The sequence below is a fragment of the Leopardus geoffroyi genome, chromosome B4, assembly GCF_018350155.1.
Source record: "Leopardus geoffroyi isolate Oge1 chromosome B4, O.geoffroyi_Oge1_pat1.0, whole genome shotgun sequence".
NCBI classification, from domain to species: domain Eukaryota; kingdom Metazoa; phylum Chordata; class Mammalia; order Carnivora; family Felidae; genus Leopardus; species Leopardus geoffroyi.
This window is the reverse complement of record NC_059341.1, coordinates 74,325,338-74,469,516: the sequence shown is the minus strand read 5'-3', so window position 1 is coordinate 74,469,516 and position 144,179 is coordinate 74,325,338. Positions and strand designations below refer to the sequence as shown.

At 40.3% G+C, this 144,179-nt stretch overlaps 1 protein-coding gene and 1 long non-coding RNA gene across 3 annotated transcripts; one reads left to right on the top strand and one right to left on the bottom strand.

Annotated features, from left to right (window-relative positions):
* Window positions 1-40,545: 40,545 nt before the first annotated feature.
* Window positions 40,546-48,877, bottom strand: LOC123590287. Its single transcript, XR_006708703.1, has 3 exons — window positions 48,718-48,877; window positions 45,599-45,824; window positions 40,546-40,710 (listed from the first exon to the last, which is right to left on the bottom strand). It is a non-coding gene; the product is annotated as an uncharacterized LOC123590287 (long non-coding RNA).
* Window positions 48,878-60,727: 11,850 nt separating this feature from the next.
* Window positions 60,728-129,178, top strand: SLC38A4 (solute carrier family 38 member 4). 2 transcript variants are annotated; one of them, XM_045463253.1, is made up of 16 exons: window positions 60,728-60,836; window positions 101,315-101,547; window positions 105,446-105,536; window positions 106,039-106,154; window positions 108,916-108,989; window positions 109,613-109,705; window positions 114,435-114,516; window positions 114,607-114,689; window positions 114,790-114,848; window positions 115,700-115,975; window positions 116,088-116,167; window positions 117,505-117,605; window positions 119,354-119,478; window positions 125,171-125,315; window positions 126,681-126,778; window positions 128,440-129,178. In XM_045463253.1, exons 2-16 carry the CDS (start codon window positions 101,426-101,428, stop codon window positions 128,539-128,541), a joined length of 1,647 nt encoding a protein of 548 aa, XP_045319209.1. In that variant the 5' UTR covers window positions 60,728-60,836; window positions 101,315-101,425; the 3' UTR covers window positions 128,542-129,178. The 2 variants fall into 2 exon arrangements, with proteins under 2 accessions (XP_045319209.1, XP_045319208.1); XM_045463252.1 differs by lacking the exon at window positions 60,728-60,836 and adding an exon at window positions 91,232-91,351.
* The last annotated feature ends 15,001 nt before the right edge of the window (window positions 129,179-144,179 follow it).

Below are 144,179 nucleotides of genomic sequence, written 5' to 3'. Positions count from 1 at the left end.
TAAATATTCTTTTCTAAACGCAATTTTAATTTCTCTTTGCCAATATCAAATAGCTATGGAATGCTTTATAAAAATGGAGATGGATTCTCTGGGAATGACCCAAAAGACATTTTCTGAGATTACAACACAAAAATAAGGCACCTAAACAGTCATATCGAAAGCATTTGAATGAAATTTACACACAAAAGATCACTTCTGTCAAAGTCTGCCTTTAGATGTATTCCAAATTCTCAATTTGAAGACTAGATTTATTTACTTCCTCGACTTACTTAAATACGAAAGTTTATCTTTTTTTTTTAAATGAGCCTGAATCATACCAGGTAGAAATTCATTTCAAAAATATCTTATGCCTTTGTCTAATAAAGATCTAGAGTAGCACCGTCCAGTAGAGTTTTCTGTGATGATTAAAATACAGTGAAACCTTGGATTGCGAGTAACTTGTTCTGTGAGTGTTCTGCAAGACAAGCAAACATTTCTACTAAATTTTAACTTGATAAATGAGCGATGTCTTGCAATACGAGTAGTACGTGATGCCAAACATCACACGATCACAACTGAGCCAATGGTTCTTGAAATTTGCTTCGATATACAAGTGCTTTGGATTACAAGTGTGTTTCAGGAACAAATTATGCTGGCAAACGAAGTGTTTACTGTATTCTAACTCTGTGCCACTAGCCACATGTATCTAATAAGCACTTAATATGGGTCTAGTATGACAGAAAAACTGAGTTTTAAATTCTATTTAATTTTAATTAATTTAAGTGTAAAATTACATAATAACCTGTGGTCAGTGCTTGCCGTTTTGGGCACTGCAGATCAAAGGGCTTCTAGACTATAAGAGCCACAGATTCTAATCCTCCCTGTTTAAATGTTAAGTGAGAGTCCACATTGCTACCACAGTGCTCACTGCCTCTTGAGAAAAGCAGAACCATCGAAAGACATGCAGAGGAATCTTCCTCTTCACTTTTGCACAGGGCAGAGGTTGAGAAGAGAGATGGAAATTCTGTGCTCGTATTTCGCTTTATAGGGCTAAAGGGAAAAAGTGTTATAGATATCTATCCCCAAACCACCATTTTCCCATGAATCCTAGTATGTACTCTGTGAAATACAGAAAGAATGAAAAGATTCTCTCTGATGTGCTACAGATATAAACAATTTCTCATTTTGCCCAGATAGGAGAATTTCCTCCTAAATCCTTTTCTTACTCAAGTTGGAGTTTTATTCATTCATTGAACAGACATCAGTTAAGCACATTGACTGTGCTGCTGTATAGGTAATCAAGTTATTAAATGCTGCAATCATCTATACAAATCTAACGTTTACTGAGTTAGCCAGTAGGGCACAGAGATTGTTTTTGCCCCAAGGACGCTTCAAACCCTCTCTTGCCTGTTTTTCCTATCCCTGGTGCAAATATGGAACATATTCCACAACTTTTCGAGTCCCCTGCGGTCACAAGAGCAACGGCATTCAGTAGTTTTGAAAAGTGTCTTCCACTTTAACCTTGAAATGTCCATCTTTTATCCAATTTAAAGCCTCTGCCTCGCCCATCAAGGTCGGTCTGTGGCTGGGAAATCTGAGGGGTTAGGAGACACAGGTGGGCTTCTTCCTTACTCCTTCTAGCCTCCTACCTCCTCACCCATGCACTGGCTGCTGCTATGGGCCCCTCCAGGGTTGGAGCATATGGGAAAAGAGAGAAGTAATAGTGGGAATCTATTCTAACTATACTAGTAGACAGTCATAATCTGGTCTTAGTGCCCTGTGGGTATGTCAGATGCGTAATTGTGGACTCTTGTGATGCAACCTTGCCTCTATCCAGTACCCCCACATCATCCCAAGTGGTCTCTTGCTTATAGCTCTTTCCTTTGGATAAAGATGCCTCCTTGGTGAGCCACTGCCATTCTACCCTCAGCCCTCTGGTCCCCAGGATGTCGGGTCACGTTGGCCTCCAGACCATCCTCTTAGCCAGAATCCTTCTCAAGATGATCCAATAAGCCTCCTTTGGAAGGATTCACTGAGGCCCATGGTAATACTTCTGCACCTTTGCCCTTTCAAAAACAACTATCTCTTTGCTTCTAGGCAATTTCAGCCACAGTCTCTTCCCTCAGAACTTAAATATGTGAGGCTCTATGTCCTTCAGACTCTATGGGGCTCACATCAGTTTCTCCAAGTGGTTCTCTTAAAACCTCTCCTTTGACCCGAGGTAGGAGAGTGACACTTCGCCCCTGAAGGGAGGTGACCTACACCCACAACCCCTCCAAGGAAATGCAAACTCCCAGATTTCCAACCTCCCAATCACTTCTTAACATCCTATTATAAACTGTCGATAGATATCTTGTAGCAACTGGGTTGTAGCCACTTGGCATCGATCGATACTTTTCCAAATGAATTATTAAGTGACAAACAATGACCAGCAGTTTTTGATTCAACATGTGTATCGGCAAGGACGCTTTTAGTGGTAACCGGTGATGTGCTAGAAAATGTTTATCAACCACATTTCCAGGGGAGGAGAGAATAACCCTAATTTGCACCATTTGTCAATTCCTGAGTTTTAAATAGTCCCGTCGTGGCCAATTTCAAGCTAACAACACGATGTCACCGAATACAGAGTTGGGAAGAGATACACACTATCAGCTCTAGTGAGCCCACAGGAGCTGGTCCTAGCACTTGCTGTCCCTCCAGTAGAAGTAGCAAATCGAACTGGTTCACGCTATAAGGGATATATTGGCTTACACTACAGGAAATCTGAAGGGTCGTGTAAGCGTTAGAGCCTGCTTATCTATGGGTTCGTGGAACTCATGAAAGACCCAAGTTCTCTCTGGCTGTCTGTGCCTGCCAACAAAAAATGTTGGCTTGATTCTGAATCCTTGCTTTTGACTCTAGAACAGCCAGCTCACTCTGAATCTTTTCTTGGTCGGAGCTTTGAAACTTCAACTTGGCATCAAAGACCTTCTGAGTAGATGATTTTTCTTTAGAACTTAATGTCTCTCTTCTCTTCTTATTCTCAATATACAATTTTCAGGTGAAAGAAAAAGTTGTTTCAGATGATCTGTAAGGTCCCATCACCTTTTAAAGAGTTACAACTTGCTCCTATAACTTGTTTCCATCTATCCTGTTTCTTTGTACTCTTTTCCATGATGATCTCATCTTCTCACATGGCTTCACTGAATGTCCTGTGTATGGCAGATAACTCGCAAATATGTCACTCTAGCTCTGAAATCTCTTCATAATTCCAGTCTTTACATTTAAAAATGCCCAATCAACATCCTTTACAAGGGTATCCCAATGACTTCCAATTCAACCTACCTAATCCAAATAGATCAACTTTTCTTGTTCTTTCCAAGGAAACAAACAAAATAACCCAATACTTTTCCTGAAACTGTCAGTCACTGTTATAGGCACCACTCCAAGGTACATAAGTTGACTCATCTTTTGAGAATCAGGGATGATGCCCAGGTCAAAATCTGATTTAAGAACCCAGATGGCTGGTATTTTAATTCACTGAGAGAGGGAAGAGAGTGATGGTAAGGCAGGTGGAAAAGGAGTGGCGCATATGTGATGGGATTCGTTTGGGGTATACTACATTTAAAGGGTGATTGCGATGTTCAAGAGAGGGTGTCCGGGAAACAATTATACTTGCTGGTCTAGTACTGAGACAAGGCATCTGGGCTGGAGAGAAAGATGAACTTGGTGACACTGATGTGGTTGAGCATACTCAGGGGAGCAGGCAGGAGGAGGAAAGAAGAAAAACTAGGCTGGACCCTTGAGTGTGGCACTGAGGGGAAGGCAGGGAGAAAAAAAAATCCTGAAAGATCAACTGAAAAGAAGCAGAGAAGTCTGAAGAAAGCCAGGAAGACGAAGTGTTATTGCAGTCCAGAGAGAAGAATGTTCAAGGAAAAGTTGTCTAGAGAGTCTAGAGAGGGTCTAGAGAGTCAGACCCTGCTGAAATCCAGCACAGGGTGAGAACTGAGAAGCATCTCTGGATCAGCAACAAAGAGCCTGTAGGAGCTTCCACACAGCGTTTTCAGGGGTGCGTTGGATGCAGCAGCCAGAACGTGGTGAGTGGGAAGTGAGGACGTGAATGACTATTTGAGAAAGGGTGTCAAAAAAAGTGACAACCTTTTGGGAGGCAGAATCAACAAATGCTCACTCATCATCTATTATATTATTACATGGCCAGACTGTGAAATAAAAACAAATGCGAAATAAATTCCAGTGCTTGCCGGCAGGGAAAATGTGAGAGAAGGCTGCATCTGAAATGCAGCCTGAAGTTCACTGGCATTCTCAGGGGTAGACGTGTGAAGGGAGTATCTAAAATACCAGAATGAACACGAGTAGGGGCACAACCACAGCAGATTAGGGTAGGCGTGAGGAGCTGGAGGGGACAGTCCAGTGTGCTTGGAGCTGAATTTTAGAAAAATGAGCTGAGATCAACCACAGCAGAGCAAAAAGAGGGAGACCAGGAAGTAGAACACTGGTTAGGACGATCCCTTCCACTGGAGCTTTTCATCGCCATTGCAACATCTTTAAGCCCATCTTGTTTGAAAAGCAATCACCACCACCATCACCATTACCGTAACAACCCCTGCCTGCCACTGCACATTGTTCTCTCCCTATCCCCTTCTTCTCTTCCTAAGAAAACAATTTAAAACACTTTCTACCCATGCACACTGACCTCCTTGGAGTCCCTTTGAGTCAGAATGTCAAGGTCCTACTATTCACTCCAAGTTACCTTTTAAGGCTTATCTCCAGGTTCTTTTCCATGGAGGAAGGGAGAAAGGGAGGGGTGTGTGTGTGTGTGTGTGTGTGTGTGTGTGTGTGTGTGTAAGGTAGGCCTTTGTGTTGCTAACAAGCAGAACAATTCTCTTCATTCTCCTTGGCTTCTGCCCCACCCTTCCACAGCCTTCCTCCCTCTGAGTCACTGGTCTTCTGTCCTCTGTCAATCTTCCAGATATATGTTGGAACTTTGTTCAATGCTTCCCTACTTTCTGTTTTCTTTGCTGTTATAAATATGTATTCCTTTACTATGGGGTCTTGGAAGGACTCAATTTTATTTTTGAAAATAGTCTAAGAGAACAGATAGATAAAAAGAAGAAAAAGAAATTATTCTGCCAGATTCTTATTGACCCAGCTTAAACGAAGCTTAATTCCAAAGAGAAAATCCATCAAGTGATGGGTTACAGCATGCTAAGGTGTCCTTTCCTTAAGGCCTTTGCCTCACCCTCCCCTCTAATTGAATGCTCTAACCTTGCCTTGTTCCTTCTTCTCCTTCAGGACTCTGCTCTATGTCACATCCTCAGAGAGCCCTTTCTTTTTTTTTTTTTTTTTTAATTTTTTTTTCAACGTTTATTTATTTTTTGGGGGACAGAGAGAGACAGAGCATGAACGGGAGAGGGGCAGAGAGAGAAGGAGACACAGAATCGGATACAGGCTCCAGGCTCTGAGCCATCAGCCCAGAGCCCGACGCGGGGCTCGAACTCACGGACCACGAGATCGTGACCTGGCTGAAGTCGGACGCTTAACCGACTGCACCACCCAGGCGCCCCAGAGAGCCCTTTCTTAATGATCAGCCTACCCCTGCCGAGTCACTCTCCCATCACCTGTGTTTGTTGTCTTCAAAGCAATTACCACTGGGTGAAATGATCTTGCAGAGATCTTGCCTCTTGTTCATGGTGAAATCCCAAGAGCCTTAGAACAGTGCTTGACCCTCAGTAAATACATAAGAAATATTACCTCCATAATTTCTTTATTTGATGAGGTACATTCAGAACGCTTGTAGTTTTTATATCCAAAACAAGCAATATCCTTTCCTTCCTTTCTGAAAAAATAGCAAAAAATGCAGCTTAAGTGGTTAATTCTAGGTCCTAATTATGGTATTGAAGTCTTGGAAAGATTCTATCATCATGCCACACTTCAATTCAAGGAATTTTTAGGAAACACTTAGTGAGGGTAAGTGTGGTAGAAGACACAGAGAGGTAAGTGACAGTCACTGAGTCCTGCTGAGCCACCTAACAAGGTTCCTTATGCCACATAGCATCTGGGTAAAATGTTCTAATCATCTCCAAGAGCCGCCACCCTCCTCTCCATCGCTTGACCACATAGCACTCTTCAGTCAAGCTCATATATTAACCATTTATGTGTCTCTGTTGATTCCATACAGAGTACTCTCTTTCTCCATAATCACCTCCCAGCCGTCCTTTAAGCCCCAGCTTCAAATTCCTTTTTCCATGGGCCTTTCCCCAAATTCCACATCTCCATGGTTATTCATCACCTTCGAACACACAGAGTGTACAATCTGTTACAGAGCTTCAGCTTGTATTGTTCACTCTTTCCTGTTGTAAATCCCGACTCCCCAGTGGATTATAAACTCCAAGAGGAGCTTATGGCGGGTGCTCCTTGAATGCTGATGGTCTGAGCACTACCTGACTGAGTCTCCTAAAACAGATTTAAAGTTCAGAATCATGTTCATGCGGTAGAATGGAAAGAGATCTTGAAAACTCTTCCGACCCCTCAGTGTGTTCTCTGTATTTAAGAATCTCTTACGATTTGCCTCCCTCTCTCTTTTTATCTTATCTTTCCTTCCCTTCCCCTATGTTTATCTGGTTTGTTTTTTAAATTCCACATAGGAGTGAAATCATATATTTGTCTTTCTCTGACTTATTTCACTTACCATAATATACTCTAGTTCCACCCACATTGTTGCAAATGGCAAGATTTCATTTTTTAAATCATTGAGTAGTAGTCCATTGTGTATATATGTGTGTGTGTGTGTATATATATATATATATATATGTATATATACATGTATATATACACATATACGTATGTATGTATACACACACACACACACACACTCACCACATCTTTATCTTCTTTATCCATTAATCAGCCAATGGACATTTGGGCTCTTTCCATAATTTGGCTATTGTTGATAGTACTGCTATAAACATTGAGGTGCATGTGCCCTTTCGAATCAGCATTTTTGTATCCTTTGGATAAATACCTAATAATGCAATTTCCAGGTTGTAGGGCAGTTCTGTTTTTAACTTTTTGCGGAAGCTCCACAGTGTTTTCCACAGTGGCTGCACCAGTTTGCAGCGTGGTTCCCCTTTCTCCGCATCCCCACCAACATCTGTTGTTTTCTGAGTTGTTAATGTTAGCCATTCTGACAGGTGTGAGGTGGCATCTCATTGTGATTTTGATTTGTATATCTCTGATGATGAGGTGATGTTGAACATCTTTTCATGGGTCTGTTAGCCATCTGGATGTCTTCTTTGGAAAAGAGTCTATTCATGTCTTCTGCCCATTTCTTCACTGGATTATTTGTTTTTTGAGTGTTGAGTTTGATGAGTTCTTTATAGATTTGGGATACTAATCCTTTATCTGATAAAGGGTTGCTGAGGGGAGGTGGGTGGGGGATGGGCTAAATGGCTGATGGGCATTAAGGAGGGCACTTACTGGGAATGAGCACTGGGTGTTATATGTAAGTGATGAATCACTGGCTTCTACTCCTGAAGCCAAAACTACACTGTATGTTAACTAACTTGAATTTAAATACATAAATTTCAACAACAAAAAAAGAAAATCCTATTCTATTCTCCACCCAAGCTAACACATGCTTGCTGCCGTAGACACAAACATCTCTTACACTATTATAGACAAACATGTTATATTTGGGATGATGTGGTGTCTCCTTGTATTCTCCAACTCTTTCCTCTTCCCATCCTCCAACATCCTGGTCCATAACACCAGGATGATAGAATCTTTAGAAGGATTAAAGTGACAAGGTGGAGGGAGGGTGAGGAGGAAATGGGAGAGTTGGATATTTTTTTATTTAGAGAAATGTGGAAGGGTATTAATTTATCCATTCTTTGCTTGACTTCTGAAAAAGATTTCAGTGGGAAAAGAAATGGGATTGCAATACCTCTTGTCTTTCACACTTTAAGCACTGAATCGTGTGTGTATATGTGTGTGAATGTACGTGTGTTTAGCAGTAGAAAAGAAAGGATTCCAAAGCCATTGGTGTCATGATGCCAAAATATCCAGATGAAGAATTCAATCAATTGTGCAGATGTTACAAATACATAATGCCAAGTATCCCAATCTGGGGAAAAATCGACTGATTTTTTTTTTTCATTAAAAAAAAAAATATTTCAGCAGGGAACAGTTGCCGCCTGATTTGCCAAGCTTAAGAGCCAAAATGACAACACTTTCTATCCAAAGTTATCAGGTTGATGCTTTGGAAAGAGGTTTTGGTGTCTCAAAGATTTATCTTCTCTTCTTTCAGGGTACTCTTCAAGCAGGATTTTTTCTTTTTTACTTTTATTACATATTTAATTTAAGCAGAAGGGGGACACAAAAGATAGACAAAATGGACAAATCCTCAGAAATTGCTACAGAAAGAAACATTGTATTTTTTAAGTGGTATACATCAGAACAAAAAAACATTTTTTTTGACGAGATTTAAACAGTCCTAAGGAAAACAACGTACGGAATACCATGAAGCGAGTTTTGTTGTGTTGACATATTAAGACTTCATAATGCAGCCTCTGTAAACTCTGGTCTAGTTCAGGAATGCTCTAAATTGGCCCAAACTATCCAGGTCCTCGAATACCTGATACCAGAGTACCATTCGGAATTTTGCATCGGGTAGATCCCACCTAGCTCCACACCCCTGCCAGGCTGGGTCACTGCCCAAACTGCAAGCCCCGTGGTCATGGTCTTCTTCCTTACTCCACCTCAAACTGCTCTTAGTTTCTTCTCTCCCTACCCAACCTCCCCACAGTCTCCTCCTATCCAAATCCTTGATTATTGGAGAAGAGAGGAGGCAAAGAACAAAGGCCCTTCACCCTCACTTTTGAAAAAGCTAAGGTCCTCTTCAGTCGTGTTACCATCCATGTTTATTTTCAGAAAATATTTTATTGTCACCATGATTAAATAGACAATCAAGTGTTGTTACTGTCATCCATAACTATCTTAACCAACTTACCAGTTCACTCTGAAATTTTTTTTATTTCTGTCTTCCAAAAATTGAATCCTAAATATTTTTTAAAACCCCAGATTCTCAAGCTACTTTTCATACCTAAAACTATCTTTGAGATCACCCAGACGGCCCCCGAGAAATTATAAATATTGATTCTTTCACCGTATGAAAAGAGAGATGCTGGAAATAACTAGGTTTGTTTGACAAGTTGCACGGGGAGGGTTGTCAGACCAGGAGAGATATTCATTCCCAGGTTAACTTTGTAGAAGGAAAATTTTATTAATATAAATTTATGAGAAATGGCCTGCTTTCTGGGAAATCCATGGTGATTTTTCAATATCTTCGCTGTCCACGACATATTTTAACCTTCATGGACAACATTGATCAAAACTCTAAGAAATAGTCGTGTTGGGTTTTCCTGTGTTTATCAGTCCGAGTATTGCTCTGCCTGATGACCTGATGAAGCCAGGCAACTATGGTGTTATCAGTCCTAATATCAGTTATTGTTTCAAATCTACTTGGCTGTAACCTTGTTCCTTTAATTTGGAGGTAGCACCTTTTAGGCCAGTTGCTCTCAACTGGGAACCTGCATCAGACTTAGGTATGGAGTTTTATAACAATACAGCTGTTTACTCCTGAATCTCCCTCCTTTTTTTTTTTTTTTTAATTTTTTAAGTGTTTATTTATTTTTGAGAGACAGAGAGTGATTGGGAGAGGGGCAGAGAGAGAGGGAGATAAAGAATCCAAAGCAGGCTCCAGGCTCCGAGCTATCAGCACATAGTCCAATGCAGAGCTTGAACTCACAAAGCCACAAGATCACAACCTGAGCCAGAGTCAGATGCTTAACCAACTGAACCACCCAGGCATCCCTAACTCAATCTCTTTACTTAGTATTCTTGGCACATGATAGCTCAGTATTATTATATATTATATCTTGAGGTTTTTTCCCCTCTATAAATATTATGTTCGTTTGTATAAATCGGATGTGATATTTATTGATTTCATTAAAGATAGGCTTAGTTATTATACTTAGATATTTTATGTGAAAAAATGTTAATAACTTGATTGCTTTGGCGATATAACATAGCCTAATCACAGAAGTGAGCTCCACCTTTCTCACTGGTCCTGGGGTCCTGGCCTCTCACTCAAGGGGAGGGGACTGTATAAAGCATGGAATCTTAGGGGCCAGCTTAGAATCCTGCCCTATTCCATCCATCAATCCGTCCTCATCAATATTTAAAGTAGCAGAAATCCTTCTTTTGTAATCTTTAATTTGCAGTCCAACTGGGAGTTTTAATTTTATTTATTTGGTATTTATTTGTTTTGGTAACTTCTTGTCATTGGAAGTTGGGAGAGGACTACAAGTGACATCAGGCTTGTCCCCTTTGTCTCCTAGACTTCTCTCCGCTTCTTGCTCTCTCTGCTGCTTCATCTCAGGCTCATTCACTGGCTCTTCTCTCTGTCTTATAAGGTGGATGTTCTCTGGGCTTCCATCCTCCACCCTACTGTCTTCTCCCTGCATTTACTTTAACGGAATGGTTGCATCTGTTCCCAATTGCTTCAACCCCCATCCACATGCCAACACTGCTCACAACTTATATCTCCAGCCCAGTTATTTCTCCCTGTTTTAACCATAATTATTCACAATTTCCTTGATTTAAATCAACTTGGTTACCATGTTTACATATCAGAGACAATAATCTGTACTTTTCATGACATTTATAAACCTTGATTTCCTTTAAACCCATTTTATGGTACTATTGATTTTCTTAATGAAACTTGACAGGGTTTTAATATATGTTAGCTCAGAAACTGGCAAGTGGGACAATTAGTACCTAAAAGCTGTATTGCAGATTCAAGGAGATCTTCATCATATTTAAAGTATTTTTGTAAATGGCAGTCAGGAAAGTCCGAATGGTTAGGATAGCTAAGTGACATTTGCAGAAGGAAATATTTTATTCCTGGGAGTCTTTGTATTATCCCCTTTGAAAAAAGATTTAAAAGAATGTCTTTACCTTATTATTTTTTTGAGAGAAAGAGTGTGTGAGCCAGTGTAAGCAGAGGAGGGGCGGAGGGCGGGGAGAGAGAGAATCTTAAGCAGGCACCACACTCAGCATGGAGCCCCACTCCGGGCTTGATCCCACGACCCTGGGATCACGACCTGAGCTGAAATCAAGAGTCAGACGCTCAACCAACTAAGCCACCCAGGCCCCCGGTCTCATTCTCAATATGGTATAGCAGGTGTTACCTGCCATATCATCAATCAAAAAGCCTGAAATAGGAGGTATTTTACAGGAACTTACTATCAACATCATCACTGTAACTACATTGTACATGGGTGCAATACATAAGAAAACATTTCTTCTGTTTTGAGAGAAGCGATAGATGTGGGGGAAGGAGGAACAGGTCAGAATGGAGGTAAAAGAAGTAGAGAGGGGGGCGCCTGGGTGGTGCAGTCAGTTAAGCGTCCGACTTCAGCCAGGTCACGATCTCGCGGTCCGTGAGTTCGAGCCCCGCGTCGGGCTCTGGGCTGATGGCTCAGAGCCTGGAGCCTGTTTCCGATTCTGTGTCTCCCTCTCTCTCTGCCCCTCCCCCGTTCATGCTCTGTCTCTCTCTGTCCCAAAAATAAATAAACGTTGAAAAAAAAAATTAAAAAAAAAAAAAAAAGAAGTAGAGAGGTAAGTGAAAATACCAAGCTGAGAGCATTGAAGGTGTCAAAGGAAAGGGGACGGGCGGTTCCTTCCTGCTGAAACCCTGTGACTCACGCTTTAGGCACACTAGCACCCCTTCATTACTCGGCTGGACATGGGCACTGAAAGTCAGGAGGGACTTTAGCAGGCAGCCAGAAAATGCAGTGTCCGTAGAATTGGAATTTTCAAACTGTTTGGAAATAATTAGCAAATTGAGGAGAGGGAGGTAGGAAGAGACAGAGAGGCAGAGACAGAGAGAAATCAAGAGGGAGACATACTCAGAAAGAGGATCAGAGAACACTTTCCAGGCAAAGCCCCTAATAGAGTTACACAAGACAGGAATCTGGTTCGACGTTATGATTCCCGGAATTAGAAAACCACGGCCAATAAGGCCTTGTCATAATGAGTCAGTATAAAATGAACCAGGGGGAAAAAAATCTGTTGATCTTCCCAGTGTGCATTAAGGGCAAGATTTTTGTCACCACATTTTGCCCAACATATTGAAAAAATGTTTAATAAAAAACTTTAGATGCTAAAAGCAATATTTCTGTCACATGTAAAACCATTCAAAGCAGATAGACAAGACAGCTACATGATGCCATTTCCAAAACCCAAAGCATCTTTCAGACCCTAAGACCACCTTCACCAATGGAAGCTTCCACAAAGTTTGCTCTATGCAAGTCCCTCTAAGCTGGTCTGTAGTTTTGAAAATATGCTTGTTAGATCTAATGTGAACTGCTGCATCAGAAACATAGGAAATGAGTTACTATTCACACAAAAAAGTCCATGTTCGAGTGACATTCTTAAGAAACTTTGAATTATTCTGTTGAAACTGGAAGCATTCTGCTTTTCTCCCTTAAAACATATGCCAGTTGCTAAGTTGGTCAGCACTGGCCTTTTTTGCACAAAATAATGACAATAATGATAACAGCCATCGTCTACTGAGCACTGAATTTGCGGCACGTATCGCTCTCAGTGAAACTCTCGTATGAGATACGCTCTGTCGTTCACATGTGCAGGGCAGTTAATTCTCACAAAAGGCAATATGTTTGGTTTAGTGATTATCGATGATTCCATAGAGACATGGAAAGCAAGAGACAGAGAGGCTGAGTGAGTTGCCTCGAGCTCCACAGTTGCCGGCGTCTGCTCAAGCTGCAACATGCCTGCAATGCTCTCTTTCCGCGTCTCTGCCCACCAGCGTCCCACACCCCACCCTTACTCCCGCGCCCAGGAGAATGAATGAGCCCCTCTTCTGCGACCTTCTAGCACCTGTTCATCCCTGCAGCACAACTCTCTTTGTACTTCTGGTTTCCTCTAAGATAGCATTTAGTACCGCGCACAGCAGATGCTGTCCAGATGCTGCCTACAATTACTGACTAAACTCTGTACCTCCCACTAGATAGAACTTATTTCTCCTCGAACCTTCTACAACATTTAGCACGTCCCTTATACAGCTTCACTTTAACGTTTTTCATGCCAGTTTACTCTCTCATCTTGGTCCAGTCCCTTTCCACAGTTTAGAAATTCCTGCACGTTAGGGGCCTTATGTGAGGTATAACACGCAAAATCTGTGTACCAGGACGGCCCTGGGAAAATAGCTGCTGAAGTGAACGCCTGGACCACATCTACTCTTGTCAGAGCATTCATATCCCTAAAGAGGTGTCTCTCTCAAAATCCATTCCTTAATTGTATCCCCCAAGTCGGATTCTTAACAGCCCTGTGCTCTGCTTAGCTGGATAGTTACATGAATGTGATAATTCTGGCCCTCTCCACCTTACACAAGAGCCACGCTATCAGATTCTATGAACAGAAGCGTTTTGATAACTATGAATTATGTAGTAAACAGCTCATCGCAAGGAGGAAAACTGGGAGCCCCAGAAAGCACAGAGTGAGAACCTGGTCTGAGAAACTCACTCTTCTGATAACAAGAGGGTAATAAGTGCATGAGACTAAGAATGGAGGAAGCCTGGACAAGATTGGACCCTGACAGGGGTAGGTAGATACGGGTCGTCAAAGAGTGCGGCATCCAGGGGACTAAGGATCAGGAACAACTAGCTCCCCTCCTAGTCGGGAGCTGTGGAAAAGCCCACAGTTGGCAAGTCGGCCAAGGCAGAATGCACTTAGTATCTTCCAATTCTAGAGCTGCGGAACTGGGCAACAGGGCCTGCCCCAGCCAGGCGGGCGGGTGAGCTCACATGAATGCCTCTACTCTGCTAAGCTAGATACGCTCTGTCCCACAGAATTCCTTATGCTGTAGCTGAGTTGATCGTTTACTCTGTCCGTGTGCTGGGATGTAGGGTGAAAGCATGGGTTGAAAGGATAGAACATGATTGTTAATCTAAGGTGGTCTCAAAGGTTTGGCTTAATATGTTTTTTTTTAATTTTTTTTAACGTTTTATTTATTTTTGAGACAGGGAGAGACAGAGCATGAACAGGGGAGGGTCAGAGAGAGGAGACACAGAATCTGAAACAGGCTCCAGGCTCTGAGCTGTCAGCACAGAGCCCAACGTGGGGCTCGAACTCACGGTCTGCGAGATCATGACCTGAGCCGAAGTCGGCCACTTAACCGACTGAGCCATCCAGGCGCCCCTGGCTTAATATGTTTTTTAATGTTTCTTTATTTTTGAGAGAGAGACTCAGAGTATGAGCAGGAAAGGGGCAGAGAGAGAGGGAGACACAGAATCCGAAACAGGCTCCAGGCTCTGAGCTGTCAGCACAGAGCCCGACACGGGGCTCGAACTCACGAACCGTGAGATCGTGACCTGAGCCGAAATCGGACCCTTAACTGACTGGCCACACAGGCACCCCTCAGAGGTTTGGTTTAAAGAGGAGAATTCTACTGTCCTGTGGATCTTGGACTTGCAAGGTTCAGAGGAGATGAATGAGGTCAGCGTGGGTCCTGAGGCATGGTTATCTTTAAAACAGCCCCTGGCAACACTGCTGAGCCAATTCCCCAGAACTGCCCTACAATACTCTCACTCTGTCTTACTTAACTTTTCCACCTGGCAGCTCCAGGCTTTGAGATGAGCCCATGAACTTTGTCCTCCTTTCTTTTTTCTTGGCTTCCTTCCAAAAGGCACCAGCTATTTATGGGGAGCCTTTTCCTGGTCATAAAACATATTGGCAGAATTGGCTTGGGGACAATTCTTATTTCTCTTGGGATATCTTTCTTGTAAGGTAGAACTACTGTCGTTGGATGATAAGGAAGTCTGTGAAAGGTCTAGATATATTGTGAGTAAGGAGCATTTCCAAGAGAGTTCCAAGTTAAAACTTAGCCTATATTGCAGTTTGGATTTCAGTTTAATGTGGTCTTCAAAAGAAAAGAACGTGCCTTTACTCTGTAAAAAAAATTTTTAATGATTAGTTTTGAGAGAGAGAGAGAGACAGAGTGCAAATGGGGGAGGGACAGAGAGAGGAGACACAGGATCTGAAGCAGCTTCAGGCTCTGAGCTGTCAGCACACAGCCCAATGTGGGACTCAAACCCATGAATCAGTAGATCATGACTTGAGCCGAAGTCAGATGCTTAACCGACTGAGCCACCCGGGCGCCCCTACTCTGTAAGATTTCTGACAGCCTGTGTCTATACGTCACATTGTTTTTGCAGCGCTGTCATTAAAAAACTGGATTAAAAGTAGTTTATTCCAATTAATACATACACGTGGTCTTAAAAACAAAGCTGTATCAAAACATCTCTAGTAAAAGTCAGCAGTTGGTTAACCCACCTCTCTTCATAACTACAACCCCCCAAATAACTTTCAATTTAACTGTTTCTTCTGGGTTTTCCCTTTGTGAGACAGAGAGTGAGTTGGGGAGGGGCACAGAGCGAGGGAGAGACAGAATCCCAAACAGGCTCCATACTGTCAGTGCAGAGCCCGACACGGGCTCAGGAACTGTGAGCTCACGAACTCATGAACTCATGAACCTTGAGATCATGACCGAAGCTGAAACCAAGAGTCAAATGCTTAACTGATTGAGCCACCCAGGTCCCCTTCTCTAGTACATTCCTAAGGAAGGATGCATAGGGTGGTTCTTTTTCTTAGTCCAAGCATATGTGAAAATGTCTTGCTCTCATACATGATTGATAGTTGGGCTGAGTATAGAACTTTTGACCTAAAGTCTTTTTTTCCCCCTCAAATTTTGAAGACATTTATTCATGTAGATGTTCAAGGTGTTTAAACCTTCTCTAAGAATTGTATATAAAATAAAATATATATTTTATATACATAGTATATATATTCTGGGATTCTTAAATTTCAAGATGGTTGGAAATGAATTTTTTAAAAATCCATTATTGAGAGTGGTCTGTGGGGTTTTTTTAATCTGGAAACTCATGTCGCTCTCCCTCTCGCTCTCCCTCTTGCTCTCTTCCTCTCGAGCCTCCTCCTTCTAGCCATAGGAGTTTTTCCTGCTTTCCATACCCTCTCTTTTTTTCTAGAAATCTTATTGTTGACAGCTTTGAGTTGCTCTCTTTGTTATCTTATTGGGTTACAACTCTTCATCTTTTATCTTACTTTCTGGGATAGTTTCTTTGATTTGGTTGTAATCATATTTGTATTTTCAAGCCTCTTTATTTCCCTATAGCAGTTTGGTCTGCTATGAAAATAATGGCCTGCAATATTTTCTCTTCTCTCTGAGGATACTAATAAAAAATGTTTTCTATATAATTTTTTTAAGTTGATTTATTTTTTGAAAGAGAGAGAGAGAGAGAGAGAGAGAGAGAGAGAGAGGCAGGGGGCAGGGGAGAGAAGGAGAGAGAAAATCCCAAGCAGACTTTGTGGGGACAGCACAAAACCCAATGCAGGTCACGAACCATGAGATCATGACTTGAGCCAAAATCAAGAGTCAGTTGCTTAACCAACTGAACCACCCAGGCGCCCCCAAAATATTTTACCTTTTCTTTTATTTCTTGTATCTTTGCCATCCAAGTTCATTTTTTGTTTGTTTCATCAGTGTCTCTCAGGTTGGAGGCCCATAGGTGTTTGGTAATCTGTGGCTGTCCATTCACATTACTGTAACAGCTTTATTGAGAGATAATTTACACACCTCACAACTCACCCATTTAAAGTGAACACAGCAATGGTTTGCAGGTATAGTTTTGCAACTATCACCACCTAAACTTTAAATGTTTTTTTAACGTTTATTTATTTTTGAGACAGAGAGAGACAGAGCATGAACGGGGGAGGGGCAGAGAGAGAGGGAGACACAGAATCTGAAACAGGCTCCAGGCTCTGAGCCATCAGCACAGAGCCTGATGCGGGGCTTGAACTCACGAACCGCAAGATCATGACCTGAGCTGAAGTCGGACGCTTAACCGACTGAGCCACCCAGGCACCCCAACCACCACCTAAACTTTAGAACATTTTCATCACCCCCAAAAGAAACCCCATACCCGTTAGTAGTCATTTCCCATTTCTCCTCAGTTGATTTTCTCTCCCCTGCTTCTTCTGACTCAGCTCTAGGAAACCACTCATTACTTTCCACTTCTACATATTTGCCCATTCTGGCCGTTTTATAATGGGGACTGAATCATACAGTCTCTTGTGACTGACTTCTTTCACTTAAAATGTTTTCCAGATTCCTCCATGTTGCAGCATGTATTCGTATTTCACTTTTTTAAATTGCCAAATAATATTCCATTGTATGGATATGCCATATTTTGTTTATCCATTCATCCATTTATGGACATTTTCCCCACTTTCTGACCATGATGAATAAGGCTGGCGTGAACATTCATGTGCAAGTATTTATGTGGACATATGTTTTCGTTTCTCTTGGGTTTACATCTAGGAGCGGAACTGCTGGATCATATAACTCGAAGTGCGAATTTTTTTTTTTTTCAACGTTTATTTATTTTTGGGACAGAGAGAGACAGAGCATGAATGGGGGAGGGGCAGAGAGAGAGGGAGACACAGAATCAGAAACAGGCTCCAGGCTCTGAGCCATCAGCCCAGAGCCCGACGCGGGGCTCGAACTCACGGACCGTGAGATCGTGACCTGGCTGAAGTCGGACGCTCAACCGACTGCGCCACCCAGGCGCCCCACGAAGTGCGAATTTTTAAGAAACTGCCCGAAACATTGCTGAAGTGCTTCACCATTTTACATTCCCACCAGCAGTGTATACAGGTGTCCGTTTCCCTACATCTTCGCCAATAGTTGTGATTATCCATCCTTTTTATTATTGCCATGCTAGTGGGTATGGAGTGATGTCTTGGGGTTTTGATTTGCATTTCTCTAATAGCTAATGACATTGAACATCTATTCATGTACATATGGGCTATGTGTATGTTTTCTTTGAAAAAATGTCTCCTCAGATCCTTTGTCCATTTTTAATTGTTTTGTTGTTGTTGTTGTTGTTGTTGTTGTTGTTGTCGTCGTCGTCGTCAGTGTGTTTTATACATCCCGGACACAAGTCCCTTATGAGATATATGATTTGCAAGTTTTTTCTCCCATTCCGCGGGCTATCTTTGCATTTTCTTGATGGTATCCTTTGAAGCACAGAAGGTTTTAATTTTAATGAAGTCTAATATATCTATTTTTTTTTTCTTTTGTGTCTTGTGATTTTGGTGTCATCTCTAAGAAGGCATGGTCACAAAGATTTAATCCTATATTTTCTTCTATGGGTTTTACCGTTTTGGTCTTATATTTAGGTCTGTGATGCATTTTGAGGTGTTTGTTTGTTTGTTTTTTGTTTGTTTGTTTTTGTATATGGTGTTTAGAAGAAGTCAAGTTTCATCCTCTTGCGTGTGAGGATTCAATTGTCCCCACACTGTTTGCTGAAAAGACCTGTTTACCCATCTTTAAGAGTGAAACATTGGACGACTAATTGGAAGTGCTCTGAAGATGTGAGTAAGTTGCATGAGAGGAGCTAAGCACCTGGAAGGCTCTCCTCTAGGGTTACTGGGCAGTGAGCTGGCCTTTTCCTGGAGTTCCCTAAAAAGGTAGTATTCAAAGATGTGTCACTCTGTCCTCCGCCCTGTACCTTCCCCCACTGCACCTGCTGCTTTGGTCCAGAACATCTCTTGCTTAATTTCTACAAAAAATTAGCCTGTGGTCACTTGGAAATAGGTGATGGATGGGTGGGTAGGAGAAGGTTGACACCTGTCCAGTGTAGGTTGGTGGAGATCCACCAGGGTTTAGTCACTTCAAATGCAGATTTCCCTGGATTTTAACCTTTTGCTATTATCCACACCTTGGTGCCTGCAAGTCTTGAGACTTTTTATGAGTTTTAGTGGAGGAAATTGACTCATTCCTCATCAGTGGACCTTTCAGCAGGTATATGAGTTTTGGCTTCATCCACTCTGCCAAGTCACTTGCCATGCCTCTTTTTAATTGTACCCTCTGAAAATCTATTGAAAGACTTCGCCTGCTGATGACTCATCTCCCTTTCTTGTTTTGGTCATTTATCATTTTAATGATGCTCTGGAGCAAAAGAAGATAACCAGGTGATAAATATGCCATGTTTAACAGGAAATTTCCCTTCAGTTCTGACTGTGCACGGCTTTAAAAAGAACTGCATTTCAAATCAGAATATAGCTAATTTCAGTAGGAGAATCTGATTTTTTACAAATGTGAATATACAGTTAAAAAGAGAGAGAGAGAGAATAATCTTTCTAAATTCAAGTCTATGGTCCATATTAGAGGCCATCCCATTGACAAATTTAAACTCCCTTGATGGCGGGCACCTTGTCTCTGTCTCCCCCAGGAAATTCTCCGAGCCAACCACAGAGTTTAATACATGGGGAGCTTTCAATAAATGTTTTATAAAGGAATGGAAGAATTAATGAGCGGTCATGTGATACTGATCAAAGTTGCCAATGACCATGAGTAGCCTCCTGGTAAATGGTAATATTTTTCTGCACTGACAGCGCTGATTTTGACTGATTTTTGCATCCTGACATGTGGGAAGTAGATGAAGTACATTAATTTCTCAACTGTAAGGTCCAAAGCTAAGCTGTATTTTACTCATATGCAAGTCAACACAGACTGATGAGGTAGAAAAATTTACTCCTAGTTCAACGAAATCTGACTTCAAAGCAAGTTAAACTTACTCTTAAATCAATCTTCCCACATTCTTCCCACCAACTCCAGAAGATGAAATGTCATTGTTCACCAATAGGACTTAAATTGAATTAATTAAATCCATCCATTTTGGTGATTATAAAATATAATCAAATTTATAACAGAATATTAGTATATTATCTTGCTGTTTCACAATTATCTTGAGATATAGGAGATGAAATGACTGTCTTTGGGGTGAACTTTTGTTTCATTATTCTGAAAATTCTAAGATATGTAGATTCACACCACCTAGAAGTATTTGTTCTGAATTTAATATTTCTATTGTACAAGGTCACCAAGACACATGATAGCTATAAAGAAAGTAAGTTATTTGGAGTTGAGGAAGCAAAATATAGACAAACCATAATATATATGGTTATAACTTTATATGGCTTTACTCATCATATTTCACTCTACTTCAAGTTAATCTATTAGTAAACTCTGGAAATAGAAAATGCAAAATAGGAGTTGTTGGTGATTTGACTTCTCAAAATGCTTAGCTTGCTGAGAAAGTTTCAGATAACTTTTAGGAATAGCACATCTAAATTAAGTTGGTTTCAACCCATTGCCTATGTCTTGGATTGTTGCCCAGCACTTTCTCTAGGGTTTCTGGAAGATGTTGTTTCTTGCCTTTTTAAAAATAGTTGAGATATGATCAAGAAAAGAGTCGGTTTCCATTATTCTGAAAAAAATGTAGAAGTAAAGTGTTTTCCTCCCCAAAGTGGGGGGTAAAGTTGTTTGATCTCAGTCGTTCTACTTGATAATTACTATCTATTTTGTTCTTGGGTGTTTTTCCTTCTTTGTTTTGGCTTAAATCTCTTCATAACTAGTGACACTTACTGGTTTCCTTCATTATCATTCATTAGATAGTTTAAAAATTACATGAACAGGGATGCCTAGTGTCTCAATCGGCTGAGCATTGGATTTCACCTCAGGTCATGATCTCACAGTCTGTGAGTTCAAGACCTGCATCTGGCTCTGTGCTGACAGCTCAGAGCCTGGAATCTGCTTCAGATTCTGGGTCTCCCTCTCTCTCTGCCCCATCTCCCACTCATGCTCTGTCTCTGCCTCTCAAAAATGAATAAGTGTTTTAAAAAATTAGAATAAATTACACAAACCCTCAAAAAACAATTTGAAATGTCATTTACATTACTTAAACTATGGTTATATCAATAGTTTACTGGTAGAATTAGATACTCAGCTTGGAGTTACAGAGAAGTAAATATGTTATTGTCATTTATATTTTTCTAAAGAGACTCTTTCACAGGCACAAGCCTAATGAGTTCACTTTTAATTTTGTTCTGGAATCTTTCTGCATTCATAGGCAACTGCTGATGTTTCTTGTATCTCAAGTCCTCCTGTTTCTTAGAACCATTTTTACTATAAATTGAATGTTTATATCCTCCCCAAATTCATATGTTTTAAACCTAATCCCCAATGTGATGGTATTTGGAGTTGGGGCCTTTGGGAGGTGGTTTTGTCATGAGGGCAGAGCCCTCATGCCTGGGATTAGTGCCCTTCTAAAGGGATCTCAGAGAGTTCCCTCACCAATTCTGTCACACGAGGTTCCAGGAAGAAGCTGTCAAGACCCAGGAAGCCTGTTCTCACCAGACACTGAGCGTGCCAGCACCTTGATCTTAGACTTCTCAGCCTACAGAGCTGTGAGAAATGAGTGTCTGTAATTTATAAGCCACCCAGTCTATGGAATTCTGTGACAGTAACCCCAACTGACGAAGACATATTTTATATTTTCTTGGTCTGTCTGTTTGAATAGCAATGAATGCTATCCTTTCTTAATTCTCGTATGTTCAATAATGCCTTGATTTTGCCTGTCCACTTAATTAATATTTGTCTGGGTGCAGAATTCTAAATCCAAACCTTCAGAATTTAGAAACCATTATTCCATTGCAACATGTGTAACATCTTTTGTTAACCTGATTCAAGTACTCTGTAGCTAGTAACTTTTGTCTGGAAGGCTTTTAAGTTTCTCTCTTTGTCCTGGAGTTCTAACATTTCACAAGTATGTATCTAAATACATTAATTGTTAATTATTCTCGACACTTAGTAGGGTCTTTCAAATCTTTCTTCAGCTCAGTACCTTTTTCTACTTTTGTTTCTCAATTATTTATTTCCTTTTATTCATCCTGTTTTCTCCTTTTGGAATTTTGATTAGGTGGCTATTGGACGTCCTAAAAATCTGCTGTATCTCTTAACTTCTCTCCTACTTTTAAAATAGGCAATAGAGAATATTAGTTTAAGAGCAAAGTCTCCGGGGTCAGATTCTCTAGATTTTAATTTCAGCTCTGCTGCCCCAGTAGCTGTGTGACTGGGCATGTTACTTAACTTCTCTGTAAATAATAATAGTTCTCAGCTCAGAGAGTTGTTATAAAAATTAAATATGTGGGGCGCCTGGGTGGCTCAGTTGGTTAAGTGTCCGACTTCAGCTCAGGTCACGATCTCGCGGTCTGTGAGTTTGAGCCCCGCGTCGGGCTCTGGGCTGATGGCTCAGAGCCTGGAGCCTGCTTCCCATTCTGTGTCTCCCTCTCTCTCTGCCCCTTCCCCGTTCATGCTCTGTCTCTCTCGGTCTCAAAAATAAATAAAACGTTAAAAAAAACAAATTAAATATGTAACAACTAAAGCACTTAGAACAGTCTGGCACATATTAAGTACTACTATTATTTCCCTCTCCATTGGCTCTTTGTCCGTATATTCTCAGAGTTCCTTGAATTTACCTTCTGTATTATCAACTTTTCTAGGTGTCCCTTTCATTATTTAGACCATTTATTTTTTTCATTCGAGCAACTGTATTTTTTTAAGTATTCATTTATTTTGAGAAGAAGGGAGCATGCACACTTGTGAGCCAGTGGGGGAGGGGCAGAGAGAGAGGGAGAGAGAGAATCCCAAGCAGGCCCTGTGCTGTCAGTGTTGAACCTGACCTGGGGCTTGATCCCATGAGCCTTGAGATTGCGACCTGAGCCGAAATCAAGAGTCAGATGCTTGACTGACTGAGCCACCCAGGTGCCCCCCTGGCCCTGAGCTATTGTATTTTTAGGTGCAATAGTATCTGTCCCGTTTTCTGATTGTTCCATTTTCATAGCAGCTTGTTCTCATTTTTGGTAGCAAAAACTTTAAGTTTTTATTTAAATCCCAGTTAGTTAATACACAGTGTTATAATAGTTTCAGCTGTAAAATATAGTGATTCAACACCATAGAACACCCAGTGCTCAACACAAGTGCACTCCTTAATCGCCATTACCTGTCCCTCCCCAACCCCGCCTACCTCCCCCAAACTCAATTTTAATATTAACTGTTTTTTGAAGTATAAGTTCTTTTTTGTTCATCAAGTTATCTCCTCTTTTCTAGAGTTAGTATTTCTTCTGTTCATCTTGGTCTTTCTCTTCCACGGTGTGGATTTTCTTTAAATGCCTGGTGACCCTTGATTTCCTTTTATTGTGTATGGATGTTGGTAGACACACATACTGAGCTTGGGTTTCCTTTGTAGTTGTGTTCGATCTGGCTCTACCTCAGTCAGAGTCCAAACAGGAAAACAAAAGCACATTAAACATGGTAAACATTCACATAGATCAAAGTTAATACAGACATTTTTTACAAGAATTTTGGAAAGTCTGGAGGAGCAAAAGACAGTAGAGTCAAGTTACTTGAAGATTAATAACTATAGGAAACTGTGACCATCTCTGTTTTGAGGAGGCAAAACTTTACCCAAAGCTAGCTCAGATGTGCTGCTAAGGGTCCTGCTGTTGAAGCCCAGCTGTCTGAGCAGGAACCCGGTAATCTGATCTAAATATCCCCCCTGGGACTGGGGTCGGCAAATTTAAATGCCTACAGGGTTTGGTAAGCCTTGAAATATATGAAGCAGGTGGGCTGGTGGGCCTGAAACAGCGAGGGTGGTAGGAAATGCACACCCAGCCAAAAGGCATTTGCATTAAATTTTGCAAAATATTACGGCTATCTAATAAAACTGATTTTCGGCTAGATTCTATATCTGCCGGTTTCCACTCTCCCAACATATTTTAAATATTTACTTTACAGGACAACTTATTTTCAGGTTTACCAAAGGCCTAATAACGCACACCACAGAGAGTGAGTTTTACTATTATCTGTAGAGCTGGATATTAGCAATTGGTGTCCTATTACATTATTTTGTTAGATTCATATATCGCAGTATGATTTGGGTCATACTGGTGAAAACATTCAGTTGGTTTTTTTGTTCAGCTCTTTTGAGGGTATAGGAAAACAATCCTGTTCCTTTTAATATTTTATAGTCTGCTTTTTGTAGCTCTGTCTGACAAACATGAGCTGGAGTATCATTACGTTTTGGATGCCTCCCAGATATGAATATCACTTTTCAGACCATAAAAGGAGTGACAGGATCCTTGGCAAATGGACTAGGGAGGACTGAACCTCAAAAGAACGGACTTTATGCTGACTGAAACAGTGGAGAAAAGGAAACAAGAAAAAGAAAAGTGGACCTGTCATACGGCCACCTGAATTTTCCCAGATATTATTAAGTTTATGGGGGAAAGACTCACACCAAGACCAAGCAATTACCTTCAACTCTAGGAGAAAGGAACCAAGATGTTTTTGTGCCTTAATGCATGCCAGGCTCTGTACATTGTCATTTTGTTTTTGTCAAGTCAACCACGTCTTTGAGCCCATGTTATGGACGGAAGCTTGAGGCTCAGAGAATTTAAGCACCTGACCAGTTAAACAACTATTAAGTGCCAGCTCTGCTATTTAAACATAAATCTGTTTGATTTCAACCCTTGGGTTCTTTCCTCTACACCATACTGTTTCTTTATGAAGTCAGAAGTTAGTAAGAGATTTCAGAAGACCGTGGGGAAACTCTCCACAAAGGAGCATTTTTGAGAGCTGTCTGTTTTCCCTTGACAATGTATTTTTTTAATATTTTTTAATGTTTATTTTTGAGACAGAGGGATACAGAGCATGAACGGGGAGGGTCAGAGAGAGGGAGACACAGAATCTGAGGCAGGCTCCAGGCTCAGAGCTGTCAGCACAGTGCCTGACGCGGGGCTCGAACTCACAGACGGTGAGATCACGACCTGAGCCGAAATCAGACGCTTAACCGACGGAGCCACCCAGGTGCCCCTTCCCTTGACAATGTATTGAGAAAGTGTTATAAATTTTAGACATTTTACTGGTTACTTTGCAAGCAGGCAATAAATGAGTAAAATTATTCCAACTTCATATCCACTTAGATAGCTGTTGAGCCAACCAAGTCAGGCGTTGGCGATGACCCGGCCATCTTTGCCCTGTTCCACAAATAGAGCAGTGATGACTCATGTGCACAGAGTTGGTAATAAACTCACTTGCTCACGCATGCACCCTGAGCTGTGGTCCCCAGTGACTTAACGGGTCTCTGAATGTTGACAGCCAGCCACATCTAAAATCGCAGCTAGGAATAGAAGGGAACTGAGAAATCAGATACTGTGCTCTACTTCCAGAACCCTCACCGCACATAATGGAAAAACCAGCACAGGCCTTCAATAGGTAGCTGAAAGACTGAATTCTGGGCTGGTGGAATTAACCAACCTGAAAGGTGATTGTTCAAGGGCCAACTGCTCCTGTGACTTGAAGTAAGTAAGAGGCCCTGGAAAGCCTGGCAGTTCATGAACACTGTCTGGTCGTATTCCCTCTTAAAATCAACATGTTGATATGTTTCTGAGCATATAATGGGCACTGCCTAATACCCCTAATTGCCACTTAGTGTCAATCTTGGGCTTATTCTTTCTGTGTGCGTTATGATCCCTTAATTGGTTGATTAGACCAGCGCTGGCTGTGAAAGAGGTAAGTTAGTGCTGCCTTCTGTCTACTCTTGAGACTAGACGTCAACATCCACTACCCTGCGGAGGCCACACCTTGATTTTTCCTTTGCCATATCTTGTTTTGAAATCAGATACACCTGGAAAGCCCTTTATGCTTGTTAATATTAACTCAGAAGATCCTAAATAGCTTCCCAACGTCCTCTCTTGCCTCTCTCTAATCCAGGGGTCCTCAAACTTTGGCATGCACAGAATGCACCTGCTAGACTTGTTAAAACACAGACTGTAGTGCCCCACCCCAGTCCCTAAATCTAGGTGGAAGCCCCAAATTACGCATTTCTAGCATGTTCCTAGGTTATGTTAATGCTACCAGCCAGGGGGCCATTCTTTGCGCACCAACAAGGTACTTCAACTCTGCTCTGGAACACAAAGACCTATCCTTGCAGAAACCCATCAGGAGACTCAAGGCTTTGTGAAAAGCAACGGCTGAGGAAAAGCCAAACTCTGTTTTTCCCCCTAAGTGGGGGAAAGCCACAATGACCCTCTAATTCCATGGTTCTCAAAGTGCAGCTCCCCAACTGGAAGTATTAGTGTCACCCAGGGACTTGCTAGGAATGCAAATTCTCAGGCCCCACCCCAGACCACTTGTGTCAGAAATTCTGGAGGCGCAGCCCCGCAATCTCTTTTACGAGCTCCCCAGAGCTTGTCGTCTACAAGGCAGAGTGGCTTTTAACTGAATTTTTTATTGTGGTAATTGTGGACTCACATGCAGTTGTAAGAAATATTGTGGGGAGATTTCTTGTACACTTTGCCCAGCTCCCCTGAAAAGTAACATTTTGCAAAACGATAGAATAGTGTCATAACTGAGGTTTTAACGTTGATACAATGCACCTCTTTTATTTGGAATTCAGCGGCTTTCCTTGTAGTAATGTGTGTGAGGTGGGCAGACACGCATGTGCATATTAAGTTCTATACGGTTTCATTACCTGTGTTTATTGGTGCATCAACCACCACAAACGAGTTCCAACACCATAAAGACCCTTCGGTTCGTCCTTTTTTTTTTTTTAATTTTTTTTTTTAAAGTTTATTGATTTTTGAGACAGAGGATGAACGGGGGAGGGTCAGAGAAAGAGGGAGACACAGAATCTGAAACAGGCCCCAGGCTCTGAGCCGTCAGCACAGGGCCCGACGCGGGGCCTCAACTCACGGACCGCGAGATCATGACCTGAGCCGAAGTCGGCCGCTTAACCGACTGAGCCACCCTGGTGCCCCTGTCCTTCTTTTTAAACTATTCCCTCTAGCACAGCCTGCACCTTCCTGGTTCCTAACCCTTGGCAGTCTCTCTTCTGTTTTCCATTCCTAAAGTTTGTCATTTCAAAAATATTATATAAATGAAATCATACAGTATGTAACTTTTTAGGATTGGCTTTGTTTCACTCAGTATAATTAGCTGGAGGCTCATCCAAGTTGGGTGTATCAATAGTTTGTTCCTTTTTATTGCTGAGGAGTTTTTAGGGGGAGTACGTAAGACAGTTTGTTTAAACATTCCTGTTGAAGGACATCTAGACTGATTCCAATTGTTTGGCTATTACAAAGAAAATGGCTATGAACATCCACAGAGAGGTTTTTGTGTGAGCATAGGTTTTCATTTATTTGGGGATAAATATCGAAAAATATAATTGCTAGGTGGTATGTAGTTACATGTTTGGTTTTACGAGAAACTCCCAAACTACTTTTCAGAGTGGCTATACCAATTACATTTTCGCAGCAAAGTGTGAATGATCCAGTTTCTCCTCATCCTCACCAGCATTTGGTGTTCTCACTATTTTTTGTTTTAGCCATTCTGATAGATGTGTAGTAATACCTCACCAGGGTTTGAACATACATTTCCCTAATGGCTAATGATCTTGAACCTCTTTCCATGTGCTTGTTTGCTATCTGGATATCCTCCCCAGTAGCATGACTGCTCACGTCTTTTGTCTATTTCTAACTGCATTATTTTTTGTTGTTGCTGTTTCTGCTGTCAAGGTTTAAGAATTCTTTACATATTCTAGATACAAATCCTGTGTTGGTTGTGTGGTTTGCAAAACTTTTTCCTCCAGTCTATAATTTCTCTCTTCGTCCTCTTCACATACATTTTCGCAGAGCAAAAGGTTTTAATTTCGGTAAAGTCCATTATCTCCTTTCATAGAAAAATTGTACATAGTGAGGTTTTTTTTTTAAGTTTTTTTTAATGTTTATTTTTTTTGGGGGGGGGGCAGAGGCAGAGAGAGAGGGAGACACACAATCCAAAGCAGGCTTCAGGCTCCAAGCTGTTAGCACAGATCCCGACATGGGGCTCAAACCCACAAACCGTGAGATCGTGACCTGAGCCGAAGTCAGACACTTAACTGACTGAGCCACCCAGGCACCCCATAGTGAGGGGTTTTTTTTTATATTGTGGTAAGATACACATAACATAGTGACCTTTCAAAACACCTTTCTACAGTGACCCTTTAAAACACAGATCAGATTATGTCGCTTCCCTGTTTAATACCTTTTAATGGTTACCTATTGTCCTTAGGATAAAGTTAAAGTCCCTAATGTGGAGAAAAGCCTTCAAGAGTGAGGCCACTCTTCTTTGCACCTCAGCCAAACAGAACTGCTTTTAGTTCCTCTAAGATATCTGGCTTTCTCTTTCTCTACTCCTCTGGGACCATATTCTCCTATCTTCTTCCCTTTACGAATTCAGGTTTTAGCTGCTATACTGTATATCCTACAGCACAAGCATCAATACTCTCAAAGCACTTCTCACATGGAGTTGTAAATGCACATTTTTCTACTTTCCCCATTTGCTAAGCTCCTTGAAGGCAAGAGCTATTTAGTCATTGCTGTCTTTCCTTTGCTTGTTGAAATGCCTGTCACACTATACGGCTAGACCTAAGTCACTAACCCCGGTGAAATACAGCCCTCCTCACAGGACCACCCCTCAGGAAAAGAAAACAAAATCTAACCCAAACATTAGCCCCAAACTCAACATCACCCTCATCCTATCTGATCAACTTTCAAGACGTTCTGAAGTTACAAAGCAGCCTTTATTATTGAGTGCTTGTGTGTGGCATGGTATTTTTTTTGGCAAAGTGTTTTATAATTAGCTTGTTGATTGTTTCTCAAAACCCTGAAGGAGAAACGTTCCCCTTCTGTCAGAGATCAGGGAACTGCGCCCAGAAAGATCAGAAAACTGCATCTAAAATCGTATGGCAAATCATTAGCCCTCACCACAAACTGGTTTTGTCTACTTGGCTTTGACCCTGATGTGTATTGGGGAAATCCATGGAAACCCAGGGAACACCCAGAGGGGGGTTATCCAATATAACTTTCTTTTTCAGGCCGTTGACAAAAATTGAATGATTATTTTAAATGTCTGTTGAGTGTATGAATCGAACAAATACGAGCCTACTCTTTTATGTGGAATGAGTATTCCTGTTTAAAGAGGTAGGCTTATTATGAGTCCTGCTCCTCACTAGCTTACTGAGTATTTTCTAGTTTATGGACTAGGTCCCGCAAATTAGTATAACCCTATACGATAGCTTCTATAATTAGTATTAGTATAACCCTAACCCTGTAGCTTCTATGACATTGGAAGTAGAGAAAAATCTTCACAATTGGCAGTAGTTAATTCTCCTTATTTCACACAATTTAATCTGGATGTCTTCTCTACTTGCTGAGTGGATTTAAAGGTGGACTTGAGCCCTCCATAGCAAGCCCTCACAAAAGGAAGAAGAGCCCTCCTCAAAGAGAGTGGTAATTCAGGAAGAAAATTCAGAAAGAAGGCTGACTAGCCCATCCCCCACACGATACCTTCTAGTATTTCTAGAAGTTCTAAGCTAATATAGTTTGAAAGTCTACACAGTCTCCCTTGCGGTGACTGTGTTTGGGCTGACTGCAGTAGTAGGCCTCCTTGTTAGACCAAGGCTTGATTATTGTTGGATCACCGTCCTTGTTGGATCACCATCCTTGTGTTCTTGCCAGAAGGACAAGATCTACAGAACAGATCTGTCTCAAAGTATCACCCAAACCAGTGAGCCAAGTATAACAACAGCCCCAGCCTGCCACGGGCTCAGGTCTTGGCCTGCATCTATCTCTCCGGGCGGGACCTGCTCATCTCTGGTTGATCTGCCCCAGGACTATTGCATCAGCAGCAGAAATTTACATCCAAAAGACATATTTTCTCCCCAATCCACTCAGAAATATTATAGGCTCAACGATTTTATCTTGATCATGAAGACAACATTTAACTGATCCTGAGATTCAAAACATTTTTGTAGTCTGGATTTAGTGACCAATATAAAACTGTTGTTCACTTATTTATTCAATATATACTTACTGAGTACTTCCTCTGCTCCAGGCGCTGTGTTTAGCACTGAGGCTAGAGCGGTCAAAGCTTACAGTCTGGCAGGGGCAGAGCCTAATATTAAACAGTCATACGAGAGCACACATACATCCTTTGAAGCCAGCCTACGTATGCAGCACTTATTCGTTACAACACCATTTATATCTAAAACAGTTTCCTTAAAGTACACACACAGCACATTATATAGTAAACACTCTATTGCAGTGCATTGCGGGTGCGTGTATTTCCCCCACACTCAATGAGAGGCAGCTCAGCCGTTGGAGCATCAGCCACCAGACTGCAAAGACCCTCAGCCTGTCTGTTTCTCAGCAGAAACACCAGGCTGCCTACATCCACGCAGAGCTGAATTCTGCCAACAACTCGCATGAGCTTGAAGTGGGTTCCTCCCCAGAGCTTCCAGACACCTTTGACTTTATAGCTCCTGGATCAGAAAACCAGTGAAACCTACGGAATTGCCACGGAACTGTGGGATAATAATTAGCATTGCTTTGAGATGCTGAGTTTGTGATAATTTGTTACAGCAACAGAAAACTAATAACGGAGTAAGGGCGTGGACACGAATCAAGAAATGATTCCAGAATTGTAACTAGGTGTTGGTGGAATGGACCACACAACAGTATGAGAGAGACAAGAAATGGTCAGAGTCTATATATTTTGAAAGTAGAGCCCGAACCATCTACTGATGTGGTACATAATTGGGAGTGGTCGAGGGTGACTCCGGGCTTTTTGCCTGAGCAGTTGGAAGGATGAAGTCACCTGTAAATGGAGCAATGTGCAAAGATAAATTTAGAGAGGTGGGGAGGCACTGCATTATGCACAACTTTCCTAGTTACGTTAAGAATTTTGAAAGAGAGTAGATCCGAAGGTTCTCATCGCAAGGGGAAAATTTTCTTTGTTAACTGTTTGAGTTGATGGTAACTTACTACGGTAATCATTTTGCAATATGTGCACGTGAAGTCATTATGCTGTATGTTTAAACTTATCCAGTGTTGTATGTCAATTAGATCTCAAAAAAACTAAAAAAAAGAACTTTTGGTGTTATCTTAAAAATAAAAGAAAGTTATTGAATACTTTTAAGGAGACAAAGATTACAATCAGATCTGCATTTTAAAAAGAGCACTCAGGAGCCCTACAGTGGAGAAACAGATGCAGTCAGTACACCCACCCAATGTGAGTAGGTAACTTACACAGTTAGGAACGGCAGCAAAGCGAGGGTCCTTCAAGGTGAGAGCAAGGAGAGCCTCCCAGCTCATTGGAACAGAATTTCTCACACGTAAGTAAGAAGATGAGAGACTATTTCAAAAGGAAATATCCTCAGAGGCAACCAAGATTTATTAAAACTATTTTAACTACAACATTCCTTAAATATGTAATAAAACTAGCCAGAAACAATGCATAATCATAATTCTTATACCACTATAAAAGCAAATAAATTTACAAATTAAACACTGAGAAACATACCACTCAAACTTAGAACGTTAATACACTATTGCAGAAGAAACTGTTTCGCGGAAACTCAACTGCCAAAGCTTGACTTAATAGTTGAAAGATGCAGTCTGTCTTTTTTTTTTTTTTTTTTAGGCATCAACAATACAAAGGCAAACACCTGCTCTCAAGTGTGTTGTAAGAAATGATGTACTAACATCAAAATTTTGCTTGCTAGTTCAAGAAAATCAGATGTCATAGCAGTCAACATTTTGCCACTGGACCACCTTCAAATGGCGTTTTTAATGAGGCACCACTTGATAGTTCTGTAAAGTTTACTTACTGGCGTCAAGATGAGATAGCATTGTAATATCTGTAACATCTTAGAAATTTTCATTAATATGACATTTAATAGTCTTGTTGAGCATTCACCATCATATGTTTACCCCTCCACTCACTAACAATGAACTATTGAGAAGAAATACATATATAGAAGTGGAATTTGTGTAACACATCTGCTTACAACACCACACAGTTCCTTCAAATTTAGCATGCCTATACGCAAAGAAAGGAAAACTACAAGGACTAGAAAGGAAGAAACAAAATTAAAATTATTTGCAAGTGATGTGATTTTGTATAGAAACACCGCAAAAGATGCTTCAGAAAATTAGAAACAGCAAGAGAGATGGGGGCCTGGGTGGCTCAGTCGGTGGAGCGTCTGACTTCGGCTCAGGTCATGATCTCACGGTTTGTGAGTTCAAGGCCCACGTCGGGCTCTGTGCTGGCAGCTCAGAGCCTGGAGCCTGCTTCACATTCTGTGTCTCCTCTCTCTGCCCCTCCCCCCACTCACTCTCCGTCTTTCTCTCTCCTTCAAAAATAAATAAACATTCAAAAAAAATTTTTTTAAGTGAAATAACCAGAGAGCTTTTATAGCAAAGTTGCTGCCAATAAATGTTGGCATGCATTTCACATGCCAGCAGCAGTTGAAAAATAAAATTAAACAGATACTTTTTAAAATAATATAGTTTTGGGTGCAATTGTAAATGGGATCGATTCCTTGATATCTCTTTCTGCTGCTTCATTATTGGTGTATAGAAGTGAACCGAATTCTTTACATTGATTTTATATCCAGTGACTTTGCTGAATTCATGTATCGGTGCAAGCAGTTTTTTGGAGTCTTTTGGGTTTTCCATGTAGTATCATGTCATCTGCAAAGAGTGAAAGTTTGACTTCTTCCTTGACAATTTTTGTTGTCTGATGGCTGAGGCCAGAACTTCCAACCCTATGGTAAACAACAGTGATGAGAGTGGACATCCCTGTCGTGTTCCTGATCTTAGGGGGAAGCTCTCAGTTTTTCCCCATTGAGGATGATATTAGCTGCGGGCCTTTCATTTCGGCTTTATGATGTTACGAAATGTTCCTTCTATCCCTACTTTCCTTAGGGTTTTTATCAAGAAAGGATGCTGTATTTTGTCAAATGCTTTTTTTGCATCTATTGAAAGAATCATATTGTTCTTATCCTCTCTTTTATTAATGTGGTGTATCACATTGATTGATTTGTGAATATTGAACAAGTCCTACAGCCCAGGAATAAGTCCCACTTGATCATGGTGAGTAATTCTTTTAATGTACTGTTCAATTCTACTTGGAGGCATCACAGTTCCAGACTTTAAGCTGTATTACAAAGCTGTAATCATCAAGACAGTATGGTACTGGCATAAAAACAGACACAAAGATCAGTGAAACAGAATAGAGAATCCAGAAATGGACCCACAAATACATGGCCAACTAATCTTCAACAAAGCAGGAAAGAGTATCCAATGGAAAAAAGACAATCTCTTTAGCAAATGGTGTTGGGACAACAGGACAGTGACATGCAGAAGAATAAAACCACTGTCTTATACCATACACAAAAATAATTTCAAAATGGATAAAAGGCCTAAACGTGAGACAGGAAACCATCAAAGTCCTACAGAAGAAAACAGGCAGCAACCTCTTTGATCCCAGCCACAGGAACTTTTTTTTTTAATTTTTTTTTAACGTTTATTTATTTTTGAGACAGAGAGAGACAGAGCATGAACAGGGGAGGAGCAGAGAGAGAGGGAGACACAGAATCCGAAACAGGCTCCAGGCTCCGAGCTGTCAGCACAGAGCCCGACGCGGGGCTCGAACTCACGGACTGTGAGATCATGACCTGAGCCGAAGTCGGACGATTACCTGACCAAGCCACCCAGGCGCCCCAGGAACTTCTTACTAAACATGTCTCCAGAGGTAAGGGAAATAAAAGCAAAAATGAACTATTAGGACCTCATCAAGATGAAAAGCTTCTGCACAGCAAAGGAAACAATCAACTAGCCGACATATGGAATAGAAGATATTTGCAAATGACATGTCAGATAAAGGTTAGTATCCAAGGTCTATAAAGAACTTACCAAACTCCTAGCACCCCCAAAACAAATAATCCAGTGAAGAAATGGGCAGAAGATATGAACAGACACTTTTCCAAGGAAGACATCCAGATGGCTAACAGACACATGAAAAGATGCTCAACATCACTCATCATCAGGGAAATATAAATCAAAACCACAATGAGGTACCACCTCACACGTGTCAGAATGGTTAAAATTAACAACTCAGGAAACAACAGATGTTGGTGAGGGTGTGGAGAAAGGGGAACCCTTTTGCACCTCTAGTGGGAATACAAACTGGTGCAGCCACTCTGGAAAACAGTATGGAGGTTTCTCAAAAAATTAATATAGACTACCCTACGACTAGCAACTGAACTATCCAAAGGATACAAAAATGCTGATTCTAGGGGCACATGAACCCCAATATTTATAGCCGTATGGCACATGAACCCCAATATTTATAGCAGTACGGCACATGAACCCCAATATTTATAGCACTATGAACAATAGCCAGGTTATGGAGGGATCCAAAATGTCCATCATCTGATGAATGAATAAAGAAGATGTGATATACACACACACACACACACACACACACACACACACACACAATGGAGTATTATTCAGCAATGAAAAGCATCTTGTATTCCTGCCATTTGCAACAATGTGGATGGAACTAGAGGGTATTAAGCTAAGCCAAATTAGTCAGTCAGAGAAAGAGATATCATGATTTAACTTGCATGTGGAATTTGAGAAACACAACAGATTAACATAGGGGAAGCAAAGGCAGAGGGAAGCAAACTGTAAGAAACTCTTAAACACAGAGAACAAACTGAGGGTTGCTGGAGGGGCGGTGGAGGGAAATGAGTTAAATGGGTGATGGGTTTTAAGGAGGACACTTTTCAGGATGAGCACGGGGTGTCATATGTAAGAGATGAATCACTAGGTTCTACTCCTGAAGCCATGACGACACTCTGTGTTAACTAACTTGAATTTAAATAAAACACATAAAGAAGTATCTAATATCAAAAATGACGTAACATAGGCCAGAACTTTCTGGATAAATGCATAAAATTTTACCGAATAATGTTTAAAGAGGCCTAAGAAAATGGAAAGATAAATGATGTTCATTGAGTGGAAAGTGCAATATTTAAAAAAGGTCAATTCTCTAAATTGATTCAGTGAAATACTAACCATATATCCAACATGTTTTTCTTTTTTGAAAATTAATAAGCTAATTATAAATTCTGCATAATGCAAAGAGCTGAGAATAACTAAGATACGTTTGAAGAAAAAAAAAGGTGAGATGACAAGTAGACATTGTTTACGTAAGGTATTATCAAATTAAAGTACATAAGCACATAAAGTGTTGGTGCAGGTAGAGAAAAATAGACCAATAATACAGATTAGACTTCCCAAACAGATACATTAATATACAGGCTGTTGAAATAAGATTGGGGTAGTACTGCAGGTCAACAGGGAAATGATGATTTTTTTTTTCAATAAATCATCCTGGGAAATTGACGATCCTTTTAAAGAAAAACAAAATTGAGTGCATTTCTTACAACATAAATAAAAAATAATCAGGTAGATTAAAAATCTAAATGAGAAAGCCAAAATTATTAGGCTTTATAAATGTAATAAAACAGACTATCTTTATGACTTCAAGGTCATAAATTCTAATATTAGTCATAAGTAAATAAAGGTCAACTGCAAACTGTAAATAAAAGTCGCCTTGTAAATATTGTATGAAGTGCATAAACCACGTAAGATGGTAAGATCGATGGACTTAATTACACTAAAGTTAAGAGCTTGTGTTCATCAAAAGACACTGCACAGAGTAAAATGACAATCCACACACTGGGAGAGGATATTAACAAGCCATCAACAAGATGGGAGAGACTAGTGTTTTCTCTCGAGAAGGACCTACATAAAAGGAGATGTGATCATTACCAGCTCCAGGTCTTTGGGGAGGTAAGGTGTGAGCACTTCAGGAGATGCCTGTTTCGGATAACTGTGGCAACACTTGTCCACACCACCTTCTGTTAATACAGAAAGGACTCTGGTGAGCACAAAAAGAAGCAGCCCCCAGGTTGCAAGGGAAATGATGTCACCTGGGGGTTATTTCAGCGATGTGAAAGGAGGTAGAGCAACTGTCCAGGAAAGAAGTTGAAGGTAAGAAAGATTGAGGCTTATGGTGCAGGACTTCTAGAGGTCCCAGGGGTGAGTGGAAGGGTAGGGAGAGGCTCAGGTTTCGGTTAACCGATAGGATATAGAAAACAGTATGGAAAGGAGCCCTCAGGAGATGGTAGGTGACCAGAAGATGCCTGCCTGCATTCACCTGGCCCCATAAACTCAATTAGGAGGTTTAACGGAGGAGGTGAGCGCCAAGATTTAGTAGGATTTGGCCGTGTCCTTGAAGTAAGCCCAGTGAGTATAGTGGGAGCCGGGTGCGATCTCACTGGCGGTGGCTGCTCCTGTGACCGTAGTCCGGTTGGAAAAGATGCCCAGCAAGTGTGAAGCTGTAATCTGTCAGTGGAAGATGGAGTGGGGCCACCGGTGCCCCAGTGTATTCTCCCCAGGAATGGGTGTTGTCTTACGTACACTTTAAGGGTTCCCTCAGGTGCAAGCTGATAACTACTGTCTTCCTTTTCCTCTTTCCCACGATGAGATAAGCTTAACTTTTAAAATATCTCATTTAGGCTTTAGCAGCTGAGCCATTTACTCTTGAAGGTGGACATTTAAAAGTGCAAGTAAGCTAATGATTTACTTTGGGTTACGAGACCGAGGCTTTAGATTAAATAGCAAATGTTGGCTAGTTCTGTTATTTGGGGAGGGTATTATAAGAGGTCCTATGGTAACGCCAGATAATATAACAGAATGACTTAAAAAGAATTTTAGGGGTTCCTGGGTGGCTCAATTGGTTAAGCATTGGACTCTTAACTTCGGCTCAGGTCATGATCTCACGATTTGTGATATTGAGCCCTGCGACCGGCTCTGTGCTGACAGTACGGAGCCTGCTTGGAATTCTCTCCCTCTCCCTCCCTCTTTGCTCTCCCTCCCCTGCTCTTTCTCTCTCAAAAATAAAATTATATTAAAAGAATTCTATATTTTAAGAGGTGCATAATACTACAAAAAGGCTTATGGGTATAACTGGACACGTGGGTAGCCTTATTATACCAGCAAGGGTTTGTAGCTGTAGACAGGGCAAACCTTGAAGAATTCTGACAGAACAGAAACCCATGAAAAGGAGCACAGATCGCTGGGGACCAACTGAAGGGATGAGGCAGAGCCCTGCACATGCCAGCAGGGGGCAGCTTTTTCTTCTCCATGGAAAGGAATCCAGGAGCTCCCTGAGGCCTTGGGTGGGGAATCTGGTGCAGGGTGACAGAGCTAGAAAATGCCCCTGTTCCACAGGAGGGCTGGTCTAAGTGAGCCGTCACTGCCCCCTCTCCGAGCACTGCGGCCTGTGGGGGACAAGGCGAGCGTGGGCTCTGTCCACGCCACTGGCTCTCCTGCAGCTGCTGCAGCCAGAGAGCGCGTCCCCCAAGTCTCTGTGGCCCCTGGACGGGGGCGTGTTGGAGACCCACGCATTCCTTCTGGCCCTCGCTCCAAAGGAGGTGAGGAAAGCAAGTGGCTGACCTACTCAGCTTTCGTAATAATCAGTGTCTGAGCCACCCGACCAAGACTCAAAGGTGAGGAACCTCTCGAACGCAGGAGAGGGGTTCCGACGCTGGGCAACTGGCCACAACACTAACTTGTGACTGTTTCCTGTCCTTGTTGGCTTTTAAACCTTTATTTGGATTTCACCCTGGCCTTCTACAGCACAGGTGACACGGAGCCTAAATGCAATAGGAGGCTCTGGAAATCAGTAAGAAGTTAAGAGGATCGGCCCACGGATGAGTGGGGCCCTTCACTGGAAGGAGAAAGTATTTTGCAGGAAGCGGCAGTGCTTCAGGTCACGGATATGCCTTCTATTCACACGGAAGGGGGATGACAGTGTGACAGGAGGGGCTGGGAAACTGAGGTGTTAGTTTAAAATGAAATAAATAAATAATAATAATAATAATAATGAAAATGAAAAAAATTTTTTTAAATGAAAGAAATACAGGGGCACCTGGGTGACACAGCCTGTTAAGTGGATTAAACATCAACTCTTCATTTTGGCTGAGTTCATGATCTCACGGTTGTGAGTCGAATCCCCGCATGGGGCTCTGTGCAGTCAGCGGATTGGGATTCAGTCCGTCTCTTCTCTCTGCCCCTCCTCCCCTTTCTCTCAAAATAAATAAATAAACTTTAAAAAAAAAATGAAAGAAATAGATATGATGAAGTTGAACTCGATATCTTATTTAAAAAAATTTTTTTATGTTTATTTGTTTTTGAGAGAGAGAGAGACAGACAGAGCACGAGCAGGGGAGAGGCAGAGAGAGGGAGACAGAATCTGAAGCAGGCTCCAGGCTCTGAGCTGTCAGCACAGAGCCCAAGGCGGAGCTTGAACCCACGTACTGTGAAACCATGACTTGAGCCGTGAGATCATGACCTCAGCCAAAGTTGGAGGCTTAACAGACTGAGCCATCCAGGCGCCCCCCAATTTCTTACTTATTAACATTTGACCCTGTAATGTTATTATTGCTGCACACACACAGTGGAGAACTGCTACACATATACACATAGGTGTAGGAACATATATACATATAAACGTATGTAACAGTATACCTAATGTAGATATGTACTAATATCCATCTTTGTAATTGTTTGCTCTTCACTTTGCTTTTGTTTTCTCACTTTGTTTCATATTGTGCCTCCTTCCTTTCTCTTTCCTCCCCCAGTACTATTGATCCGACCGGATACCATAAGCAACCGAATTTCAGCTGTAAGCCACATGCCCTTGATCCTGGTTCAATTCAATTCAATGTAATAAACATGTATTATTTGCCTATTAGGTGAAACACATACAGATATTTTTTAAAATTCAGTGGCATATCTTGTCTCTCCTTGTCTCCCTCCTTACAGCTCATAATAGATTGTTTTTCCAGGAGATATCTATCCGGGGCAGCACAAACAAAATGAATGGAGGGAGGCAGGCAAGGTACATACAAAACAAATGAACCAGTTATCTAGAAACTATTAGTGAGATACTTCTCTTTGTCACACTCTGTTTTGTTATCCCTTAATATCTGAAGACACCCTGATTTTTGTACACCACTCACTAGCAAATTCAAAATACATTTGGAAATCACTACATAGAAGATAAAGCCTGTGGGTAAATTAAATAAAGCACTGCTTCCAGCAAGAGAAAAACCTAGGAGATGCCGGTTTTATTTCTAATTCCCTTCTCCAATATTCGGAAAATATATTCTCATAAAATAGTGAATGATACGAAGAAAGGTGCACAATAGATGAAAAATATGTTGCGGGGCACCTATAATTTGCAAGAATATAATTAAGCTGTTATTGTTTAAATATGCTAGGTAAAGCTGGAGTCAATTTATTGGTAATATACTTTTGAGGCTCAACCAGGTGCCAATGCTCTGGGAAGCCAACGGTTCCGGGTTTGCCAAAGCCCAGTGGGGAGGGATGAAGGGCTCTCGAGAATCTAATGAGGACACAGTTGTGTTGTTTTTAATCTAAAAATCTATCCTGTCACTTAACGGTCCTGAAGACCCAGATTGGCTATTAGTACGATCACTGCGAAGAGAAGATATTTCTGCAAAAGGAGATCGTTGCTGGCCATGTTAAAAAGAGAACGATGACTAACAGAGTCTAAAGAAAAGGGATTTGCTTTTTGAAAGCAAGTATGTGACACACAGGGCCAGCTTAAAATCAAGTTCTGGCACTTGAATCTGGAAACCTTCAAAGCAAAAAGTATGCACAGTTCTGCTCTTGCTAACACGTTCCCCCCGACCCCTTTCCTGCAACACTTCTTCCTAATCTTCAGCAGGCTTTCCAGCCCCCTACCCAGCTCCGTCTCCTTTCTGAGCAAATGACCTTGCCTCCTACCCTTCAGTGAAAGCAGTAGCACTCAGGGCCCAATCCTCCCAGAGTCCCAACTTTTGCACTGACGTAAATAGGTGAGTAATTATTTGCTTAATGTCTGCACATCTCCCCTGCCCAGTGGCAAGGGCCCTGAGATCAGGGATGGAGCCTGTTCACCAGTGTGGCCAGCACATGGCCCACCTGGGGCTCAAAAGGTGTCTGTTGAATGAATGCATGAGTGAATGAAGGAATGAACACACTTCCTTCCCCCTCATTTATCGGTTTTTGTTTTAAAAACAAAAGTTGTGCTTTTTCCATAATACATCCTCGTGGTAAAAACCAAACCAAAACAAAACAAAACACAACACGCCGGAATGGTACAGAATCAGACTGAAGAGAAGGCTGAAGTCACCCTCCTGGGGAAATTCCTCTGGCTCCCTCCTCACCTCCCCGCCAGCCTCAAAGCTCACCTTCCCCTGCACCCAGATTTCATCCTCTTGATGTGAGCTCCCCCAGGAAACCCTTCTCCTCCACGTGGACGAGTCGGGGAGGGGGGCTTGGCAGGGCCTTTCCTCAGGGTGGCCAAGAGTTGCAACAGCTGAGGGTGAAGGCAAGTAGTGCGGCCAAGGGGAACAGTGGCCGAGCGCCAGGGAAGCTAAATCAGTCATCAGATCTTAAGGGTGAGAGCAGGCTAAAGAAAATAAGAGGCAAAGCAAAAGGTCAGGGCAATGCAGCAGGAGGTCAAGAATGTAAGTGCAAGTGGAGGCCAAGGGAGAGGGTCCAGGGCCATACAGATGAATGGAGGAGGGAGATCAAGAATGCATTTTCTTTTATTTTGGGGTGTACCACGGGGTTGACGATGGCAGGCCTGGCATTCTGATGCCTCTTTCGAACCGCAACCTATTCATTATCCTCTCTTTCTCCAGGCCACTGTTTCCAATTCCTTTCTCAGGCTGTAACGATGCTACGCCTCCTCACCTAAAAACAAAATAAACAAAAAACCCCTCTCTCAACCCTGCCTCCCCTTCAAACTACCCCACCCGGTCTCTCCTCTGCCAATTCAGGACACATTTCTTGAAAGAATCTCCCTGCCTGTATTCCTCTCCACCCACTCACTGCCCAGCTCAGTTGTTTCTGCCTCCTGCACCCCCACTTTGCTGAAAACGGGCTTTGCCAAAGTCATCCTTGACCTTCGTATGGCTATCATTAGATACAGAGAATCTGGTTTCGTTGCCATCCGAACTGCTCTTTGGAGTTCCGACCACCGCCTCCTCATTTGGCCTCTTTGACCTACCCCAGCCTCCCCGCCCCACCTCCCCCCCCTACTCTGCTGGTTCCGCTTCTCTGTCTCTAGCTCATCCTTTCCTTTGTGAGGCTCTCCACTCATTTTTGTCTATAGCTGCCTACGGACATCGGGTAACACTGCGTGATAGACAGCCAGCTGTGGGTGTCGGCCCATCCTAGAGCCGTTAACACGGAGAAGCTGCTCAAGCACCCGGCCTGGAAACGAAACCTCTTCTGCATTATTGTCCAGGATTGACTGCCCTCCACCGATTTTCAATCCTTTATTCCCACATCGGCTCGCCACCTCCTTTTTCTTACAAGAAAGCATTCTTTCCAGTCATTTTGTCATCTTATTATGGTTACCATTCACTGAGCATTTGCTATTAGGGTGTTTCACTCTCACTAATTGATGCATTAAGTTGTTTCTTTAGTCTGCAAATATTTACCTACTCTTACTATGGTACAGGCGCTGTGGATGTATCATTTCTAGTGATTACAACTCACTTAGAAGATAGCATATTGTCGCTTGAGAGGCTGACACTGAGGCTAGCATTTGTCACTCCTGGCTGACGCCCCAAGAACACTCAAGAGGTACAACAGGAATTTGGATTCACAGCTCTTTACATTTCGCTAAGATACCAAAAATGAATAGTCTATCTCTCATCAAGCATCTTATGCCAGGAGCTTTCCTCTCCTTTATCTTATTATACAAGTGGTATCATTAGCTTATGGCCTGATGTTATTTTTGAAACACCTCATTTATTTTTTTTTTTAATTTTTAATTTTTATTTATATTTGACAAAGAGAGAGACAGGGTGCAAGTGGGGGAGGGACAAAGAGGGAGAGAGGGAGACACAGAATCCAACCCAGGCTCCAGGCTCCAAGCTGTCAGCACAGAGCCCGACGCAGGGCTCGAACTCACGGACTTCAGATCATGACCTGAGACTAAGTCGGACGCGTAACCCACTGAGCCACCCGGATGCCCCTTGATGTAATTTTTGAAACAGAGGAAGGAGAGATCATAGCAATGGACACCCCGAATGCCACAACATTATTATCGGCATTATCATGCTTGTTTCCGCATGGTCCCGACGAGGCTACCTATAAATCACGTAGCTTGAGATTCACTTATTTATTCACGTCCTCATAGATCTTACAATATATTTGTAGGGGATGGAGAGGTGAGAAGATCAATTTTAATCAAATAAACAAGAGAGCATATTATTATATCTGAGAAAAGTCCCAGGAGGAAAAGATACAAACAGATATTAAAGAAACTTGATTCGGATTGGGGGGGGGGGTGGGGTCAGGGAAGTTTCCTAAGGACACAACATGTGAGTTGAGATCTAAGTGATAAACAGAAGTTAACCCCATAAATTGGTGAGTACTTCATAAGGAGGGAACAACAGCACACGCAGAGGCTGTGGGTAGAAGAATGGGCATATTGCTCTCTCTCTCTTTTTTATGTTTATTTATTTCTGAGAGCTTGCGTGCTAGCAGGGGAGGGGGCAGAGAGAGTGGGGGGATGGGGGATCCAAAGTGGCCTCTGTCCTGACAGCAGAGCCCATTGCCGGGATGGAACTCATGAGCCATGAGATCACGACCTGAGCCAAAGTGGACCCTTGACCAACTGAGCCACCCGGATGCCCCTAGGCATATTGCTTTCACAGCCTAGCTGCTGGGGCATAGAGTGAGGGTCACAGAAGAGGCCGAGAGGAGTAGCCTGGGCCGGACTACCCTGACCACGCAGCATTCTTTTTCATCTTAAGAATCAAAGTCCAGCAGGATGGGGTCTTAGTAGATTTGTGTTGTGAAAATCTTCCTCTGGCTGCTGTGTGGAGAACCTGCTGGAGGCCCCAGGAAAGACAGAGGATAGTTGGGAAGCTATTGCTACAGTGAGAGCAGGAGAGGACACCTTAGACTAGCGTGGTGGTCACAGAGGAAGAGAGAAGTCCGTAAGTGTGATACCTATTTGAGGAGGCAGAATCAGTAGGACGTGCTGACAGAGTTAGAGAAGTAACGAAGAATAAAGCGCCACAGTTATGTAGGTGCCGGAGACGCCTCATCGCATGAATGATGGTGCCATCCACTGAGATGGGGAAGAGCAGTTGGAGGACATCACGGGTTTGCTGGGTTATGTTAAGATGGAAGGGTCTGTGGCACAACAAGGTGACCGCTGGATGTACAAGTCTGGAATTCCAAAGAGAGACCTGGGTTGAAGATAGGAAGTAAGGAGTCATCGGTGGAGTAATCAAGCCACGGCGTGCAGGAGACAGGCAGGAGGGGCTGTGGGATGAGAAAAGGTTAGGATGGAAACAGCCAGAATTCACCATCCAAAGGACTCACTTTCCCGTCATTTAAAAGAAAAACATTCTCTGAAGAAACTTAGCTACTTCTTAAAATAAAATTTCTCTTAACCAAATTTTAAAACACTAACATAAGTAAGAAGGTTAAAAAAAAGAAAGGAAACCCTGCACCTATCTGGTCCCAAATGAATCTGTAATGTTTTATTTATTAAAAAAAAAAAAAACCCAAAGCATGCAAGATATTGACATTTGTTTAAGTCAAACAATGGTTGCTTGTTTTATGTCTCCGTAATTTTCATATGAATGAAATATTCCATAATGAAACAAAAACAGTAACAGTGAACTTGTTCCAGGAAATAAAGCCGAAGCCAATAAAAATTCAGGCTAGAAATTAAATACAAGAAGCAGGTAAGGGAAAATAAAGGATTAGAGATATGGCCAAGAAGCCCCTTGGCCTCAGTAGGAAAGGTGTTGGCCTAACCCAAGAAGACGTGCCCTGAAAGATACTGCTGATACGTGTGTAGGAATTTCCAACATTATAGAGACCATAACACATAAAATCTTGGTTCTGTTTACATTTCAGGATAATGGGAAGCAAGAAGTTGCCTATACTATTTGTTTGGGCTGCACGTAAAAGTCATTAGTGTGTTTCATGAATAGATGGTACTTTTGTGAGCCCTGTGAATATACTTAAAATTTGGAAGCAAACTACGTCTGAAATAAGACTAGTGATTTATAAGTGATCTCTAATCAGAAATGACTTTGGTCGTATGACAGGACAATGAACCACTGTCCCCCTCACTTATATCACCTACTACCACAACCACCACCATCTCCACTACCCCCAAGAAAAGGTAAGGGAGGATTGTAGAAGGATATCACCTTTAAAAACTTACTCTGGCCTGTACATTAAGGGATATATGGCTCAGTAATGAACCTCTTCTCACAGTACCTAAATGACTACAAACCCCATTGTTTTGGGAAACTATGCTTGAGAGATGTGGAGACAATTAGAAAAAGAAAGAGGCATAGCCGTAACTCTCAAGGGTGGTGTTATTTCAAAAGCAACTGGGTATGGAGTGCTGTGCCTAGTCCCGATTTTTCTACTGTACTCCATGTTGTCAACCCTACCTTGGACCATCCTGTTGGACTCACCCCCATGGGGTGACTCTAGTAGTAAGTAACTCAGACTTAGGAAAATGATTAATGATCACTGGGTCCCCTGAACTACCTGCTGGGGAAAGCAAAGGTCCCTAGGGTGAGGGCAATCCCTGGAGTATTGAAGGGACAGCTGTACCATCGACATTTGAAGAAGGGAGCCCTCCTCCACGCTTCATGGGCCTGAGGTGGAAGATCTGTTACTCATCGTGTGATGGCTATGAAAGGTTTGATTTCTAGAGGAATCTTTTATTTCAAAAAATCACAGTTAGCATACAGTTGTTTTCCCTTTATATGCTCTAGCTCCCTTTTACTTTCGCCAAGACTTCAGCAAAATCTGATTAGTCCACATAACTGGGAGTAGTGACATTGTAGCGGGGCAAAAGAGGATAGCCCCAAATGGAAGTGTTTCTTCACTTTTGGTAACGGGTTGAATAGTGTCCTCCAATAACTCACGCCCCCCTGGAGATTCATCATGTGATCTCATTTGGAGTAAACCTTTGCAGGTAGACCTAAGGCAAAGATCTTTAGAGGAGATTACCCTGGATAAGGTGTGCCTTCAATCCAGTGACTAGTGTCCTTTATAACAGACAGGAAGGAGGAAAACATACAGATGAAGAGAAATGCCTATGTGAAGACAGAGGCAGAGATTAGAGAGACCCATTAGCCAGGAACAGCAAGCATGGCCCGCGGGCCTCAGAAGCTAGGAGCGGGCGTGGAATTCATTCCAGAAGGAACCAACCCTGCTGAAACCTTGATGCGAGACCTCCAGGCTCCTGAACTGTGGAAGAGTAAATTGCTGCTGTTTTAAGCAACCCGCTTCGAGACCATTTGTTAGAACAGGCCTAACTACCTGCTCCACAAATGAAATGAAACTACCACACTTCCACAAATGCCCTGGCGAGGGTGGCAACATTTGTTTGAGAGTGACTGGGGTCCTTGAGTTTCGGGCTGTAAAGAGCAGGAAAGTAGGCAGCGGCCTGGGACCGAGAGCAGAGGACGACAGAGGAACCAGTGGAAAGTGAGCAGCCAAGGAGACTGCTTAGAATGGACATAAGTGAACTCCCCCCACTTGCCCACCATGCTGGAAGGAGGGGAGCCAAAGGGACCAGGGATACCTGATGCTTGAGCTCTATCAGAATCCTCTTCAGGTACAGGAGTGTCCCTGATGTCCTCGACTCCTCCTCTCTTCTGACGACCTTCAGACTTCATGCACAGTGGGGCCATGCATCTCAATATGTCCACGTTCGTGTCGTTCTGACGATTACAAATGACGTGGGCTAAAGCAAGCTTAAATTCCTATTAAGGTCACACAAAATGTCTTGGGTCTTGCCAGAGGATGAACTGTCAAGTGAAGCCCCGTTTTTCTCATTTAAAACAAAAAACAGCTTTAAAAACAACAACAACAACAAAACAGCTTTATTGTGATAATTCACCTATCATGCAATTCACTTAAAGTGTACCATTTCATGGGTCTTAGGATACTCACACATTTGTGCAGCAATTACCACAATTTTAGAGCATTTTCATCCCTGCCAAAAGAAACCTCCCCACCATATCCGTAACCCCCACTCCCATCCACAGCTGTCCCCTCACCCTCGCTTTCTCTCTTTTCTGGTTGTGGATGGCCAAGCAGATAGCCCTGAGGGTAGGTGGCAGCCGTCCTTAAGAAGAAGGCAGCTTTAGCATAAAGCTCATACCGCAGGAGGCAACACGGAGACACAGAAAGCTTTTCAAATCAAAGGAGCCAATTATTTAAGCCAATCTGAATTGCATTTTCTGTCACTTGTATGTAGCTAAAAGCATCTTCACTGATATAATGACTAATGATGAAAAGGGACGAAACATAGTAAAAAAGACGCAAGATTTGGATTTCTTGTTTGGCAACCCTTTTTTTTTTTTTTTTTTTTTTTTTTTAAGTAGGCTTCATGCCCAGCGCGAGACCCAACGTGGGCCTTGAACTCATGACCCTGACATCAAGACTGAGCTGAGATCAAGAGTCAGATGCTTAACTGAGTCAGCCACCCAGGCGCCCTTGGCAACTATTTCTGATTGTCTGCCAAGGGCCGAGCACTTTACACGCATACTCTGGCCGCTTACTATCAATGTGACGTTAGGCGAGTCTTACCCTTTTGTACCTCTGCTTCCCCGTCTCCAAAGGAAGGGATAATGGGAAGGGAGGGAATGGACTTAATTATTTTTAAAAGCCTCTTCTTGCTCTGTTGTGTAGACTTCATTTTAAAAATGAATAATATCACCCCTCAAACATTGTTAATTCAGTCATCCATTCGTTAACTGAAAATAATTGGAAATCTGCAATGTACTGAGATTAAAAGGATAAATAAGACATGGTCCCTGATCCTAAGGAGTCCATAGTTATTAGGGAGATAGATATGGAAGCAACTAACTGTAATGAGTGCCACGAGTGATATTAAAGATGGAGGTCACGAAGCATGGTGGCGTCTCCCAAGGGAGTGCGGGTCAGGAAAGGTTGCAAAGAGTACTGCAGTACTCAGTACTCAGTACTGCACATGAGTAACAAGTTTAGAGGCAGATGGTGGGAAAGACAGCAAGTTATTTTTATAGATGTAAATGATACACATAATATGAATATATATTACACGAACATATCTAATATAAATATAGATAAGAGAGAGAACAGATTTAGAGAAAAGACTTAATTAAAAATGCAAATGTGAGAAAGTATTGGGAATCAATGACAGCAATAGGAACAGTAATATTAGAAAACCTAATGTTTGCTGAGTATTTACTACATCAGGCACTATTTTATTCCATTTTAGGTACTGTCTTTTTCCCCCCCCCCCCTCACATAACCTCATGAAATACACCATCATTCCCCTAATTTTACTAAGGGAAGCACAGGGAAGTAAAGTCACTTGCTCAGTTAGAAAGTGGTGGCACCAGGCTACAAGCCCGGGGGGGCTACCCAGAACCACTGCAGTGCGCAGGTATTCACGTAGGATTCTCCGAATGAAAGACAGGCAGACACCGTAGGGGAAGATTCTTTTTAAAAGTTTTTTTTTTTTAATTATTATTACGTTTCTTTATTTTTGAGAGGCAGAGAAAGACAGAGTGCGAGTGGGAGAGGGCAGAGCGAGAGGGAGACACAGAATCCGAAGCAGGCTCCAGGCTCCGAGCTGTCAGCACAGAGCCCGACACAGGGCTCGAACCCACGAACCGCGAGATCATGACCTGAGCCGAAGTCGCACGCTCAACCGACTGAGCCACCCAGGCGCCCCTGAAAGATTCTTTTTAAACTAATAAGGTATATTTGATCCAACAACCAACGAAGGAAGAGTAGTATTTAGAAATAGTTGGAATGTGATGGGGTAAATAATATTGAAAGGATAATATCAAAGGCATAGGCAGGAGATGATAGAGGCACGGATGAATTCTCCTGGTACAATGCTATGTGAGCCTTGTAACATGGGACCTGGAATATGGGACAATAGAGCTTTTATCTCATGAGGCAGCGTCAGAGCAGGGTGGACAACATGCAAAGTGCTTGCCCTGGTGCCCAGCACATAGGAAACAGCCAGTGAACAACTATAGGTTTATAGAAGTTCTTGCTACAGGATGCTTTTCAGTAAAATCAGCAGATTTAATGAGAGAATGTACAGAAAAAGCCCTTTGGGGAAGGATACAGTGCTCTTCAGAGACGGTTTCATTACTATGACTGATTAAGTGGCACTTACAAACTAGAAACCTTGTTTTCCACAGGTGTTCATTCACTTCATTTATCAACAGAAGCAAGTCTCTCTTTTGCAGTCATGAATTTTCTCCTTCTAACTTGGCAATCACTAATTGTAGCATCAAGATGTTTTCAGATGTAGCTCCATTGTCAAGTCACTAAGCAGCCGATTAACTATACCTGACCTTTTTTTTTTTTATTTAAAAATTTTTTTTAGTTTATTTAGTTTTGAGAGAGAGAGAGAGGGAGAGAAAGCAGGGGAGGGGCAGAGAGAGAGGGAGGCACAGAATTCGAAGCAGGCTGCAGGCCCTGAGCTGTCAGCACAGAGCCCGACGCGGGGCTCGAACTCATGAACCGTGAGATCGTGACCTGAGCCGAAGTCAGCACTTAACCGACTGAGCCACCCAGGCACCCCACATACCTGAACTATTTTAAATAAACCTGTCCGGTGAAGACACATTCTGGTAAGTGCCCCTCAAGGAGTAAGAAAAAAATGTTCCTCTAAACTGAAACCCAAATTCTTACATTTTTGCAATGAAATATTGTTCTGTGGGACTCTGGTCCGATGGGAGAGATTCCCCTGGGGTCTATGTTAACTTGGTCTGTCAGCAAAACCACGCTGCCGTGAGTTTCCATCTTTCATGATTCTTTGAGACTCAGGTGTTATAGACTGAACGTGTTTCCCCAAAATTCATCTGTTGAAGTCCTAACCCACAATGTGATGATAATCACCTTGATGATTATGACCTCATAAATGGAATTAGTGCCCTTATAAAAGGGACCCCAGAGAGTTCACAAGCCATATTTCTGCCTTAAGAGATCACACCGAGGAGTGGGCAGTCTGCGACCAGAAGAGGGGCCTCTGCTGGCACCTTGACCTCAGACTATAAATCTCAGAAATAAATTTCTAGTGTTCACAAGCCATCCAGTCTGCGGCACTTTGGTATAGAAGCCTGCATGAAGGCATCAGGTTAGGACACCTCTCACTCCCTCCTCCCCCAGGTGACATTCAGGGTCTGGTTCTGGGCATACACCTTAAACTTAGCACGCCTTGGAACCTTGAGATGTTGCCAAAAAACCCTGCCATTTCTATTATCACTTATGAAGAGCAGCTGCTTTATAGAGAGAATAAAGTTAATTTGCAAAACCCTTGCCCGTTTTAATAACAAAAGGGAATGTAAAAAAGAACGTAGAGGATAGCACATAACTAAGTAGAAACAGATGGTAGTGAAAACAATGTCACTCTAGAGGAAATTAAAAAAAATTTTTTTAATTATTTTGTTGGTAATTTGTGTTATGGAAATTAGAATAACAAAGTTTTTAATGTGAAATTAAGCAAAAAGACAAATTCACCCAATGTCTCTTTCTGCATGTCTAATACATAAAGTCATTAGACAGAACTTAACATCCTAAAAATTATGGTTCTTCATTCATAAATATTCGTAAATATTTATTGCCAATTTATCCTAAGATACAGTGTTGGATGTACCACCATATAAGCCTAAATTGAATAGAGGACAAATAATACTATGTGATATGATGCAATGTACGACATGTAATGTAATACATAACATGTTATAGCATTTGTTACATAATGTATATTATGTTATTTACATGATATATACATATATACACACATATACATTTATACATATGTATTACATATTATATACATATGTACATATATATGTATATATGTGTAAATGCAATCTATCAAAGTAACAGAAGGAGCTGGTTCCTTTCTTTTAAAGTGCCCCAGTCACTTCCAAGTAGGTCCAAGGGGACACCTCACACATTTCCACAGACCAATCACTGTGGTCTGCCTCAGTCAACATCCTGTTCCTCCTTTCCTCCCCTGGTACCCACCCCACCATAGGTGTTCAAGGAGCCATTTGGAAAGCTCAGAGGACATCCTGGCCCACATTCACAGTGTGGAATGAATACCAGTGTCTCTCAGGGCCCAGATTTGCAGGGGCAGTGGTGGGAAGAAGGGACTTCTCTGTTCCTTGGGCCCTGGGCAGGAACAGAGACCACACCAGCCCCCCTGTCCTCCTCCTCCTCTAGCTCAGCCTCTAGCCCTCAGGCCATAAAAGCCTCCCCTCCACACACATACATGTTAATGGCAGGAAATGGGACAAGGGGCAGGATGGGAGAAGGAGCTGGGACCTGGAAGCTTCCAGACTGATAGCAACCAAGCCCAAAGCATGACTTTATCAACTGCTGAACCCATGCTTGGGATATGTTTCAGCACGGGAGAAAATAAAAGAGTTAATACCTATCCTTATCAAACTATTCCAAAACATACAAGAGGAAGGAGAACTTACAAATTCATTCTGTGAGGCCAGCATTGCCCTGATACCAAAACCAGGTAAAGACACCACTAAAAGTGAGAACTGCAGGCCAATATCCCTGATGAACATGGATGCAACAATTCTCAACAACATACTAGCAAGCTGAATTCACCAATACGTAAAAAAATATCATTCGCCATGATCAAGTGGGATTTATTCCCAGGATACAAGTGTGGTCCATTATCTGCAAATCAATCGGCGTGATGCATCACATCAATAAAAGAAAGAATAAGAACCATATGATCATTTCAATAGAGACAGAAAAAAGTATTTGATAAAGTACAGCACCCATTCATGTAAAAACCCTCGACAAAGTAAGTTTAGAGGGAACATACCTCAACATAGAAAAGGCTATATATGAAAAACCTACAGCTAATCTCATCCTCAATGGGAAAACCTGAGAGCATTTCCTTTATGGTCAGGAACAAGGCAAAGATGTCCACCCTCCCCACTTTAATTCAACGTAGTACTAGAAAGTCCTAGCCACAGCAATTAGCCAGTAAAAAGAAATAAAAGGCATCCAAATCAGTAAGGAAGAAGTAACACTCTCACTATTTGCAGGTGATATGATACTATATATAGAAAACCCCAAAGACTCCACCAAAAAATGGTTAGAACTGATACACGAATTCAGCAAAGTTGCAGGATACAAAATCAATGTACAGAAATCTGTTGCATTTCTATACACCAATAATGAAGCAGCAGAAAGGGAAATCAAGGAATCAATCCCAATTGCACAAAAATAAGATATTTAGGAATAATCCTAACCAAAGAAATGAAAGATCTGTACTCTGAAAACTATAAGTCACTGATGAAAGAAACTGAAGGTGACACAAAGAAATGGAAAGACATTCCATGTTCATGGATTGGAAGAACAAATATTGTTAAAATGTCTGTACTACCCAAAGTGATCTTTGGTACACAATTAATGCAATCCCTGTCAAAATACCAACTGCATTTTTCACAAAGCTAGAACAAACAATCATAATGTTCGTATTTGGCTATCCCAAATAGGCAAAGCAATCTTGAAAAAGAGAAGCAAAGCTGGGGGCATCACAATTCTGGATTTCAAGTAATAGTTACAAAGCTGTAATCATCAAAATAGCATGGCACTGGCACAAAAATTGACATATGGATCAACAGAACAGAATAGAAAATCCAGAAATAAACCCCTAATTATAGGGTCAATTAATCTGTGGCAAGCAAGAAAGAATAGCCAATGGGAAAAAGACAGTCTCTTCAACAAGTGATGTCGGAAAAAATGGTCAGCTACATGCAAAAGAATGAAACTGGACCACTTTCTTACACCATACACAAAAATAAATTTAAAATGGATAAAAGGCCTAAATGTGAGACCTGAAACCATAAAAATTCTAGAGGAGAACACAGGAAGCAATCTCTTTGATACCAGCCATAGCAACTTCTTACTAGATGTGTCCTGAGGCAAGGGAAATAAAAGCAAAAAGAAACTTAAACTATTGGGACTACATCAAAATAAAAAACTTCTGCACAGTGAAGGAGACTGTCAACAAAACTAAAAGGCAACCTATGGAATGGGAGAAGATATTTGCAAATGACATATCCAAAAAGGGTTAGTATCCAAAATATACAAAGAACTTATAAAACTCAACACACACACACACACACACACACACACACACACACACACAATCCAATTAAAAATGGGCAGAAGACATGAATAGACATTTTCCCAAAGAAGACATCCAGATGGCTAACAGACACACGAAAAGATGCTCAACATCACTCATCATCAGGGAAATGCAAATCAAAACTACAATGAGATACCACCTCACACCTGTCAGAATGGCTAAAACCAATAACACAGGAAACAACAGGTGTTGGCGAGGATGTGGGGAAAGGGGAACTCTCTTTCACTGTCGGTAGGAATGCAAACTGGTACAGCCACTGTGGAAAACAGAATGGAGGTTCCTCAAAAAGTTAAAAATAGAACTACCCTACAATCCAACAATCACACTACTGGTCATTTACCCAAAGAATACAAAAATACTAATTCAAAGGGATACACGCACCCCTTTATTTATAGCATCAGCATTATTTACAATAGCCAAGGTACGGAAGCAGCCGAAGTATCCATCGATTGATGAATGGATAAAGATAAAGAAGTTTATAACATACATTATATATATATATATATATATATATATATATATATATATATATATTTAAGAAACAAACAAGCAAAGGGAAAAAATAAAGGAAAGACAAATTAAGAAACAGACTCTTGGGGTGCCTAGATGGCACAGTTGTTTAAGCATCCAACTCTTGCTTTCGGCTCAGGTCATGATCTCATAGTTCATGGGTTCGAACCACACATCAGGCTCCGCACTGGCAGCACAGAGCCTGCTTGGGATTCTCTTTCCCTCTCTCTCCGCCTCTCCCCTGGTCTTTCTCTCTCACTCTCTCTCACTCTCTCAAAATAAATAAAAAAACATTTAAAAAGAAGAAGAAAGAAATAGACTCTTAATTATAGAGAACAAACTTATGATCACCAGAGGGGAAATGGGTGGGATTAGGTGATGGGAATTGAAGAATAAAAAACAAAACACCCCACAAAACTCAGAACCTGGGATTGAGGTGTGACTTTGTCCTTTGCACATTAAATATTGCAGAATATTGCAACACATCTTTCCTAACATACAACTTGCTGCAATATGTCAACATAAGTTGAAGCAGAAATGCAGGGAATGACTGTAAATCTCACTTCCAAACTGACTTTACCATTTTTGTTTAAGGTGTAAAGGAACCCCTGTTTTTCTTTCTGTAAATGGAGGTACTCAATGTCCCATGTTTGGGGTTTGTTCCTTACTGACTCACTCAGATGCCTCCTCCAGTTTATAGTCAGACTTTTTATAAGAACCAGAACCTTTTTTCCTCGTGAACTCTTCGTGGCAAGTTGAACTAACAGATCCCTCCCTCTCCCGCCTCAATCATTAGCAGAGGGTCCTGTATCAAAAAGATTCCATGAGGCTAGATCATTCCTTCCAGACAGCAAAGGGAGAGGCCACTGACAACTAACATACTATGAGGTTTACTGCAATGCGGCTGAATCAAAAGCACTGTATTGCGGGTGGGATGAGATTTTCTATTCTTCCTAAAGAATCCAGCAAAAGGAAAAGTAACTCTGGTCATCCCTAGGTGAGTAAAGCACGTCTCTGAGACGTGTTGATTCACAGGGGACCAAGAAACAGACCGGCCCGCCCATGGCTCTTACTGGCAGGGAGACAGAACTGGAATCAGAATCCCCCATTATCTCATTATGGAGAGAGGAGCTTGTCTGCCGCTGGAGAGGAGTCCTTCTCGCGACCCGAGATGGATCTGCCCCTCCGCTCTCTCAAGCGCACCAGTTCAAACGCGGGCATGGGCTTTGCATGGGCATACAAATATGGTAAAGTGACTACTGTCTTAAGAAACAAAAACTTTCCTCACACTCATCCTCAAGAGTCATTTCCTCAGGGAAGTCTTTCCCTGCCCCCAGTGCAGTCTCTGTCGTTTTATATTTATTTGTGTTGCACGTTGAGTAAAACGTTTTCTCTTGCCAAATTATAAACTCCACAGGGATTATGTCTGTTTGGCTCACAGTTCTGTCCCTAGCACCCAGCACCAAGGGGGGCACCCAATAAATATCCACTAAATCAGAAGATGAGCAGATACAGACAGGACTGGGTTTTCTGAGGGAGGAGATGGAGTCACCAGGATTGAATGGAGGGCTCTCTGTGCACAGGCAGAAGCCAGAGGGGAGGAGTGTCTCCAGTGAAGGCAGCAGTGGAGAAGCTTTGTGTCAGGGCCTTCCTCTGTACAGTCAAATTTGTCAAAACTTCAGCCTTCAAACTTCCACTTCGGAATACTCTTCTGAGATGTGCCTCACTCTTCAGAATTTAACATATCTACATAGTCCTGTGTTTGTGGCTGTTGAGTGCTGGCCAGGTAAGGCTGCCTCAAAGGGAAAGGCCCAGACCTCCTACTTTGCTGAGAGTCTCATCAGAGAAGGGACTGGAAGGGCACTGCCCCACTGGGAAGAATGGAAGGAAGAACCCCCCCTTGGTCAGTGGCCTTACATGCAGTGACACAGAAGATGATCTCAATATTGAGTCTTAATGTCCCATATAGGTCAGGAATATCCTCCTTCCAGAATGACATAAGGTAGGTCCTCAGTAACACCAAATTTTAAGACCAATAATTTCCAAAGTCATCTTCATGGTGGTATTTTAATTGGAAATGCTTTTTGATAAAAGCCCATTCTTTCAGTAAATTATTACTCAACTTTTCAACTTCTCAAAAACAAAAACAAGGGAAGCATCAATGGATTTACCCCTCCGTTCATTTATTCATTCAGCAAATACATCTTGACAAAAACAGCTACAGAACTTACACTCTCAAGAGGAACCGTGCAAACAACCTATTCTTCAATGAGAAAGAATGAAGCAATACTACAGCATTGGGATGGCCAGATGCTAGAGGCCAATGCAGAAATCAGCACATAATTCTGACCTCTTTCACACCATCTCTCTCCTCCATTTGAGCACCACAAGTTCAATGCTTTCATGGAACTTTGCAAGTTTTGTTTTATTTCAGATTCAGTCTTCTGAAAATTAGGAAGTAGATTAATAATAGTTTCCTGCCATCCATCTCTTCAGAAGGCAAATAGGACACTGGAGTTTTGTTGTGGAGACAAGGGAATAAAAGAACACCCACAAGCTATTCGTTTGTAGAATGTAGATCACACAGGACACGAGGATCAAATAGGCTGCCCTTTTGTACTAGGGATGAGCAAACAGGCCCAGGGGAATAGAATAAAATTCTGGGGTAATTATAAGAATTCTTCACTGACAAATGATATGACTGTTATCAGCATTTTCCATTTGAAAAGGGGTATGTGGTGTGACTTAATTAAACTTGTTAAAATAACTCTATGAATAGGTACAAAGTGTTATCCCCAATCACAGATGAGAAAACTGAAGGATAGAGAGGCTGATAACTTGCCTAATTATCGTACAACTAATAACTAGTTATTAGCCAGTAAGTGTCAGAGCTGGAATTCAAACCTAGGGAATCTGGTTCAAGAAATCAGACACCAAGTGTTTGGGGCACCTGGGTGGCTCAGTTGGTTAAGCGTCTGACTCTTGATTTGGGCCCAGGTCATGATCTCACTGTTTCATGAGTCTGAGTCCCACATCAGGCTCTGCACCAACAGCATGGAAGCTGTTTGGGATTCTCCCTCTCCCTCTCTCTCTCTCTCTCTGCCCCTCCTGCACTCTCTCTCTCAGAATAAACTTAAAAACAACAACAACAACAACAACAACAACAACAACAACAACGTTTAATTTCTTTAACTTCACATGTTCTGTCTCTTTTAAATTTGGAATTTGTGCATATATTTTTGTACATGTGTATATTGGACTTTTGTACATATATTTGTACATATAAATGTATTTAATGTGGTAAGTCTCATTAGACATGTCTGGGTTTTGGTGATAAGTCCTCTCATCTGATTTTCCCAGATAAAGCAAATACGAAGTGAAGACTGACATGACTAAGTTACTAACTCTTGGAGGAATGTCACAAAGGGTAAAATTTGCTTCTAGAGTAATTTGATATCATTTTCTCAAAGCTGTCATGCTACTGTGTTACCTGGCGACATCAAATCAATGTCGATCTCTGCTCAAACACCAGTTGTGCAAAACATGTCAGCATCGCCGGTAGCCTGGCAGATTTAATCATTGTCTCTCTGAGCACCAAAATTATAGTTGGACACCTAATCATTGTGCCTCTGGACTTTGGAGAAAAAAAACAAACAGAAAAGATACAAATTATCATTAGGGACAAGTAACAGGTGATTTTACTTAATAACTCTGAAATAGACAGTGTTTGTTACAATATGCAAATCACAGGGCATCCTTCATTCATTCTCTCACTCGTTCGACCTCTAGCAACTGAGTACCTAGGTGTCCGATGCAATGGAAATGCCATGAACACAGATAAGAATGAGATTGGCTGCTGAGGAGCTCAAAGTCTAATGGGGCCAAATAATGTATTATGATCTATCTCTGGAGCCCAAATGAGGGCAAGTTTAATCATGGAACAGAATGAGGAGAGCTTTGGAGTCACGTATACCTGAGTCCTAATTCGGATTCTGCCTCTCACAAGCCACTTAACTCAGACTCAGTCAGAGAAACAGTCTCTGTTTTCTCATCTGCAAAGTGCGGATAAAAACATCCACCTCACAGGGTGGTTGTAAGTACTAAATGCCATGCCCAAACATGCTGGTTCTCTTTTTCTACCCTTCTTAGAACTCTACCCCACTCCCACCCCATGTCCCCAACCTACCAAGAAAAAAGAGAAATGGAGGAGTTGAGAAGGGTTTCATTCACTTAAGTGGCGACATTGAACAGTGAGGAAAAGGTGAAGTTGACAGGCAGAGCCAGTGGCAAGGGATTCCAGAAAGTGGGCATAGCGCGCTCAACAGCTCTAAGGCATGGAAAACCATGGTATTGGTGCTGGGGGCTGGGGGGCAGTAAGTGGTTTAGAATCAGGGCTGTGTAGACAGGTATAGTTGATTGGTGCTTTGAGTGTCAAGTTGGAAAAGGAAGGTGGTGTGTTTGATAAATACAACTGGTCGGGTGTCCGCCTGTAAAGCCATTTCCAAAGGCTGACTTCCCTGGGGCTGGGGTCGAATGCTGACCACACAATGCACAATTCTCTCTGAGCTGCCTATGTGCAAATATGGGCTCTGCTCTCCCTGTCACCTCCTGGATGGGACCTTGAGTCTGGTCCCTAACATCCCAATATTGGCCACTAGACTTGGGTCTTCTAGGATCTTATATCTAGTTTGATATTTCATTTTGAGATCCAGATGCTAGTTGTTTCATCAAGTGTGAAACTGAGATGGTAAGTGATCTATTCAGGTATTTTCTTCCTAGAACCAGTAAGAAATAGTAGCTCATTTAGAGAGCATAACACTAAAAAGAAACTCAACCACAAATATAATTCCTGGTATTACTCAGTGTTTCACATAAATCAAATTCAAATTCATATGAAACAATGTCATTATAAAGACATTAGAATTTACAAAGGCTCATGCAATTATGCTAAAGAGATCATTGCTTTTATAGTAATTATTTTAAAAATCATAATAGTTTCGCTAAGCATGCCATTTAGGGTTGACTACATTGTAGGCAGGAAAACAGTTATCAGTCTTAGAAAAGAAAATGCTCAGAAGTAAAGGGAGGTGAGCTGTGGGAGATATTGAATTTGAAGCCAGTGGTTCATATTCCAGTCTGTCAATTATTAGCTCTGTGTCTTTGGACAAATCACTTAACCTCATTTCCCTTTCTCACTGAATGGGGAAAATAATACTTAGCTTATTTTAGTATCAAGTTCCATAATATACATTAAGGTGCTTCATAACCTAAAGTCAGTTTAGAATCATACTAATTATTAATTGGAAAAACAATCCATATTAAAAGTCTACTATCAAAGAAAAAAGTTTATACGCGTCTACTAAAGTCGCTGCTATCAAACTTCTCAACAATAGTCTATAAACCAAGGAAATTTAGAGTCTTGCCACGGGGTGTTTGGATAATAACTGTGTTCTATTTCCTTCCTCGGGCATTCCTGTGTGCTAAAATTTGGCAATGGGTATACTCTGGATCATCAGACCTGAGAGATATTCCCCCCCAAGGGCTCTAGTCATGGAAAAATACTACGTGCTCCATCCCAACCTAGAGAGACTGATTAAAACTTCTGAGGAATCCCACAAGAACTTTCACCACAATGTTTTCCAAACTTATGGGAGCAGAGAACTCTGTTTTCAAGTATTAATTTTGGTTCAAAAGAATATATTTGGGGAGTATTTCCCCATATAGACTTTTCTTAAAAATGAAAGAATTCCCAACAAAACCAATAACATTCTTAGGTCAATATAATTTCAGAGCAGAGAGTTTCCATCGAGTGAGCTTTGTCCAAATGGTACTAAATGCTATCTGCCGTGTAAGTTTTTCTTGATTGCAAACATTTCATTTGTCTCCATCACTAGGTGAGTTTTTAGTGTTGTCTGCAAATAACAAGTCAGGAAAACAATGTGCCAAGAAATGTTCTCCATTTTTCAGGAGACTGAGTCACCAAGAACTTAAGTGACTTGGCCAAGGTCACATAGCTGGTAGGCGGTGGCTCTGAGATTTAAACCTAAGCTAACTGCTCCAGAGCCAGTGAATGATTTGACGACAAATCAGAATGTGTTTTACACTGCGGTCCTGCAGGTGTATTCATGTCGCTGGTGAGGGCTGCTTCTCATTGTCTCCAAGACTGGTTGAGAACAGACCTCGGAAGATTGGCAGGAAGATTCAACAGAGCCGTCAATGGCTCAAAGTTTGGATTGTATCAGGGAAGATAAAGCGTTGTCAGTTGTCTCGTACCATCCAGAAGTCGCTTTGAGCTCTTCGTAGACTCTGATGATGGACCATAGCTACAAGAGACGACACACTTGGACCTTGTTCAGCACTGCACCGATTCACAGATGAAGGCAGCTCGTTTTACCTCAACCTGACATTGGGATTTCAACTCACCTGACATTAAGAGTTTATATCGGTGGCTAACCCATAGGACTCCAACCCACACCTGACATTAAGAGTTTATATAGGTGGGTAACCCATAGGACTCCAGCAAATTCGGCAGTGAAACACCATTTGTTATCTTTTCTGTACTGAGATACGGATGCCAAGAACTGACTAAGAAGCAGTTCATTACAAAGTTAAGCAGCGGCACAGCTAACTAGTATCTGCCTTACAATTGCGTGATGCTGTCTTCATCTGGTTGTCTCTGAAAAGGCCTGTCATTTCAGAAACCTTAAGCAGAGAGAAATGTACATCCGTCTTGATCTCCCACTAACCCTCTCTCAAGCCTACCAATTTTGACAGTTCAGTAGCTTTACAAAATATGCTTATGTTTGTTAAGTAAGAATCAGCGGAAAGTGTGGTAGTATAAAGATAATGTAGTTTCAACAAGTTTAAAGGGACCTGAAAATTATTCTGATGTATTCGAATTTCTCGGAATGGAAATTTCTTGTTATGACAAACTAAGGAGGTATACTAGGTGGGTGGTCAGGTGGGCGATCATCAGCTTTCATAAAACAAGGATTTTTCTAGATACTGATTTTTATGTATGTTTCGTGTCCAACACACGGCAACCCCAGTGAAGGTATTTGCTGCATCATCCTTCTATTGAATTTGCATTGTTGCGCGGTTTTAGTACAATTCGATGTGTCTGGCCATGTCAGAAAGCAATTTGTGATGCCTCGTGAGTTTGCTGCACTGTGGAGTCAGATCGCCATTGGAGAATATCTTTTTCCCCAAAGAATGACACATGAGTACAAAAATAAACACAGGGCTATGAACAAATGGGTTACAGAGGCCTTCTTTGAAATAAGAATTTTGCTTACCATCAGAAAATGGCTTTCACGTGAACGGTTTTCCTTGAAATGGCAGGTTAATGCCTTTAGTGAAGAGAATTAAAATTATAGTGCTATTTATCATATCCTAATTCCTTCTCCATACATACTGAGGGTTATGCTTAAATTGAAATCCCAGAAAAGAAATTGCCGCGAAGATCGCCACTCATAGTTAAATGCTACCAAGCTACCCCCCGCTTCACTGATGCATGAAGGGGCTTTAATGGTGACTGACGGGTTTTTCATTTATACCCCTTCCTCCATTTTTCCCCCCTTTTACGTCAGGCTCAGGTTCGACATCCCCAAACCTGGAGGCAGTTTAGGGACACCTACCCGAAAGACTTTTTTCCTGACTTCGAAGGGAAGATCAACATGCATTTCTGCATGTAGGGCAGACTCAACAAATGCAACCTTGACTATTGAGGAGACTTCATTACAAAACCACAAACAACCAAACAACAACCGCGAAAACCCGAACTCACACCAAGGTATTCTCCGCTGTCGGGGACCCAGAGAGGAGGGAGCAGGGGCCGGCGGCTCCCAGGCTTCACTCTTGCGGGACAGCTGGACAACTCAGCCCACCTGGGAGGATGCTTCTGTTTACATCTCAGGTTGCCGCCTGGCGATTGGTGGCTGGGCTGGAAGGGAGGGTCCTCAGGAAAGGCGACACTGGGGATGCTGCCCCCTATCACATGATGGAAATTTCCACTCTTTAGAAAGGCGAAAAGAAAAGAAAGGAGGGTCTCTCAATCCACCCTTTTCCGATACTTCCCCCGGATCCCAATCGGCAGAAGTAGAAAACGACACAGGTGAGTGACACTTTTCTAATCTCTGCTAGACTTAGAGACTTGTCAGTGTGCGAACTGGTGGCTGGATCCCAGCCGGTGTTGGTGTGGGTGCGCGTGTGTGATTGCGCGCACAGGGACACGCACGCGTGTGTGGTCCGTTTGCTCAACCTTCTGGGGCTTAGGTTAGGCATTGCGGCTCTTCGTAACTTGTTTGTTGATTGACCCTAATTCTTCTTAGGTTTTCTAAAGGATCATGCTTTGGGTGGGTTATTGCAGGCTAATGACCGATTGACTAGAAATTAAGTAAACCAGGGCATACAGAGGTAAAGGGAACTAGCTGGGAAGGCTCGTGTGTGGCTCTCTTTGCAAGAGAGGTGGCGGTTCCAAGGTAGCCCATTCCCAGGAGGCGGGAGGGGGTGGCTGGGGCTTGCCCCCCCCCCCCGATTTCCTAGGCCCTTGGGATTTCCAGTTGGGTGTCCAGCGACCGCCTTCCACAGCGGTGGCCCTGCCACCAGCCTCGCTCGAGTCGAGTCGGCTTGCGATCAGTGCTGGCAAGTGCTACCCAAGTCGCGGGGCCGGGGCCGGTGTCCTCAGGGCGGGGACATTGGGTGCTGGACCTAAAATAGACCCGTTGTCCCTGACAGCTGGGCTGCCTGGGCCAGGCCAGCACGGTTCCCTTGGTGGGGGGCTGTGGCCCCAGGAGGAGTCCCGAGAGTGTCTCCTTGAGGGGAGGAGGAAGGCGAGAGCCTTGCTGGGTCTGGGGGCCCTGACTGCGGGCGGCAGCGGCGGGTTCGAACACTGAGGCCGAAGTTCCGACAGAGGTGTCCAGCGCCCGCTCCAGGGGACCGGGAAGCCCGGGGCGCACTGGAGAGAAGGGAGGAGAGGTGCAGAAACGCGGAGCGGGAAAGGCGAGTGGAATCGAGGGGACGTCGAGGGGACATCAGAGAGAGGGGTGAAGGCGAGAGGCGATAAGAGGCCAGAGCCCCGGAGAGCGTGAGGGTTGGAGGGAAAATGGAGAAAAGAGAATGAATGAGAAGAGCGAAGGGAGCGCACACGCAGGGAGCTCCTGGGGGTGACCTGGGAGCCTCGGAGTCCGGAGTCCGAGAGAGGAGAGAGGTGACGGCGGGGACGAGCGGGCTGTGTGCTGGGAGCGGCACGGGGAGTGGCTTTTCACAGGCAGTGGCACCGGTGGGCGCCGCGCCCCGGCCGCTGGCAGGGGTGGAGGCGCCGAGGCACGCGGTGCACCCCTCGGGGCCCCCAGCTTCTCTTAGCGATCCAGCAAGGACAGGTAGGGAGAACGCCCCTCCGGTGCCGGGAGCACCGGGAGATGCGTACCCGCCTGCTGACTTGGTCAGAGAAAGCGATAAACTAGGAAGCCCAGCCTGGGAGGCTTGGTGGCTGGTGTGCCAGGGTGGCACCGGGCAGTGACGGGGCAGTAGTTGGGTCCTTGAGAGACTCGGCGAGGACCTAGAGATCCCGAGCCTCAGTTCTAAGCCGAGTGTTTAGAGACCTGGTCCTGGTTTCACCAGAGGACGGAGTGTGTCTGGAAGTCAATTTCGCAGGGCAAAAGTGCATCTCTACCTGTCTCCGGGCATCTTACACCCTGAGAAAAGAGGCAAAGGGGTAGCTGTGGCCCTGAAGGTATAAGCAGACCCTGGCCGCCCAGGCGCATCCCACAGACACCTATTCGCCAGGGGCCCCTCCCCACTCCTCCCCCCACCCCCGGCTCCTGGGCCGGCTTTCTTTGTTATGCATTTGGGAGCGGTGCAGCTTCTCACCCCTGGGGAAGGAAGGAGAGTTGGCCTGTTTCCCAGTTTACCGCTTTCTTATATTCGTATTTGCTTCCCGGCAGTGCAGACATAGTCATTATGACTGAATTGTCTTACGTTGTAAAAAGAACACGCTATGCCTGGATCACAATCTCCAGGGCCCGGTAGCTAGGGCTCTACTTTGGGTTTGGTTCAACTTCGGTTATAGCCTTTTATAGAACTTAATTTAGGGGTGAAGTGGGGGGGATAAGCCCCACTGCAAACAAGTCCCTAAGGAGTCATCGAGGTTGGTAGACTCTCTCACTTGGAACACAAGAAGTGTGTGTGCGTGCACGTGCGTGTGCACATGTGTAATGTAGTGTAATGTGTGTAATGTGTAATGTAGCTTGCAAATGCTAACACACGAAATCTACAGAAAATCCACAGTCTGGGTAGAAGTTTGTTAAGGACAGAGAAACTGAAGACTATGTGAACTTTGCCAAATTATTGAATGCCGTGTGTTCAGAGACAGAAAGCTTTTATTGGGCTGATTCTGTCACAAAACACTAAAACGAAGGGAGACTGGTGTAAGGGGACAAATGGTTTTCAAGGCTGCAGGGATGGGTGAGTATGTAATGCAAGGTGCTCCAAGGAGGCTAGTCTGTACTGGATTAGTGATGACAATGACTTACACATATATATCCGTTATTATATTTATTCTGTTTTGCTTCTTTTATGTGAAGTCCTCATAACCACCTTAGGAAATAGACTCTATTATTATATTCATTTTACAGAGCAAGACTGGGACATATACAGTGCAGGGAACATAGAACCTCTTTGGAAGTCCTATTTGGGCAATTACTTGTTCTTAAATCTAAACGAACAGTTCTCTTTTACTTTGGACTTTATCAGGGGCAGAACTGGACAGGTGACTTTCAGAGACCCAAAGCTGGCTGTTTGGCCTGTTACAGACCAAACCGATGCTAAGAAAGCCAAGGCATGATCATACAGCTATAGACTGCATCTTCGCAGGCCCAGAACTAGATTTTTTCAATAAGTGACATTTGAGAAATGCATAGTATGCCTGTGGTTACCTGTCAGTTTATCAAATGCTGGGGACGAGCATGATAAATACAGCTGCTGTGGACTTCTGTGTTAAGTGTTTTTCTTCTTTCACGTCATTGCCATTGTTTATTTCCTCAGTGTTTTTCAGGCATCTATTTCTTTTTCTTCCCCCTTATCTTTTGTACTGACTTACTAATATTTTCTAACTATTGTTAAAAACAAAAAAACACCAAGAAGGGCTTAATTTAATTTTTACTCTCCAAAGCCATGACTTCTATGAAAAAAAAAAAAAAATCAAAGGAATAATGGGGTTTATGGCTACTTCTATATTTTTGATATCTATCAAAATAGTACAGTTTGGTTTTTTTTTTTTTTTTAACGTGCTTCATGTATCACCTGAAGTTATCCTCCTTGCCACAACTGCCCTGGGGACATCTTGTAGGAAGGGTAAGGGGCGGGAGTAGGGGAGAGAGAAAGAAAGGAGAGGAGAACTCTGTTAAGAGCCAGACTTTTATAGCTCAGTCCTTATGTTCCAAATGTGAATCACCTTTAATCTTCACACATGGTATAGGTGTTTGTTATCTCCAGTTTACAGAGGAGGAAACTGAAGCTCATAGAAATGGAGGAAAGAGCCAAGGGTCACCCAGCTGGTAAGTGACAGTGCTGGCATCAGAACTAAGTCCCTTCCGTGCCTGAGTTCCTGCTTCCATTTGAGCCAGCACAAAGAAAGAGGACTAGGAAAACCAAAACTTAAGGAAAAAAGAGGTTTAGAAAGATGTTGCACAATAGGGTAGGATATGCACGATGGGAGAAATGAACTGCCAATTCCCTTTTGTATGACTGCTAACCTTCTTCTGGTCCTCCTTCTCCTATTTTTGTAGTGACTTAATTCCATTCGTTCATTCCACAGTCACTGAGTATCATTACCTTCCAGGAACCCTGTTAAGGAGTTTCTTTTATCCCTGTTTCCCTAACACCTACCACAGTCCCGGGCAAATGTGCCCAACAGATGTTTGTTGAATAAATGAATTAGTCTAGTCAAGGAAAGAATAAGCAAGCAAACAGTCACACTAACAACAGCATGTTGATGGCCAGGAAAAATTCAGATTGGAGTATGGCACCTCTGAAGCTGGCTTAGGTAGGGGGCCAGGGAACATTTCAAGACTAGGTAACACCTGAGCTAGGTTATGAAGTAGAAATAAAAGTTAGGCAGGCAGGGGCGCCTGGGTGGCGCAGTCGGTTAAGCGTCCGACTTCAGCCAGGTCACGATCTCACGGTCCATGAGTTCGAGCCCCGCGTCAGGCTCTGGGCTGATGGCTCAGAGCCTGGAGCCTGTTTCCGATTCTGTGTCTCCCTCTCTCTCTGCCCCTCCCCCATTCATGCTCTGTCTCTCTCTGTCCCAAAAATAAATAAACATTGAAAAAAAAAATTAAAAAAAAAAAAAAAGTTAGGCAGGCAAAGAAGTGAAGGAAGTGGGAGAAGATTCTCAACAGAGACCAGCCTGAAGGGAGAAAGGAGAAAGTGTGAGCCACTTAGGGAACTTAGGAGTTCAGTACTGGGAAGTGGAACGTGTAAGGCAAGAGGCTGGGAGGGAGGAGTGTCCTGTGAGGTCCTCACTCATTCTGTCTGCAGGGGTCCCAAAGCTCTGCCTTGCCCTTGCATTTCAGAAGTGAACCGTCCTAACAAGGAACAAAATGACTGAATACAGGAATTGGCAACACATTTTATTATTTTATCATTTGATTATGGTCATATAACAGAGAAGTATAATTTTTTAGACTCCTTATAATGTTAGGGTTTGAAACACTGTGCTCACATGGAAAGACCAGACTTTGGTGTCCTCTGTATGGGAAAATCAATTATTTTTCTAGTTCTTGAGGGGATAGTCCATTTTAACAAAGATACAATTTACACAATCACAAAAAACTATTTCCAAACAAATGCTTTTCTGTGTTTTTCTGACGGGGAGGGGTAGCCGGGGAGGATTTGTCTCCTTATTTTAGTTTTTAGTGGTTTTATTTATTTTACTGTGTTGCAGAAGAGTCTGGAAGGAAAAATGTATTTAAAAACAAAACAAAACAAAACCCCAAAGTGAGATAGGGAATGGAGTGACAGTAATGATGTCAACCTCCTAGCTCCAAAGTAGATGTTTATGCCAGTTTAGATTCTGGCTTTTGATAACAGACTTGGAGAATTTAACTCCCACAGTCTCTTGTTCCGTTAGGGATCTTTTATGCCAGTTTTTCATCCCAGGCTCAGAGGTCTGCCTGCCTCTTCACCATTTCCACACTTGTAAAATACTGTTACTCAAACTCTTCTTATTTGGAAGGGAGTTCAAAGGGTAAATGAAATCTACAAATAATCCAAAATCTAATTTCAGTTAATACATTAAATCCTCAACTTTTTAGCATTATATCCCTGGGCAAATTTTTTTAATCTTTTTGAGCTTCTCTTCAACTACAAAATTGAGATCATAATAGCACCTACCTCATGGGATTGTTATGAGGATTAAATGAGTTAACACATGTAAAATGCTTAGACTAATGCCTGACTCATAGTGAGCACTCAATATGGGATTGCTATTATTGTTACTGTTATTTATTCTGCCACCCAAAGCATTATTTGAAATGCTAACAAATGTCTATATGTTCTTTGACCATGTGTTTTCCTCTGTCATAACTAAAATGAAGGAAGCAGAAGAGAGGAAATGAAAAAAGGGATAAATAATAAACAGGATGGTCCAGCCCAGAATAACATCATTCCCTGCATAATAAGATTGAAATGTTCCCTTATTTCCTGTTGGCTATTTGCCCCTATTTCTCCTGATAAATCTCATGTGTATCCGTCATCAAAATGAACATCATCTCCAATTCCCTTGTTTTCTCTCATTTTTGTCTCCATGGTGCCTCACACAGTGCCTGGCACAAACAAATACCCATGCATGTCTGCGGAAGAAAGGAAGGAAGGAAAACAGGGGAGGGGCAGGAAGAGAGGGAGACACAGAATTGGAAGCAGGCTCCAGGCTCTGAACTGTCAGCGCAGAGCCTGAAGCAGGGTTCGAACTCAGGAACCGTGAGATCATGACCTAAGCCAAAGTCGGCCGCTTAACTGACTGAGCCACCCAAGCACCTCAAAATAATTTATTCTTCAAGCAAGCATGTTTTCACTGAAATATTAAAGGCTTTTGCAAAGTGAATTCGTGCCTTACTGACCGTCAATGTAAATCTTTTTAAATAAATGACTTATTCAGTGTGCATTATTGCACACCATTAAGCATGCGGGCAGGGAATCAGGGCGTGTGGAAAGGAATCCCTGCTCCATCATACAGCTGGGCTTCCTGGATTCAGATCTTGGTTCTATCATCTGGATGTGCTGGCTTCCAGTTTGGCTCTCCCGCTTTCTACCTGAGTGGCCCAGATAGAGCTAGTTACTTAACCTCACGGCTTCATTCTCTTCCTCTATAAAATGAGGGAAACGTTTCCTACTTCATAACGATTTTATGAGGATAAAACAATTATACGTGGCACATGGTGAAATTTAGGAGTGTTTGTTAAGCAGCTAAAGAGACTAGTTTTCAAATTCGATGTAATACTAATACTAGCCTTATAGAATTCGGGTGATGATACTGCACGGCACATTATAAATGGTAATGTTACCATTACTATTGCTATTATGACAAATCCTTATTTCTATGTTTCTGCTATGAGGAGTTGGGGCCCTGACGTGGCTTTTCCATTTTTTGGTCCATTGAAAATCATATTGATTCTGCCTTCTGTTTCAGGGTAACTTTTCCTCCCCACCCACCCTGTGTTTGTCCTGTCATTTTGCCTTGCGTCATTCATGCGCTTTTCACACTGCATACTCCTCAGGACAAGGACTTTGCTCTTTGTTTTGGCATAATTTTATACCACTGGGAACACTCATGGCACTATAAAAATGTTAAAAAAAAAAAAGAAAAAAAAAGATGTAATCCCCCCAAGAGGCAACGTTGGCCATCAGCTGGTCGGGCCGCCGCTGTGTCTGCAGTGTTGCTACTCGGAGTGCGGAGTGTGCTGTCCAGAGCATCTCTGGCAGTGGCCGGTGGCTCATGGGCGACGCGTGTCCTGCTCAGCCACCGCCCGTTTGCGCGCTGGGAGCACGAGCTGGGTCGCGGCGCCAGGGAGGACTGCGGGAGGCCACCACGTCAGGGACAGGCGCTGCTCAGGACTTTGCCTGCTTTTGCTGAGACTTCACTAGAGAAACCAGGCGAGTGAGGGAGATGGACTTGGAAAGAGAAGTAGAATTAAAAAAAACTGAAAAAGGAGGGGAGAGGGAGGGCAGCCCTTTCTGGTTTTTAAGAAAGGTTTCCTGTATGCGACATGGGGCTACCCATGCTATAGTCTTATTTTCTGGAATTTCTCCAAATGGGAGGAATGTGGTACATAGATGCCGAATGTTCTTATGAACTGTATGCTCAAACTGATCTTGATTGTTAAAGTGGTCTAACTAAAAACATTCGTGTTTCCAACCTTGCTTCATGAATGCCTGAAAAGCAATCCTATGCTTCACAGCACGACATAAATGGAGCGATTTCATTATAGTCCAGAGAACACATTTCATCACTGTGTTACTCCTTTGTGGTTTTTAAAGCAATTCTTTAGAAACAGCACATTTAAAAAAAATCTGACACTTTTTGGCATGTGTCACGACGCTGTATGTCATTATACTTGCTGTACAGAGGAGTCCATGCTGTTGGTGGACTTCCATACATTTAAGCTTCTTATTTTGAAGTCATTATAGAGTCACAGGAAACTGTAAAGGTAGCACAGGGAGGCCCCATACACCTTTGACCCAGTTTCCTCCAATGGTTACATCTTACAGCTTCCGGGCAATATCAAAACCAGGAAATCGATGTTGGTACAATATGTGTGTACAATATGTATAGTTTCCGTGTCATTTTATCATGTGGACAGATTTGTGCAGCCACTGCCAGAAACAAAACCTAGAACTTCCATTACCCGGATGACCTCCCTTGTGTGACTCCTTTATAGCCATACTCACCTCCTTCTCCCTTTCCCTGACAATGAGATGTTTCCCATCTCCCTACTTTAATTGTTTTGAGAATGTTACATAAGCAGAATCATAGGATATGTGATCTTTTTGCAGTTGATTTTTTTTTTTTCATTCAGCATACCATTCCTGAGATCTATTCAAGTTGTTGTGTCAATAGTTGGGTCCTTTTCGTTGTGAAGTAGTATTCCGGCTGCTTCACCATATTTGGTGGTGAGTTTTCTTCTCAAATGATAGACTTGTCTAGAATGCCAGTTGGATTAAAGGGATACTGAGGGTACTTGGGGAAAGTGTGAGGACAAATTTGGAGAAGTTTTTAACTTCAAAATGACATGTGTGTGTTACAGGGCAAAAGGATGTATAAACTACATTTTTATGTAAAACAGGGATGACTGGCCAACTGGAAAGGAGAAAAGGAATATGGCAGAAAAAAAACTATGAATTTAGACAATAAGATATAAAACATGGCACTTTTTAAGATTTCTACACCGATAGGATTATGTGTTCTGTGCCTTTATCGTTAGTTAGGATGACTCTGGTTTCTTGAAGCTAATTTTAAAAATGCTTCTGCAGTAGGGATTTCCCTGCCAGTCTGTGCTCAGTCACACAGCTTATAACTCAGGGGGCATGGCTGGAAATGACTGAGTGGCTCTCCAGTTTGACAGGGGTCGCTGAGAGTCAAAATAGCATCTTTAGCCCCAGGGCATCTATCAAGGGTCCTGAGACTGTCAGCATTATACTCTTCTGGGCATTCACCCCATCTACCAGTGGGGGGAGCATCTCCCAGAGTTCACTTAAGTCAGGTGTTTTTGGTTTTGTGTTTTTGGTTTTTAATGTTTCTTTTATTTTTGACAGAGAGAGAGAGAGGGAGAGAGAAAGAGAGAGAGAATGAGAGAGCACAAGTGGGAGAGGGTCAGAGAGAGAGAGAGGGAGATACAATCCAAAGGAGGCTCCAGGCTCTGAACTGTCAGCACAGAGCCCGACGCTGGGCTTGAACCCACAAACTGCAAGATCATGACAAGAGCAGAAGCAGGACGTTCAACCACTGAGCCACCCAGGTTGCCCTCTAAGTCAGGTTTTGAAACAAGGATGTTCTTCTGCACCTGAACACCCAGAAGCATCGGGAACCTGGACTCCAACAGCTGTAACTAGCTCAGGGAAGTGCAGCACTTCTGAATAATACTTAGAAGAGTTAGGCTTACACCACCCCCCCTTTAGTTGGCACCTAAAGTTCTCTCCCCCCACCGTGTCCTCCCCAAACAGTGGAGGGAACAAATTATCTACCAGCATCTGAAAGTATAAATACCCATTTGTGTTTTTAGAATTTCACACTTTTCACAGACATATTGTCATTTCACAAAATAACAGTCTAGAGCCCTGACTAGATCCAAGTCTAACTGAAGGCATCATGCTAAGTCACCAATTTAATGATTTCTGTTACCAGAAACATATTCCTTATTCCAAACTCTGCCAGAGGATAGAGGGTAGGTACAGGATGCTGGTTCCAAAGCATAAACATATATGGACTGTCATAGCTAAAATAATTTAGAACTCCTTTTATAGGCACATCTGCTCTCCTGAATCTTTCAAAATGGGACAGAATCTTTGTACCATCTATGTAATTTATTTTATTTTGTGTGAATGTTAGATACCTCACATCGATTTGCAGGCTGTTCTGCTGGGTTACATCTCCTTTATGTGGACCCTAAGGTCCCACAGCCTGTGGTAGGACAGAATTCAGCCTAGCAATCTTGAGGGAGTGAACACTCTGCTGTAAGTCAGGAGACTGAACAAAAGGCTTGCTGAATTTTGTTCACTTCTCTTGCTATTATGCTATTACTTATTTTTTTTTAATATTTTAACGTTTATTTACTTTTGAGACAGAGAGAGACAGAGCATGAACAGGGGAGGGTCAGAGAGAGAGAGCGAGACACAGAATCTGAAGCAGGCTCCAGGCTCTGGGCTGTCAGCACAGAGCCTGACGCGGGGCTGGAACTCACGAGCCGTGAGATCATGACCTGAGCCGAAGCCGGACGCTTAACCGACTGAGCCACCCAGGTGCCCCGGTATTACTTATTTAACTAATGATGACAGTCATTCCAAGGGTGTGATGCGAAATGCAGACATAGGCTACGGTTCCCAACATTGCGGACTTTGGTTTTTTTAAGGGATAACTGAGGGGGTTTGTTTGTTTCTTAAACTCTTTCTTTAAAGCGAAAAAAAACCCAGAGCTTTTCTGAAAGAAAAATAGAAATGCCTCATGTACTATATCAGTGTAGACAAAACCCAAACAGCTGTACAATTACTTTTGAACAATTTTGTAATGCTAGAGCAGTATCCACACTTTACAGAATGACACCAAATATAATGGTTTACATTATTCTTTATACCAGAATTCCGTAAAGTTCAAACTCCTTAATGTGGCCGTCAAGGTCAACCTCAGCCAGACTCTACACAAACACTCCATGTGAGCTGCAGTAGACTCCAATTGTCTTGGTATTATTACTGGGGCCAAACTTCTGATCCCATTTCTCCTGCCTGGAACCACCCTCCTCTCTCTGGAGTCATACCGTTTTTCCTCCATGAAATCTGTTCCATTTGTCCCAGTTCCCATGCGGAGCCCTCCAGTTCAGTTCCAGGTCTTGAAGACAGGTATCCTGTTATGAATAGTGTCCAACAAAAAAGTAGGTACCCAGTAGTGATGGAATGTTGTCAGGAGCTGGGCTCTGCAGTCAGATATGGGGGGTGGGAGTGAGTCCCGGCTCAGTCACCTGTTCACCAGCTTTGGTCTCTGGGTAAATTACTCAGTCTTCTTGAGCACCGGTTGCCTTACATGTAAAATGGGGATAAGAATACTACCTACCTCAAAGGTTAGGGTATTACTGATTTGATACATGTAACATGCTTAGCATAGGGCTGGCTGTCATCGATATGATTACTAATGAGAACTTTAAAAATGAGATTTCAGACTTTACAAAATTAACAGGCTTATGGTCTGAGTGGAGGATGCAGACTAGAAAACTTGGTAGTTCAGGCTTCTCTGTGTCTCTCAACCCTACCTGCTGTCAGAGGAAGGGACAAGGTCCCTTTATGCCTATCAAGGAAGGCAATCTCTAATCCCCACCCACTAAGATGGGACTCAAACAGAGTGAAGCAGAGAGATTCTTTCCTTCTTAGATCTAACATAAATACGTGCAGCTTGGCACCGATTTTATTTTTAGTAAGAAGTGATCAAATGATGAGTACATTTCTATGAAGGGAATAAATAGTAGATGTTGACTTCAAAGAGTAATGAAAGTAGTCATCCATCCTCGAAGCTATTACCAATACAATCTGCAGCCTTAGAAAAGTGAAAAGTTCAATGAATTAACCGGTTGTTGGATCTGCATAATGCCAAATTAGTAGGTTTTCTGATATTCCCTTACAAACTGGTTGATATTTCACTGAAGTGTAGGTTCAGTCCAATCAAGGGCATAATCATTAGTGCACTCTGTGTTCACGGGTTTCTAAACAAACCCTTTTTGTGTCTTGAATTACAGATCTAAAAATGATGGGTTCAGACCACAGCATGCAATTACAAACAGAATGGGGATACTTTAAATAAATAGCAAAGTAGATTAGTTTGGGATGGGGGGGGGAGTCACATACAGATTCTGATTTTATCGTGTTCTTGGGGCCATACCTTAAATACTACTTTTCGCCAAGTGATAGAAACTCTATGTGTACAAGTATTGCAAATAACAACCCCCCAACCCCGAAGATGTCCACAAAAATTTGGTGAGGTGCACATGTACACATGGATATTTATAAATTTCACAGGCGTAGAAGAGAAAAATTCTGTTCAAAAGTCTCATTTGTTGGGGTGCCTGTGTAGCTCAACCGGTTGAGCATCCAACTCTTGATTGATTTCAGCTAAGTCATGAGCTCATGGTCTGTGAGATCAAGCCCCACCTAGCGATTCTGTCTCTCCCTCTCTCCCCACTTGCTCTCTCTCTCTCAAAAGAAATAAATATAAAAACAAGTTTCATTTGTTTAGCTAAGGAGATAGAAAAACTCTTACATAATTAGCGCAGTGTTCTGGTTCAGAGGAAGTTATACCTATCATGGATTGTCAATTTTCAAAAAATCAGAATACAGCAAGATCCATTTTAAAATTAGAATTTTACTCAACACGATTTAATCTTTTGTTAACGTCATCAATAATGGCAAAACTCAAAAATGCTAGGTAATAGGAATTTCTGGTTAGTTGAAGGAATTTAGAGTATCTTCCTTCTGCTTTCAACCTTTTGGTAGGAATACCAAGAAAAACATATGGAAAAGTTCTAAACTACGAAACGTAAACCTTTTTAATATGGTTTCTAATATATTCCGAAGTAGAATATAGACAATGATACTGCATCTTTGCAAAACTTCAACAGTTATTAATACTTGTCTGTTATATTTCATCCATACCCATATCTTTCCTCCCTGCTACCCTTACCACAACCATTACTATATTAGTTCCAAGAGAATCCAAGTCACCAAATAATTTGATCCATACATGATTCAATATGTATCTCACAAAGATAAGTCTTGAAGAATAACCAAATCATCACACCTTAAATAAGCCATTTTCTTAATATTACCAAATTTCCAAGCAGTGTTCATATATGTCTGATTGTCTCTTTATTTTACCCCTAGTTTGTTTGAATCAGAATCGAAATGGGGTTCACACACTCTTTGGTTGATATGGATTAAAAGAGGTTTAAGAGACAGACATAAGTTCAGCCAATCCTCATCTCTTTTCTCACTTGCAATTTATTGGATGGTGAAACCAAGTCATTTGTCCTATGAAATTTCCCATACTCTGAATTTTGTTGATTTCCAAAACTTTTAAAATGTCATCCTCAAGTTTTAATAGTCTGCCTTCTTTAAATCTAACCCTCATAAAATTGCTTCTCTCTCTTTTAAAATGTTTACTTATTTTGAAAGAGAGAGAGAGAGCGAGCGGTGGGGGGGGGGGGGGAACAGAGAGAGGGAGAGAGAGAATCCCAAGCAGTCTCCACAGCACCGTCAGCACAGAGCCCAACATAGGGCTCAAAATCATGAAGAGTGAGATCATGACCTGAGCTGAAATCAAGAGTCGGATGCTCAACCAACTGAGCCACCCAGGCACCCCTAAATTGCTTCTCTTTTAAAGAAAAATTATACCTTGTCATTCTTTGCCTGTTTCTTTGAGGATCCTCCAGCCTACATTTTGCCTAATTTTGTCCAAATATCCTTCATTTTAATGCCTATGATTTACCTAACACTTCTTCCTGATAGAACCTGTCCAACCTGGAATGCCCTTAGGTCAGATTTCAAAACGTGTACTGGCCTCCTCACCCAGGTGCTTACTCAGCTTTCTCTGTATTGTCTCAAGACATCACCAGTAAACACTAGGTTGCTTTGAATTTAAAAATCATGCCACATGACTGCTTTTTTTTTTAGATTTTTTTTTTCAACGTTTATTTATTTTTGGGACAGAGAGAGACAGAGCATGAACGGGGGAGAGGCAGAGAGAGAGGGAGACACAGAATCGGAAACAGGCTCCAGGCTCTGAGCCATCAGCCCAGAGCCTGACGCGGGGCTCGAACTCCCGGACCGCGAGATCGTGACCTGGCTGAAGTCGGACGCTTAACCGACTGCGCCACCCAGGCGCCCCATGACTGCTTTTTAAAAAGTCCTTTTTGATTACGACATATACAAGTATATTTACTAGGAAATTATGTATTTGGGATTTGCTTTAAAATCATAGGGGAGTAAGAGTGGTGGTTTGGATGTAGGAAGACTGCCACGGTTGATAACTGTTCAAGCTAGATAGTGCATCTGTGATGTTTCACTATATTATCCTATCGACATTTGTATAAATTTGAGGTTTTCCATAATAAATGACATATACTATATTACCCAAGCTAAATAATGAAACATTTTAGGGGCCTATGTTGTGACACCTTTGCTAAAAATCATCAAAAAAATCATGCCTAAGGGGGCGCCTGGGTGGTTCAGTCAGTAAAGCGTTCAACTCTTGATATCCGCTCAGGTCATGATCTCACAGTCGTGAGTTCAAGTCCTACATGAGGCTCATGCTGCACATGGAGCCTGCTTGGGATTCTCTCCCCCTTTGCCCTTCACCTCCTTTCTCTCTCTCTCTCTCTCTCTCTCTCTCTCTCTCTCTCTCTCTCTCAAAATAAATAACATTAAAGAAAATTGTGCCTAAGGAACATGCACTTGCTTATCCTATTCCGGAAGTCTGGCTTGCCTAAAAACAAATCAGTTTTAAAGTAAAATGAAATCATCATATAAGTAATGTTTAAATAAAATGGGGACATGGTTTGGAATGATTTGAAACAGGACTCATGCAGAGGTGCTTCATAGGTTTTGTGGTCTGTCTTAAGACTCTGGTGTGGTAGAACTCACTGACGTGCCCCTGGAGCCTAATAGCTAACGAAAGACTCCCAGAAGAGGAGTGAACCAACCTATTCGATTATCCCATAAAAAAGACTCTAGGATAGATTATGAAGGTCACACTACCTCTCCCTGCTACTATGCTAGAGGAACGTGCAGGTCCTATTTTCCAAGATGAAAAGTCAAACACAAACCTTTTCAAAAACCTATCAGCTTTTAACTTTAGTCGGATTTCTCTTTATTTTGTTCAATTGTTGAAAAGAGAATTTAGCACCTTATGCTTACATTAGTCATATATACTAGGAAATGCCTTTTAAAGGGCATATAGCCTTTATCAATAATTTTCTGTTAATTAAATGTAATACAAGTGAAATAATTTATGATGGCATTTATTATTTTTTTTAATTTACATCCAAGGGTAATTTTTAACTGTAATCAGCCATGCAACTACAAAACTCTCGTATATAGGGACCTGCTTCATTACATCTTTTCTGAAGTTGCATGAATTTAATCCCATACGGTATATACGAATTCCCAGTCAGTCCAGTTGAGAATAATTAAGGGAAAGAGTAAGAACTGAGGCTGAAAGTGGAAAGGAAAGGAAAACGGATGCACAGTAAGAAGAAATGCTTTTTGTGTGAAGGCTTGGAACACATGAGTGGAACATAGGTCCTAGGGTAAGCCTTGCTGGGTTCTCACTTTGAGGGGAGGGAGCTACAAGTGTGAAGGGGGGCTGGCAGTGTGTGTTCACGTCTCAGGTTAGAAATACCTGCTTCGAGAGACAGAGGAATAGGCTTCAGAAATATCTACTCCTCTAGGCCTAGTATGTTACTGAAAGGCTTCCAGAAGTTTCTCCATCTCAAGCGTCTGTGTTAATCCTGTTTCTGGGCCCACACTGAGAGATAGCAAGCAGGAGACAATGCCTCTAATCCGTTAAGATCAGAAAGACATTAGACATTTTATTAGAATGAGGTCATACACTGAAAATGTACCCTGGTATATGTAGATTTATATACAGCAAAGCAGTGGGAGTTTGCAATTGTTGGAACTCTGGGAGAGGCCCTAGAGACATTTTCATGAACAAAAGGTGACAAGTCTAAATTTAATTATCCTTATGATTACCAATTTAAAATATGCAATAATATCATTGGTAACACTTTTATGAGTATAAAAATATTATACAGAGTCACACGGGTTTGGCTTGACCCTAATCCCAAACTATATCTTCTCTGTAAGCTATTAAGTTACCCAACCTGGAATTCTCCTGTCACAGACTAAGAATTTGATCCTCTCAGCGGGTGAGAGGTTATTCTGCACTCAGATCCCCCAATGCCTCTGAGCTGTTACTTCTTACATAGTCACTTTTTGAAACATTTTTCATCAGAACTGAAATAAAAAGCCAATCAAAATTCATCCAGCAAAATTATTATTTATGTATCCATTTCTGAATTTGCAGATTTGTAAACATTTTAAGTTTGGCAAAAGATTTAGGAAAACAATTCAGTAGCCCATGTGAGTACATTTTTATTACTCCTTTATTCTCCACCAAAATTAGTTGAGAAAAATAAATTAGGGAGCACACTTTTGAGTAGGGAAAGGACAGAAATAGTCAAGTGGGATGGGCTTCAAATTCCATGGGACTTTGGTCACCAAATACACTAATTGAGGCCAAAAGAAGGCCCAGTCATTTGCCCATCAGCCATAAAACAAATAATTTTCTCACAATAAATAAAGAAATGTTTTACATTTGCTCCTTAGAAATTGTTTGGGGTTCTTTTTGGATTCTGTGGGTTTCACTTTTAACAAACTCAAACTTGTATAGAAACTATCAGACAAAATAAAAATAAGGCATATTTATATGTCATGCATTTAATAAAATGATAGTCATTAGCCCAAACACTTACACTGCTGTGGTTGTGTCTTCTTTGCCAGAGTCCCTATTATGCAGCCCAATATACTAAACCTTTAAGACTCCTTTTGAGGAAAAAAAAGTAATGAAAAGTACTTAGGAATATTCTAAGTATTTCTCAGTATTATCATGGTCTCCTATGAAAATATCACTGCATACATTTCCATTTTGCCAAATATCTAAACTATCTGTACATCTAACATACTTTTTTGAATGTTCCTTTAATAAAAAAAAAAAAAAAAAAAGCTCTCCTTATCGTAGAAACACATATACGCTTTGTGTTGCAGTGGTTGCTATGACAAGTCTGTATATTTTATTAAATACCAGACCAGAGCAAACAGACGTTGCAACAGAGGTGGTGCTAGGGGCATCAAGACCTTGTCAGCATGTCTGTTATAAATATATATTTTTTCAGGGCTTCCTACATGTGAAATGTTAACTCTGTAACAAGTTAACACAAGACAACAAATGCTATTGCCCAAGTGGCTGAATGTTTTAAGGGGCCCTAAAATAGGAAAGAAAATGAAGCCATTTCTTCTGGAGATCTGTGAATATTATAAATAACAAAAGTTTGGAGACCATTCCTGAAATGGCCAGTAGGCCTAGAAATTCAACTTGCCAACTGGTTTTCAGCCAAGAATACCGACTAAAATTTTTCAATTGCGGTTTGTACATGACCATTATTCTTCTGAATCAAAAATAATCTCCTGCTTAACAGTAGGTTCTCATAAAAATTTTAAGGACCTAGGCTATTTTATGTGGTTCACTGATTTAAAAATATACAACCACCACCAACAATAAATAATATTTATTTAGTCCTTACTGTATCTCAGGTCCTATTCTCAGCTCCTTACATGTTATTATCTTACCTGGGGAAACATAAAGCATATGTATGCCTTCTTTAATCAGTTACTGTTCTGTGCAAAAATAAGGAGGAACTAAAAAATAAAAAGAGGTCTTAATTTACCCATCTACCTAAGACATAAAGTGAGGGCATCTCCATAAGATTCACAGAGTCAGAGGGGGAGACAGATGCCCTCTGAACACCAAGAACCCTTGAAACACTGTTTTCTTCCCCCATCTAGTCAATGCAGGCATCCTCTCTTATGTATCAGTTGTGCCAATTATCCTCAAATGATTTCAGTGACCACAACATGGAATAACTGATGGTGGTTAGATGAGATAATGCAGTGCTTTAAAAGAAAATCCTTTCCTAAACATTTTAGGTGAAAATGCATGTGCCACAAAGCCATACGACCTCATCTTTTTCTGCATACTAAAAGTGAATCTGCTTATACACCTAAATATTCCTCTTGGGGATATCAAAACATCTGTGACCACGTACATAATAAAAACTGAGTGCTTTTATTTGCTGAAATCCCAGGAAAAAGAATAAACAGAGCCCTCGGTTTTTCACTCCAGCTGGAATGATTCAGCTTATTGAGGTCATCATGAGGAGATTTCTCTAAGACATCTGAAAATGTGTTTCATCTTTTTGCCACATATTTCTCAATCCTTATATTAGTGTAATAAAAATAAGTTGTGTCGGATATTTAAGAAATATTTAAATAATGTTTCTTGTGATCCAAAACCTGACCAGAACACACGGAGTACAATCCTAGGGAGTCTTTCAACAATTCACTCTGGCCTCCTCCTTTTCTCTTCTCTTTCATTACGGAGCTCTCGCTCCTATTGTTTCTCTTCTTAAAGGGGCATTGGCAGTGACAATGGGGCATGGGAGTGATACAAACATTGTGTACTTAACAATTGCCCCAGGAAAACCAGTGTATACATTGGGCTGTAACTAATTCAGCAGATTCGTTTTGTTATCCTACCACCACATAGTGGGGCTGACTCTTTTTTTTAACTAAGTTTACCTTTTACCTTAAAACTTTTTTTTGTTGTTTTTTTTAATGTTTATTTATTTTTGAAAGCAAGAGAGGCTGAGCATGAGCCCAGGAGAGGCAGAGAGCGAGGGAGGCAACAGAATCTGAGGCAGGCTCCAGGCTCTGAGCTGTCAGCACAGAGCCCAACACGGGTCTTGAACTCATGAACCGTGAGACCATGACCTGAGCCGAAGTCGGACGCTTAACCAACTGAGCCCCCCAGGTGCCTCCCTTATGACATTTAAACTGGGTTGTTGAGACCATGAATCTTAGTAGTCTGGGTAGGTACTACCATAATGACACCTAACGATGCCTAAAGGCATCTATAGTCATGTAATAAATATACTTCAATATTACTGTTTTGGAGGACAACAGGGACTTGTTCATGTCAGTATATTCACACTGGTGTGGAAACAGCTCAATATGTCAGCAACTGGAAGAGCAACTGTCTGGTTTTTTTTTTTTAATGTTTACTTATTTTTGAGAAAGAAAGGGGGGGAGGGGCAGAGAGAGAGGGAGATAGAGGATCTGAAGTGGGCTCTGCGCTGACACCCCGATGCGGGGCTCGAACTCACAAAGCATGAAATCATGCCCTGAGCTGAAGTCGGACGTTTAACTGACTAAGCCACCCAGGCGCCCAAAGAACAACTATCTGAAAGGGGAAGAGGTAGAAAGGAAGCAAAATACCAGTGTACACATCACCAACTTCCATCCGCAGCACACGGTTATTCACATTCATACCCATACCACCTAATGGGTAAAAAAAAAAAAAAAAACCTGGTATGTTTCCCAAATAGTGTTAAGAATATTTTATAAGAACACTAAAGGTTGTAATCAAATGTTATTTTTAATGTCTATAAAGCATTCTGTATGAAAACACCTGCAGGTATGCTTTCCCATTTCTAACAAAGACCGAATTAAACTGGAACTCATACAGGATTTGACAGCACAGTCTCAAAGACTTCAGTTCAAATTCTGAGCAGTTGTATCCAGGTTAGCCTCAAATTAACGAGAAGGAGCCTATGTGCCTGCTTGTAAGACTTGTTCGTGTTGAAGAGATGTAAAGATGGAAGTGATGGGGTCCTGTCTGATCAAGAAGCTGCCTCAGAGAGCCCTTCACGTGGCCTGCTTGCTTCGCCATGCACTGATTGATAATGATGAAAAGGATCTTGCAGCTGAATCAAGTGACAATGATTGGATCAGAATTATAGTTGAGAGTAGAAATTATAGTTGAGAATTCGTAGAAATTAGTATTAAAACTAATACTAGTATTAGTATTAAATAGGTATTAAAATTAGTATTAGTATTAGAATTAGTAAAAATGCCCAGCAAGAGCTCAAATCCCAGAGTATAAGCAAAATGTAGGTCACTTCCTTTGGCATTTGGAAAATGTGTTCTCGGTATATCTGTGGGTCTTCATGTTTTGTTAGTGTCACCAAAGAAATAAAAAATAAAGAAATAACCCAAAGCCAAGCCAAGCCAAGCCTCTCCCTCACCCAAATCTACCGGTACATTTACATGTTTAAACACTGGCTCTGAGGACAGGTACAGGGGTAAATATGTACCATGGGGCTGTTCAGCTTCACAGGTTGGTTAATGTTAAATAAACACATATTGCAAATCATGTCTTATTACGAGGTTGTTTTCTGAGATTCCACGGGTCAGGGTCAAAACCTGCCATTTTCTAGCTTTTCGACAGGGCTAATCAATAGTGTAACAAGTGGAATAACGTTCTAATTAAACAGTGACAATACACTTCCAAAGCAAAGGTGTCGAAACTATTTTATGATCAATCAATTTTGCTAATGTCCTATTGCCCTTATAAACAGCACAAAAGAAAAAAAACACATCTACCTTTTACATTTATAATGATTAAATATCCATTATCTCATTTACTTCTCACAGTAACCTGGGATAATGGTTTCTGTTAGACCAGTTTGAAAGAGAAAATTGAATTCCAGAATATTTACGTGACTTTATCTGCTTATTCAACAAAGATGTATTAAGTGGGTGATACTGGGTTTTGAAGTCAGAGACAATTCTTTAAAGACACAAATACATAATGTTTACCATGTGCCACTCTTGTAAATTCTCTACAAATATGAACTTAGTTATTCGTCATAACAGCGGTGTAAGGCAGGCACTATCATAACCTCCTCTTTACAGATGAAGGGCCTGGGGCAGGGAAGTGGCCAACTTGCCCCAAGTCCGACAGCTAATAAGTGACAGAAATTGGATTTAGATCCAGGCATTCAAGCCCCAGAATCTATACTAGTTGACCCTGTGCTATGCTGAATAAGGCACAGCATCTGCTCCCAAGGACTTTCAAAGTCTAAAAGGGCAGACGTGTAGACAAACGTGTCAGTACAGTTCGTAGGAAGCAGAGGGCGCGGAGGAGGGATGGTTAACTCTAACTTGTCCAGAAGCTCTCAGCTGGCAGGCGGCAGAATGGGAATCAGATCCAAATCCATGAATTTGGACTCCAGAGCCCATGTGCTCTCCATTTCATAGAGCAGGCCCATATTTGATAAAAGGGTTTAGAATGACAATAAGAAAGCAATGCGCTCATAGGAACATAGCATGTGAACCAAAGGATAAAGACCATGCTTCTCTAAATAGGAAAAAGAAAGCACTGTGGTTCCTAACAGATATAAGATACAGGTATACAGATCTCCCTCTCATCATCTGTGTAATACATACATGTATAATACATATAACACATAATTTAATATATATGTAGATACCAGCAGAACTCTCAAGTATATCAAATCAACTGCAAAATTCCTCAGTTATTCTAAGGCTTGCAGTCGGTCAGAAAAAAAAACAACAACAGATATTCTACTCGAAAGTAGGAGAAAGGCCTAAAGACATGGAGACAGTGATGAGCATCATTCTGGGCATATAATAGATATTCAGTGATTACTGGCTGACTGATTGATTTACTGAAAACAAGCAAGAAAAAGAAAAAAGACTAGAGATGATGCATTCTGTTGCTCACCTTTTAACCTTGTTGAAAATTTTGATGAGAATTAGGTAAACTGAAACATTTAGAATCAGGATTTCACGTCAACATACCAATTTTATGATGAACAGGTCTCTATTGGGCAACCATTCTGATATTTCTTTGACCCCTGTATAAGTGTGGCTACCAACTATTTACATTTCTACGTTTTGTAGTCCAAGCAGGGGCAAAAAGAACTCCACAGGAAAGAAATATTTGGCCAGTTTGTAAGTGTACTTCTAATTGTATTTTTGGCACATAGTAGTTGTATTTGTAAGTGTATTGTGGGCACATAGTAGGTCCCCAATAAATGATAATGTGAAGTTCATTTGCTCTTCCCAATGGTCCTGTTATTATCCCAAGAATTATATACTTTTTATAAATGAGAAAATGAAGACCCAGAGAGTATACCAATTTGTTGATAGTTCCCATAGCTAGTGAATGATGGAATTAGAACTTGAACCCAGATTTCCTGAATTGCAAATGTCAAGTGCTAGCATAACAAAGGAAGAAGAACTTGTTCAGCCATTCAGATCCTTTTGGGCCCCAAAAACTTTCTCCAGGTAGACTGCAAGGGATGAATAGGGATCCTTTCAAGACAAAAATGTGAAGCTCTTTTCAGGCCTCCTATGAAAAAACTAATGTTAAAAGTCTTATGCAAGATTCAAAGGAAGTGCCATCAGCTTTAAAACTTAAGAGCACAAGCACAATTATTTGAATCTATGTGATTATCTTATGCACATGTAAATATCAGATCACCCATAATTAAGAAGTATCAGTCTTTAAGCTGTTATTTATCATACTACTCTAGGTGCTATAAAAAGGAATTTGAATATAGATGCTTACAAATTAAGATACCAATATTACTGGATAAATTACTCATAATTATGCATCAATCTTTACTTTGATGTATTTTAATATAATTAAGTTTAGATATGTTGAACCTTAGATTCTAAATTTAAAAATAACCTTCAAATAGCTAGGAAAGAATAGAAAGAGTCAAGATTTCTATAGTTAAAACTTCAATTTCTGTAAGACTTGTAATTAGCTCCTTTCTCGTGTATTTTACATGATATGAAGCAAAATACCTATAAACCTAAACTTTTCTTTTCTTAGCCAAATTATATGATAACAACCCTGATGGTCTAAACACAAAGCAGAGGTCCCAGCCCACCTGAACACTTTCTCCAAGAATGTAATGCAGGCAAGAATTGCCCCAGGCTACCCTAGTGGTGTGTGTGTGTGTGTGTGTGTGTGTGTGTGTGTGTGTGTGTGTGTGTTTCCTGTTTGCAATCTTTATTATCACAATTTCTAACACATTTTCTTCACGTATCTGAAGTGTTCGTACTGTTCGGCTGTTCTTTTTTATAAGCTCATTTGAACAAAACAACAACAGAAAGACAAGGCACCCAAAGCCTAGTGAGATCCCACTTCCCACCTGCTACCTCTCCCATCGCTTGCCTCCCAGCTTGCTGCTTCTTGCCTCCTTTGCCTTTGCTCATGCTGTCCCTGCGCTGGTGGTCTGCTCCCCATCCCTCGGATCCTGGCCAGCTCCTGTTTATTCTTTTAGTCTGAGCCCAGCTGTCATCTCCAGGAAGTCCTGTCCATCTTTCTCAAACTGAGTTGGGTGCCACACTTATCCTTCCCATCAGTTCTTACAGGCATCTCACCTACTACCTTACAGTGGCCTGACCTACATAAGCAGTGGATTCCCTTGAGAGTCCAGGGCTTCAGAGACTGGATCTTCATTTTTTATTGTCTCTATTGCCTTAGCCCCTCCCACAAAGTCTGGTTCATAGATGTTCAATAATGAGTGAGTAGATGAAGATAACTCCTTCCACTGTAATAGAAATTGACTATCTCACAGCATTATGCTAGAAATAGTGATGTCCATTTTTCTCCACAATATTTTGAGAACTATTAGCGTACCTCCTGCTGGTGGGGAAAAAGCAATCCCTCCTTTCAAACAAACTGGACATGTATAACTTTGTCTTGACTCTAAATAACTCATAAGTGCCCATTCAGAATCGAAGATTTTTCAAGAGGGTTGATTATTGCTGGTCAAGCACCCAAAATACCCTCACCAGAAATAGACATTTATTCGGGATAAAGAATTGTTACAAAACCTAGGAGAGGAACTCTTTATATTGTTTTTGTCTTTAATACACGTTTATTGTTTTTCTTATGGTGAAAGTAATCCGTAATTTTTAAAGATTATTTGCAAATATTGATGAGAAAGAGATTATCCATGTTTCCCCAATTGGGAGATAACCACTATTCGTATTTTGATAGGTGTTCTTTCAGGCATTTTTCCTTTGAATCTGTTTGTGTACATATATGTAAGTTTAAAAACACAGGGATCATATTACTATTAGATTTTGTGATTTGCTTTTAAAACCTATAGTTACAATTTTTGCATACCTTTATTATTCCTCGAATATTCTTTGAACACATGACTGGTAATTATTGCTTTATATTCCGGGAAGGCAGTTCTCTATAAAAGGACTAATGCATATAATATGAGCATTCGCTTTACCCCACCTTACCATTGGCTCTGAGAAGAACAACTCAGGAACTATTGCATTTTAACATATCACAGGATCCATCAATTGAAATAATTATTACAATGTTTTCCATTGCAACTTCATATATAAGTTCCAAAGAAAGGTTTTGGATGCACAGATTGAAATCATTGTCCTTAACAGAGACTTTCATTAATTCAACATTTATACAGTGCCTATTATAACCCAAGCATAGGCTAAAATTAATCAAGGTAAGCAAGCAAAAGAAATTGTTTACAACTAAATTGGCTGTCTAGACATACTTGAATCCATCCCCAAACCTCCTAAACCATCTGACTGAATGTCCCCCCTCTGCTGCTGTCCTGCTAAGTAAGGTCAAGACATTTACTTTACCTGAGTCAATTTTCCTACATTTAAAGAAAGATTGATGCTACCAACTTTACACCCAGCTTTCCAGGAATTATAATTCCTCATTCAAGCCACCCACAAAGTACAAAAAAACCCAGGTAGTCTTACTGCCGCTGGGCACTGGTAACCCTTGTAGCAGAGAGGATGAAGTGTATCAGTCTGTAAGTGCCCTGCAAAGAGCTCTGAGCCTGTGGCCCTGCCCTGGAGTTGCTGACAGCCCAGCAGGAGAGATGAACATTCCTGGCAGAAACCTGCACCTCATTTACTGCACAGACCTGATGCAGGAAATCCTCTGTGAGAGACTCAGTTCCGTGAGAACTGTCATTGTCAACTGTGACAGATCTCACTCTGCTCAGATTCCTTTGAAAAACAGTTTGTGGTAGACATGCACACTTTATTTCAACATTGAGGCCAGCCTGACCATATCGCTTGTTAACAGGGACACTGATTCCTTTACAGCACAAGTTCATGTCCTCACCTTTTGGGAGCCCCCTTCCCATTAAAGATCCCATTGAGTGTTCTGCCTCCTTACAGCCTATTGGGTCACAGCTCAAGATACTGTTGGGAGTCCAAGCTCAGGCAAGATGGCACCAGGTTTACAATCTCCAATCAATGATAAAATTACAAAATCAAGATGTCTAGAAAATGTTATGGTAGAGAATTTGCTTTTAAAGGAAAGGGATGGATGGGAATATAAAGGAGAGCAATGGAACTTACTGTGCTGTGGCCCCCAAAGAATAGTTTTTAAACCCTCAATTGCTCTTCATTAGAAAGGCAGTCAACTCAAGCTCCCATTGTGTTAATACTGCATTCTGCACAAAGAACTGAGATGAACAAGGTGATTTAGCTGGAAGTGTTGTTATCATTATAGTTCTACATCGCCTTCCTTCCCAGGGCTGACTCCTCAAGCAGGCATTGTAAAGGGTAGGAATCATTCTTCAAAGCAAACTTTTAAAAGCTCTAATTTAGCATTTAGGATTTCGGTATATTATTTTAAATCGTAACCAGCCATAAGCCTCACAGACCTTGTTATCTTTTACCCCGACAGATCTGCCTAGGCAGAAGTTGGAATGAACTTTTGATACTGTTTTCTTTGCATCATTTCAATGTGGGATCAAAAAATAAAGATTGACAAGAATTGGAGTTGCTGAAAAGACAAATGGCAGAGAGCAAAAATAACAACATGAGCTGTCTTCTAACTAGATTTTTTGTTTTTTGTTTTTGTTTTTTGGGTTTTTTTTGTTTTTTTATTTTTGTTTTTTGTTTGTTTCATTTTGTTTTTTGGTTTTTGTTTTTGTTTTTTGGTCAGCTGAGGCTAAAAGGAATCTTCTATTTAGGTCTGTGGCAAAGTCTCTTAAATTTGTCAACCTGCTCCAAACTTGTTTGCTAATTTTGCAACATAGTAGTTGACTATGCAAACATTTCCAAAACATTCCATTGTATAACTGTAAAGGTGCTGTAGGCTGGGTTGAAAAGAGGGGCAGGCCATCAACTAAGTCACTTTCTCAGAATGCATGGGTCATTGCATTTTTCTTGGTCAGGGAGTTTTTAGAGCAGAAAAGCAAGGTCTCTTCCAGGGGCCTGGGCTGGGAGGTCCTTTGAGGTCTCTTATTTGAGAGTGTTTCGAGTTTCTGAAGGTATCCCCAAATGAGGCTATTGAAAGTCATTTGTATTGTACGTGGGTTTAGGTGTTAATTTGCTAAATAGACATGTTGATAATGTACTACATTTAATAAGCTTGTTTTGGGCTTTAAGTAAATTTTTAAATATATTTGGAGCCTTAAAAAATGGAAGTGGCCTAAGATTCGATGGACATCTGACAGGCTGTGCTGAAGGAGGATTAGACAAACATTAATCTTTAGTTCTTTTTAAGTTTATTTATTTATTTTTCAGAGAGAGTGAGAGAGTGAGGAAGAGAGGGCCAGAGAGAGGGGGAGAGAGAGAACCCCAAGCAGGCTCCAAGCTGTCAGTGCAGAGCCTGATGTGGGGCTTGATCTCACAAACCATGAGATCATGACCTGAACCTAAATTAGGAGTCGGATGCTTAACTGACTGAGCCACCCAGGCACCCCTTAATCTTTAGCTCTGTGTCTACAATTAATTTGGCATGTGGCTCTTTGGGGGTATTCAGTTTTATCTGCCTTTATTCTGTATTTTTTATTCTGTGAGTTGAGGTTAATAACTATAAAACCATAGAAAAAGACACCTACAGCAATACCTAAGCTTTCATCATTCTGCAAGTTATACAAAGACTATTGTAGCTCAAGTATATACACAGTCAACTCACCTTCGGGATCATAGAATTCTGTTATTTGAATTATTTAGAAAGATTTCTGTAACATTTCTGCACGGAATTTTTTTTTCTTTCATTTTTTCTTGTGTCCATATTGAGAGATAAAATGAAGAATTTGGAGTGCCAAAGCATGACATCAAAAAAAAAAAAAAAAACCACAAATTCTCTTCAACACTGTAAGCCTGAAAATGAAAATCCAGAGGGTAAAAACTACATCAAAAAGAAATAATCAAGATCTTGTTTCTGACTGCAGTTGTCCTAGTGTCTATTTTTAAGAATGACTTGGTAAATCAGGTAGACATTTACCCACAGTATGATAGGAAATAGTTGGATTAATGTAAGTGCCCATATTTGGAAGCACTAATATTGACTGTAGGATGATGGACATATAGTCTCGGGACTTGATCTACTTTATTAGATTTTGAGTTTATGAAGCTAAAGGCTGAAAATGATAAAAAAAAAAAAAGTAACTTCTTGGAAAATAAGGCATCACAAAAAGAACGTAGTTCTTTTCTGCTCTAAAAGAGTGTCACTTTTTTAGCAAGGTTAAAAAGAAAGACGAGAAAAAGGTAGGTGACCTAAAGAGAAGTTAAAACAGGAGCAAAGAAAAGGAAGGGAATGCAGGTACAGACATGATACAAAATGATTAAAAATTAGGTAATTTGGTTTCTTCTTAGTCAATACTGTTTCTACCCTCTTCTGCCAGTTTGGCTATAATCAGATCATATTTCCAAGTATTATTTTGTCCCATGACTAAAATTAGAAATTTGGGTGCAGTTCTTATGAGAACAAGAGGTTATCTTTCTCAGTGTCATTGCAAAATGCCATGATGGTCTGGCTAAGGCATTTTTTTTTAATTGTTGACTCATTTTGACTTGATCCAGCTGGAACTTTCTGAGGACAGCACTGAAAGTGGAAATTTTAAACAAGATAATCAGTGATTTTAAATATAAGCAAGAAAAGTTTTAATTCAATGTATAGGTAGGATCTGAACTTATTTTGAGCCAACAATTTTGTACTTTCAATAGATAACATATTGGGATATACGCTCTAAGACCTTATCTGTACTATCTGAAAATGATAGCCACAGATGGATGGATGAGGTGCCAAAATGGATGCGTTATCACCATGTATTCTCTTCCTGTATATAAAGAAAAATGAAGATTGTATTGCAAGTTTCTTGTTTTTCATAGGATAGTCACATAAAATTCATGGCATGTATGGTGAGCTAGTAAAAGTGATAAATCGGAACAGTAGTATAAGAAAGAGTCAAACCACCAGTGACTTTGGTATAGATCCTTTCCATCTGCCTTTTCTTCTGCCATTATCCTCAGATAGGTAAATATCACCAAAGCCAAACTATCATTCAACCTCCTCACTGACCTCCATGTCCCTGCCTCCATCTCCTCCTTCTTCCTACCTGCCTCCCCTTCCTGCTGATTTTATAATTTTTTTTTCAGAAGCCTTCAAGAGATCCTTATCATTAAAATTCTGAGCTTCTTTTACAGTCTGGACTATTCCATTCTATGTTTTTTTGTTTGTTTGTTTGTTTGTTTGTTTGTTTTTGCCAGAACACGCTTTAGTCTGTTTACAGTTTTCACTCAGGATGCCTTTCCTTTTTCTTTCTACCTATTGGGATCTCATGTGGACTTTGAAGGTCCTCCTCAAAGTCCATGGGCTCCATAACTCCTTCTTGGATGGTTTCAGCCCCAGGGGACTCTTCATCTTCCGGAGTCCTGTGCAATTATGCTGACATTAACTGTGTTATAGTCTGGGAAGTCAGGTATCCCTTTATGTGGTCATATCTTATCCCTTGGGTCCCCTTTCTCCTTAACCCATGTACCAAGTCTCCTATATCTGCTCCTGGTAACACTTACATGAATTCCTTTTATGAAGGATCAGTTAAAGTGTTTGTCATCTTCTTGCCCAGACTTGCTTCATTTTTCACTACCCACAGATTTTTCATTGTATTCATTTTTTAAAGTCGGTACATATTCTGGTTCATTACCTCTTCCTAGAGTGGTACTGGAGCCAAATCAGAGACTAAATGAATATGTTGCATTTGCCATGCTTTAAAAATCAAAAGAGCAAAGACCTATTACCAAATGTATATAAAATTACATCACGTATGATTTTAAGAAATATGTAGAACATGAAACTATAGCGTTAAGTCTGTTTTCCTGATGAAAGGCAAGTTACAATGAGTTTCATCAAAAGCAGACTATACGTTTTTTCATTAATTGAAATACCTAAACATGTCAAAAATTGAGGGAAGAAAATAGTCAAACAAGCTCCTAAGCTGTTTTAATTCAGCTAACTTTTATCAAATTAATTTTCATATGTATATATTTGAGTTTTAAGTCAGTGTTAGCAAAGTTTGTGATAAGAATTTTGCAATTAGAATAGATTCAGAAGAAATATAGACCTCTCTTATGTGTGTTTTTTATTTTAATCTGATATGCTAGTTTACTATAATTTAGCGCATTTGAAGAAGATCTGAATTATAAATGAAATCTAAACTAAAATTTTAAGAGAGGAAAACTTTAGTGATTTATACATTTATCTCTATCCTTTTTAATATGAAGATACCATGGAATGAAATTCACATATTAGATTTTTTTTCAGCTGACCCACTATGAAATGGAATGTTACTAGAATACAGATATTTAATCTTCTAACAATTAGTGCAGGTTTTTGCTTGTTTAATCTTATACTCATCTGGTAACTTTGCAAAAAGAAAAATCTTAAGTTGGAAAGATCACAGTTTAAACAATGGAAGTGCTTTGAAAAGGAATAGTCTCTAAATTTTTCTGAAGTTAAAATTAATATATTTGTTATAATTTTTCCCTAGACCATAATAATTTTCACAAAAAAACAAATCTACAGAGTGATTTTGAAAAATAAAGAACAAGCTAACTAAGACACAAATACAAGCCAAGATACCATATTAAAGTTAATAGACCAAATGGGCACATTTGAAAAGGAAATTAGAAAGGGGTGAATGGACATTTTACTTAAGCTGCTGCAGGGCACTAACTATTAAGAATTTCTTACTCAAAGAACAATGCTTAGTTGTGTTTTTATAGAAATAGAGAGCTGACCCATGTGTTGTAATCTAACATTTCTTCTGATTGGTCATCAGATTGTTCACTCATGTCATAAATATTTAAAAGGCAAAGAACCCTGAATTCTGGATTGATTTTTAATCTTTTTTTCACCTCACTCTGATATGTGTAATTGATACATTTTCATAACAGAACAAATTATATGCCAACACACTTTGACTTTCTCTAAGTTGTGGAAAGCCAAATAGATTTTTTGAAAAGGAGGAAGTGTTCATTTAGAAGTTCTTTACAAACTCCAAACAGGGGTGCCTGGAGAACTTATTTGGTTGAGCGTCCAACTCTTGATTTCTGCTCAGATCATGATCTCGGGGTCGGAGGAGCCTGCTTAAGATTCTCTTTCTCTCTCTCCTTCTGCCCCTCTCTCCCACTCGTGTTCTCTCTAAACATTTTTTTTAAATAAAAAACTCCAAATAGCATTGTGCTTATTCAGCACAGTGCCTTTGGAATGGTAACAGTGGTAGACAGAGCTTACAATTTTCAATCTTGCGGTGCCTTAAGTAAGTTGGTGCCATTTGGAAGTGTCTGTCATTCTATAAAATTTCCTCCGAATAAGCCAGAAATTCAAATATATTTGAATATATATCCCCTATACCTAATATTTTCTATGCATTCCGATTATAATGCTTCAGTCAACAATCAGACTCCATAACTATTATTATTGTATTATTATGCTTTGGCTTCAGTTCATACACCTAGAAACATCAATTTTCCAAAAGCTTTATCAACCAACTTATATCTTCATACAGAATGAGAGCAGTCAAGATAAAACTTTCAGTAAATGAGTATTTTGCTGTATAAAAGCCAAAATTCTACAAACAAATAGAAATTGGTGTAACTGATGTTTAATCCAAATGTACAACAGTCAACTGAGTTAGCTGTCTTTTTTTTTTTTTTTTTTTTTTTTTTTGAGAGCTGACGCAAGTTGGACAGAGGGAGACGTTGGGGCAAGGTGGTGGTGGTCTGATTGGCCTGTCTCATTCACGCCCACTGGTCTTTAAATCATTGTCTAGAGCCCCAAAGGTTCATATAAGTCAACACTGTCGCAGGGGTCTGCCATTTCAAACAATTCCAGAAAGATCGCACAGGACTGGATAAATAATTAAGGTAAAGTTCTTTTTACATGAATAGTTGCAGTGTTAAGATAATGCTTCCCTCCTTTTTATGGTGTTGATTATTTATTACAAATCAAATGTTTGAAAATAGTACTTGGGCAATTCTTTTCTCATTTAAAAAAGATAAAATTGGAATTATTTACCCACATCTTGACTGCAGCTTTCTTTTGCAGATAATTTTAGGTTTGAGCATAAAATTAGGACAGTGGATAATAGAAAAGAGAAAAAAGGGTTAGGTAACAAGTATTTAGTTATTTACATCTCCTGGTTAACCACTGAGTAAAGAGTTGACATAATTTGTCTTAGCAAAATTATAAGGTTTTAGAAGTACATTCCAAATGCTATAACATTAAAGATTTTCCTTGTCTTGAAAACAAAAATGCCCACAAAAACCAATGAAAGGAGGAACATCCCATGACTGCAGCAGGTATCAATGGCTAAGAGTTTGGGCTGCACCATTGGTAAATGCAAAAGACACAGTTGTGTTTTACCTTGCTTCTTATGTGTCCATTTTAATGAAGGAGTATTTTTAGAGCAAATTTACTAAAAGAAACTGGAAAAGTGAATAGAATATAAGAATATATATGAGAATAAGAATAGAAACATAGCTTTAGATTTTGAAGGACTAGAATCAATTACCTAAAAATAAAACTATATTCCTCAAATTTATCAATCAGATGGGGGGAGATTCTCCATGGATTTAAGTATCTGCATGTTTTGGGTATCTTGCTGAACATAAAGTAAGGGTCTCACCTAAATTCCCAGGTGATAGCAAAGAGTGTTTCCTAACTCATTGAAAAAGTATTTAAACTGATGATATATATCATATTCATGGTCAGTTGGCTGAAAGTTTGATTTTTGACACACTGAAGGAATTTAGGTGTGTTTGCTAGAAAAGACTACCATTTATTTTATAGGCCAAGACCCTCCAGTTGTTCAGATTTATATTTAGATAATGTTTTCGGATTTTCTTGAAAGTTTTTATTTTTCTACTCCTATGAGGTATATCAGTAAGATTTAAGTACTGAGAAATGCAGTTTTGAGGACTAAATTCTTGAGTTTTCTATAACCATGTTTTAATATGAGTTGCTTTAGAAAAAGTAAAATAAATTATTTTAAAAAAGTACCTCTGAGGGTGATCTAGTATCTATTATAAAGGATGTTGACATTTTAGAATTTATTGCATCCACAATTCAGGTTCTGAAATATCATGCTTTAATACATGAAGCATACAGAATTCACTCTGATATATCATATGGGACAGATCTTTCTACATTTCTGGAAACTACTGTTTGAGGAAATAGGAACTGAAACTTATGCACGAATATAAGAGGCTTCTTCATGTTTAAGATGATAGAGAACCTCTGTTACCATCTAAGAACAGAGCTAGAAATGCTATTTTGCTTATAAAATATAAGAAAATAACATTTAACACATTCAGATTTTATGAATTGTCCTTTATATGATTCAAATGACTGCTTTATGCTTATATCAGCAAGCATTTAATCTTCTTACAAAAGGAAAAGATCTCAACATAGGGTTATTTCTTTTAACTTTTCTAGTTCTCCCCAGGTACTATTTCTAAGCTATAGCTGAGTAGAGGAAAGGAATGGAAATGTTAAAATATTAGCACCAGCAATAGAAGTAGTCAAGTAAACAGTTTTGCTGTCATTGGCAGTTTCTTTTCTAAGAGGTACCTCAGACTGAATGATACCAGATGGTTTTGTGGAAGCTAATTTCTGTGAAAAATCATGCCACAGACTAACAAGCCATCTGACTGTCAATATGTGACCAGAAAGACACCATTGGGGAAACTGTTTAAAAGAATCTAATATAAAGGTAATGTTAGATTGACTCCATTGTTAACGCTGTATTCATTTACCTAAGGTACATTTGGGGTGTGGATTTAAGTCCATTGCTTGGATGCAAAGATCATTTGGCTCTTAGAAGTTGTATGACCAGCTACTTCCCACTTGCCCAACCAAAGGGTAAATGAGATGTCAGGCTATCTGCTACCTAAACCTAGATTTCAGGGTAGATTCATCAGAACTTGGCATGAAAGACTAGACAGACTGGATGGTGGGAAATGCTCTGCCAGTGCTAGCTTCCTTTTCCCTTTCCCTTATCAGGTAAAATAAATGTTTACAGTCACTAGGAAAGGTCATAACTTTTGCCTCTTGACTCAAGGACAGTTTGGCTTCCCAGATTTGAGGTCTTTCTTTGACGTTGAACTACATAAGTAACACACAAGTTTGCTTTTCTGAGAATCTTCCAGCCTGCATTTTTTGGGCACCTATTCAAACAAGGCACAATGTTTAGTAACTAGAATTTGGATATAAGGAATCACCTATGATGACATTTAAGATAGCACTTAATAAATGTGAAAAAAAACAAAGCCTTCTAATAGTAATAGTATCCTAAATACCTTCGTTTCAAGTTCTGATTTTGTATCTTCACGAATGAGTGAAGCAACAATGCAGATGACCACCCCCCTGGAATGTTTAGTCCATTTCTGCAAGGTCTCTGTATCACAGAGAAACTTCCCTTCATTGAGGAGCAAAGCTAGACTACAGAAAGTTCTGTCAAACCAAATTTGATTTTTCTTTTAGAATAATTTTGAACATTCTTTGTGCAACGATGCCGTTCTTCAGAGGGAAACACTTCCATGCCACTTTGAAATATTAACCTGTAAAGGGGTAGCAAGAATGCATACTTGTAACTATGAAGGAGAGCATATACGGTTGCAATGGCCTTAGGAGGATACAATACGAGGCACGGTGCCACATGTGCTGGGAATACGTAGGTGCCCCGCGCGGTTCCCACTTTCATGAAGCTCGCCACTTAGTGGAACAGACGGTTCTTTATCAAAGAATCACATAAAACGTTAAGTGCAAAGTGTGATAAGTAGGTGAAGGAAAGGAGAACCTGCCACAAGAGCATATAACAGGGATCTAGTTTAGATGGCAGGCCTCTCTGACCACATTTAAAGATTTCCAGATTCTTTTAACTTTGGGAGACACCTGGGCTTAAGAATGTGGGAAAGAACATTCCAGGTGGAAAGAACAGCATGTTAAAAGGTCCCGAGGTGGCAAGGAGAAATGAAAAAGGCCCAGGGAGTGAAGGGAGGTGTCGTTCAATTTGGGCCCAAAGAGCAACATGTGTGTTCAAGTAGGCAGATCTCTGTAACGTAGTAGGAAATTTGACTTGATTCTAAAGAGTAATGAAAAAAATCGTTTTGTTTTTTTTTTTAATTTTGAAAGAAGGACTGATAGGACTTTGTGATAGATTGGACATGGATAGAAAGATTCAGGATAGAGAGTGAGAGGTGTCAATACCTATAGCCAGATTCTTCCTGTGAGCAATTGGGTTAATGACAGTGCTGTGTACTGAGATGGGGGCAGGAGAATCTGTGTCTATGAACATTTTATTCTATTTTAATGTCACATATAATGTACCGTATATAGTATATTACATATATTATATTTTTCCAATCAAGATGTATGCCAACATCATTCTTTTCTGGTCTGCCCATGCAATGATTCATTGATTGTTCGAGAAGTAGCTATTTAGAGAAAAAGTGAAAATGTAAATTATGTTTTAATAGTTCAAAATCTGTTTTTTCTACTAAACAGTTCATCAGCTACAGCAATTCTGTCTTATTCGTGCTTTATCTTTCAGAGTTTCTGGCCCACATTTCATTCTCAATATTTGTTGAATGAATAAATACCATCTGTAAAATACTTCCACGCTGAAGTATAATCATGTTAGTAAATTTTAATAATTATGCGCTGTGTGTTTCAAAGTATGTACTTTCTGCTACAGGCACATGATGCAGAATATTTAGTTTCTCATGTTCTAATTCTTTTTAAATTTTGCTCTTGGCTGTTTCCTTGAGTGGCCAGTCATACAATCTTTAGAGCTAAAGATATGAGATAGGAAGATGTGTTCCAGCTCTTATGAGAAGATATCCCTTCGCCAGGACCAAAATCAGGATTAGGGGCCAAAATCTTAAACCACTAATTCATACTTCATGGGCTATATTATGTCATCTTCAAAAGAGAATGTAATGATTTATATATGGTACAAACAGCATGAGATTAAGTCTTGATTCCCATATTTGTGAAGGACACCTACCTTGCTTACTACATTTTTTCTGAGTTTGGAGAACTCTAAAGTCCTCTTTTATGAAAACCGTAGATATACATGTAAGATGCTATATATGTTGGCATGCTGATAAAAATAGCAATTAAATTCTGATTATTAAAAGAAAGAACAGGAATTTACTACTACTCCGTGCCAAACTTTGATGAGCATGATATCTCCTAAATCCTGATAGCACTGCTTTGTGGTAAATAATATTACCCTCATTTTACATACGGGAAGACAGAAATGTCAGAAGTTAGTTAATTCGGCCAAGATTTATGCCCGGTTATATTTATCATCAGAGCCAGAGTTTCTGATCCTTGTTAATAGATATGAAGCTCTATAACAGTGTCGGCATGTGGTAAGTACTGCCACATTTTATATACTTTTTTACATCAGGTTAGCTTAATATGAATAAAATCAGTGAGGTTCCTTTGAATAAATATGCAATGAAATGGAATTTAACTGAAGCCCCCAGGCCTACTGCCACATATATTCTGGGAACCCCCTAGAGGGGTTGACTAAAGCACAGAATACAGTGCATTCCAGGTACCGTGACTCAGCTGTGCAAACAGCCTGAGGCGGTAGAGAACCTGTTGAGTTCCTGCAACTGCACCAGGGCTAATGAAGCTAGAACACACTGAGGTGGGGAGGAGAGGGGACCAGAAAAGAGGGTGAACCCTGTAGAACCATGTTGAGAATTTAGATTTTCTCCTAAGAACAAGGGGAGGACAGGAAAGGGTTTTAAGCAAATAAATATGATCCGGGTTTTGTTTTTAAAAGGTCACTCTGGTTGTTGTGTGAAAAGCAAATTGCCGGAGAAGAGAGGCAAGAGAGGGTTCAAGGACAGGGATTAGGACTGTTACAGTTGACAGCAGAAGAAATGATGGTAGCTTGGACACGACTGATGGAGGCAGAAATAGAGAGTAGTAGACTAACTTGAGAAATACTCTGACTAGGTGTAAAATCAACCAGACTTTATAAAGGACCGGATGTGGGGGGTAAGGTAGGAAAACTTTTAAGAGAAGACTCGTGCTTCCGGTTTGAGTAACTTGATAAATGGTAACGATATTCTCTGGTGAGGAAACATCGGAAGAAGAGGACACTGTTACAAGTTAGATTTGGGTCACATGGAATTTAAACTGCCTTTGAGATATCCAACTATATACATCAGTTAGGACACTGGACATGTGCAGCTGGAGAGAAGAGAGGCCTGGATAAGGATGTCACTTGAGCAGTCCTTGGGATATGAAGTCTTGTGAGTAGATTGGAAGACTGGGGGGTTTAGGACCTAATGTTGAGAAATTTAAGCAACGAAGTGTTAAGCAAAATACTGCTTAAAAGGAAAAACCAAGAAGTTCCAAAAAATATCAGTGTCATTAATAAACACAAGTTTGGAAGCATTCTTCGAAGGCAGAGAGCAGATATTTTTCACTGGAAAAGTCTGTGAAAGAGAAGGAAGCCAGGGTAAACCAAGGTAAGTGGGCTTTTTTTCCCCAGAATAAGCCTGGCAGCAGCTCCAAGTTAAATCAACGTATACGGAGAGAAGGTGTGGATCACTGGCAACCACTGACCAGGGGGTCACCAAGGAACCTCAATCTGGACATTTTACCCCGTTTGGGCTGCCGCCTTCGCTCAAAGGATAAGGCTGTGATCTAGGGCCTTTACAGAAAACACTAGGGCCTCCACAGCAGACAGAGAGGAGTTACAAGCAGGAATGGAAGCTCCATCCACGAGGAAAACACATGACAGCATTTTGCTCCCACAGAAACCTCTCCTAGAGTGCCCCCCGTGTCTGGGAGTGGGGTTCTCAGGGGATGCTCCATACACAGACATCTGCAGAGAAGCCACTTACAGGACCTACAAGAGAGCAACCCATCGATGAAACCTGCAAGATTTAAGAGCAACCTCAAGTACTACCTAAGTTAACCCACGTCCCCTTCATTCACAAAGATAGACAACCTAAGGTCACTAAGAATTTAAGGAAAACCAGCAAGCAAGAGAAGGACCAAGTTGAACAAACAGAATTAACTCCAGAAAAAAAAATACATAAATTTAAGGAGCAAAAGAAGCTTTTGAAAACTTCCAATCAATGTCCTTAGAAAGATTTGAGGAAATATTGCATCTGTAAAACAAACATAAAAAGATAGGATGAAAAAAAGAGGGAGAAGTTCAAAACCAAGTTATTATAAACTCAAAACATGACTGTGAAAAATAGTTAGTGGACAGGTCAAAAAGTTAAATAGGGGGCACCTGGGTGGCTCAGTCAGTTGGGCATCTGACTTTGGGTCAGGTCATGATCTCACAGTTTGTGGGTTGGAGCCCTGCATTGGGCTCTGTGCTGACACCTTGGAGCCTGGAGCCTGCTTCAGATTCTGTGTCTCCTTCTCTCTCTGCCCCTTACCTACTTGCACTCTGTCTCTCTCTCTCTCTCAAAATAAACATTAAAAAATTAAATTAAAAATAAATAAAATAGATATAGCTTAAAAGTAATGTGTGTTATACAATAGAATACTACTCAGCCATAAAAAGAATGAAATCTTGTCATTTGCAAGGACATGGAGGGAGCTAGGGAGTATCACGCTAAGAGAAATAAGTCAGTCAGAGAAAGTCACATGATTTCACTCACATGTGGAATTTAAGAAACAAAACAAACGAGCAAAGGAGGAAAAAGAAGAAAGCAAACCAAGAAACAGACTTAACTATAGAGAACAAACTGATGGTTATCAGAGGAGAAGTGGTGGGGGCATGGGTGAAACGGGTGATGGGGATGAAGTGCACTTGTGATGAGCACCAGGTATTGTATGGAAGTGTTGAATCACTAAATTCTGCACCTGAAACTAATATTTACATTGTAGGTTAACTCACTGGAATTTAAATAAAAACTTAACAAAATAAACTGTTTTTCTACTTAATACTTCTTCAGACCAAGTCTGAGGGCAAAGCCAAGTCATTTTCCCAATGTGAAACAGCTCAGAAATTCTGTTTACAAACATGGACACACTGTGTAAGAGGAGTCAATCAAGGTAGATTCCAGCACAATGCAAAATGAACTGAAGAAAGAAGATAGAATGGTGTTCAGAGGACATTGGCAGCTGAGTGAGACCCAGAGTGTGGAGGAGGAGACCATTCAGAAAGTAACAGTGATGAAAAATTCGCTTTCAAAGTTTTAATCACAGAGGACTTCTATATCATTTATTATGCTGTCAAATATACCACTGGTTCTTTGGAGCATAGTATTCACACAATCATAATGTTGTAAATGCTGATTGTTGGTTTTTAGTGTTCAAAACAACCTACAGAAAATTACGAGACTTAGTTGTTTTACAGAATAATATGAAAGTATTATGAATCTCAATATTATAAAAAGCATTTCATTAACCAGAACAATTAGAAGTGCGTGAGAGGATGGATAGAAAGAAGTACGCTAATTTCCTCATCTGTCATATGCACGAGTCTAGAATTGATAAACCATCTCAGAGGTTTTAGTGAATAATTTATAAGGACTAACTTTATATAAAGAACTAAAAATAGAAACGGTCATTAATGGTTCTTGCTCTCAAGCGAAACTGGTCTGTGTGATGGGTGAGAAACTTTTTTACTCATTTAATACAAGTTTCTATTTTTTTCTTTAACCATACACATGTCTTCCATTCTTTCTTTGACTTTTATAGTTTTTTATAATTTTTCATTTGTTATTATACACACATACACACACACTACCTCATGTTCATGAATATATTCATTTTTATTCCTTCTACTTAAAATACATACACTATGTGTTTGTTTGTTTTTTTTCCTTAATCCTGAGAGCTACTATCTTTTTTTTGGTTCTGGACAATTCTCTGCCATTATGTCTTTCTATTTTGTTTCTCCCTGGCCTTACATGTTTCTCATATTAGGAGGGCTATTAGAATATGTTAAATTTTGGGGCACCTGGGTGGCTCAGTCGGTTGAGCGTCTGACTTCGGCTCAGGTCCTGATCTCGCGGTCCGTGAGTTCGAGCCCCGCGTCGGGCTCTGTGCTGACAGCTCAGAACCTGGAGCCTGCTTCTGATTCTGTGTCTCCCTCTCTCTCTGACCCTCCCCCCGTTCATGTTCTGTCTCTCTCTGTCTCAAAAATAAATAAACGTTAAAAAAAATTAAAAAAAAGAATATGTTAAATTTCTTATTCTTGCTTCCCCCCACCATGTCTCTTAACTTTGTATTTGTCTTTCTTTACCTATTTGTGATATAATTTGAGTGATTTCCATGGACCTATCTTCCAGTTTCATGACTCTCCCTTCAGCTGAGTTCTCTTTATTTCAATGACTGTTTTTTTTTGTTTTGTTTTTTTTTTTTAGAATTCCTTTTCAGCTCTTTTTCAAATAAGCCTGATCTTTTACAATATTATTTTATGAATTTTGTTTCTGATTTTGAATCTTCCTATTACTTTTTATTATGTTGTAAAGTCTCTTTTAAGTTGCTTTGCCATCTCAGGGGCGCCTGGGTGGCTCAGTCAGTTGAGCGTCCAACTTTCGGCTCAGGTCATGATCTCACGGTCCGTGAGTTTGAGCCCCACATTGGGTTCTGTGCTGACAGCTCAGAGCCTGGAGCCTGCTTCAGATTCTGTGTCTCCTTCTCTCTCTGTCCCTTCCCTGCTCGTGCTCCGTCTCTGTTTCTCTCTCAAAAATAAACATGAAAAACAATTGTTTTTAATTAAAAAATAAGTAAATTGCTTTGCCATCTCTAGTTACTTAAGTATGAATCTTATATTTCATGCTTACTGATGTTCTTCCTGAGTTTTCACGTGGCTTTTGTAATTTAGGGTTGTGAACTCGTCAAGTGTTCCTTCCACAGATGTGCTACTAGCGCACTGGATTGCAGAGGCATTTCCATGTGGTTGTTTTATATCTGTCAGGGGACTTATGGATTTCATGAGTTCAAGCAATTTTTATGTTACTTTCTGTGCTCAGGATTTTCTTACCAAATGGGTAGTGCACATTTGAGAACCTTCCAAGAGTGATAGTATTTCTCCCACTGTAACAGTTAAAGAATGGACTGATTCTAATAGTAAAAACTTAAGAAATTGTGTCAACAACATATGATGGATTCACAGTTTTTTGGTTTTTTTTTAAAACACAATGCCAGTCCACCCCTTTTTATGTTACTATGAAAATGAGGTAAAAAAAGAAAAGAAAAGTGCTGGGATTCAAAGTATTAAAGGCAGAGTAGAACCTAAAAGCTGAGTCTCTTTGTTGTTAAAATGCATTTTAATTTTTATATGGATGTTGACTGATGCTTACTCAAAGATCTTGGCTTCATGATCCAAGTGCCTGGAAAGCAGCTCCGTTAGCATGATCCTCCTATCCTGTGTTGCCTGTTATCAAGCATTTTGGTGATGTTAATTCTTTCATGCCCAATTAGCAAATTCAAGCAGACCATGAGATTCTGCTTTGTTAGGTCTTTGTCAACAATTCACTTTTCCTTTCTTTTAAACCATGCAATTTGCTTACAAACAGGAAAGCTTCTTGAAGATCACAGCCAGGTGTTATTTTTTTTTCTTCCCACAGTGAATAGTAAAACACTTGCCATGTTGATATACATAGGCACTCTATAAATATCTGCTGATTGAGCAATTTATTAATGATTTTCCTTCTTCTCTTTGATTTTCCCTCTTTTGTATTGGGTAAAGGAAACTTGCCAGACATATTTATATGACGTTTACTTTCTTTCCATGTTTTTATAGAGACCATACACAAAGTAGGTGATTCTATATTCATTTATCTAGTTTAAAGAAAATTACAATGGTTTATTTTGTGTTCTGCTCACAGAACAGAGTGTTCTGAACATCAGCCCAAAGAGGAAGAACCTTAAGCTGAAGGTACAGCCTACTGTTTACACTGAAGGAGCTTGTGTGTGGACAAGAAGCGCTGACAGCTGAAATGGATCCCATGGAACTGAGAAATGTCAACATCGAACCTGATGATGATGAGAGCATCAGTGGAGAAAGTGTTCAAGATGGCTACACTGGGATGGGAAATTTAGAAAAGGCAGCAATGAGCAGGTATGGGGTTAAAGATGACCAGGTTCCATGGAAAAATGAGAGGTTTGTGAGAAACAATGTTTTTCAATTCATTACCTATTTGAGAGATAACAATGACATCGATGCTAACACATCAACTTTCTGATCCTGAAGTATTCGTTATTACATCATTATTCTGTGTCTCTGATTTAGACTGTGTGTGACTAATTTAGAATTGAAGTTATAGCGTTCTTGTGTCATTAATATAGGATACTTCCAGTTATATTAGCCTACCGTTTCTTTTACCTCTTGGACTATTTTCTCTGATCCCTCTTCCTTTGACTGCCCCTTAAATGCTGCTGCGTCTCCAGAATTCTGTAGGGATTCTTTGGTCACTAAAAGTGTCCTGTGAGCAAGCTCATTCACAACTATCACGGTCTCACCCACTGAACGCATGCCACGTCTTGGGCCTGTTAGACATCTCCACTTCCTTTCAGATCGTTATACCCAGCTGTGTGCTACACATCTGTACGGGGTGTCTCACATGTCAGAACTGCCTCATGTATAAAGTCAAACTTGTAATGTCTAATATTGAACTCCTATAATTCTCTTCCAAACCTGCTCCTCCCCCAGGAGTCCCCACCACAGTGAAAGTCACCACTATCATACAGCAACACAATCTGAAGACCCCGATTAACAACCCTGAGTTGTCCCTTCCCTCAAACCACACATCCAATGTTTGATTGTAGTCAGTTGGTTCCACCTCTTTGAATACTTGAAATCCACCCACTTCTGTGTACCCATTCTACTGCCATCTTACTTTAGGTCCTTATCTGTCACCTATTAAAACAGGCTGGTTGGTCTCCCTGTCTTACAGTTTGCTCTCCCCCAACTAGCTCTTCACATCCCTGCAAAAGTAATCTTTTACTTTTGCCAAGGGACTGCTGTTCCATCCCTTGGTAAAGCCTTTCAGTGGCTCCCCATTAGCTATAAGACAAAGATTGGGCTACACATTGCTTGGCAATGATCTGTCCCTCGTCTAGCTCTCCTGTTCATCTCTTGCTCTACTCCCTTTTTGTAGGGAAGCCTTGTTGAGCCACTCCCAGTTCCCTGTGCCTTCACTCATTCTGCTCCATCTGCCTGGAATATCCTCTTTCAGTATCACCCACCTACCTGCCCCTTTCTCTCTATTGATACCATTCTTCCTTCAAGACACAGCTCGAAGTCAGAATTCTTATGAAGTCCGGAGGTGGAAGTGACCACCTGCTCCTTTGTGTGCCCTCTCTCGTCATTATACTGCTACAACAGGCTAATGGCTTCTGTGGCCCCAGCACAAATCACACGGCCTGGAATGTGATAGGTGCACAATAGCCATTTGATAAAGTAAACTAACTCCTCACCATATGGTATATAACATGAATGATGCACGACTTAAGACACTTAGAAGGAAATTTTTGACCAAATCTCAGCCTGAGGTAGAGAATATCCTTAGACAAGGACAGCTCATTTCATTTCACAACATCCAGGAAAGGCCGCAGGAGGAAGCACTGTTCTTCTTCCATGGAGCCAGTGGAGTAAACTTTCATGCTGTTGGACCAGAGAGGCCACAGACATGCAAATCATGGTGTTTTCTAGGTTGAGCAACCCTTGAGAATGCATGATGTGGCAGAACACAGGGCTCTGGAATCTGTAGAGTGGATATCTGAGTTTGGAGACGATATGTATCTTCCGGAAGCCTCAGTGAAAAATGCAGAATGACAAACCAGCACCTACCATTCTCGGGGTGAAGTGAATACCTGAAAGATCGCTGATACTCAGTAAACCTTGTTTCTTTGTCCTCCACTTCGTCACCCTTAGTAAACTGATCAACTCTGATGGCTCTCGTTTCTGAGAAAGATGAGCATAGATGTGATCTCTGCAGAGGTGGCCGAGCTGAAGGGGATGCCCTCCCGAGAAGAGTCCTACAGGGTCATTCGATTTGGGCTCTGAAAGCCATAATGGAAAGAGCAGGAATGCTTTTGTTAAAACTGTATAGAGTGTTCTGGGCCACTTATAGTGCCTTAGCTTTTAACTCCTGACTCAAACACGGGTCATCATTTTGCAATTTTACAATCACTCTTAAAAGATGGGTTTTGCTTACATTTGGTTTGGATTGTTCCCCTAAATACGTTTAATTTCCCAAAAGTTCACAATTCATTTATTTGAAATCATTATCCATATGTTTTCAATGCAGGCTGGGTTCAGTATCAAAACATTTAAGACGTTCAAAACATTTCTCATATATTTTATCCAATATTGTCATGTGTTGTTATAATTCATCACATGCCAAAATAAAAACTTACGAACGACTCAAGAAAGAAACTCTTACTTACTTTTACATTTTACATTTTAAAAACTACTCCTGGACTAAAGGATTCTAATGTATTGATTAAGGTAAAAAAAAAAAAAAAAAAAAAAAAAAAGAATGTTGGCATTCCAGAGTTTAAATCTAGATGACACTTTTGCTTTATAATCCTTAGGCCTACTTTAGGCTCCATTTCATCTTATTGTCTGTTTCCAACTATGAGCGTTATGTACCAGTCTCCATGCAGCAAGTATATTAACTACCGACGATTAAAATAAAGCACCAAAAGGGAGCAGGGGGTTGCGGGGGTTAGTGCGGGGATGAAAGAAAGCAGCATCTGAGGGCACGACGCTCCCTATAAGAAATAGGAAGATGCCAGGAAATGTTCCTAACTTGTGCACAGGAAGCATCTGGAAAAGCACATAAAGCTTAGTAATTTTGTCAGCTGGTCCTGCATACACTTTACATTGTTCCACATTCTCAAAAAGGAACCTGGTTGTCCCTCTTGCTCGCAAGATATTTTCAGGATTAGCTTCTATTACAAAGGATAATTTGTACAGATCGCCTATAATTATTAGTCAAGCCTTTTGGAAACGTGGTGGTAATAGATCTATATCCTCAAAACCCCTGGCAGACAACTGTGGGACCTGTACAGGAAGGCAAGGTGCAGTTGCCAGCCTCTGCCCAAGTAGCCCACAATCACCACGGTGTTCACAGATCGTGACATTTTAAGGTCCTGCTTCCTTCCTGGCTCTTCCAATTTCATGGGTGTCTTTAATGCTTTTCTTCCTTTCTCATCGTCTAATAAGCCAAATGTATTTCCAGAGCAGTTAAAATCCTCACACTCAGACACAAAAACCAAACACGACACAGAGCTACCATTGAACTACATTCCGGCATGGGATAGGTGAATACACAGGTGGAGCAAAAAAAAAAAAAAAAAAAAAAAAAAAAAGGAAAAAATACCAGCTACAGGGCCCTGCCTGGGGCTGCAGGGCGCCATGGAAGACCCTAGACTTGGAGCCTAGTGGGTGTAGGCATGGTACTTCCCTTTTCTGAGCCATGGTCACCTCATCCTCAGAGTAGGGGCGTGAAAGTTCCTCTCACAGGGATATTCGAGCATCGACTGAGTTGAAGATCACAGGCCTAGGCCCTTAGCAAATATCTACTGAATTGAGAGAATCATCTGATTATGGTGGGGCAGGAGTTGAGAAAACTCAGTCACTGCTCCGGTACCCTCTCTTTGTGAGGGCCCTAAATGGAAACCGCATTAGCTGTCATTCTCTTTCTTGCAGAGTTAATGTGGGAAGAAGAAATGTGGCTTAAAAGAAGATGCCAACTGAAAAAATTTTCTCCTTTCCTAACTTCGTCTCTCCTTCCCAAAGTACATTCATAAGTGGAGGGCAGTTGTTGGTCTGGGAGGACCACTGATATGAAGAGAAGGGGGGAAGGAAGAGAAGGAAGAGAAGGGGGGAAAAGGTTTCAGCGCCTTGTTTTTCCTCCCTGATCCAGTTACTTAGGTCACCCGAAACAAATACAATTCAGAGCATTTACTTAGATGTTTTTACTTTATTTCTTTTTTTTATGTGCATTCAGTCAATTTACTAACGAAGATGCTGAAAGTCAGAAATTCCTGACAAATGGATTTTTGGGGGAAAAGAAGCTGGCAGATTACGATGACGAACATGTAAGTGAATCTCTGCTTTCAGGCAGTAAACAGGACTTGAGGGTGTCTGATCTACCTAGGTCTCTGTGGGAAAACAATGTGACTGAAATTTTCCAAGCCTTGATCAGCACATTCTCTGTTTATTCAGGCCCTTACTGGAATAAGGACTTGTTTTTCCTGTTCGCCATATGGCTACATAAATCATTTATGAAATTCATTTGTTTTTTGGAGAAATCATTCTAACCCAAATGTAGTCTGCAATCATACATGCTTTCCTTTCTTTATGTTACTCAGCCTGTATTTTTTATTTTTACTGAGACCCTTGCTAAAACCAAGCATTCCATTCCATTGAAAATTACATGCTTTTACTGAAGTAACAGCTTTTGTTCACTGTGATTTTATCTTAGTCTTCAATTTTGAACCATAATCTCCTCCAGCAAAGATAATGTGAGAATAAGAATAATTTGAAAAAGGTCACCCTTTTGGCAAATATTTGCTTCAAACGTGCCCCTTTTTCTTTAAGCATCCTGGAACCACCTCCTTTGGAATGTCTTCATTCAACCTGAGTAATGCTATCATGGGAAGTGGGATCTTGGGCCTTTCCTACGCCATGGCCAACACGGGGATCATACTTTTTATGTAAGTATTCGGTTCAAAGCCCATGCACACCTGGTGTTCTTTCAGGTAACAACCTCAAGTCTGATCTTTGTGAACAATAATGCTCTGAGAAAGTATTAGCATATTCTTGGGCTTATAGATAGAACAGCAACCTGAGGAATGATCAGAGCATACTAATCCTGGTGCTTGTTCAATCAACTGCCCCTAACCAAATGGCAGAAAGTACATGTGCTCAACCACCCAGAGTGCTGGAACAGCCCTACCAGTCCATAGAAAGCAAGTCACAAAGTGATTCACCGTAAAAAGATCTTTCCCAGAAGCAGATCTGGCTTTATCACACTCTTAGGAAAGATCCCATTCCAATCCAGGTCTACAGATCCCTGCATGCTCCGATCTCTTCTTGTGCCCCATCCCCTACACCCCCTAAATGCCTGATACGATGGGCACACTGGCCTTCTCTCCATCCCAGAAGTTGCCATATTCCTTCTCACCACAGGGCCTTTGCACATGGTCCTAGTATCCTTTTCCCTTTCTTCCTCATCTAGTTAACTCCTCATAGCACATCTCCCCCTCCCCCTCATCGATACCTTCCCTGACTTCCATGACTGGGACAAACACTCCCCACAGTTTTAATATTTTAGTGCAGTTGTCTGATGTATTTGGTTAGTGTCTATCTTCTTCCTTGCTAGACTATAATCTCCAGAGGATTGAGCCATTTTCTGTTTTCACCCACCAGATGTCTGTATCCCCAAGACCTAGCATAGTGCTTGGCATAGAAATATTTGCAGAGTAGCCAAAATGTATTCCTAGACCTATGTATTTGGTCAAATGCTGCCTAAGGACAGCAGCGCCACATAGCTGACCTGGAGGATGGATATCACATCATCTATGACAGACGGCCACAGGTGTTTGTGTACCTTACGTACAGCCTGGTATTTTCCAAGACACAGTTGGCAGTAGTGAAATTCTTCACAGGAATAAAATCTAATATTAGTCAGGCATCCGTGTGAATGCAGATTGCCACCCCTAATGCAATGCCAGGGTGTTAAATAACTGTCTAAGAATGCAATGCTTATATTATATATAAATATATGCTATTTATGTTTTGAACATCATTTGTGATTATCTAATCACACAGCTATTTGAGGGCTAAGGATCAGGCAGGACTATAAATATTTATATTGTGTTAGTGCTTTGGCCTGTTTTAGGTATAACATTTTTTAGCTGAATGGATTTTTATGTCAACCACTCTTTATGTCATGTTTGAAATAAAGGGTTTTTTTTTAATTCTCTGAATCTTAATGGCTTAGAGATGAGTTCGTATACATAGTCGTATACTTCTGTAATGTATGCTATCTCTAAGACTGCCTTCTTAGTAATTACACATGCCATTACAATCAGAAGTTATCACCACTTACTGATGAACAGAAATAAGAAACTCTTCCCCCGATCCTAGGGCCACAAGATTATTTTCAAGGAAGAAGAATATTCCACTTTTAAAACCGACAGCCTCATTTCAGGCCTAAACAACATTTAACAGATTAAGATGTCCAGAGCAATTAAACTGTTATACATGATGGGGTATGTTCTGTGTATCCAAGTGGCACAGACTGAATGCAGCCGTCTCCCTTAATTCTCAACAAGTGACACAGGATTTCATTGGTTTTACTTTTAGTATTTTTGGCCAAAGCAAGTATATGTTTAGAATACAGGGAATGCTCATTATTTTTCCAGGAAACAAAATTATGCCATCTGAATTGCATCTTTAAAAACAGGGAAGTTCACAGGGCATATGGAAAAATTTACGAATAAGTCATTGATTACAGTTCCGGTAAACAGACTTTGTGGAAAGCAAGAGCACAATATAGCTAGTTAGAAACACTTGAAACTCGTGGCCCAAATGTACATTTGCAAAGTTGACTTCGTCAGGAATTACCAAAGAATTAGATCAATTGTGGCAAAATGTTTATTGTTGTGTAAAATAAAGAATAAGGGTTTTTTGTTGTTGTTGTTGTTGTTGTTGTTGTTTTGTTCTTTAGGTTTTAGGTAAAGGCTAGTATTGTTCCTTTATTTATTATATAGGTGCTTCTATCTATGCTCTTATTTCTGCTTTCCAAATCTTGTTTTTGGAGAAACACTGATCACTGTATAAGAATCCCTACGTGCCTGTGGACATGTGGAGGAGGCTGAACCAGAAAGGATTCTTTCTGAACACATATAAAGGCATTTTCCTGCACCCTATACTTCCTTCTCTTTTTTTCTATTTTACAGGCAATTGCCTGAGCTGTGGCTCACAAGTATCTTGCCATCTAACATGCAGGATCAGTAGTGGAGTTTAGACTCTGCATGCTTTGGTGTCTGTATTTCTAGATTTTACATTAAAATTTAGCCAGGCCGTCAAATAGCCCTTAAATTATAAATGTGGCTGAGACTATCACACACACCTGATGTACATATACCCATATGCTGAGTAAGCAGGCACAGTGTTTGCTAATTTTGCTGTACATTCAGCATCTAAGTTATAAACCAGATTCCACTAGTGGAAAGGTTAGGAACTTCTGGTGGTACGTTTTAGCACATAAAATATAGCAAATTCCCGTCGTGTGACAGGAAAGGGTATGTGTAGAGTTCTGAAAAGGATTTCTCAGCTTCCCCCCAATCCACATACTTTCGGAAGGTTAATGACTGAAAGGGCCCATGTGATAATTTATTATAATATCTAACATGAGTTGTGTCTTCTTTATTATAGACATTTATTTTCTACTCTCTATTCCCTTCCTAGAATCATGCTGCTTGCGGTAGCAATATTATCCCTGTACTCAGTTCACCTTTTATTAAAGACCGCCAAGGAAGGAGGTATGCTACCCCTTAAGTCCAAGACGTCCTATTTTGATTCTTGTTAAAGGTATTTCAGTCGATAGCTCTAGAACTAGAGGATGATTTTAGTTAATTTCACATTGCATTTTCTCTGACCCCAATGACACGGCCTCTCAATGTTTTTAGTAATTTGGGCAGCTCAGGGAAGTGAAAGGCAACTGGCTCAGGTTTAAGCCAAATAGAAAAAAGGAGTCTTGATGGATGACAGAAATAACAGTTCTGACGTGCTGCACAGAGCTAAGATGAATGAAGCCATTGCTTCTTGTCTGGAGAACATGTAACATATTTGGTATTGGCTTTTGAGATTGCATCTTTTGGGTTTATAATTTCTGTGTGGTGTTTATGTACACATTTGAGACTCCAGTGTGCAATTATAGATATATTTTAGTCATTAAAACAATCCTTTTAGGGGCGCCTGGGTGGCTCAGTCGGTTAAGCGTCTGACTCTTGATTTCAGCTCAGGTCATGATCTCACGATTCATGAGATCGAGCCCTGTGCATGGAACCTGCTTAATATTCTCTCTCTCTCCTTCTGCCCCTCTTCCTCTCTCTCTCAAACAAACAAACAATCCTTTTAAAAAGTGTTTTATTTTTTATTATAGGGTCTTTAATTTATGAAAAACTAGGGGAAAAGGCATTTGGATGGCCTGGGAAAATCGGAGCTTTTGTTTCCATTACAATGCAGAACCTTGGAGGTAAGGGCATATAGCTTTCCCTACCACTTACACTTTCGAGAGAATGTTCAATAAATAAGAAAACTCTTACAGCAATGAACAAGCACTTTAAATACAAAAAAAAACAGCTGCTTTACATTCAGAAATTTAAAAGACAAGAAGATTAAGTAGATTTACTGTTCCTTAATCAAAAATAACAATATCTAAGAAAATATTATATAAGATCCCACCAAATGTATTCTAGAAGTATAGAACAAAACCTCTTGATATCAAATGCTATCATGGCCTTAATTTTACTTAAGAAAAATTAAGGTATTAGTGCTTATTTCATTGTTGGAACAGTTGAGGTTTCCTACGTATGATGGGGTTTATTTCGTCAAACTGAAAATTAAGTATCTGAGGGGTATATCCAAGTATGGGGTATCCTTCAGATAGCCTGTACAGAGCCAGCCCATTGGAGTGTGTCCCAAGAAATTGTGCCAAAGCAGAAATTCGGCTAGACATCAGAGGCATTATGATAAAACCACAAATCCTTGGTTCTACAGATTCTTATAATTCCTACTAAATTATAATTTCCAGAGCCTAGAAATACGCATTTGTAATAGTGTTCCAGGTGATATGTTTGCCCACCAGCTTCACTGATCCCGTGGAGTCTTTGACCCCCAGAAGGCATCCAGACCCATTTTCCTTTGTCCTACTGTCTATGTCCTCTTGCTTGGCCTGGAAGCTATCATCACACAGCAGCACTTCTTTCCTCACCTCTCCTGTCCCCAAACCTGCCATTCTATTCTTTTCTTTCTTCTCTCAATGAATACCAGCAACATCCAGTTTCTTAAGCCAGGAATCTTACATATCATCCTAAACTTCTCCCTCTCTCCCTAACCCTGAATGTCCAAATACCACCTCCTGTCCAGTCTATTATCTTACCTGCCTTGTGAAGCTCTCCTCTCTTTCTAGTCTCTCCCCCATAGTTCAAGTGATCATTGTTTCTGCTCAGACTCTTGCATTAGCCTTCTAACTGGGCTTCCTGCCTTGAGTTTCTCCTGCTCTGATCTCCAGATCAGATTCAAATCTAGTGTTGCTTCTCACACACATAAAATTCTTTAGCATGCCCTCATTATTTTCAGGGTAGAGTTTAAACTCCTTGGTCTGACATAGAAGGGTCTTCATCTGCCTATTTTTCTGATACCTTTCCTATCACCCCCATATCTACCTAGCTACCTAGCTTCTATATGTCCTGTCATACCATAACAAACCATATTCAGTTCCCCTACTTTCGTAGGCCTGCCACCCTAACACACACACACACACACACACACACACACACACACACTCGTTCTGTTTGCTCCCATGACTTCTCCAGATTATTAGGTACTAGTTCCCCTGGGCTCCCTTGCGCCCCCATTTATATATATCTGATATGTTATTGTTTTTAAAAAATATTTTAAAACCATTGAGTAGAGAATAGACTTTTAGAGTCTGATGCACCCAAATGTGAGTCTGTTTCTGCCACTGTGACTTTACTCCAGTGGGTCTAATTTGTCCATCTATGAGAATGGGAGTATTATTCCATCTCACAAGGTCATTTTGAGGATGAAATCAGACAACATATGGCACATAATGAGGGTTCAGTACATCCTTTCCTCCCCAGTTCTCAGATTCAATGTCACTGGAGCCCTCCTGATTTTTTTTTTAAATGGGCATAATTATAAGACAAATACATACTAACTGTGAAAAACTGGAACATGACATAAATACATAAATTATAAAGAGATGTTTATATAAGTCACCCTTAGAAATAACTACTTCAATAATTTCTCTATGCAAAATTTAATAAGTATATTGTTACTGTTAAAATTGGATCATCTTATAACACGGATTTGCAGCATCCTTTTTTCTTTACCTGACAATATGCCTGGAATGTATTTGCATATTCTTTTTAATGGCTTTGAATTTTCCATTGTACAAATGTACCATAATTGGTTTACTGAACCCCTTAATGACATTGTAATAGTGAAAAACTGGAAACCATCCAAACAATTGCTACAATAAATAAATGTGCACAGCAATCTTGCAAGGAGGTAACCCTTCTTAATAAAAATCACTGGAGGGGCGCCTGGGTGGCTTAGTTGGTTAAGCCTGAGTTCAAGCTCCTTATCGGGCTCTGTGCTGACACCTTGGAGCCTGGAGCCTGCTTCAGATTCTGTGTCTCCCTATCCGTCCCTCCCCTGCTTGCACTCTGTCTCTCTCTCAAAAATAAACATTAAAATGTTTTTTTCATTAAAAGAAAAATAATAAAGTCACTGGAGTTATCTAGGATTTCCCAAATTCAGCAATTCCTTTAGTAACCTTTATCCAATTCTAACTGCTCCTGCTAAAGGACAGTCGGTAAGCAGATAAATAAAATCCAGGCATACCTTCGTGATTTGTATTTATTTCTTTTCATATTTGTATATATTAAGATCACAGCTCCGGGTAGAATTTGGCAGGAATTCCAGGATTGTTTCATTCGTTTTACTGGGTTTGGGCCACAAGCATAGAAGCTCCCCATCCCCACCAAATAGACCGCTTTACATTTGGTTCAAATCTTTAGCCTTTTCAAGACTTAAAACATCAAGCATTTCATAGTATCACCTCATAGCTGATCTAATTTATTTGTTTGAATAACTGAAATACCCTGACACATATCTGGCCCTAAACCCCAAGGGCTGGGGGACAACCACAACATCTGTGGCTCAAAGTGTAGCTACTAAGTAATGGAATAAACTATAAAATGGTCTCTCAAGATGCACACACATGAAGGAAGTATGGCTTTAAGGCGCTAACACAAAATTTCATATACCATTCCTGAAAATGCTCTCACTTTGGTTACTCTGTTATTTAGTAGTTATTTTAGCCTAAGGGAAATCACTTGTATTTCTGTATTTAGCAACTCCACATTTAGAACATTTAACTTTCTCAATCCCCTGAAAAATTAACATTTACCACAGATGTTTCAACATTAGCAGAATAATGTTGACATTACCCAGACAGGTCTGGATCATTCTAAAATTTTCGAAGACCAAACACATTAACAGTGGTGACATCACTGAAAGTCAGCAATTAATAGCTCTAAAATTGAATGGTACCTCACTGAGCCAGTTAATCAGAAATATCTCCTCTGTTTACGCACCGTAAGATTTAGCTTTAGCCAAGGTCTTTGTAAAGATTAACCAAATAATATTTACAGAAGACACATCAGGTATTGTAAAAATCATTTCACTTCACAATAGAGGAGAAACACTGGCCTGGGGATCAGGGGTCTTCTATTTTGGATGTGGTCTGTCGTTTTCAATCTGTGTGATCTTGGGTATGTCATCTAAGCTTTCAAACCTTTATGGCCTCAGCTGTGGAATGAAGATAACATACATCTTGCTGATTTACAAGGCTTTTCAGCTGATCAAATGGAGTGAAGTGCAGTACTAAACAACACAGGGAGTTATTATCACCATTATTACTTGTTCGAGGTTAAGTATTTTGAAACTACTAATAGCACAATTTGCAACCTAGAAATCTGCTTTACGTGTCTGTGAGCAAAACTTCACCAGAAAGATGGAGCACACACTTTTTTTTTTTTTGGCAATGCAAAACCCGCCAGTTTTATTTTTAAGTTAATAAACTGTATTTTTATTTTTAAATGCTTTCAATGTTTATTTACTTTTGAAAGCAAGACAGAGTGTGAGCAGGGGAGGGGCAGAGATAGAGGCAGACACAGAATCTGAAGCAGGCTCCAGGCTCTGAGCTGTCAGCACAGAGCTGGATGTGGGGCTCGAACCATGAACCATGAGATCATGACCTGAGCAGAAGAAGCCAGATGCTTAATGGACTGAGCCACCCAGGTGCCCCAAAATGTATTTTATTTTTAATTTACTGGACCATGTGTCAAATTAGCATTCTACTTCACGGAGTGGATGGACTTAGAAAAGATGTTGCATAAATCCCTATAACTTTTGGCAAGATTATACGTTATGCATATGTATACATACATCTTTTTCCAGGGAGAGGGTTTATAGATTATATCAGATTTTCAGAACAGTACATGATCACATGTGGATCATTTGTCAAGATGCTCAAGAGCTTTTGCCACTTGGTATAATTTCTTATTTGGTCAAGAAGAGACTGGGATATAGAGAAGAGAAAATTCACTGACAAAAGTGGGAAAGCTATCATCTCTTTCATTCTTTTATCAATCCAGTCAGCCTCCAGTTTAGACAATTAGTGGTCTGAGGCTTTGGGTGCCCATCAGGGAGGTTACAGAGGACTAGACTAGCGCCCACCCGGGGAAGCCAGAGTGACATATAATCTACACAGCACCGCCCTACAGTTCTGCCCTCTCTCCTCTGGCCGATGCCTGTTGTTGCCAGGCCCCTGCCCAAATGATGGACACAAAAACAGGCACACTTAGTACAGGCCATCACGACGTCTAACTGATGGAACAACTTTACTAAAAACCTCAGAGCTGGATTAAAAACAGAATCAGCATTGATACTGTCAGCACAGGTCCATGTGCAAGAGCCAGAGGGCCAAATACCTATTTTTGAAAAGAACTTGGAAGCAGTACAAGATATACTGGGTGGCTTTTCTTTCTGTTCAGGGGATCAGATGCACATCTGACGGGAAGACTGAATGTCCCAAAGGCCAGGACTTCTCACAACTTGCCTGTGACTTTAGTGCTACGTGCACCACTAAGCTGTCACGTTTTCCATTTTAGCAATGTCAAGCTACCTCTTTATCATTAAATATGAGCTACCTGAAGTAATCAGAGCATTCATGGGACTTGAAGAAAATACTGGGTATGTCTTATGTTCTCTCTACAACATCCTTTGGCTTATTCTACTTGGTCTTTTCTGATCCTAATATTCTTGATGCTCTTCCCCTTGTAGAGAATGGTACCTCAATGGCAACTACCTCGTCATATTTGTGTCTGTTGGAATCATTCTTCCACTTTCTCTTCTTAAAAATTTAGGTAAAGTCATCTTTAGTTTTTATTTTCATTTCCTATTCCAATAGGTAAGTCAATTGTAGATACTGTATTCACCTTACAGAATTTCTCTGCTAACTTTTAGGTTACCTTGGTTACACCAGTGGATTTTCTCTTACCTGCATGGTGTTTTTTGTCAGTGTGGTAAGTGATTTATTGACATGATCCTTGTAGGTTGGTGAGCATGAGACACATAGTCCCTGAATTAGTGTCCTCATTTTTGTTCAAGCAATTCACTAGCATGAAATACTTCTTGCATCACAAGCCATTTTCTTATATTCTAATTTGGAATGAGAAAAGAACAGTCATGATTTTAAAAATAGTTGAGTTAGAATGTCAAGGCCATTGCTAATAGTATGTTCTAAGCACACTGGATATATATTTGGACAAAAGGAACCCTTCAAGCAGTAACATGACCATGACCTAGTATTTAGAAAGGTGGAGGAAGACGTGAAGAGTCCCAGAAATGAATGAGCTATAGAATTATTCATGTCTACATCAGTCAGCCATTTTCTCCTACACATTCCACCCATGAAAAGAGGGTAATCCCAGTGGAATTAAAGAAGAGATCCTTCTCCCCATTGCCCCCACTCCCTGCCAAAAAGGGAAACTTTTGTAATATCCTGGATGCCAAAATGTATACAGCATTTCCCCAAAAAAGGCAAAAGAAGATGGGAAATTTTTTGATAATCCATATTAATTTGAAGAAATAAAAGATATGAAATGTAGCAAGGAAACGATCATCTTTATCACAGAAGAATATGGATGATTCTTAGAAGAGATTCATGCAAAATACTGTCCTATTGATTCTCAGGGACAACCATCCTTCCAACTCTTTTCTTAGAGCAGAGGCTAGAGAGTCTCCATTGTCTATTAGCCTAAAGGGAATCTTCAGCAGAGGCCCCTCACCACTACCCCATAAGCTATATAAATGGATTTTTGTTTCACTGTTCTCCTCAAAAAGCTGATAATTTTTTCTTAATGGCTGGGCCTAGGTGATTTACAAGAAATTCCAAATACCCTGCCCTCTGCCTGTTCTGGATCACATTGTTGGAAATCTGACATTCAACAATACACTTCCAGTGCACATGGTAATATTACCTAACAACTCTGAGATTAATGGCGTGAACTTCATGATGGATTACACCCACCAAAATCCTGCAGGGCTAGATGAGAACCAGGCCAAGGGCTCTCCTCATGGCAGTGGAGTAGAGTATGAAGCACACAGTGATGACAAGTGTCAACCCAAATACTTTGTGTTCAACTCCCGGGTAAGTGATGAGCCTACCAAAATGGCTGGGTCTTCATTTTATAAGCTGAGATGGCTTGGGATTGCCATCTGTGTTGAAAAGCTACATATGCGTTGTTGTCTTTGTTTTTCAGACGGCCTACGCAATTCCCATCCTAGCATTTGCTTTTGTGTGCCACCCTGAGGTCCTTCCCATATACAGCGAACTTAAAGAGTAAGGCAGCCATCATTTTAACATTCTAACTTGTTTTGAAAATGTGCTCATATGTTCAGAGGTGCTTTATACAAAAGCATGGTTAATGGCTTTCTCTTCAGAGAAGGTTTGTGGTACATACCACTCATCAGTAATGTATTTTAACCAAAAAGGTATGAATTAGCCCCCTCCCTACACTACCGTATCTGCTTCCTTCTCTCCCATTTCTTCATCCTAATGGTCCACAAGAGGAATTTAGGTCAGGGGGAAGAAGAGCCATGGCTAGAAGAATTTTGGCAGGAATGAGAAATTTGAATTTGAAATTTGCTAGGAATGATGTCACCTCAGCTATAAATGACCGCACCCATGAAGACAAAAAATTATGGCTAAGGTGACCTTGCTAAGCCATTGATGTCACTTGTGCTCTGTCTTTAACCCTTGTCTAGAAGACATTCACCACAGGGATGTGCCAAAACCTGGCCTTCATTGTCTTATCTGTACAATGGAGACAATGGCTAGACAATCTTGTTTCTTCTAGCTGAAATTCTAGGATTCGTTTGTAGTCTTTTCCCTTTGAGGCTGTTGACATCTACTTAGGTATGTAGTGTGTCTGAGCCCTCTAGCACTGCTTTCCCCTTTACCTTTAGAGAAAGGTGGCCTATAGTAATTCTCACTTTATTTAATCCGGATATCAGTAACCTCACTCTTTATTCTCAGTACATAGCAATAATTGCTTCACAAATTCTGATTTAACTTATAAAAAATTTGGGGAACACTTTCAATTATTTTCACTTTACTTGGAAAATCACATGCGGCATTTACTCTACACTTGACCTTAACCGAAGATCAAGAAGTGATAGCAGTTACTCCAGAAGCCCAGCAATTGACTTTAAGCAGCTGGGTGCCCTCCAGAATGGTTTCCAGACGCTTCTAGGCTCTCTTGTGGTCTGGACTCATGCAAGTTGTGCTTTGCTGATTCTAGTAGGTTTGTGTCCTCCCACATGAAATATGAATCCCATCTCACTATGAAGTATGAAAGCTTTCTACATTAGCAGACAGTTTGATCTTTGTGTTAATTACATTCTTGCATACTCAGTAGACAAGTATATTTATCAACACAAAATAAACCAGTCTTCTTCTAGGAAAATAGTTGTCTCTAAGACTGACAGAGTAGTAGTTAAGAAAAATGGAAACAAATCCCCCACAGCTCTCTAGGACAAGTTTAAAGAAGCTATGTTTCTGTATGAGATATGTGGTTTCATAATAGTACACAGGCATACATTCTTTCACTATTTTAGAAATATTTTTACTAAAAAAATGACAAAAAAAACACAGAGCTTTTTTTTTTTTCATTTCAGTCGGTCCCGGAGGAAGATGCAAACAGTGTCAAATATTTCCATCACGGGAATGCTCATCATGTACCTGCTTGCTGCCCTCTTTGGTTACCTAACCTTCTATGGTAGGTCACTCTGTCAAAGTCATTCTCTTTGTGCAAATCCTAGTTGGACTGATCATTAACCCGGGTAGGTATAATTCTTTTAATTACCCTCTATAAGCAGCATGATCTATAGTCCATGTAGTCAACTAACATGCTATTTTAGCCTTGTCACTTGACCTAAGAAAATGGGACCTGAACCAGTCTAGCTAACAAGTTACAACAATTTGTGAATTCATACATGTTTTATGAAAAACCAGCCCTCAAATCTACATTATTTTCCTTACGGGATAGATTATATTTCCTTGACTTTGACTTCTCAGGCCATCTCATGCTAGAAGCAATCACAGTGAATCCAATCGTATGTTGCAAAGCTTTCTTGGTGGAATAACTAACTACTAAGCAAATGGTAGGGAAAGTGCAAAGTCCTTGAGTTGGAACCTGCTTCTTGTTTACCAGTCAAGTGGGGTCTGGGGGCTTGGAGCATTAGGTAAATTTTCTGGCTTATCCCATTCTATTCTGTTATAGTGAACAGTTTCCTGAGAAAAGACGACATGACAGAGTTCCACTCAGCCTGGGAGTGCACTACCAAAAACAAAAAAAGTACTATGGACACATTAGATTATGCCTAAAACAATTTCTCTATGGCATCTTAATGGACACAAAAGTAGGATTGTTATTGAATTCCATTGAAGCATAGCCTAATGGACAAATTTCAGGGACTTAAACATTGACCTGTTATCACTAATCAGTGTAATCAACATAAATAAACCTTTTGTTTAAAGTTCTCTAACTTTTTAGTTGTTTTTTTCTTCTGATTCACTAAATTAAATTGATTACTAGACAAATTGTGGAGGAAAAGACTGGGGAGGGAGCACCATTTACTTGGGTTTTTTTTCTATTTGACTAATAGTTGGCTATTAACCAAGCATTCACTTTAGATTGGGCATTAACTGCTTGTTGGTTGTGAATTAATAAAAGTTAGATCAATACCACTGAAGGTATTTTTACCCCATTTTATCTGATTTGGAGGGGCGTAGGGAGAAAAATCCAACTACATCTGATTCTATAAGCATCTCCACATCATTTGTGTCTGGAATTCTGAGTGAATAAGCTTTCCAGAAGCATGGCATCTTAATCTTAGATCAGTATTCATTGGGAGACCCTGTTAAAATCATGCTAATTCATCCTTGAATGTTACTTATACTGATTCTAATGAGTTTCATAAGATAAGCTTGAAAAATCCCCGGAAGTATCTGTATTGGTATCATGATAGAGTCATAATTATTGAACTTGAAAAAATATTAAAAATCATTTGTCATAAGGTTTCCATACTAGATTCAGAGAAGCTGCATCAAGGCTCACTTAGCAGGTGGGAATAGAGGGGGGAGTGGGCAGGATGTAAGGGACAGGCTGGTGGGGGCTTGGACCTTTCATCCCCTTCAACCAGAGCACCTCAGCTTCCCGTCTCTTGTGAGGCTTCTGTACAAACTGAGATAGACTTATCACGAAGCAAATGAGCCAGAGAGGCATCTTCACAATTTTATTCTAGCTTCTTTAACTTCATAAGCTTCACTGGCCCCCTTGTCCATTTGAAGAAAGATCAACACAACTAATAAATAAGCTCAAAGATAGGATAAAAACAGGTGTCTAGATTCCAAGACCTGGGTGTTTTTTTCTGTTGTACTGTGTTCCCTTTGTAAAATGTTGCTTTTGGTAATCAATACTGACTTGGAAACACCAAACTGGACCCATTCTCTTCTTCTTTGTAGGAGAAGTTGAAGACGAATTACTTCATGCTTATAGCAAAGTATATACATTTGACACCCCTCTCCTCATGGTACGCCTGGCAGTCCTTGTGGCAGTGACACTAACTGTGCCCATTGTCCTGTTCCCAGTAAGTACCTGAATCTTTGATGGAAGAATCCTGCTTAATCTCCTAGCTTAGATATGTTCCAATTTGACATGGATTTAATTATGTGAGTTTGCATTTGTAATGCCTGAAGACGTTATTTTCACACAGCATTTTGGAGCCATATAAGATGGACAATTTAATACGTAGATTCAACAAATATTTTTTGATGTTAAACACCTTTTAAAAAGTCTTTATTTTGGGAGAGAGAGAGAGAGAGAGAGAGAGAGAGAGAATGAGAATATCCCAAGCAGGCTCCATGCTACCAGCACAGAGCCCAATGCGGGGCTCGATCTCATGAACCATGACATTGTGACCTGAGCCAATATCAAGGGTTGGATGCTTAACCGACTGAGGCACCCAGGCGCCTCAAATGTTAAACACTTTGAAAATATAGGAGGAAAAATATAATCACAAAATTTCTATTTATTTTCCAACTTTATTGAGGTCAAAATTTTTTGTTAAACTTCAATTCAAAAAGAAGATCTTGGGTTTCTATCTTGTGGATTAGTAGAAATGAGTAGGAGTTCATAGAACTTCTGGAACTTAAAAGGCAAAAACTACATTACTTTTCAATTTGTTGCATTTTCACCAGTTCTGAAGGTATTTAAATTTCCCCTACAGTTTTGTTGCAGTCACATTCAAATGTTGCCTTATTTAATCTGATTCCTTGAAGACCAATGAGAAGGGGAATTTTATTAAGTAGATTACTTACTAGAACTAAATCTCTTGAAAAATAGCTATATTTTGCACTGTATATCTTTTCTACTATCCCTAACACTGATACATGCCCTCGACTAGACTCATACTGGGATCACCCCTTCTTGGCATTTGTCTTTGGCATCACTTGTCCTGGGATCACAGAGCAGGGCTGGTTGAAGAGATTTGGGCTGCGTGAGTTAAAACCACCACCTATGGACAAACACAGGTCCGCATTCTCCTGCCAACTCTTCTCCTTTCATAAATACTCAATTTACTCATTCATTAAGGGGAGAAAATAAGCGACCTAGTAACCAGCACCATCCTGTACAGAATGTTCCATACAGGGCCCAGCATATAAGGACTACTCATATAATGACACTGTGGTCACTTTAAATGCAGCTTGTGTGCTGAAATATTTTTTAACACATTCCTTTTTCATGAGTGCATGAAATCAGATCCTTATTACTAGGAGGGCTAATATTTTACTCCTAAATAATATCTTGCCTCACATATGTCTGAAAGTATTTCAAATGACATGCATACAGCTTTAGCCTAAAATCAGCTCCATCATGGGTACGAGGCAGAAGACAGCTATTGACAGAAAGTGTACCATAAGGTAAAATTTCTAAGCAAACAGTGTCTCTGAGGAACCAAAGTTGAAAGCCCTTTTTGTGTGTAAAGAGCTAATTTTTGGCACACAGTAGGTATTCACATCATTATCCAGTCAAAGCATTTTATAGAAGAAACTTGTTATGTGGCTCTGTATTGCTTTATTCATAAGCCCTAAATATAGCACTTTGAGGTCATGGTCTCGGGAGATTAATGGACTTGCCTGTGGTCATGCAGTTAGTCACAGTTGATTAATGCACCGCTCACAGAAGGACACTGATGGCTGAGGTCAAGATAAAGGAAATGGAAGTCACACTGATGGTCATTTTACCTCAACATTTAAAATCCAGATCTCCCCCATAGAAGTTCTTTCTCTTGTGACAGGGCACGGATATAAATTTGACCATCAGGAACAGTAGTGGTTTGGAAATGTCTCCCATTAGATGCCCCTTAGAATCAAAATGGATCATGGGAATCAAAATTTCAAAACATAACTTATCCTTAAGTATTTGTACCCAACATTAGCATTTACAAAACATGCTGCACATAATTCTGTCTTTGACCCTACTACATTATTACATTGAGATAATCTGCGTAGGTGTCCACCTTCTCCCCTGGTTTAAAAGTCTTAAAGGTTAGGAATGGGCACAGTGACTGGTGCAGGAGAAGTTTGACAACAATCGCCCAGAAAAATGGTCTCCAAATGAATCTTGCCTTTTGAGATGTGTAAACTGCTTTTTCTAGCAATAGCATAAGCTGTTCGCCCTGCCAACATTTGCCACGAACTTTAGATTGTGTCAGGAGCTGGGCTAAATGAATTAAGTGCCCACGGGTATGATGCAGAACATAAAAGTAAACATGGAGGACAAAAAAGTCTCCTCGTCCCAGTCAAACCCACAAGACTACCTTCAGACACTTTCTCCCTAAAGTGAGAGAAGTTATTAGTGATGTGTTTGTTTCTTATGATTTAGAGCCATGATTTCCAACACGTCAAATGCTGAGCCATGCACAGCAGGGTTCTCCCGGTAGTTTTTTTGAATTAAGAAACTCTTGACCAATAAGAAGTTTATTTACTTTGCTTTGATATCCCATATACAAGTAATCAAAAACGAACAAAACCTAATCTGGATTAAAATCTCTCGATTTTAGGCATAATTGTATATTCTACTTCTTTCAACAGAGGATAATAGGCTCTTTTTCTTAGGAGCCCAAGAAGACACAATAAGGAAGGGTGTTGCTGTTATTGGTTGACTGGATGGATTTTCCTTTGATTACTCTATTTGTTATCTTATTTTCTGCAGTTAGGCTAGTTTTTTCCATAATAAAAGACATATTGAGTGCAGAAATGATTATTGAACACATGAATAAATGAAGTGAATTACTTTTTTACTAGTAGCTCAACATTTGTTTCTACTGTTGGGGGTGGGGGTTTTATGGGAGGGTAGTCTATTATGGGACTACACCTCCTTCCCAAAGACTATTAATTCCATTTTCAGCTTGTACTCCCCAGTAAAGTTCACCCATTAACATGAAAAACAGAAAACCAGATCATCCTAAGGAGTTTATCAAGAACACACAGACTCACATTCCATTTGCCATACCTTAAAAAAAAAAAAAAAATCACATCTCAGATTTTCTAGCTACTTCTCTTATTCTGTGATGGTGAAATCATTTTTCCCCACATATGTTGCCATCAGATCTGTTTTGAATCATATGCAGATATAGGCATAGAAATATGGCAAATGTTGCTGTGAACTGGAATAGAGTAGTGGTCCACAGATATTTCCAACACTCCTACCCTAAGCAGTCTTTACAAAATGAAACTGATTCGCTTCTAAACAATAAGATTGATTTTTTTAAGAGTTCAGACCTAAGGTTCCCATTTTTTACTCTGCCTCCCAGTGGGTCCCCGGATTAGAACATAGCACCTCCTATTCTGAATACTCTCTCTGGAAATAACAGATGTTTTCTCTAGAGCTGCAAAGGACCTTTCTGGAATCCTTCTGGGTCAGAGGGCATGGCTGTTGCTAAGGACTTCCCCACCCACAGCATCTGACCCACATTTCCAGGTTCTTATCAGTTTGTGTCAGTGGAGAAAAGGCACTTAGATAAGTGGAACAGCAGGCAGTGCTTTGTGGGTAACACGCCAGAGTTGCCTCAGTCCTGACATAGGTAAATAGAACTGTTCAGGACCTATTGATCCAGGCTCACCTCTCAAGGCAGCATTTTAACATAGAATGACCGGCAAGTTTTCTTCTATTCTTTTCCACCACCACCAGCCCCCTACTATCTCCCCGCTTGCCCTATGATCCTTTCTAGGAATGCATTGGCAATTCTACATGCTTTCAGTTCTGTTTGGGATTTTGTTTTTCTTTATTTGCTGTGAGGAGCAAGCTTTCACCATTTATTCCAATGATGATTCCTGTAAACCTTCTGTACTCTTACATCACCAAGCCAAACCTTAGTCTTTCTGGGAGCCATGAGACCTTAGGAAACCACATTCACATTCAGGGGAACTGCACTTAGAGGTTTACCTCTAACTCGGCTTATGGAATAGAGTATTCCTTTAACAAAAGACCAAAAACAAAAACAAAAACAAAAAACAAAAAACAAAAAACAAAAAAACTCACATATATAAGTCCTCTGCCTGAAAATAACCTGTATTCTACTTGTTTATTCTGTAAATTTCGCACTTTCAGACAAGTAAATCTTTAAGCCATAAGGATGTACCATGGAAAGCTTATGTTGAAGCCTACTAAGACTGGTTTGGACAATATCCAATAAGCATGGAGTGTGGATCATAATGTAGAATTAATGGACAGCTGGGGAAAATGTAACCAAGGCATTTGCTTTCTTCAGCCCACTTTTCTGAGCGAATTTCATAATTTTCACTAATCCAATTTTTAAAATCCCTTACAAAGTCACTCTTAAACCATTTCCAGAGACTATCTGGTTTGCCATTCTGGAAATGAAATTGCTTTTGAAACCTAAACAGATGGCTTTAATTTTGGTGGACCAGTATGAAAGGAATGTCACATTAGACACTACAAGCAATTCGGCTCAAAGTTTTCGTCGTTCATACATGTGTTTCAAAAATGTATTTTACATTTTTGCTTTTACATGAGTTCCCATCTCTCCACCAGTAAGAGACTTCAGAAGTAAAATTTTAAGTGGAAAATCAATGCCAGCATTTCTAAAAATGTGAAGTCCGAGCTTAACTGGAGTGTTCCCTTATTGAAAAGCCAACAGAATAATGCCACTGAGTCAAAAGTGTCCTCTAAAAGATTCTACAGATGAGAGTATTTTCTACTTTGTTAAGCTGTTCAAACATGCAGGGCATTCCCTCCACCCACAAGGATCTTTTTATTATCCAGTTATAGCACAGTAACTTGAAAGACTGCTACAAATGGAACCTCTCTTGACCCTTCACCTACTTATTGTAGCTGCTGAAATAGGGCTGAAGTCTGTCAAGGCTCCCGAAGCCCATTCTGTTCAACTTAATTCAACATGTATTGAGTGCCTGCTGTGTGCAAGACACCAAACGAGAAACTTTGAGAAATGCTAAAATTACCAGGTCCTATTCTTTGCGTTTTGTGTGCATTTATAATCTGTAATTGGGAACGGAGGGCAAAAGGGCAAAAAGAAATACAAAGAGTATCATTTTAAAAAACATTATGTGGCAAAATAAGCATTATATGCTAAATACGATGCCAAATTTTTTAAAAACCCAGATTTGTAAAAATCACAAGGAGTGCAAATCAATTCAGTGCTTGCCCTTAATACTTAATCCTGTTTGACAACACACGTTTAGAAATCAATAAGGGTTTTACTGTGTCCCTGAAGTCTTACCTGTTATTTTCTCTGAGATAACTTTTAAGAAAAAAATTCTGAAAGCTGAGAAAGTGAGCACAAGGAAAATAACCATCTCAAAGAAATATCAGCATCAAGGCTGCACAACAATATCAACATACTTTTTTTCCTTAATGGTTAGTTTTGATAGCAGAGGAGGGGCAGAAAGAGAGGGAGACAGAGGATCCAAAATGGGCTCTGCACTGACAGCAGAGAGCCTGATGCAGAGCTCAAACCCACAAGCTATGAGATCATGACCTGAGCTGAAGTCGGGGCTCAGGTGCCCCAATATCAACATACTTAATAACTGAACTGTACACTTAAAAATAGTTAAGATAGTTAACATTATGAATATTTTACCACATTAATGAAATTTTGAGAAACAAATCAGCATCAAGATCTTTTCTGGGAGAAAAAGGAAAAACACAAAGTGCTTTAGAGTGACAAGAATATTTGAAATAGTAGACGAAAATCAAAAACAAATTAGTAACCTTGCCTTTGAACTTTCTTGTTGCAGATTCGTACATCAGTGACCACACTCTTATTTCCCAAAAGACCCTTCAGTTGGATAAGACATTTCTTGATTGCAGCCATACTTCTTGCACTTAATAATGTTCTGGTCATCCTTGTACCCACTATAAAATACATCTTTGGATTCATAGGTAAGTTTGAGAAAGGCTTTTATTTAATCAGCTCAAGTGGATACCTCCTTAAGTGGCAGACGGGGAGCTGGTGGAGGGGAAGTCGAGGATCTCTGCTCCATCTTTGACTCATGGGATTCTTGTGAGCCCAGCCGGGCCACCTGGTCACCTCCCCTCCCTCCCAGGTGACTCTGGAAGTTAATCACAGGATCAGAAAATGTCAACAGTAAAAGCTACCTTATAGGTCATCTAGTCCAGCTGCCTTTTCTGACGGAAATGGAGCCCCACAGAAGTCAAGTCATATACAGTTCCCCACTTCCCCTCCATGCAAAAGTAGAACATTATATGAAATCTTTTGTAAGCCTCGATGGCATAAAGCTACGAAGAAACGACGATTCATTCATATGGAAGCATTTTTGAGCATCCCATACACAAAAGATAACCGCTCTTGGACTCTTCTGATAACTTACGACACAATATTGCTAACAAATGCAGAAAATAAATCGACCTAAAACACAGATATTCACAACGGTTCAAAAGCCATGGCAACTTAATGCCGAGATGGAGTGTAGTTCCCAGGGAAGAGACCTGGAGACACCTCTCTCGCTGCTCAGGGGGCGCTGCCTCCATAATGTTCACTGCAAAACAAATTCTGGGTGCAACTTTCACCTTTTAATTTTCTTCCCCATAAAGACAGAAATCTTCTTTGGATTTCTTTCAGTTAGGGAAGGTAGGTGCTAACATAGGTCCTTCCTAAAAGTGAAGTGGCATAACATGAACTTTTGCAAAGTGGGGAATGCCTGTATCTTGGACTATTGCAGGATTTGAATTTAGGTCTTAACTCTGCATCAAAAAGTAAGGAAGACACAGTCTACCTATAGGATGCTTTCTCGAGTCTGTCAGTAGTATCAGCTGAGCATTGATGGCCATCTTTGGAGGTGGAGAAGGTTGGTCTTGTAAAGCAGATTTACTTAACTGTGTGGCCCGTTAATATAGTTTTCATCTGCTGATTTGAGGGATTACTCAAATTTTAAATACAATATAATATTTTTTTGGATTAGGTGTCAGCAACTTGAAAAGTTGGAAGTGGATAAGAAGGATGTATGATGAGTTCAGCTTCCTTAGTATGTGTTTCTATTGTCAGTTTCCTATAAATTTTTAAGTCAGCCTTTATTTTGTTGACTATATGTTATGTGTACTTAGGATACAACTATGATGTTAGGTATATTTTAATTTTCTTGATAAACATTTGAATAAGCAACCAAGACAAGTTTATAGTACTTTCAGTGCTAAGATTAGGGTAGCATTAAGACCTTTAAAGTGCATGACCTTGAGTCTCTGCCTTGCTGAGTAAGACATTGACCTGACCTGTGTTTATCCCCTCAGGGGCTTCTTCTGCCACTATGCTGATCTTCATACTTCCAGCAGTGTTTTACCTTAAACTTGTCAAGAAAGAACCTCTTAGGTCACCACAAAAGGTTGGGGTAAGTAAGGCTTGCAATCTCCCCCATTATAAGTTGCTCTTTAACTGAGAGTAAACCGAAAATATACAATTCAAAAAGATTGACCAAGAACTGAAAATCACAGATGGGCTGGAACTTTAGTGGAGAGAAAGGAGGGTAGATCTCTGGTACTGAGATGATTCCAGGATTTCTTCCCGTCATAAATCAAGAATCTTGTGTTAAGTCCTTTTTACCCATCAAACACTAAGAGTTTTCCCACAGGCATATATGGATACCAGTTTCCACCACCAAGATTGTAGGTAGCACTATCCATAGGAAATTATGTGGGAAGGAATGAGGCCCTGACAGTGTTATGAAATAATTGAAACATTTTAGTCATATTTTTTAGGTTAGGAAGGCCAAAAGAAAAGATGCTGCCTGGTTTCCCCCTCCATAGTACCTTGGAGTAGACTGAGATCCAGAACAAAACCATCGTTTTCCAGTTAACCTCTTTAGATATAAAATTTAATTTTATTAAGCGAGAGCATATTTCTTTTCCAAAATGATGTTATAGAAACACATGCCAGAATGAATTGTTTTTCTAATTATTTCTTTAATGTTTATTTTTGAGAGAGAGACAGAGACAGAGACAGAGACAGAGTGTCAGCAGGGGAGGGGCAGAGAGAGAGGGAGACACACAATCTGAAGCAGGCTCCAGGCTCTGAGCTGTCAGCACAGAGCCCGACACAGGGGTCAAACCCACAAACTGCAAGATCATGACCTGAGCCAAAGTCAAATGCTCAACCCACTGAGCCACCCAGGCTCCCCTTGTTTTTCTAATTATCAAATAGTCATTGATAATATTTAACTATATCTTCCATTTAAGGCTTAAAAACAGTGCCTCTTACTAAGTTATGCTGAATGTTGCCTGAGAGTCATTCACTCCTCAGAACTGTTCAGGGACTTCAGGACAGTTTGGTATCCAAAGCTCCTCCCAACATCTCCTCCCCACCCCCGCCCCCGAATTCCTAGCCTCTCCAGTCTATTTTGCTTGGACTTTTACAGAAGGGTGACCATGGCAAATTATTTATCCTGTTTGTGACCCATTCTGAGTTTGATGTAAAAATGAGTAAAATTGTCCCCTGATCCTTTCTAGTGAAAAACTTCACCTGTTGCTTCCTCATAGATTGAATGAGGTGGTTGATCCCAGTGATGATAATATATAAGGCCCCTTCTAGTGTTTTACACACACACACACACACACACACACACACACACGTTTTTAAAGGAATATGTAACATAGATTAGGCTTTTGTTTTTATCTGTTTACTTTGTAAATTTAATCCTGTCCTATAGACTATAATATGCCCTTCAACTAAAAGATTGTGAGCACACTCAATGTCATTGTATCTTTTTCTGTCACTTGTTTTTTTTTTAATGATTACAGAGTATTCCATCATTTTGATGTAACAAATCAACCATTTATCTATTTTGAAGACCTAGATTAAATCTCTCCACTGTATTCACCCTCTTTCCTCAACTTGGCTTCTAAATTCATTGAACTGCTAGGCATAGACATCTGAGCCATAAGAATAATACAATTCAATATGCCAATCAGATTGCTGTCTTGGGTAAACAATTTCTAAGAGCAAACTGTGCTAAATATGGTTTCTGTGTTCCCTAACAAGCTCTCTGATTTACAGGCTTTAATTTTCCTTGTGGTTGGAATCATCTTCATGATTGGAAGCATGGCACTCATTATAATTGACTGGATTTACAATCCTCCAAATTCCAAGCATCACTAACCCAAAGAAAAATACCTTTTCTATTGGAAATGGTTGCAAATTATGCTGCAAAAGACATTTGAGTTCTATTGATTGGAATGTTATTCATAGGAAATAACGGGAAGATTCCAAAGATGTTTATAGTAACATCACCAGGCACCTGTGGAAGAAAAAAAAGCATCATTTTTGTCAAGAATGGCTGTTTATAGGTTTAAAACCTGCGGTGCACATTTCTACCCAGGTTTTCCTAAAACAGTGTGAGAGGATGCATTTTTGCTGTTGCACAAGCAGAATAAGGGTAGCTGCATGGAATGGTCATCAGATAATACCTTTTCCCCTCCCCCTCAAATTACCAAATACTTGTATTCTCAGAACATCCAACAAAAATGCCCTGGTGGCAAAGCTATCACTGCTTAATGCCTTCCCCCAATCCAGCACCAAATACTCTAGGTCTATTTAATAACCGAGGCAAAAGCCATGTCTTAGGAACTGTCCCTGTAAGGTACATGAATGATCAGACAGCCGGCTAGAACATCTTATTGTCAACAGTGAAGGAATAGTTGCCCATTTGTTTGTGACACTGAATTAATGAATTCTTCATTCAACAGATTTTTGGTAAATGTTAAAGACATCTTATTAAACACAGGCATATCTCGTTTCTTGTGCTTTGTTGTGCTTAGCACTGAGGTTTTTTGCGGGTTTTTTTTTTCTGTTGGTTTTTTTTTTTGTTTGTTTGTTTGTTTGTTTACAAATTGGTTCGTGACAACCTTGCGTGGAGCATCATTTTTCCAACAGCATTTGCTCACTTTGTGCCTCTGTCACATTTTGGTAATTCTCATAGTATTTCAAACTTTTTCATTATTATATTTGTTATGGTGATCTATGATCAGTGATTAAGACTTGCTGAAAGCTCAGATATGGTTAGCACTTTTTAGCAATTTTTTAATTAAGGTATGTACATTTTTTTAGACAATACTGTTGCACAGTTAGTACACTATAGCATAAGCATAACTTTTATATACACTGGGAAGCCAAAAAATCTATCTGACTTGCTTTATTGTAATACTCGCTTTACTGTGATTGTCTGGAACCAAACCTGCAATATCTCCGAGGTATGCCTACATGTCTTTTCAACTGTCCCTGAAAGGTACATACATGAAAGATCAGACACCAGTACACCTTACTGTCAACAGTAAAGGAATGTTTCGCCTCTTCTGTTTGGGACACTGGAGTGCCTTCTTCGTTCAATTTTTTTTTATGTATAAATGTTAAAACATCTTCTAAACAGAGAGAGGGGCTTTAAATTATAGAGCAACAACAAAAATAATGCTTATTGCTCAACTGCCTGTTCTGGAAGCATTTGTTCTTCAATATTATTCCTAGTCCTCTTGTCACGCTTTTTTGTCACTGAACAATGCTCTCCCTCTCGTCTTCCATTGTCATTCACAATTTTTAGATAGACCACGATTCATGTGGAGCTACATTACCCAGTATTGTTTGATACATTTTTATTTGATAAACATTCAGTGCAGGAAACTGTGATTGCTATATGTGTATGTATATAATCTTATTCTGTAGTCATCAGAATTTTGATGTATGGTACATTTGATTTTTATTTTTTACATGTGTAGTTTTCTCTCTTCACAGTCAAAACGTTTATGTTATTGAGGGTGGGGGCAGGGAATTATGTTGATAAACTCAAAAATCCATTTGTATGTATCTGCCTATTGGGGATATTTTAAATTTGAAACCTAAGTTATATACAGTTCAGTAATGCTCTTCAATGTTTACAAAAACAACAATCATCTACAAGAAAATAAGTTCCTTGTTTGCAAATAATTGTCAGTACCAAAGTTGTTCTTCTAACTAAGCATGTCTAAAATAGAATTTAGTTCATTTTAGCTTGCACAGGAGTCTGACATTCATTTGCCATTTAATGCAATGTTGAATGGTTCTCCATAAAAGTGCTAACACTACAGAGATGCAAACTGGTATTCTTGCTCCCTTCAACAACATGCTCACATAAAATGGATTTAAAAACTAGCACTTGCTGCCCAGAATTTCTAGACTTTGCCACTTCCTCCCCCCCTAAATCGGTAGGAAGAACATTTATTGTAGATTTTTATATTTTAGTCAAGCCACGTATGAAATACAAGTATCAGCTAAGTATAATATTAAATCATATTTCAATAGGGTTTTTTGTACTGTGCCTTAAGAAAACGTACATTTGTTTTATATATTATTTTCTAGAGGCATAATACTGTCAAATGGTGCACTTTGTTATGGAAACTGAGCATTACTAGACACTATCATAACTTTGGAGTCACTATTATCGGAAAATACTTGCCAAATAGCATCTTCAAGATAGGTTTCTATTAATGATCACCTAGAGTGTGTCAAAATAAGAAAATGGAAAAAGGTACCTTCTGAGTGTTAAAGGTTTAATCTGAATGTATTTAAATATAAAGATGAAGACTGATTCAAAAATTGGGGAAGTATCCAATCTGTATTAGTCTGAATACTTTACCTTTGAAATTACGAACTTGAAAATATCAACATCTGTAATTATACAGATATTCAAGAGCAATACTACAGTGCCAAATAATAAAGCACCATTTTTTTCTCATGGCAATTTTCAGGATTAGAGCTCACATAGACTGCAGGGCAGGCTTACATATGGTATCTTGTACTGGTTAATTTAACCCCATTTATAAACAGATGAAAGTTTTATTTTCTTATTTCATTTATAAGATGGTTCAATGTACTGGGAGGCTTTTTTTATTACAGAAAGTGTATATTGGTATATAATAAATGAACTTTTCAAATGACTGATTTGATTTTCTTTCTACTGTTGAAGGCTATAAATTATTTGTACATGAGAAAAAATTTTTAACTCTAAATATTGTCTTCTACTGGTATATGTTCCATTTCCATTGTTAGTCTTGACATAACTAAAATTTGTAGCTGTCAAAACATAGTTGCCATCTTATTTTGGTAAAATACACAGCTAATCCTGAAGTTTGTTTTAAGTTTTTATTTAAGTAATCTCTACACTCCTCACAAGGCTTGAACTCACAATCCTGAGATCAAGAGTCACATGCTCTTCCCACTGGAGAAGCCAGGCATCCCCTAAATCATTTTTATTTATGTCATCACATACATATCTCCTAGAATGAGTCTCTATATAGTTAATCAGGAGGAATTCATTTGTGATGGAAGAAGAATAAAAGAAATATGAAGATTAGTAAAATAGAGACATGGAAGGTTTGGAGAAGGGAAAGCAACACGGGAGTGCAGCAGATTGGGTAGAAATGGACAATTGCTGGGATATCAGGTCAAACGCTAAGTTGAGTGCTGGACCTTCTAAGAAACTTCCAAATAGTTCTCCAAGGTGTTTCCACCATTTTCATTTTCATCAAGAATATATACAAGCCCCAGTTGCTCTACAGCCTTGCCCACATTTGGCATTGTATTTTGTAGCCTTTCAAGTGGGTGTGGAATTGTATTTTTTTTTAAGTTTATTTATTTTTGAGAGAGAGAGGATCCCAAGCAGTTCCATGCTGGTAGCACGGAGCCTGACACAGGACTCGAACTCACAAACCATGAGATCAGGACCTGAGCTGAAATCAAGAGTCATACCCTTAACTGACTGAGCCACCCAGGTGCCCCATGAAATGGTATCTCATTTCCATTTCCTTGCTGATTAGTGTTGGAAATGTTTCATGTGTTCACTGGCCATTCATGTTTCCTTTTGTGAAGTACCTGCTCAAATCTTTTGGCCATTTTAAGAGTTAAGTTGTTTGTCTTTTTATTGTGGATTTGTCAGTTCTTTATATATTCTGGACACATGTCCTTTGTCAGATGGCAATGTATTTTCTCAGTCTAGGACAAGCCTACTCATTTACCTAAAGGTGTCTTAATTATATCTTTCTGGGGCCATGTCTGTATAGCTTACTAGAATAATTCCTGTCTTACTAGAATAAAGTTAGTTAGGATGGTATTGTTATAATTAACATTTAGATTTTCAAATTTGGAGAGGAAGTCTTCTTCTCTTTTTCAGGCAGAGCATAATCTGTTTTCTTGCCTTCTAGTGAGCTTTATTGAATGTATACTAATGTAGTTTTTTTTTTAATAGATAATTGACTAATTGCTAAGTCACTTTGACTCTAGGTTAGGAGACCCAGTACTACTGAGATAGACCCAGGACATCAAAAACCCTTCCTGGCTACTTGTAATCAAGTTCATTAGCTTTCTCAGTCCTTGTTACAGGCATATACAGATGAAACAGAAGAAATTACTTCATGTGCAGAAGCAGTCCGCAGGGCGTCTGCTTCTATGGCATGTGATGGTCTTTTCCCAAGAAAATATTGGGTACTAATTATCCAATAGACCATATTGAAGAAACTGATTGAAAAAAGAAAATTAGCTTAGACCCTTCCTTCACATCATACACCAAAAGTGGAAAAAGTCAGTAAGTAAGGCAAAAACCTAAGCAGCGACATTTTAGGAAGAACGACCTGACAGCTGCCCAGGGAAGTAAGACACAGTGGAGGAAATTACAAGGGCAACGATGGATCATGGGACTATACAGTAGTGCATTAAAGAGCAATTTAGAAAACGCCAGTTACTGGGGCGCCTGGGTGGCTCAGTCAGTTAAGTGACCAACTTCAGCTCAGGTCATGATCTTACGGTTGGTGAGTTTCAGCCCCATATCAAACTCACTGCTGTCAGCACGGAGCCCTCTTTGGATGCTCTGTCTCCCTCTCTCTGTCCTTCCCCACTTGTGCGCTCTCTTTCAAAAATAAATCAACATTAAAAAAAAATACCAGCCAGTATCAAATACAAACCAATATACCCTTAATGCATGAAGACAAAAAAAAAAAAAAAAAAAAAAAAAAAACAAGGATGGGCACCCAGGTGACTTAGTTAGCTAAGTGGCCCAACTCTTGGTTTCAGCTCAGGTCATGATCTCGTGGTTCATGAGTTCAAGCCTAGCATTGGTCTCCCCACTGACAGAGCAGAGCCTGCTTGGGATTTTCTCGCTCTCCCTTTCTCTCTGTTCCTCTGCCATGCTCTCTCTCTCAAAATAAACCTAAAAAAAAAAAAAAAAAAAAAAGGAAACTAAGAATCTAATAGAACAATGGGCAATGGACATGAAATCACAGAAGAAAAATGGTGAATGAGTGTAAGTCATTTGACCTATGAGTCAAAAACAAGGAAAAACACAAATATAATTGTTTTGTCTGTCACATTACTAAAATAAGAAAAATTAATCCTTTGTGCTGGTGAGTGCGGGGAGTTGAACACTCGTTCAATGGTGGTGGCAGAAATCCTGGCTTGGCTTATCTGGAAAGCATGCTGGCAACGCTTAAAGATCCCTAAGGATGTTTGTAGTGGGCAGACAGACCCCAAAAGATCTAATCCCATGAGCCCTTAAAATCAGAGAACTTTCTTCAGCTGAAATCAGAAAGATTCAAAGCATGAGAGGGACCTCAAACTGCCACTGCTGCTTAAGGACAGAAGAGACCATGTGGAAACATAAGGAAATGAATTCTGCCAACAACTTAAATGAGCCAAGAAAATGGTTCTCCTGAGTCTCCAAATAGAAGCCCAGGGCACCAATGCTTTGATTTGAAGTTTGTGAGACCCCAAGCACAGAACTCTGCCTAGCTAGCCAGACTTCTGACCCACAGATCTAGCAGATAGTAAAATGAGGCTTGTTTTAAGTTGCTAAGTTTGTGACAATTTGTTACAGCAACAGGAAACTAGGAAATACAATAATGTTCGTGTCTTTTGATCCATTAACTCTTCTAAGAAACTATTATGAGGAAGAAATCAGAGAAGTGAATTGACTTCTGTCTACTAATGTATTCTTTGAACATATAATGGGCTACATTTTTGAAACACTCCAAAAGTCCAAAATTGTGGAATGATTTAATAAATTCTAGTAGCTTCACAGCCTGGAATAGGACATAGTCATTAAAAATGCTTTTGAATCATTACCAACAAAATAAGAAACTATGGTATAAAGTGAAAAAAAAGAATGCATGCTTCATTATACCACTTTTACATATTAAAAATGCATGGAATAGAATAGAAATAGGAAAACGGAAATAGACATAAGTGTTAAGAGTAGATATGATAGATAACAAGATAAGTGAGGTTATTCTTCAACCTAGATTTCTGTTATTTTCTATGGAGACCATTCCTTTTACAGTTACGAAAAACTCAGAGAAACATTTTTTTGTCAATTTAGATTTTCTGGAAATAACTAAAACATGCTGCCAATTTTTATGTTTTCAGCTGAGTCTAAAGGCAGAATTGGAGAATACAATTCACGATTGGGGGAACAGTCACGGATGACTGAAGCAGAAGTAGAAAGGATGGGGCAGACCCTCGCCAGAGGTGAGGCATGGGAAGGACATAAAGAAAACAGTATAGCATAGCTAGTAGGCCAGGATTTCAGTCCCAGATCCATGGCTTGGGAAAGTCATTCAATTTTACTGATCTTCAGTTTTTTCATTTCTGTAGGTATAATTTCTACATAATGCAATTCCCAACATGATTTAGCTTAGAATCACTGGGAATATCAGAAAGTCCTTATATCTCTAGAGCACATACTCGACAGCCATAAGGAAGGGATCCTCCAAGTGCTCCAAAGCATACCCTGCAGCAATGATTTCTGCAACTGGGTCCTGAAAGTGGGAGTTAGGTTAAATCAAATGCTCCCGGGGAATACTCCACCTTGCCACTCAGGCTGAATAATTTAATGGACAAACCCTTATTCAGTGAAGACCGTGCACCAGATACTGTCCTAGGCACAAGAATACAGAGTAGTCCTGGTCTTTAAGGAGCTTATAGAGGAAGGGGCCCATGTATACAGACAGTTATAATATAAAATCGAAAATACTGGATGGAACTAGAGTATATCATGCTAAGCGAAATAAGTCAGAAAAATGCCACATGATTTCACTCATATGGAATTTAAAAAACAAAACAAAACAAAACAAAAAATTAAAAAAAAAAAAAGGGGGCGCCTGGGTGGCGCAGTCGGTTAAGCGTCCGACTTCAGCCAGGTCGCGATCTCGCGGTCCGTGAGTTCGAGCCCCGCGTCGGGCTCTGGGCTGATGGCTCAGAGCCTGGAGCCTGTTTCCGATTCTGTGTCTCCCTCTCTCTCTGCCCCTCCCCCGTTCATGCTCTGTCTCTCTCTGTCCCAAAAATAAATAAGCGTTGAAAAAAAAAATTTAAAAACAAATAAATAAATAAAAAACAAAACAGATGAACATAGGGGAAGGGAAGGAAACATAAAATAAGGTAAAAACAGAGGAGAGAGTCATAAGAGACTCTTAATGATAGAGAACAAACAGGGGTTTGGAGGGTGGGGGGGTGGGCTAAGTGGGTGATGGGCATTAAGGAGGGCACTTGTTGGGATGCACACTGGGTGTTGTATACAGTGGATGAATCACTAAGTTCTACTCCTGAAACCAACACGATACTATGTGTTAACTAACTTGAATTTAAATAAAATCTTGGAAGAAAAAAAAAGTAAAACTAATTACATGTGTGTGTGTGTGTACGTGTGTGTGTGTGTGTGTGTGTGTGTGTGTGTGTGTACATACATATGATCCCACGGAGTCTCTAAGGGGAGTACCCAAGTCAAGCTTGGGGAGTGAAGAGTACTCTGATTTCTGGCATCAGATGCCTGTTAATCCTGGCAGTTGAATCCTCAAGGACACACTGAAGTTATCAGATAAAAGATGAGAAGCAGAACAGCACAGACAAAAAAATGATTGCTCCCATTGACTCCCCACTCCACACAGACACGTGTATGCATACACCTTCCACATACTCTGTATTAGATTCCTTTTGCTGCTATAACAAATTACCATAGTCTTAGTGACTTTAAAGAACACATTTTATCATCTTATAGGCGGCTCCAGCAGGGATCAGTAGAAGCCCCAGCAAAAATCAAACCAAGCAGACCAAGTAAAACAAAGATTATTAAAACTAAACTGATAAGCACTACAGCCACAAAGTAGGTCAAGACCTGTGTGTCAAATCTAAACAGAGTGGCTGCCTGCTACAGTAAAAGATTTTAATAGAATGTTTGATACGCAATTGAAAGTCACCCACCACACCAAGAACCAAGAAAATCACAGCTTGAATAAGATGATGAACTGATGCCAACACAGAGATGAATCCGATGTTCAAATTACCTAGCAAGAATTTTTAATTGTTTTTAATGTTTGTTTTTGAGAGACAGAGAGAAAGACAGAGCATGAGCAGGGGAGGGGCAGAGAGAGAGAGGGAGACACAGAACCTGAAGCAGGCTCCAGGCTCTGAGCTGTCAGCACAGAGCCCAATGCGGGGCTGGAACTCATGAACCACAAAATCACGACCTGAGCCAAAGTCTGACGCTTAACCTACTGAGCCACCCGAGCAGCCCTCCTAACAAGAATTTTAAAGTAGCCATTCTAAAAATACCTCAATGTTAATTATAAATTCTCTTAAAACAAAAAAATAGAACATTCCAGAAAAAAAAAACTGAAGTCTATAAAAATAATTAGAAATTACAAATGGAAAAATATAACAGAAATTTAAAGAGAAATTCAGGGGCGCCTGGGTGGCTCAGCCGGTTGGGAGTCTGACTTCCGCTCAGGTCATGATCTCGCAGTCTGAGTTCGAGGCCTGCGTCGGGCTCTGGGCTGACAGCTCAGAGCCTACAGCCTGATTCAGATTCTGCGTCTCCTTCTCTCTCTCTGCCCCTCCCCCCTTATGCTCCTTCTACCTCTCAAAAATGAATAAACATTTAAAAAAATTTTTTTTAAATAAAGAAAAATTCATTGGGTGTGCACAGTAGAATGGAGATAGAGAATAGAATCAGCATACCTGAGTAAATATAAATAGAATTCATCCAATTTGAACAAAAAAAAAAGAGGAAGGAGACTAGAAAAAGAAACAATAGAACAGAACTGGGCTCCTGACCTCTGTGACAAAAATGTCACATACATTTTTGTATTAACAGAGTCCCAGAAAGAAAAGAGATAAAGCTAAAAGACAATTTGAAGAAATAATGGCTGAGGGACTTCCCAAATTTGGTGAGTGATGCCAAGCTATATACTTTAAAACCTCAGTGAATTCCCAAAAGGAAAATCCAAAGAAATCCATGCAAATACTTGTCAAATGCTTGAAAGCATCCTGAGAGGAACACGTTACCTATAGGGGAACACTTATTTAAGGTCTGAGGATTTCTTATCAAAACACGTGGAGGTCACAAAGAACTGGCACATTTTCAAGTGCTGACAGAAAAGAAGTTTCAACATAAACTCTGTATCAAGCAAAACTAGCTTTCAGGAAGAAAGGGGAAACAGCATTCTCAGAAAAAGGAAAATTAAGTGAATAGCCTACCCGTAAAGATGCAGCAAAGAATGTTCTTCAAACGGAAAATAAGTGATAAAAAAATAAATATTAGGGAATTAGAAAAGAGCAGAAGAAAGACCAGAAATATGGATACATGCAGTAGACCATTCTTTTCTTCACAAGCTTCATAAGTAATTTTTACTTCAATCAGAAAACGTATCATCTAATACTCAAGGCAATGATTTTTTAAGTGGAGAACCAAAAAAGACTTAAACAGAAATGAGGTTTTCACAATTTGCTGCTGGTGGTAAAATGTTACCAGTAGACTGTGATAAGTCACTCATGTATGCTACAATAGCCAGAGCAGCCGCTATAAGAACTATACAAAGATTCACTCAGAAACACCATAAGTAAAGGTGAATTTCTCAAAAATATTTCAGTAATCCACTGGAAGCCAAGAAAAGAGAAACAGGAATGAGAATCAGAAAAAAAAAAAAAAAAAAAAAAAAGACAATAAAATGGCACACTTAAGCAATAACAACAAATGCCTTAAATGTAAGTGGTTGAAGTACATTAATCAAAAAAAAAAAAAGTTAAAAGAATGAATAGGGGCACCTGGGTGGCTCAGTCAGTTAAGCATCAGACTCTTGATTTTGGCTCAGATCATGATTTCACAGCTTGTGAGATCAAGCCCCATGTCAGGCTCTACACTGACAGCACGGAGCCTGCTTAGGATTCTCTCTCTCTCTCTCTCTCTCTCTCTCTCTCTCTCTCTCTCTCTGCCTCTCCCCTGCTCATGAGCTCTCAAGACAAGTAAATAACCTTAAGACACATAATAAATGAGTAAAAATCATGACCCAACTACATGCTAAGAAACTCACTTCTAATTCATTGACACAGGTAAGTTGGAAGTAAAAAGGAGTAAAAAGGTACACATTAAAAAAAAAAAATCACCCAGAAAAGTAGGCATGGCTATATTCATGTGATAAAATAGACTTCAGAGAAAAGTTATTAGAGACAAAAAGGTGTTCCTTTGCCTCTGCCACATACATAATAAAAAGATCGATCCAGCAGGAAGACCTACCAATCCTAAATTTGTACACACACACCAAAGAGCAGAGCCTCAAAATACATGAAGTGAAAACTGACCAGAGAAAGATGAATCTACAATTATAGATGCATACTTCCCCACCCATCTCTCAGAAACCGATAGAACTACTAGACAGAAAATCAGCAAAGATATAGAAAATCCAAACAATACAATCAAAAGGTTCTGATACACACAGAACACTCCACCAGCAGCAGCACACTGCAGTTTTTTTTTTTTCCAAAGTATGCATGAAACATTTACCAACACAGATCATATCCTGGGTCATAAAACAAACCCTCAAATTAAAGAGAAGTGACATCACACAGAGTGCATTTTCTGACCATGATGGAATCAACTAGCAACTACTAGCAGAAAGGTATGGAAGTCAAATAACACTTCTGTATAATCTTTGGGTCAAAGTATCAAAGGAAAATTAAGTACATAGAACTGAATAAAAATTAAAAGAAACATATCAAAATATGTAGGATGCATCTAAGGTGGTGCTGAGAGAAATTTGTAGTGCTAAGTTATATTAGAAATGAAGGGAGGTCTCAAATCTCTAAGTTCCCATGGTAAAAACCTAGAAAGAGAACAAAATAAACCAAATGGAAGTGAAAGGAATTTACTTAAATTTTTTTTTAATCTTTATTTTTGAGAGAGAGAGAGAGAGAGAGAGACAGAGAGAGAGAGAGAGAGAACACACGGGGGAGGGGTAGAGAGAGAGGGAGACACAGAATCTCAAACAGGTTCCAGGCTCTGAGCTGTCAGCACAGAGCCCAAACAACTGAGCCACCTAGGCATCCCAGAAGGAAGTTAATAAACATAAATGAAACCAAAAACAGGAAAATAGGGGAAAAAGAAAAAAGTGAAACAAAAGTGGGCTCTTTGGAAAACTCCAAGTTGATAAACCGCTAGCAAGACTGATGAAGATTTTTTTTTTAATTTTTTTAACCTTTTTATTTATTTTTGAGACAGAGAGAGACAGAGTATGAAAGGGGGAGAGTCAGAGAGAGAGAGGGAGACACAGAATCTGAAACAGGCTCCAGGCTCCGAGCTGTCAGCACAGAGCCCAACGCGGGGCTCGAACTCACGGACCGCGAGGTCACGACCTGAGCTGAAGTCAGACGCTTAACCGACTGAGCCACCCAGGCGCCCCAAGACTGATGAAGATTTAAGAAAAGAAAGCATTAAGTCTCAGTTGGCATTTTTCCTCTTCTATTGGTACATGAAATAATGGTGCATCTTAATGTAAGAATATCTTTAATACTTTCTGTGAAGGAAAAAAAAAACCAACAACCTTATTAACATTCTTTGATGCAAAGAGATGGGTTCAGTTCCCCCCCCCTCCCCCGCCTGGAGATTCTGTCCATAGTAGTACAGAGTGTTATGGTTACCATCACCACGTGCCACGTCAGTTCCAGAATGGTTGTGTGCGTACGTATGCCTGCGTGCGTGTGGTCTGGATGGGTGCAGGCCAGACCAGACGAAGGTTACAAGAGGTGACCAAATAAAACATGAACTCAACTGTAATCTGCGTTTTTCCAGATCAGCCTAATTTTGGTCAAACTGGGTAGCTTAATGGACTCATAGGAAAATATAGCTATTTTACCAAAGGGAAATTGAGACCAGGAATGGAAGTGTAATAGCAAAATGACCTCCACATTGCAACTGGCCTTCTTGGTCTGAGTCCCAGGTCTGGTTCAGGCAGCGTGTAGCTCTAACAATAAGGTTCCTAGACAGCAAGCTTTATGCTTAGTTTGACATTAAGTGTATGTGTCACTAAGCTGGAGTTTTCCCACCAGCCCGGGGAGGTGCAGGGAGAAAGACAGAAACCTGATTCTTCCCTGTTCGTCATGGCTCAGCCTCCCTGGCACTGGATCCTAGAGCATTTTATCAGGGTCATTTGTGAATAAGCTATTCAAGTATGATTATTTTACGGTCAGGTTCTTGGTATTATCTTTCTCAAAAGGAAAACTTGACTGTTCTCCAGATAGTGATGGGCATATTTGTTTTATTACTGCCAGCTTTGTAACTTAAAATTTTGGAAGATCACCAGGTTTTTACTTGGTAAGAGATTGTCTAAACCTGGTCTCCAGCCCAAACTTCTGTTGCCAGATGGTTAATCAGCATTTCTTTCAACCTATGCAATTCAAAGAGAACTAAAACCACTTGCAGCTTTGCATTTAGCTCTTTTCCTAAAGGTATACACCTTGGCCAGCCACTGAGGGCCAGCCATTGCTAGAGGAGGAGAGCTGCTGCTGAGATGGCAGTCCTCTCACTGTGCAAGAAAATGAAAAGAAAATGGACTATTTCAAACAATTCACCTGTGAAGGATATTCATCACATGGTTCACTTTCTAATTAGATCATGTTATGAAATGAAGCACCGTTGGTAGAGCTTTATGAAAGTATTTTCCTCCTTGTTTAGTAGACCCAGGGATGTACCACAATTGGCTAATATGGCCTTCAAGAGCCATATCTCTATAATTCCATTCAGTGAGATCATGTTGGTAGCATGACATTAATGGGAAATCTTTACACCATGAAAATTGGCAAATACTGCAAGTCAGGGGGAGGGGGTTCCTTTCAGTTCAGTTTTGTTTTATTGGTAAAATCAGTCTTTTTTTTTTTTTTTCAACGTTTTTTTTTTTTTTATTTTTTTTTTATTTTTTTTATTTATTTTTGGGACAGAGAGAGACAGAGCATGAACGGGGGAGGGGCAGAGAGAGAGGGAGACACAGAATCGGAAACAGGCTCCAGGCTCTGAGCCATCAGCCCAGAGCCTGACACGGGGCTCGAACTCCCGGACCGCGAGATCGTGACCTGGCTGAAGTCGGTCGGACGCTTAACCGACTGCGCCACCCAGGCGCCCCTAAAATCAGTCTTTAAACACTTAGCAGCACACGACTTTTTAGATCCCTCTGCAATCCTCCTGTAGCACCTTCCTTTTATCGTATTTAACACATCTTACACTTGCCAGTTCTTCGTCTCTACAACCCACCAGACCACAGCATCTATAAGGGCAGGTTCTGCCCGTCTTGCTCACTACTGGTACATCTACTACCTTGCATAGTATCCAGCTACACTGTCGTCAGCAAATATTTTGGAATGGATGACTTCTTGTTGTTCCCCTCCTCCTGTATATCTGACATGGCCAGTAACCTAACTGTGGCCCAGAAAAGAATGTGGTTAAAGACACTTCTATTCTAGGCAATGAACACCTCTTCAGAAGCTCAGAGCCAGGCTCTGGGCAGCATCTGTGAATGGAGAGCTCAGTCCCTCCAGGGTGACAATACCCTTTTATCCCCAGCCAGCTTTTAAGAGGGTGGAAGAGGTGCAGCACTTAGAAAACTATGAAGTGAGACTCAAAAGCAAGGCTCTGGAAAACACTTCTCCCACTTATTAATGCCTGAACTTACCCTAAGAGATAAATTATTTCTTGCCACGACCAAAGAGATATAAATAACTGTCCTGTTAGAATGTTGTATCTGTTTTAAATTCTCAATTAAAGTAGAAGAATCCTATAAAATTTTCCTTTAAAAGTAAGCTTTGATATAGGAGCAGGAAAAGGAGCCAAGAGCCAAAGGGTGTTAATTGGCCAAAACAAGGGAAGGGAAATGGTGTGTAGTCTACAAAGATGGTTGCCATAAATCCTACCACCACCAACTCTACCCATGTGCTTGCCACTTGCCCCATTAAGAAATGAGGTTCTCTTGAATCTGGGCTGGTCCTGAGAGTTGCTCTGACCAAGAGCATGTAGTTGAAATGATCTTATACCTGTTCTCTAAGAGGCCTGGAAGCTTCTACTTTCACATTCCCAGCAGGAGTTGGTATTACAAGCTTGCTGTGTATCTTTCCAGACTTTGCCCATGCATTTTTTTTTTTACCATGGATAAAAATATAAAATTGTTTTGTCATTTTTAAATATAAGTTTATATACTATGTTCTATAACTTTATTAGCATATTTTTTTTTAGAGTTTATTTATTTTGGGAGAGAGAGATTGAGAGCATGGAAGGGGCCTGAGGGAGAGAGAGAGAATCCCAAGCAGGCCCCACACTGTCAGCGTGGAACCCACTGCAGGACTCGAGCCCATGAACTGGGAGATCATGACCTGAGCTGAAACCCGGAGTCGATCACTTCACCGACTGAGCCACCCAGGCACCCCAGCATAATTTTTAAAATTTTTGTTGATTCATATAGATTTGAATTTATTGCCTTAACTACAGTAACTCCATTGCTTAATGTAGTATGTTTATTACACTATTTCTGGAGTCACAGTCATTTGTTTGTAATTTAGTCATTCCAAAAATACTGTAGATCATAGTTCATTACTGATATACGTAAGCCAGGCCAAAGATCACATATAACTTTAATACAAACTGTCAAATTATTCTCCAAAATAACTATCAATTTATTCTCTCACTGGTAGTATATTATAGTATTCATCTCCTTATAATTTGATAACTCCTTAATACTGTCATTATTTAATAGTTGTCTTTATGATGGGGAAATACAGAACTTTGTTGTTTTAATTAACAAATTTTATACATATTTAGAGATATGTTTATAACCACTGTTTCATCACTGGAAATTTGCTTATGTTCTCTACCCTTTTCTATTAGAATATTTTTTCCATTAATCTGTATTAACAGTTTCTTATACACACTGTGCTGATGTGAGTTTAAAATGACCTGATCGTAACCTGTCAAAACTGAAACAGGAAGAAATAGAAAATTTGAACAGACTGATTACCAGCAATGAAATCAGAATCAAAAACTCCCAAAAAACAAAAGTCCAGGACCAGACATCTTCACAGGGGAATTCTACCAACGATTTAAAGAGTTAATACCTATTCTTCTCAAATTATTACAAAAAATACAAGTGGAAGGAAAACTTCCAGATTTGTTCTGTGAGGCCAGCATTACCCTGATACCAAAACCAGATAAAGACACCACAAGAAAACAGACAAAAACAAAAACACTGTAGGACAATATCTCTCATGAATATAGATGCAAAAATCCTCAACAAAGTATTAGCAAACCAAATCCAATGATACATTAAAAAAAAAAAAAAAGACACTTTGATCAAGTGGAATTTATTCCTGGGATGCAAGGGTGGTTCAATATTCACAGAACATAACAAGTCACATCAATAAGAGAAAGAATAAAAATCATGATCATTTCAATAGAGGCAAAAGCATTTGACAAA

Excerpts from the sequence above, each read along its gene's own strand:
- SLC38A4 (XM_045463253.1), top strand. The coding sequence starts at position 101,426 with ATGGATCCCATGGAACTGAGAAATGTCAACATCGAACCTGATGATGAT. Across the intron at positions 116,168-117,504 it reads ATATACAGCGAACTTAAAGA|TCGGTCCCGGAGGAAGATGC; the intron begins GTAAGGCAGCCA and ends TTTTCATTTCAG. Across the intron at positions 119,479-125,170 it reads TGCCCATTGTCCTGTTCCCA|ATTCGTACATCAGTGACCAC; the intron begins GTAAGTACCTGA and ends TTCTTGTTGCAG.